This window comes from Schistocerca serialis, chromosome 11 (assembly GCF_023864345.2).
Source record: "Schistocerca serialis cubense isolate TAMUIC-IGC-003099 chromosome 11, iqSchSeri2.2, whole genome shotgun sequence".
NCBI lineage: Eukaryota > Metazoa > Arthropoda > Insecta > Orthoptera > Acrididae > Schistocerca > Schistocerca serialis.
In genome coordinates, this window is record NC_064648.1 from 156055912 (window position 1) to 156200090 (window position 144179).

Below are 144179 nucleotides of genomic sequence, written 5' to 3' on the forward strand. Positions count from 1 at the left end.
AGGGTAATGGTAGACCCAATAATGTTGTACTAGTAAGGTGTCGGTTTTGCAGTCTCACAGGGCTTGAACTGAAATGCACTAAATCTGTAGCAGCAATATGTTTTACAGGTAGACATTTAACTTGACTCCAATTGTTGAGAGTGTAGATTGTAGTGATATGCAGGAAAAAGTAATTTATAAGGTTTTTAAATTGTTTAAGTGGGTTGGTTATTTGTGTTTCTGGTATTAATTGAAGTACAGATCAAGTACGCAAAATGGTAGAAACACGAGCTGCTGCTGCCGCTGCTGCTGCTGCTGCTGCTACTACTGCTAGTACTACTACTACTACTACTACTATGACAACCTACTGCTGCCATAACAGAGCAGGTGGAGGTGTTAAGAGAGAAAAAGTTTCGAGAAAAGCAGGAGCATGAGGAACACCTCCATAAATATGTGTTGTAAGCCAGTCAGATTCAGCCATACAATCGTCATGGGAAATAAAATATGGAGTTGTGATAGATTCTCCTACTTTTGATCCAGAAGTAGCCGCAATTATCAGTCCGTTTTTGTGTAAAACAATTGAAGATGTGTTGGTTTTCATTGATGATGCTACAGCTACCGCTGAAATCAGTGGTTGGTCAGATCCGATAAACGTTTGTGTGGCTAGCTTGTGTTTAACAGGGGAAGCCAAGACGTATGTGATTCATCGTGACACCGTCAGTAGAGCCCAAATGTTTCAGCAGTTGGTCACTGGACATCGACAGCGTTGCCAAAAACAAAATAGCACACACTTTTTTGTGATAAGCTCAGTACTTTGACCCTGAAGCGTGGGAGTATTTTCAGACAGGATTTGCAGAGTCAGTTCTTGCACCTGTGTACCTACCCAGATTGCGAAGGCCAATAAGGTCATCGCATAAAACAGGGCGCTAAATGTTTTCTTGCGCGTAATTCCCGCAGAAATGCCACAAAGAGTTTGAATTGAGAAACTGAGTGATTTAAAAGCAGCTCTTAGAACTGCAGCACAAATGGAGGAAGCAGATTTTGCCACAAAGTAATAGGTAGATCGCTGTGTATTCGCTTCTGAGATCAGACGAATAGGTGTGCACGAGAGATCCACATGCAAACCAGTGTAAGCAACCAGTGTCTCACTCATGTGGCAAAGAGGATCACCAAGCGTCTGTCAGACAAGGAAGAACGGGAAGCTCTACTGGGGGAAACAGTCATTAAACTCAAACGAGAATGCTTCAACCATCAGAAAGCATTTCTGGTAGACCCTAACACTGCACAAGTTACTACACGGACGAAATGATGCTTAGTGAGTGATGTGGAGTAGAGGTTTCTTGTAGAAATGGGGGCACACGTATCTCATTAGTTGGGGCCTGATGAGCAGGGGGAGACTGGGGCCACCAAGCTATACATCTGTGGGCTTATAGTAGTGCTGGCTGCAATGCACTGAACACCAACGCAATGGGAATATGGGAAGTGGGAATGTTTGTTGTAGCGTCATGTGGTGTCAGAGTATCTGTCAGATGAATGTGTGTTTAACATCAGCAGCATTACAACTGTATGGGTCTTCTAAGACTGAGATAGTACTTTGCTTCTCTCGATTTAAATGTGAACCGACTATACCATTCCAGATGGTAAAATGGCTCTGAGCACTATGGGACTCATCTCCTGAGGTCATTAGTCCCCTAGAACTTAGAACTAGTTAAACCTAACTAACCTAAGGACATCACAAACATCCATGCCCGAGGCAGGATTCGAACCTGCGACCGTAGTGGTCTCGCAGTTCCAGACTGCAGCGCCTTTAACCGCGCGGCCACTTCGGCCGGCTCCAGATGGTAAACACTGAAGTGTGGATATTGTTATGATTGCCACACTGTAATTAAAGACACGAACTATTGCTTCATCTTTCCTGCAGATGCAGGTGGAAGTTCAGTCAGACGCGATCTGGAAATTCAACACACAGCTTGTATTGCAGCAATATGGGTCTGGTACAGTTTACAATACTTTGATATAGCACCAGAAATGGCGGTATGAAATAATTTTCAGCAATCGCACACTACACAGTAGTTGCATTTATTAGCTATACAGGGTGAACACAAAAAAAACGACAAACTGCAGGGACGGATTCCTGAATGGAAATAAAGGAAAAAGTTACTACGAACATGTGTCTGGAAATGCATTGTCGCCACAGTAGATGACACTATCGAATGAAAGTTCTACTGACCATATGCTGCGTGTTCCTTGTGTTGCAGGCTGTGTGATTCAGCGTACTGTAAGCAGCAGAACGGCCTGGTATTCACCAGGGGAACAGCTGTCTACAGCGAAGCAAATGGAAACCGTCGAGAGGCAGCTATACCAAAACAAGTACCTTACAGATACCAGCTGCATCACACAACACTTCAAACCCTTTTTTGGCGTTGTGACATCATGGGTCCTTTCAGACAGACGAACATTAACGGAGGCGTTGAAATGTGAGTACACCAGATTTGGAAGACCAGGTTCTACAGGTTACTGAGACAAACCCAAGTGCAAGCCCAGGCAAGTGGCCCACCAATATGGTGTGAGTAGAGGGTTATGTGCATCCTGCACAACAATCAGTACTATCCTGATCAGTTCCAATCCCATGGTGACCACTGGCAAAGTCTGTTGCGATGCAGCTTTGTACTATTCTGAGACTATTTGTTCATTTCTGGACAAATCTTTCTAGGTACTTTTTTCCTAGATTTCCAGTCAGTAATCTGCCCCTGCAGTTTGTCCATTGCAGTGTGTATTTTTAAGTTCTCGTTAACTGGTATAAAGTTTAGCCTATAATCGCATTTGAAACATTTTTACTGAGACACAAGTTGCCTCTTGATACTTAAATTAGTGTGAAAATTACCGAACTATCAGTTTAATACGTCACAGCTGCAAAATACTAACACCAATTCTTTACAGACGAATGGAAAAACTGGTAGAAGCCGACCTCAGGGAAGATCAGTTTGGATTCCGTAGAAATGTTGGAACACGTGATGCAGTACTGACTCTACGACTTAGCTTAGAAGAAAGATTAAGAAAAGGCAAACTTACGTTTCTAGCATTTGTAGACTTAGATAAAGCTTTTGACAATGTTGATTGGAATACTCTCTTTCAAATTCTGAAGGTGGTAGTGGTAAAATACAGGGAGCGAAAGGCTATTTACAATTTGTACAGCAACCAGATGGCAGTTATAAGAGTTGAGGGGCATGAAAGTGAAGCAGTGGTTCGGAAGGGAGTGAGACAGGGTTGTAGCCTATCCCAGATGTTATTCAATCTGTAAATTGAGCAAGCAGTAAAGGAAACAAAAGAAAAATTCGGAGTAGGTATTAAAATCCATGGAGAAGAAATAAAAACTTTGAGGTTCGCCGATGACATTGTAATTGTGTCAGAGACAGCAAAGGACTTGGAATAGCAGTTGAACAGAATTGACAGTGTCTTGAAAGGAGGATATAAGATGAACATCAACAAAAGCAAAACGAGGATAATGGAGAATGTAGTCGAATTAAGTCGGGTGATGCTGAGGGATTTAGATTAGGAAATGAGAAGCTTAAAGTAGTAAAGGAGTTTTGCTATTTGGGGAGCAAAATAACTGATGATGGTCGACGTAGAGAGGATTTAAAATGTAGACTGGCAATGGCAAGGAAAGCGTTTCTGAAGAAGAGAAATTTGTTAACATCGAGTATCGATTTAAGTGTCCGGAAGTCATTTCTGAAAATATTTGTATGGAGTGTAGCCATGTATGGAAGTGAAACATGGACGATAAACAGTTTGGACAAGAAGAGAGGAGAAGCTTTCGAAATGTGGTGCTACAGAAGAATGTTGAAGATTAGATGGGTAGATCACATAACTAATGAGGAGATATTGAGTAGAATTGGGGATAAGAGGAGTTTGTGGCAGAACTTGACTAGAAGAAGGGACCAGTTGGTGCGACATGTTCTGAGGCATCAAGGGACCACAAATTTAGCATTGGAGGACAGCGTGGAGGGTAAAAATCGTAGAGGGAGACCAAGGGATGAATACACTAAGCAGATTCAGAAGGATGTAGGCCGCAGTACGGGGAGATGAAGAAGCTTGCACAGGATAGAGTAGCATGGAGAGCTGCATCAAACTAGTCTCAGGACTGAAGACCACAACCACAATAACAACAACAACAATTTAAATTAGTTTACTCATATTTACTGTTGCTTTAATTCTGACACAAAATTTACATATAACTTCTTATATAAACTGCACTTAAAGCTTTATTGAAAAACATCAGAAAGAGTTGTAAAGGAACTGTTTAAATGTAAATACACAGACATTTGTTGGAACACATTCTTTATGTCAACATCTCTATCAGCTGGTCCCTATTGTTCCGCCTGGCGAGGTCCAGTGGGGTACTCCAGTTGTCATCTCTGGCCCTCCTGTCAGCTCCCGCCTGCAGCAGCACGGCCACTACGTCTGCATGGCCACGTTCCGCCGCATCGTGGAGCGGTGTCCTCCTCCACTGGTTCCTGGCGTTGGGGTCAGCTGCAGACGCCAGCAGCAGCCGCACCACAGCCGCGCGGCCACGGTATGCGGCCGAGTGCAGAGGCGTGCACTGCATGCTGTCCCTGGCGTCCACCTCCGCCCCGGCCTCCACCAGACACCTCACTGCCTGCACCTGGCCCCTGGAAGCTGCCCAGTGCAGGGCTGTCATGTTGTAAAAGTCTACGTCCCTCACCCCTACGTCGGCCCCTGCTTTCAACAGTGCACGCAGTTCCTCCTCTGCCCCCTGCTGAGCTAAGTAGATCAGCTTCATGCCACACTCTTCTCCAGGAAGTCTCCTGTACAAAAACAGAAAAGTTCTCTCACTTTACTATGAACACACACATCTAATAGAGAAAACTATGTTGCAAGAAACCAAACATTTCTGAAAGCGCATCTCTTCAGAAACAAATCTACTATGTGTGATCTTAGGCTTTCCCAGCAAAGTAACTGTTTGTACTGTTCTCGGGTCTCCAGCCGGGTGCAGTCGTTTTCAAACCATGGTACTTCGACAGTGTTCCTTGCCGTTATCTTCAGGTGATACCTGATACGATATTTCGACAGCGTTCCTTGCCGTCCAGGTGATACCTGCAGACTGAGTATCTCCGCAGAATCTCCTTCCCTTTATACTCTGATCGCCCCCCCCCTTCCCACGCGTCCTGCCGCACCCGACACCGCGTGGAGTGGTGGTGGGAGGGGTGGGCTGCGGGCTGCAAACCATCAGATGTCCTGTGGCCTTCGTCGGGCGCGGAAGTCGCTTTGGGTCGGCGCTGTGCATTTAGTTGGCTGAGTGCTGGGTCCCAGGCTTTGCTGAGGTTGAACCCAGCGTCTCTGTCGATCAGCCCATCAGCTACACGTGCCAGCCGGGGTGGACGAGCGGTTCTAGGCGCTACAGTCTGGAACCGCGCGACCGCTAGAGTGGCAGGTTCGAATCATGCCTTGGGCATGGATGTGTGTGATGTCCTTAGGTTAGTTACGTTTAAGTAGTTCTATGTTCTAGGGGACTGATGACCTCAGACGTTAAGTCTCATAGAGCTCAGAGCCATTTGAACGATCGGAGCTACACGTATTTCAATCGCCTCCTTCAGAGCACAGTCCCAAAACGACGAGGCCTGCCGTAAAACCTCCGTTTTCGCGTACTCCATAGTATCTCCAGTATCCATGTAATGTTCCGCAACCGCAATTTTTGTAGGTTGCTTCAGTTCACTGTGCTTTCTGTGTTCCTGGCATCTTTTTCGATTGTCCGTACAGTTTGCCTGATGTATGCCTCACCGCATTTACACGGAATACGGTAAACACCCGGTTTGCAGAGCCCGAAGTCATCTTTTACTGTACCTAGCAGGACAAACGTTTTCGGAGGTGGGCGGAAGACACATTTGATGTTACACCGAGCCAGAACTCTACCGATTTTATTGGATACTTTGCCGGCGTAAGGCAGGTATGCCATTGTCTTCTCGTCCTCTTCGTTCTCTCTCTGCTGAGCTTGTCTGAAAACAGCCTACTGAAGCAACCTACAAAATCTGAGGTTGCAGAACATTACATGGATACTGGACACACTGTGGAGTACGCGAAAAGGAGGTTTTACGGCAGGCCTCGTCTTTTTGGGACTGCGTTCTGAAGGAGGAGATTGAAATACGTGTAGCTGATGGGCTGATCAACAGAGACGCCGGGTTAAACCTCAGCAAAGCCTGGGACCCAGCACTCAGCCAATTGAAAGCACAGCGCCCACTCAAAGCGACTTTCGCGCCCAACAAAGGCCACAGGACATCTGATGGTCCACAGTTCACATCCAGCACCCAGCAACCCGCCCCTCCCCACCACCACTCCACGCCGCGCAGCGTGGGGCAGGACGTGGGGAAAGGGGTGGGGAGCGATTAGAGTATAAAGGGGAGGAGATTCAGCAAAGATGCTCAGTCTGCAGGTATCACCTGGACGGCAAGGAACGCTGTCGAAATATCGTGGTTTGAAAACGATTGCACCCAGCTGGAGACCCGAGAACAGTACAAACAAATCTACTATATTCCCCTCTTATAATACAAAGAGTATGAGATTGTGTAAATTAAGGTTCAGTTGTTCAGTTGAACCCCTTTATCGAAGTCTTGTTCAATATCCATTTAAATTCCTCTATTCATATCTCAAGAAATTCCATTGTCTCATTTTGTCACACTGATCCCTACACGTCAGTTCCTTCGAGCTCAGGATGCTGCTGCTAACTGCTTGTTGACGTCCACTCAGTTGCTTCATACACCTAATAATAAATCTGTGCGCAGCAATTCTTCCCAAAACTACGAAATCTGACACACACAAAACGAACCTCATTCCTGAGATAAAGCCAAAATTTTTGAGTACAATTACTGGTGAATTTCTTGACATTCTCACCAAATAGTGAAAATCTGTATCACACACAACGATTTGGTCGAAAAAAAAAAAATCACATAACAGTAACACTAAGTCGACTACTAGTCATGCCTTCTCTCTCTCTCTCTGTCTCTGTGTGTGAGAGAGAGAGAGATTTTGATTTTCATACAGTCTGCTAGATTTTAATTCGAACTCTTCCAGTAAGCAAACATTGCCTTTCTGATGACACTCTCTACCCCACACTGCTGATTTACAAAACAATGAACATGTCACTTTGATCTAGTCTCCTCACTACAATCATCCACGTGGACAGTACCTACATTCCCATACTGAAAAATTCTCTAAAAACGTAAAACAAATAAAAATAATGTACTTTTCTTATTCTACCACGCAGTTACTACAGCCGACGCACATAATACTCATATTATAAGTACTTAGTTTGATTTTCTATAAATATTAGATACCCAGAATGACGCTAATGCTACTGTTCCAATAGAAAATTAATACATGGAAACAACCGATAAATTAATGAAAAACACTTCATAGACTGAAAACGAATCTTAACTATCTCACATTTTGTATAACATGTTTCCTGGTCTGTTCTATCAAATGGCGAGACTGAAAACTTGAGTTTTGAACCACTCTGCAGTATTTAACAATGTCAAAGTTGTTTTGAAACCCGCAGTGCTTTACCAAGTGTGGCTGTAGTGGATGTGAAGCGCCTTTGCCTCCCTCTCGTGTGTCTTCTGGTTCACATGGCCCCACAGACTGACACGGGTTACTAGCAATCGTAATACTTCATTTTAGGGCAAACACAGCACTGAAATATGTGAAAGACAAGTTAAAACATTCTGGGACTGTGTATTGATCAAATCCTAGCGTGTGGAATCCGAAACTGATATGGAGCAATTAGCAATTATGTTGCCTCATGTACTCACTTTTGTGTGTGTGTGTGTGTGTGTGTGTGTGTGTGTGTGTGTGTGTGTGTTCACGTTTACAGCTGTAGTAATGACAAGTTCTGGATGGTAGAGTTACTACATGTATAGATTCTGTGTATGCTGTGCCATTTGTGCAAATTCTTCTGTGCCTCAGTGTTTCTGGCTTTTCAGAGGAGAGGCTTAAATTCTACTCTAAAATCAAGAGCCTGCCCCTCAGCCTCCTCCACTAAAAAAGTAAATACACGAGAACTCGACAATAAATCTCGAGTGACAGCGCTGCCACTATTTTTTTGGGCGTTACAGCAGAACTATCAGTCCAGCTGCGCCACTGAACACAGCCTGTGGGCGCGAAGGTGTCAACATGCCAGGTGCAGCAACAGGTCTGTTAATACATCACAAAGTGGAGAACCCAGTATGTTGTCCTCGATGGTGAGTGTTTCTCGGAGGTGAGTGTTCCTCGGAGGCGATGGTATCATCTGGAGTGCCCCAGGGAAGTGTGGTAGGTCCGCTGTTGTTTTCTATCTACATAAATGATCTTTTGGATAGGGTGGATAGCGATGTGCGGCTGTTTGCTGAGGATGCTGTGGGGTATGGGAAGGTGTCGTCGTTGAGTGACTGTAGGAGGATACGAGATGACTTGGACAGGATTTGTGATTGGTGTAAAGAATGGCAGCTAACTCAAAACATAGATAAATGTAAATTAATGCAGATGAATAGGAAAAAGAATCCTGTAATGTTTGAATACTCCTTTAGTAGTGTAGCGCTTGACACAGTCACGTCGATTAAATATTTGGGCGCAACATTGCAGAGCGATATGAAGTGGGACAAGCATGTAATGGCTGTTGTGGGGAAGGCAGATAGTCGTCTTCGGTTCATTAGTAGAATTTTGGGAAGATGTGGTTCATCTGTAGAGGAGACCGCTCATAAAACACTAATACGACCTATTCTCGAGTACTGCTCTTGCGTTTGGGATCCCTATCAGGTCGGATTGAGGGAGGACATAGAAGCAATTCAGAGGCGGGCTGCTAGATTTGTTACTGGTAGGTTTGACCATCACGCGAGTGTTACGGAAATGCTTCAGGAACTCGGGTGGGAGTCTCTAGAGGAAAGGAGGCGTTCTTTTAGTGAATCGCTACTGAGGAAATTTAGAGAACCAGAATTTGAGGCTGACTGCAGTATAATTTTACTGCCGCCAACTTACATTTCGCGGAAAGACCACAAAGATAAGAGAGATTAGGGCTCGTACAGAGGCATATAGGCAGTCATTTTTCCCTCATTCTGTTTGGGAGTGGAACAGGGAGAGAAGATGCTAGTTGTGATACGAGGTACCCTCCGCCACGCACCGTATGGTGGACTGCGGAGTATGTATGTAGATATGTAGATGAAGACTGCAACACTGCAAATTTATTGCTAAGATGGAGCCACTGTACAATGAGCCAAGCAGTTTCCACACAGCCAGGCCACAGGTCTTTTTTTGTTCTGAATGCAAGTGGAAACAGCATGTCAGTGTAGCAAGTAGGCTGCAAACCATTATAAGTATCCATTAACTTTAGCTGAGGCATCTGCAGTCAGTCAGCACCTTCAGAAATGAGAGGGCTATGCCAGGCAACCAAACAGTATGGGACAGCATGCAGGCATCCCGAGTTTGGACCTCCACCACCACACCCTCTTCTGGTGCCAAGATGACCTCCTTGTACTAAGAGCTCCCTTGCTCTTGTCATTGTGGGCAACAACAACGTCAGGACGATTGGACTGCTCACCATTCCATGTTTGTGTAAGTGTTTGGATGCTATGTGCTGTCAGTCACAGCGGCGATATCAACCACGTGAATCTGCCATCCCCTGCAACCACCCCTGCACACATCCACACTACTGGCTCCATCTGGGAGTGGCTATGGTGCGCCAACAGGGTCACAAGCTGCTGCATAAATTGCTGCAGCCAGCATTCTTGGCATCAATGTCACGGTCTGCTGGCACTCAGTTCACTGCCACAAGGCCATAACATGCCTTCCTCACCATATGCTGTGAGGACTTGTGGCCACTGCCACCACCAGGATGCTACGAGTGTAGCTGCGTGAGATTTAATAAAATGCTTTTACTTTGGATGCTCTTTGTCTGTGCAGCCATAGGCCTGTACCTGGGTGACAACCCACCTCCCCAACTCAACCTTGCACAGACATGGCCCTATACCCTGGGTATCTCGCAGTCTCTGCCGGAAGATTGTATGTCCACGCAGCAGGAGGTCACAATTGCAGCTCTCAGTGCTATTACACAGTTGGGTGAATGAACGAACCATGATTTTTACTTTCGTGTACAGAAGAGTGGGGCTAGGCATAATATTCATCACTCAGGTTTTCCCAGTGTGATTTATTTGGTCATACTGCCCCATGTGCCGAGTCAGTGGCAGTAGTGTGTTTTATTTGTGATGGCTAGTGACTAAATAATCCACAAAGATGAGAGGGTACATAATGAGGTTCAGAGTATAAGACGATGTATTGTAATTGTGTGTATGTGAGCTAGTGTAGTCTGATACTTCGTTCTACCTTTTTGTGTATTAGGGATTAAGGTTCCATAATGAAGTTCCATAATGTAGTTTTGTGTAGCAGAATATGATGCAGCGTTTACTTAATGAGCTAGCATATTTAATGGAAGATGAGATGGTCTGTCAGATCAGCTATGAAAACTTGGCTCTCCCATGATTTTTTGATAGCCAACTTACCTGCTAATAAACATAGCTCATTTTAGGGATGTATTATGACTAGGCAATGAAAGCATTGTGGGCTACTAGTGAAAGGTTTTTGTAGTCAGCAATGAAGGTGTATATCCTAGCACAAGGCATCTGAAGCAACTCAGTGGCAAACATTGTAAGCTTGAAACAAACACACACACACACACACAAAAACAAACACACACACACAAAAACAAACACACACACACAAAAACAAACACACACACACAAAAACAAACACACACACACACACACAAAAACAAACACACACACACACACACACACACACACACACACACACACACACACACACACACACACACAAAAACACAAAAACACACACACACACACACACACACACACACACACACACACACACACACACACACACACACAAAAACAAAAACAAACACACACACACACAAAAACACACACACACACAAAAACACACACACACACACACACACACACACAAAAACACACACACACAAAAAAAAAACACACACACAAAAAAAAAAACACACACACACACACACACACACACACACACACACACACACACACACACAAACACACACACACAAACACAGAAAAACAGACACAAACAGAAAAACAGACACAAACAGAAAAACAGACACAAACACACACACACACACACACACACACACACACACACACACACACACACACACACACACACACACACACACACACAAACAGAAAAACAGACACACACACACACACACACACACACACACACACACACACACTTGGAAAAGACAAGTGTCTCGTCTTGTGCTTACCTGGTGTCTGCCGGTGGCTGACCAAGCAGGCGACTGACTTCAACCACGTCTTTGGGCAGGATGTGGACCGCCTCAGCCCAACCCTGAGTGGCCAGCACTTGCTGGTTGGCCTTTATAAAGGCGACAGCAGCCTCCATGAGGCTGGCACAGGAGTACCTCAACGCAAGCACTGCCGTGGCCGCCGCGTTTTCCACTGACAGCTGAGATGCCAGCTGTTGCTCACACAGAGCCTTCAACCCAGACACGCCGTATTTATCCGCAGCTGCCAGCAGCTCGGGCGTGACGCTGGGCTGGTGGGTCGCCTGAAGGGAATACATGTAGCCGAGCAACTCGCGCAGCACCGGGCCCTCCACATCGGTGATGGTGACGTTCCCACTGCTGGCCTCCAGTGTATCGTGCCGGAACATGCCGGCAAACACGGGGCTCCTGTCTGACAGGATGGCCCTGTGCACTACCAGCCGTGTGTTGCCTGCCACCAATGTCACCATAGCACCATCACCTGCATCCAGGAGGGCGCCCACGTTCACAGCTGCAGTCTCCTGCTTGTCCTTGGTGGCTGCCATTGCGGATGATTCTGAAACACGGTGTCACTAAATAGTCTTCTGTCCTTACACGGCACCCTCAGTACTTGTGTACGCTGAGGTGACAAATGTCATGGGATAGCGATATGCACACACAGCACACAGTACTATCACATACGCCTGGTATAAAAGAGCAGTGCATTGCCGGAGTTGTCATTTGTACTCAGGTGATTCACGTGAAAAGTTCACAACGCGATTATGGTCACACGACAGGCTTTAACAGATGTCGAATGTGGAATAGTACTTGGAGGCAGACATAAGAGACTTTCCATTTCAGAAATCGTTAAAGAATCCAATATTTCAAGATCATATCAAGAGAGTACCAAGAATCATAAATTTCAGGCAATACCTCTCATTACAGACAATGCAGTGGTCAACATCCTTTACCTAACGACCGAGTGAAGCAGCATTTGCTTAGACTTGTCAATGCTAACAGAAAGTGCACAAATCAATTTGGGACATATGGTGAATCAATCCATTAGACAATGTGGTGAAATTTGACGTTAATGGGTATGGCAGCAAGCAACCGATGTGGGTGCCTTTGCTAGCAGCATGGTATAGCCTGGGCCTGTGATCATATCGGTTGGATCCTAGATGTCCAGAAAACGGTGGCTTTGGAAGATGAGCCTGAATTTTGATTGTTAAGAGCTGATGGGAGTCTTCGAGTGTCGTGCAGATTCCATGAAGCCATAGACCCAAGTTGTCAAAGAGGCACTGTGCAAGCTGACTGTGGCTCCATAAACGTGTGGGTTGTGTTTACTGGGGAAGGACTGAGTCCTGTGGTCCCAACCAACTACTGACTGGAAAATATTATGTTCGGCTACTTCAAGAACGAAACTTCCTGGCAGATTAAATCTGTGTGCCAGATCGAGACTCGAACTCGGGACCTTTGCCTTTTGCCGGCAAGTGCTCTACCATCTGAGCTACCCAAGCACGACTCACGCCCCATCCTCACAGCTTTACTTCAGCCAGTACCTCGTCTCCTACTTTCCAAACTTTACAGAAGCTCTCCTGCGAAGGTAGGAGACGAGGTACTGGCGGAAGTAAAGCTGTGAGGACGGGGCGTGAGTCGTGCTTGGGTAGCTCAGTTGGTAGAGCACTTGCCCACGAAAGGCAAAGGTCCCGAGTGCGAGTCTCGGTCCGGCATACAGTATTAATCTGCCAGTAAGTTTCATATCAGCGCAGAGTGAAAATCTCGTTCTCGATACATTGAGAACATTTGCAGCCATTCGTGGACTACGTTCCCAAACACCAGACCACAATTGTTCGTGAATGGTTTGAAGAACATTCTGGACAACTAGCATAATGGTTTGGCCAGCCAGATCGCCAGACATGATTACCATCAAAAATTTATGGGACATAACCGATTTGGCTATGGAGGTAGCACGGCTCAATACATCTGTAGGCGAGTTCCGATGACTTGTTAATGCCACGTCGAGCTTCTGCACTACACTGGGCGAAAAGTGTTCCAACATGATATTGAGAGGTACCCCATCACTTATCACCTCAGTGTATAGGCACAGCCTAAGCTGTGTAACGGAACAGTTGGTAAATGTTGTGCATCGCAAGTCACTATGGTATCCTTGCTTTTTACAACAGATGCAACAAGTGAATAGATGCAGAGGTTCATCAGTACATTATCAGAGATCCTTATTTTACACGTCCACATGTAGGGTAGAAACAGTCTACAATTTCTCCTTACAATGCAGTGTCAAATGGTCATCAGCCCTTTCAAAATGGTGATCTAGCACATTACAGACAAGGCCAGAGGAAATACAGTGGCAATTCACTGAGTGACGTACCCTCCTAAGCTCCCAGGTATATAGAGAAACGATATATTACTGGAAACTAAATTACTCTCCTCTTAATAACTAGACCTGTGTGTTGTCATGCTGGATTCGTTCACATAGTCAACTGATCATCCGGTACCAAAGTGTAGGGTGCATCACTAGTAAACGTCATCTCAAAGAAACTGCCACTGTGACTGCATCATCTCAACCGACATGACATATTCCAATAGGACAAAGCCTAGCTATGCATAGCACGAAATGTTCAGCCAGAAACAGAGAATATCCCATCCATTTAACTATCTAATGTGCTATGGTTTCGAAACTGACCTCACTATATCACTGCACTGGAGATGATACTGATAAGAAGACAGTTTTCGCTGATATTACTTCCTCAATTCTAGGTTTGGCTCGAAAAATTCTTAATTACAGTTTTTACAACGAGAGGGGCGGGAGGAAATCTATCTTCATTTATTGCACATTGAGCTACAACGAACGTCAAAACAAAATAAATCATTGTACAGCGTCTCATAATATGCGGTACTCTTAGAACGACCTCTCAACAATATTCATTGCATTAAGACAGTACCTACAAAAAGCTATAAAACATTTCTTTGTTTAAAACTGGTGTTTCTAACAACTTTTAAACACTAGTATTGTATACCCATTTTTGTTTATGTTCATAGTGCACAGACTTTCCAGTTAATCATTGTACACTACTGGCCATTAAAATTGCTGCACCACGAAGATGACGTGCTACAGACACGAAATTTAACCGACAGGAAGAAGATGCTGTGATATGCAAATGATTAGCTTTTCAGAGCATTCACATCAGGTTGGCGCCGGTGGCGACACCTACAACGTGCTGACATGAGGAAAGTTTCCAACCGATTTCTCATACACAAACAGAGGTTGGCCGGTGTTGCCTGGTGAAACGATGTTGTGATGCCTCGTGTAAGGAGGAGAAATTCGTACCATCACGTTTCCGACTTCGATAAAGGTCGGATTGTAGCCTATCGCGATTGCGGTTTATCGTGTCGCGACATTGCTGCTCGCCTTGGTCGAGATCCAATGACTGTTAGCTGAATATGGAATCGGTGGGTTCAGGTGGGTAATACGGAACGCCGTGCTGGATCACAACGGCCTCGTATCACTAGCAGTCGAGATGACAGGCATCTTATCCGCATGGCTGTAACAGATCGTGCAGCCACGTGTCGATACCTGAGTCAACAGATGGGGACGTTTGCAAGACAACAACCATCTGCACGAACAGTTCGACGATGTTTGCAGCAGCATGGACTATCAGCTCAGAGACTGTGGCTGCGGTTGCCCTTGACGCTGCATCACAGACAGGAGCGCGTGCTATGGTGTACTCGACGACGAAACTGGGTGCACGAGTGGCAAAACGTCATTTTTTCGGATGAATCCAGGTATTGTTCACAGCATCATGATGGTCGCATCCGTGTTTGGCGACATTGCGGTGGAAGCGTGTATTGGTCATCACCATAATGGTGTATCACCCGGCATGATGGTATGCGGTGCCATTGGTTACACGTCTCGGTCACCTCTTGTTTGCATTGATGGCACTTTGAACAGTGGACGTTACATTTGAGATGTGTTACGACCTGTGGCTCTACACTTCATTCGATCCCTGTGAAACCCTACATTTCAGCAGGTCCTGTACGGGCCTTCCTGCATACAGAAAATGTTCAACTGCTGCCCTGGCCAGCACATTCTCCAGATCTCTCACCAATTGAAAACATCTGGGCAATGGTGGCCGAGCAACTGGCTCGTCACAATACGCCAGTCACTACTCTTGATGAAGTGCGGTATCGTGTTGACGCTGCATGGGCAGCTGTACATGTACACGCCAACCAAGCTCTGTTTGACACAATGCCCAGGCGTATCAAGGCCATTATTACGGCCAGAGGTGGTTGTTCTGGGTACTGATTTCTCAGGACCTATACACCCAAATTGCGTGAAAATGTAATCACATGTCAGTTCTAGTATAATATATTTGTCCTATGAATACCCGTTTATCACCTGCATTTCTTCTTGGTGTAGCAATTTTAATGGCCAGTAGTGTATTATGGCAGTCCATCACACATCTTAAAATATAATTGTTAAATATATTTTTAGGGTTACGTATCTCAATCGGTAAAAACCAAAATCTTATAGAAACCTCTTTTTGTCCGTCTATTTGCCCGATGGTTAAGACTCCTTTCTCTCAGGAACGGATAGAGATATCAAGTTCAAGTTTAGGCTAAGTTGGTTTTGGTTGTTTTGGGGAAGGAGACCAGACAGCGAGTTCATTGGCCCCATCGGATTAGGGAAGGATGGGGAAGGAAGGATTTAAGTGTCAGGAAGGCATTTCTGAAAGTATTTGTATGGAGTGTAGCCATGTATGGAAGTGAAACATGGACGATAAATAGTTTGGACAAGAAGAGAATAGAAGCTTTCGAAATGTGGTGCTACAGAAGAATGCTGAAGATTAGATGGGTAGATCACATAACTAATGAGGAAGTATTGAGTAGGATTGGGGAGAAGAGAAGTTTGTGGCGCAACTTGACCAAAAGAAGGGATCGGTTGGTAGGACATGTTCTGAGGCATCAAGGGATCACCAATTTAGTATTGGAGGGCAGCGTGGAGGGTAAAAATCGTAGAGGGAGACCAAGAGATGAATACACTAAGCAGATTCAGAAGGATGTAGGTTGCAGTAGGTACTGGGAGATGAAAAAGCTTGCACAGGATAGAGTAGCATGGAGAGCTGCATCAAACCAGTCTCAGGACTGAAGACCATAACAACAACAACGGGGAAGGAAGTCGGCCGTGCCCTTTCAAAGGAATCATCCCGGCATTTTCCTGGAGTGATATAGGGAAATCATCACGGAAAACCTAAATAAGTTATGTCAAGTACTAAGATCTATGGTCCCTTAGTGGTGTAAAAAGTCGAAGCTTCTAAGTCAATGCAATCAAAAGATACGGCCATATATGACATAACACGGAAACTCCCACGTTAAAACCTCTAGATGAAATATTTCTAGACGTGTCGGACCTGGTGGTCTAGCAAAAAAGCATATACTTAGAAACCGAGAAGTCGTGGGATCGAAACTCAGTCACACCATGGATATTTCGGCCTTCGTTTTAACCTCTCAACGTAGTGAAGAGTCGCCAGAAACAACATGTGGTTCGGTTTCCACGTTAAAGTGTAGATCCCCTTTCCCCAGCCAGGTAACCAGCGTAGATGAGGGACACACAGGTCACCAAAGTGACGTCCAATAGACAGACCTGCACAATGCGATTCAACCACACGAAATGATAATAATAATAATAATTTATTATCTATATATATATAATTAAGATTGTATGGAGCCCACAGAGTCCAAGTCCTACTTTCAGTTTACGGAATTTTCCTGTAAAATATGTAAATTAATAAAACCATCACTACCTTACATGACTACAGACACTTTCTGCAGCTGCCACAAATTTCTACCGTCCACCACCCGAAACTGTCTCAAATCCAATAAATCTCTGAAGGGTCTCCTCAGAAACCTAACAAGCTATGCAGTCGTGTTGTACGTAGTGTCAAAGAACCTACTCATTCCTTACCTGATCAGTCCACCTAATTTTCAACATTCGTCTGTAGCACCACATCCCAACTGCTTCGATTCTCTTCTGTTCAGATTTTCCCCACAGTCCATGTTTCATTATCACACGATACAATGCTGTGCTTCTGAGAAATTTCTTCCCCAATTTTAGGTATGTGTTTTATAGTAGTAGACTTCGCTTGGGCAGGAATGCCCCATTTTGCCAATGCTAGTCTGCTTTTGACGTCCTACTCGTTTAGTTTGTCACGGGTTACTTTGCTGCCTAAGTAGCATAATTACCTTCATCTACCTCGTGATCACAAGTCCTCATAAGTTCTTGCTGTTCTCTTTCCTGAACGACACCATTGCAGGAAGATGAACTTCATTGCCGGCGACCTTCCAGATCTCCAGACGTTACACCTTGTGCCTTATCTGTGGGGTTAGGTCTAGACCGCGTTTTTATCCCGCCTATGCTTGACACTCTTTAAAGTCTGCGACATCGCATCGTTGTGAATTCGATAACTAGAGAGCAAGTGCTTTGTGTGTGGCGGGAAATGAGCCAACGTTTTGATATTTGTCGTGTAACAGAGGGTGCTGACGTTGAGTGCATACAAATGTGAACTCTTCGCTTTCCAGAAACGATGGAATTGTGTTTCTATTTTTTGTAGTTTGGAAGCAGTAAATGTCTGAAATGTGTTCCTTCTTTTTGAATAGCCCTATATTTCAAAAGTAATCGCTATAGCTGCTGACAAATTTATCCTACTGCAATACAAGACGGTTAGTGTCTTCATCATCAAAAAATGTTTTCCGCTGCCTATAGACTCGTGGTCTTGCGGTAGCGTTCTCGCTTCCCGCGCACGGGGTCCCGGGTTCGATTCCCGGCGGGGTCGGGGATTTTTCCTGCCTCGAGATGACTGTGTGTTGTGTCTTCTTCATAGTCATCATTCATCCCCATTACGGTCGGAAGAAGGCAGTGGCAAACCACCTCCACTAGGACCTTGCCTAGTACAGCGGTGAGGGTCTCCCGCATCGTCCCCTACGCTCTGTCAAAGAGTATGGGACCTCGTCGTCATCATCATCATCGAGTCATTGAGTCATGACTCTACCAGGGTTGCAACTATTCGAAGCAAATCGACGGCCACCATTGTTCCTCTTCAGGGTTTCAAAAAACACGGAAATCGCACAGGGAGATGGGGACACCATGGAGGATGGTCAGTGCCACCGACAACGATCGTCAGCATCGTCAGAGATGGCCCGACAGCTTGGACACAACACACCAGATATCAATCAGTTTTTGGGCGGCGTAGAATAACGCATGAAGTAGTTTAGGTTTAACCTTCCTAGGTTGGGTTTGGTACGAGGATGATGATTGTTTGGTTGTAGAGAAGTGTTGCAATGCGGGTTTTCCTATCAAAAAGACATCGAATGCGTGTGAATTAGCTGCTTCTGTCCCGAAAAGTACGTGGCAAGTGCTGCACATACTGTCCTGGAATTACCAGAAAACTTTCAGGAGTATGTGACATAAAGGGATTACTGTTCTGTTACATAACAGAGATGCTTTTGAAGTTTTGCACACATTAGATCCATTAGACTTAATGACTCTCGTCAGCCTAAGTGTGAAAGTAAGTTTCTACATCTACATTTATACTCCGCAAGCCACCCAACGGTGTGTGGCGGAGGGCACTAAGTGCCACTGTCATTACCTCCCTTTCCTGTTCCAGTTGCGTATGGTTCGCGGGAAGAACGACTGCCGGAAAGCCTCCGTGCGCGTACGAATATCTCTAATTTTACATTCGTGATCTCTTCGGGAGGTATAAGTAGGGGGAAGCAATATATTCGATACCTAATCCAGAAACGCACCCTCTCGAAACCTGGACAGCAAGCTACACCGCCATGCAGAGCGCCTCTCTTGCAGAGTCTGCCACTCGAGTTTGTTAAACTTCTCCGTAACGCTATCACGCTTACCAAATGACCCTGTAACGAATCTCGCAGCTCTTCTTTGGGTCTCCTCTATCAACCCGACCTGGTACGGATCCCACACTGACGAGCAATACTCGAGTATAGGTCGAACGAGTGTTTTGTAAGCCACCTCCTACATTTTCTAAGGACTCTCCCAATGAATCTCAACCTGGCACGCGCCTTACCAACAATTAATTTTATATGATCATTCCACTTCAAATCGTTCCGTACGCATACTCCCAGATATTTTACAGAAGTAACTGCTACCAGTGTTTGTTCCACTGTCATATAATCATACAATAAAGGATCCTTCTTTCTATGTATTCGCAATACATTACATTTGTCTATGTTAAGGGTCAGTTGCAACTCCCTGCACCAAGTGCCTATCCGCTGCAGATCTTCCTGCATTTCGCTGCAATTTTCTGATGCTGCAACTTGTCTGTATACTACAGCATCATCCGCGAAAAGCCGCATGGAACTTCCGACACTATCTACTAGGTCATTTATATGTTTTGTGAAAAGCAATGGTCCCATAACACTCCCCTGTGGTACGCCAGAGGTTACTTTAACGTCTGCTGACGTCTCTCCATTGAGAACAACATGCTGTGCTCTCTTTTCTAGAAATTCTTCAATCCAGCCATACAGCTGGTCTGATATTCCGTAGGCTCTTACTTTGTTTATCAGGCGACAGTGCGGAACTGTATCGAACGCCTTCCGGAAGCCAAGGAAAATGGCATCTACCTGGGAGCCTGTATCTAATATTTTCTGGGTCTCATGAACAAATAAAGCGAGTTGGGTCTCACACGATCGCTGTTTCCGGAATCCATGTTGATTCCTACATAGTAGATTCTGGGTTTCCAGAAATGACATGATACTCGAGCAAAAAACATGTTCTAAAATTCTACAACAGATCGATGTCAGAGATGTAGGCCTATAGTTTTGCGCATCTGCTCGACGACCCTTCTTGAAGACTGGGACTACCTGTGGTCTTTTCCAATCATTTGGATGGAACCTTCCGTTCCTCTAGAGACTTGCGGTACGCGGCTGTTAGAAGGGGCCAAGTTTTTTCGCGTACTCTGTGCAGAATCGAATTGGTATCCCGTCAGGTCCAGTGGACTTTCCTCTGTTGAGTGATTCCAGTTGCTTTTCTATTGCTTGCACACTTATTTCGATGTCAGCCATTTTTTCGTTCGAGCGAGGATTTAGAGAATGAACTGCAGTGCGGTCTTCCTCTGTGAAACTTGCGGTTTCAGTTAAAAGATTGAGTGCATGGTTCAACTAACATAAAAAATTACTGATTGTTTTCACTTGGAAGGAAAGATTGAATAATTCAGTCAATATGAAAAGTTACAACGGTGTCGAATATTTTCACTCGATCGCTCCCGCTGACTGCATTTACTCTAAGAAAAAAAAAACCGACTAACACGAATTTTTTCATGCGGTTGCTCGCAAAGACTAGTTTCACTCAAAATAACAAGTGACTAATTCAAGCGATATGTATTTCTATTTATTTATTTATTCTATTTATTCGTATGGTTCACGTGCAGTTTAAAATCACAGGTATATGACATTACTATGGTCTTGCTGTGCTGGTACTGCGAACGACTGAAAGCAAGGGGATACTACAGCCGTAATTTTTCCCGAGGGCGTGCAGCTTTTTTTTTTGTCATCAGTCTACCGACTGGTTTGATGCGGCCCGCGCCACGAATTCCTTTCCTGTGCTAACCTCTTCATCTCAGAGTAGCACTTGCAACCTACGTCCTCAATTATTTGCTTGACGTATTTCAATCTCCCTCTACGGTTTTTGCCCTCTACAGCTCCCTCCAGTACCATGGAAGTCATTCCCTCATGTCTTAGCAGATGTCCTATCATCCTGTCCCTTCTCCTTATCAGTGTTTTCCACATATTCCTTTCCTCTCCGATTCTGCGTAAAACCTCCTCATTCCTTACTTTATCAGTCCACCTAATTTTCAACATTCGTCTATAGCACCATATCTCCAATGCTTCGATTCTCTTCTGTTCCGGTTTTCCCACAGTCCATGTTTCACTACCATACAATGCTGTACTCCAGACGTACATCCTCAGAAATTTCTTCCTCAAGTTAAGGCCGGTATTTGATATTAGTAGACTTCTCTTGGCCAGAAATCCCTTTTTTGCCATAGCGAGTCTGCTTTTGATATCCTCCTTGCTCCGTCCGTCATTGGTTATTTTACTGCCCAGGTAGCAGAATTCCTTAACTTCTTTGACTTCGTGACCACCAATCCTGATGTTAAGTTTCTCGCTGTTCTCATTTCTACTACTTCTCATTACCTTCGTCTTTCTCCGATTTACTCTCAAACCATACTGTGTACTCATTAGACTGTTCATTCCGTTCAGCAGATCATTTAATTCTTCTTCACTTTCACTCAGGATAGCAATGTCATCAGCGAATCGTATCATTGATATCCTTTCACCTTGTATTTTAATTCCACTCCTGAACCTTTCTTTTATTTCCATCATTGCTTCCTTGATGTACAGATTGAAGAGTAGGGGCGAAAGGCTACAGCCTTGTCTTACACCCTTCTTAATACGAGCACTTCGTTCTTGATCGTCCACTCTTATTATTCCCTCTTGGTTGTACATATTGTATATGACCCGTCTCTCCCTATAGCTTACCCCTACTATTTTCAGAATCTCGAACAGCTTGCACCATTTTATATTGTCGAACGCTTTTACCAGGTCGACAAATCCTATGAAAGTGTCTTGATTTTTCTTTAGCTTTGCTTCCATTATTAGCCGTAACGTCAGAATTGCCTCTCTCGTCCCTTTACTTTTCCTAAAGCCAAACTGATCGTCACCTAGCGCATTCTCAATTTTCTTTTCCATTCTTCTGTATATTATTCTTGTAAGCAACTTCGATGCATGAGCTGTTAAGCTGATTGTGCGATAATTGTCGCACTTGTCAGCTCTTGCCGTCTTCGGAATTGTGTGGATGACGCTTTTCCGAAAGTCAGATGGTATATCGCCAGACTCATATTCTACACACCAACGTGAATAGTCGTTTTGTTGCCACTTCCCCCAATGATTTTAGAAATTCTGATGGAATTTTATCTATCCCTTCTGCCTTATTTGACCGTAAGTCCTCCAAAGCTCTTTTAAATTCCGATTCTAATACTGGATCCTCTATCTCTTCTAAATCGACTCCTGTTTCTTCTTCTATCACATCAGACAAATCTTCACCCTCATAGAGGCTTTCAATGTATTCTTTCCACCTATCTGATCTCTCCTCTGCATTTAATAGTGGAATTCCCGTTGCACTCTTAATGTTACCACCGTTGCTTTTAATATCACCTAAGGTTGTTTTGACTTTCCTTTATGCTGAGTCTGTCCTTCCGACAATCATATCTTCTTCGATGTCTTCACATTTTTCCTGCAGCCATTTCGTCTTAGCTTCCCTGCACTTCCTATTTATTTCATTCCTCAGCGACTTGTATTTCTGTATTCCTGATTTTCCCGAAACTTGTTTGTACTTCCTCCTTTCATGTATCAACTGAAGTATTTCTTCTGTTACCCATGGTTTCTTCGCAGCTACCTTCTTTGTACCTATGTTTTCCTTCCCAACTTCTGTGATGGCCCTTTTTTAGAGATGTCCATCCCTCTTCAACTGTAATGCCTACTGCGCTATTTCTTATTGCTCTATCTATAGCGTTAGAGAACTTCAAACGTATCTCGTCATTCCTTAGTACTTCCGTATCCCACTTCTTTGCGTATTAATTCTTCCTGACTAATGTCTTTAACTTCAGCCTACTCTTCATCACTACTATATTGTGATCTGAGTCTATATCTGCTCCTGGGTACGCCTTACAATCCAGTATCTGATTTCGGAATCTCTGTATGACCATAATGTATGAAGTATACCTGCTCCTCTTGTGATTCTTGAACAGGGTATTCGTTATTACTAGTTGAAACTTGTTACAGAACTCAATTAGTCTTTCTCCTCTTTCATTCCTTGTCCCAAGCCCATATTCTCCTGTAACCTTTTCTTCTACTCCTTCCCCTACAACTGCATTCCAGTCGCCCATGACTATTAGATTTTCGTCCCCCTTTACATACTGCATTACCCTTTCAATATCCTCATACACTTTCTCTATCTGTTCATCTTCAGCTTGCGACGTCGGCATGTATACCTGAACTATCATTGTCGGTGTTGGTCTGCTGTCGATTCTGATTAGAACAACCCGGTCACTGAACTGTTCACAGTAACACACCCTCTGCACTACCTTCCTACTCATAACGAATCCTACACCTGTTATACCATTTTCTGCTGCTCTTGATATTACCAGATACTTATCTGACCAGAAATCCTTGTCTTCCTTCCACTTCACTTCACTGACCCCTACTATATCTAGATTGAGCCTTTGCATTTCCCTTTTCAGATTTTCTAGTTCCCCTACCACGTTCAAGCTTCTGACATTCCACGCCCCGACTCGTAGAACGCTATCCTTTCGTTGATTATTCAATCTTTTTCTCATGGTAACCTCCCCCTTGGCAGTCCCCTCCCGGAGATCCGAATGGGGGACTATTCCGGAATCTTTTGCCAATGGAGAGATCATCATGACGCTTCTTCAATTACAGGCCACATGTCCTGTGGATACAAGTTACGTGTCTTTAATGCAGTGGTTTCCATTGCCTTCTGCATGCTCATGTCGTTGATCATTGCTGATTCTTCCGCCTTTAGGGGCAATTTCCCACCCCCAGGACAAGAGAGTGCCCTGAACCTCTATCCGCTCCTCCGACCTCTTTTTACAAGGCCGTTGGCCTTCTTATGCCGGAAGTCTTCGGCCGCCAATGCTGATTATTTATCAAAATTTAGGCAGTGGCGGGGATCGAACCCGGGATCGAAGACGTTTTGATTATGAATCAAAGACGCTACCCCTAGACCACGGGAATAGAAGCTTTCGAAATGTGGTGCTACAGAAGAATGCAGAAGATTAGATGGGTAGGTCACATAACTAATGAGGAAGTATTGAATAGAATTGGAGAGAAGAGAATCTGTGCCACAACTTGACTAGAAGAAGGGATCAGTTGGTAGGGCATATTCTGAGGCATCAAGGGATCACCAATTTAGTATTGTAGGGCAGCGTGGAGGGCAAAAATCGTAGATGGACACCAAGAGATGAATACACTAAACAGATTCAGAAGGATGTAGGTTGCAGTAGGTCCTGGGAGATGAAGAAGCTTGCACAGGATAGAGTAGCATGGAGAGCTGCATCAAACCAGTCTCTGGACTGAAGACCACAACAACAATATATAGAGGGTGATTCATGAAGATATGCAAATATTTTAATAAGGTATTCCACAGGTAAAACTAAAGAAAAAAGTTCGTATAAACATAGGTCCACAAATACTTAGTTATGGAGTAAGTCTAATAAATAATTTTGCTTGAACTTTAGCAACTTCACTAATACGAGTGTCACTCCAAAAGAAATGCACACTGTTTCTGTAAAAATAGAGTTATCATTCTGCATGTGTGAATGTTTTACAGTTTACAGATACATCCTTCCCGCTTGTTTTCAAACTTAGTTCAACCTGTTCCCGTGAGTGGCGCCGTCACAGCATGTCTTCAAGATGGCTGCTACACTTGACGTTCGTGAGAAGCAACGTGCTGTCCTAGAATGCCTGTGCTGTGGAAACGAGACACTGGGAAACATCCACAAGAGGTTGAAAAAGGTGTACGGAGATGCTGCTGTCGATCGCAGTACAGTTAGTCGGTGGGCAAGCAGGTTACGTGATGAAAGCGGGCAGGGCAATGTTGAGGATTGTCCTCGCAGCGGCAGGCCTCGTACTGCACACACTCCAGACAATGTGCAGAGAGTTGACGAAGTGGTGAGTGCTGACAGACGCATCACAGTGAACGAATTGTCACGCTACGTTGGGGTAGGGGAAGGAAGTGTTTGCAGAATACTGAAAGTGTTGGCGTTAAAAAAGGTTTGCGCCAGGTGGGTTCCCAGGATGTTGACAGTGGCTCACAAAGAAACGAGAAAAACGGTATGCAGTGAACTTTTGGAACAGTACGAGAATGGTGGAGATGAATTTCTTGGAAGAATTGTGACAGGTGATGAAACATGGTTCCATCATTTTTCACCAGAGACGAAGAGAAAATCAATGGAGTGGCATCATGCAAACTGACCAAAGACAAAAAAAAAAAAAAAAAAAAAAAAAAAAAAAAAAAAAAAAAAAAAAAAAAAAAATTCAAAACCACACCTTCTGCTGGAAAAGTTATGGCTACGGTGTTTTGTGTTGTGGACATCGTGCCAAGTGGAACCACCATAAATTCTGATGCATATGTGACGACACCGAACAAACTTCGAGCTCGACTGAGTCGTGTTTGACTACATCGGCAAAAGCAGAATGTTTTGCTGTTGCACGACAATGCACGGCCACATGTCAGTCAAAAAACCGTGGAAGCGATCACAAAACTCGGATGGACAACACTGAAATACCTACTTTAGAGTCCTGGCCTGGCTCAATGTGACTATCATGTCTTTGGGAAACTGAAAGACTCTCTTCGTGGAACAAGGTTTGAAGATGACGACTCCCTTGTGCATGCTGCCAAACAGTGGCTCCAACAGGTTGGTCCAGAATTTTACCGTGCGGGTATACAGGCGATGGTTCCAAGATGGCTTAAGGCAGTTGAGAGGGATGGAAATTATGTGGAGAAATGAAAATATTGTTCCTAAAGGGTGTATCTACACACTGTAAAACGTTGAAACATGTAGAATAAAAGATAGATTAAAAAAAAAATAGTGTGCATTTCTTTTAGAGTGACCCTCGTATGCAGGCAACGCAAAACTGTATGAGGTTAAAGTGGAGCACGAATTCCATTTATTTTGTTGTTATTGACCTGGTGAATCTAATAAATGTCCCAGATGTGTTTCTCCAGTAGTTTTCCTGAACATCTAGAGAAGCAAAGAAGCAATTACGTAAAATTTTTAATTTGTTAACTACTTGGCCCATTTTTTTTAATTCCACGCAACTGCACATTGTTTTCAACAGAAGTTCTAGAGAATTTTATTTTAGAAAAAGTATGGTAGTAATTATTACTGAAGCTGCATGAATGTGTCAGATAATCTGCTTTGTTTTCTCAAGTTAACATGAATTCCCGTGTGCTATGGTATTAATAAAAGCAGATTGCCAGAGGAGAAGGTTGGTGATTGAAATTTATTTTTATTATTACTTCTACATTTGTGACTTGCACAATGCGTAATGCTCCACTAATCAGGATGATACTGATACTAGAAACATGGAAAACAATAGTTATCGCGACATACGGCAGATGTAATGAATGAATTTTTGCTTGTCCACGAATGTTAACACTGTGTGTGTTGCCAAACAAATTTTCTTTACAATCATGTACGATTTTCGGTAGTCATATATCAGTTACGGCATAAGGTCAAGCTCCAGCACTCCAGTCGGAAATGAGATTGCAGAGAGGACTGTGAAGAAGACGTCGGCCAACTGCACGCTGTCCGACCCCTTTCCAGGACGACAACGCGCGGCAGCGACCTGTATGCGAAGAGGACATAAGCGGACTTGTCGCGGCCCAGTTCTACAAAAGCTTCAGGAATGGAGACCTGGGTATAAGCGTTGATAGTATTATTTTGCTTACATTAGAATTGTATACAGCGTGGTCCATTGATAGTGACCGGGTCAAATATCTCACGAAATAAGCATCAAACGAAGAAACTACAATGAACGAAACTTGTCTAGCTTGAAGGGGGAAAGCAGATGGCGCTGTGGTTTGCCCGCTAGATGGCGCTGCCATAGGTCAAACGGATATCAACTGCGTTTTTTAAAATAGGAACCGCCATTTCTACTACATATTCGTATAGTACGTAAAGAAATATGAATGTTTCAATTGGACCACTTTTGTCGCTTTGTGGTAGATGGCGCTGTAATAGTCACAAACATATCGCTCACAATTTTAAACAAACAGTTGGAAACAGGTAGGTTTTTTAAATTAAAATACAGAACGTAGGTACGTTTGAACATTTTATTTCGATGATACATGTACCTTTGTGAACTTTTTTCAGAGAACGCATGCTGTTACAGCCTGATTACCTGTAAATACCACATTAATGCAATAAGTGCTCAAAATGATGTCCGTCAACCTCAATGTATTTCGCAATACGTGTAACGACATTCCTCTCGAGTAGTTCGCCTCCCGTAATATTCGCACATGGATTGACAATGCGCTTACGCATGTTGTCAGGCGTTGTCGGTGGATCACGATAGCAAATATCCTCAACTTTCCCCACAGAAAGAAATCAGGGGACGTCAGATCCGCTTAACGTGAGGGCCGTGGTATGGTGCTTCGACGACCAACCCACCTGTCATGAAATACGCTATTCAGTACCGCTTCAACCGCACGCGAGCTATGTGCCGGACATCCATCATGTTGGAAGTACATCGCCATTCTGTCATGCAGTGAAACATCTTGTAGTAACATCGGTAGAACATTACGTAGGAAATCAGCATACATTGCACCATTTAGATTGCCATCGATAAAATGGGGGCCAATTATCCTTTCTCCCATAATGCTGCACCATACATTAACCCGCCAAGGTCGCTCATGTTCCACTCGTCGCAGCCATTTTCCGTTGCCCAGTAGTGCATATTATGCCGGTTTACGTTACCGTTGTTGGTGAATGACGCTTCGTCGCTAAATAGAACGTGTGCAAAAAATCTGTCATCGTCCCGTAATTCCTCTTGTACCCAGTGGCAGAACTGTACACGACGTTCGAAGTCGTCGCCATGCAATTCCTGGTGCATAGAAATACGATGTTGATGTAGCATTCTCAACACCGACGTTTCTGAGATTCCCGATTACCGCGCAATTTGTCTGCTACTGATGTCCGGATTAGCCGCGACAGCAGCTAAAACACCTACTTGGGCATCATCATTTGTTGCAGGTCGTGGTTGACGTTTCACATGTGGCCGAATACTTGCTGTTTCCTTACGTAACGTAACTATCCGGACACTTGGATGATGTCGTCCAGGATACCGAGCAGCATACATAGCACACGCCCGTTGGGCATTTTGATCACAATAGCCATACATCAACACGATATCGACCTTTTCCGCAATTGGTAAACGGTCCATTTTAACACGGGTAATGTATCACGAAGCAAATACCGTCCGCACTGGCAGAATGTTACGTGATACCACGTACTCATACGTTTGTGACTATTACAGCGCCTTTTGTCACAAAGCGAAAAAAGTGGTCCAACTAAAACATTGGTATTTCTTTACTTACTACACGAATATGTAATAAAAAATGGGGGTTTCAATTTAAAAAAACGCAGTTGATATCCGCTTGACCTATGGCAGCGCCATCTAGCGGGACAACCATAGTGCCATTTGGTTTTCCCTTTCAAAATGGACAAGTTTCGTTCTTTGCAGTTTTTTCGTTCGACGCTTATTTGGTCAGATATTTGGGCCGGTAACTATCAATGGACCACCCTGTATACTGAGGAACTTGCTTTTTGTTTACGTCGTCCTTTGCTTGCGACCCATCTATTGCATTTCTCACAAAGTAGTATCATTTACTTTTCGTAATAAAACTCATTAATACGATTTGCTTGAATTGTTGTTCAGCGATCCGAGAAAGCAGTTTTACTATACATCCCATATTCGGCGACTAGGCAGGGTTCAACATCTACATCTACATCTACATGATTACTCTGCAATTCACATTTAAGTGCTCGACAGAGGGTTCGTCCAACTACAATCATACTATCTCTGTACCATTCCACTCCCGAACAGCGCGCGGGAAAAACGAACACCTAAACCTTTCTGTTCGAGCTCTGATTTCTCTCATTTTATTTTGATGATCATTCCTACCTATGTAGGTTGGGCTCAACAAAATATTTTCGCATTCGGAAGAGAAAGTTGGTGACTGAAATTTCGTAAATAGATCTCGCCGCGACGAAAAACGTCTTTGCTGTAATGACTTCCATCCCAATTCGCGTATCATATCTGCCACACTCTCTCCCCTACTACGTGATAATACAAAACGAGCTGCCCTTTTTTGCACCCTTTCGATGTCCTCCGTCAATCCCACCTGGTAAGGATCCCACACCGCGCAGCAATATTCTAACAGAGGACGAATGAGTGTTACTGGTGGATTTGGAAGAAACGGTATTGAGCCCAGCTACAACGACCTTGTGATCACTAATCCCTGTATCAGTCATGACGCCCTCTATCAGCTCTGGATTGTTTGTGGCTAAGAGGTCAAGCGTGTTTTCGCAAGCATTTACAATTCGCGTGGGTTCGTGGACTAGCTGCTCGAAATAATTTTCGGAGAAAGCATTTAGGACAATCTCGGAAGATGTTTTCTGCCTACCACCGGTTTTGAACAAGTATTTTTGCCAACATATCGAGGGGAGGTTGAAGTCCCCACCAACTATAGCCGTATGAGTGGGGTATTTATTTGTTACAAGACTCAAATTCTCTGAACTGTTCCGCAACTGTATCATCGGAGTCTGGGGGTCGGTAGAAGGAGCCAATTATTAGCTTACAAGGGGAGGCCGCCAATTGTGAAATTCAGATTCGGTTCATACTGCGCATAATAAAAGCTCATGGCCAGAGGTGTAATGTGGCGAAGCACCAAGATGCACTTCTCAGCCGTTGTCGAGAAAATCGACAGTTAAAAGAAACCGTTGCGGTGAAATACTCTCTACGAATAACAGTTTCCTACAGCGTCGTGGCGTAGCGGTAAGCGCTCGGGTTCGTAATCCGAAAGTCGCCGGATCAAATCTCGCGCCATGCAATTTTTTTATTATAAGTTTTTTGTAATTCAAATATTACAAAAAACTAATAATAAAAATTCATGGCGCGAGATTCGATCCGGCGACCTTCGGAAAAAATATATATATATATATATATATATAACTATTAATGAATTGCTTATGCATGTTGGTGAAGGCGGATCGCTCTCCAATTGTACCGCCTCCATGTTTTCGACGATGTTGTAAGTTGCGCTAGGGATCGCATCTACCTTCTTTCGAAGTTAGCAGGCAACTACGCTGTTATGCGGCGGCTCGTTTCGGCCCATTCAACGTCTGTTCTTCAAGCGTAACGAGCGAGTAACGGAGTTTATATTTCATACCTGCCACAGCAAATTTGTGTTCGTGGGGTCTCTTCTAATTCGAACGTTTGACTTACGCTATACGTATTCGTTTCGGAATATCGTTTCTACGTCTTCCGTTAACTATACTTGGTTAACATTATGAAGACAATAACATTTGTGAAATACAACTTTGTTTGCGGAAAACATAATGATGTTCGAAGTCGCCAGTTTTTCCACGACAAACGACTTTCAACAACTTATTATATGCATAATTGTTGCAACTGATTGCCGGGAATTATATATATACACACATTAGAATTACAAAAAACAAACACTAAAAAAAAAGGGTAGATGGCGCGAGATTCGATCCGGCGACCTTCGGATTACGAACCCGAGCGCTTACCGCTGCGCCACGACGCCGCAGAGACTTACTAATCGTAGAGAGTACTTCACCGCAACGGTTTCTTGTAACTGTCGATTTTCTCGACAACGGCTGAGAAGTGCGTCTTGGTGCTTTGCCACATTACACCTCTGGCCATGAGCTTTTATTATGCGCAGTATCCTCTTGTTAGTTCGGCTGTTAATTATAACCTCCACCCACACCACTTCGCACGGAGTATCTGCTTCGACTTCACTACAAGATAAACCACTACTGACAGACACGAACACTCCACCACCAATTCTGCCTAATCTATCTTTCCTGAACACCGTCTGAGACTTCGTAAAAATTTCTGCACAACTTATTTCAGGCTTTACTTTACGACTAGGCAGGAGCGAGCCGACAATATCGAAGCACATCGCCGAATATTGGCGCAGGTAACTCACTTAAAGAAGTTCGATCCGGAGACCTCGAGCTTATGAGACTAAAGCCGTCGGCACACGGGACGAACTGGTCAACTTTGACATCGCGCTCTACGACTTCCTGCTCTTTCTCATCGAGAAGCCATTTCGTTACGTGAAACAAGGTAAGGTCTGCGATATTTCGGCAACGTGCTACGTACAGTAGAGTCTATAGGAAGCAAGAAGGCTCCCTCCGTCACAAGCAGAAAGCAAGAGTAGTGTTCAACGGTAGACCATATTCCATGGGTTTCATTTTATACGTTGCACCGTATGAATAGATGTAGTCTGTTCGTCGAATGTCTGGACAACGAATCGTTATTAGTACGATTTGTTGTAAAAAGAAATGACGGGAAACATACTGGTGGTTTGACAATTTCCGTATTTAGTTATTTTCGAGTTATAATTGTGTGCAATGAATAAAAGCTCTTTAAGCCAACGAGCCATGTAAGGTTCATGGAAACGTGTCGTGCATATTCCAATTTGTTGTAGAATCAAATGTAATTAACATTTCAGCGATTAAAGTACAGAAAGTGACAAGGCTAGCAAGCGAGTTGCAGCATGGAGAAGTTAGTCGAGGTGGCGCCAAATGGGACCGAGAACAGATCTGGTGAATGCTTGCGTCCCACTGTCTCTAAATTTTATATTTTCACCTTCGCGTTTGCTAAATGGTTATGTGAGTTTATTATGAAGTTAATGGAAATACATAGTATAGTTTTTGTAATACAGGGTGAACCGTGATTTATTTTCAAAGAATATTCTTAAGAATATATTTAATTTACTAGTGATTCATCAAGAACATTAACACATTTAATCACGCTATGTAAGCATGGAAGTAGTTGCCACGGAGTAACTGACGAAATCATAAGCAAATTCCTTTTAACAAATGGGAATTTTATTCACTTTAATAATGCCTAAAAGCGTTTTTTAAAAGAAACAGATTTAAAATTATAATCAGAAAGCACCCTCTAAATATCAAAGTTACAATTTATTCAGAGACAGAAAGAAACAAGTTTTGACTGTATGAGCTTTCGGGCAGAGAACCTTGCCGCTCCCTTTTGACATGACCGTAGTTACGACCGCTCACAACAACCTCTGAAAGACTACACTGGTGCAAATTTGCAACACACTACATAACTTTAAACTAAGAGTTTTAACAATTTACACAAGCACACAAACTATGCACCCCCCCGTAGGAGGGATGGAAATGGTACAAAACACAAACTATTAAAATATTAACCTTGCCACCGAAAGTGCAACTTTATTTTAACTTCTAAGAAAAGTCTTAAGGTGAAAGGGTGGGAACTTTATATACTAAAATCATCATTTAAATAAAAGCCCATGAAATGCAATCTTACATAAAATTGCACAAGGTTGGCCAAACAATAGTTAAGATGCTCTACAGTACACAGACACCGCCCCTGAAGATCATAGGCAATAATATCGAAGTTTCCAAAGATCAAAACATATTTCAGGTATTAGGCCGTTACACTCCACGCAATAAATTCGTTAACCCACCAAAGCCGACAAACATGACAGAGGCAGCCAATAACGTATGGCAGATTGACAGGGCGATTACCGAACAACCCGAACCGCAGGTTGCTCTTACCCGCCCTTACTCCACAAGGGAAAAACGGACCATCCAATTTATAAACACCCACCTTCCCGTGGGTGGACAAACGGAGAAGAATGGTGGGACGACCCCAAAGCAAAACGGCTGGTGAACTTGCCAAGGAAACAAATAGAATTTAACATGAGTAAATCAACGTATCACTTCTAATAAACTGCGATTTCTGGCGAAGACCTGGCGCAGCACCCCCCAAATCGCTCTCCCGAACCGTCCGCTGCCAGCCGCTTCAACGGACGCAGGAAGGCGCGCCGATCTCCCGTCTCACGGCGTCGCAGCTCGCACCGACCAGACCGATGTCGTGGGTTGACTCCTGTTGCTCTCATGTGAACCGCGAAGCCACTACCCCTCGCTATACGGCGCGGCCCACTGGAATCACGTGGCGACCTCACGTGCGCCGACGCTCAAGGCGGACCAGTAGTCACCTCGTGTCTCAGTGCGCGACCGACCAACCGATCGATCCAACCGCCAATGACCGTTGCCTGAGCAAACTCGAGCAGACTGGCGGCCTAACGCGCAGACTCAGATGCAGGAACTCAGCCCCGACCGGGCGACCACTCGCTGAGTTCTCTTACTGGCGGAGTCAAAAGACTCTCATTTTGCCGGCTTTAAAGGTTGATCCGAACGACAGACATACTAGCACTCCGGACAACATAGACAGACAAGCTGGGGACGAGAGAGTGACCCAGACTCACTGATTGGCGAGCTCATGGCGCCCCTTAAATGCACGTGAACAGGCAACCTCTCCCCTTTCCCACCAGAGGGAGACACCAAAGCTGCGACTGCCACAGCGGCGCCACCGCCAGAAACGGAGGGCGACTGCTTCACACTACGCGCTGCGGCGCGCTCTTCAAAACAGCAGTTTTTACCACGGCTCACAGGGTGTATGGAAATGGAAACGAGCGTTTGGCGTCAATGGCCTGCGCGCCGGATGGGGATGAAATGATGAAGACAACACAACACACAGTCCCTGAGCGGAGAAAATCCCGACACAGACGGGAATCGAACCCGGGCCCGTAGGACGGCAATCCGTCACGCTAACTACTCAGCTACTGGGGTGGACACAGGGTGTGTCAAAAAGAATCATGCGATCAAACAACAAAAAAATCATAACTATCACGTTATTTGAGATATTTACGTGAACAGTGTACTGTTCCCGGAAGGTGCAAACTTTCGAGTTTTATATGGTTCTCGCTAGGTACCAGCAGTATGCACCCACTTCAAGCCTAGTAAAAATGATGGCGGGACAACAGAAAGCGTTTTGTGTTTTACGTTTTGCGCGTGCGGGTCAGTAATAACTGTTCACCGTGACTATCGTACTAGGTGTGGTGTGGATCCTCCTACAGAACAAAGCATCAGACAATGGCATGAACAATTCGGACAAATACACTACTGGCCATTAAATTTGCTTCACCACAAAGATGACGTGCTACAGACGCAAAATTTAACCGACAGGAACAAGATGCTGTGATATGCAAATGATTAGCTTTTCAGAGCATTCACACAAGGTTGCCGCCGGTGGCGACACCTACAACGTCCTGACATGAGGAAAGTTTCCAACCGATTTCTCATACACAAACAGCAGTTGACCGGCGTTGCCAGGTGAAACGTTATTGTGATGCCTCGTGTAAGGAGGAGAAATGCGTACCATCACGTTTCCGACTTGAATAAAGGTCGGATTGTAGCCTATCGCGATTGCGGTTTATCGTATCGCGACACTGCTGCTCGCGTTGGTCGAGATCCAATGACTGTTAGCAGAATATGGAATCGGTGGGTTCGGGAGGGTAATACGGAACGCCGTGCTGGATGCCAACGGCCTCGTATCACTAGCAGTCAAGATGAAAGGCATCTTATCAGCATGGCTGTAGCGAATCGTGCAGCCACGTCTCGATCCCTGAGTCAACAGATGGGGACGTTTGCAAGACGACAACCATCTGCACGAACAGTTCGACGACGTTTGCAGCAGCACGGACTATCAGGTCGGAGACCGTGGCTGCGGTTACCCGTGACGCTGCGTCACAGACAGGAGCACCTGCGATGGTGTACTCGACGACGAACCTGGGTGCACGAATGGCAAAACGTCATTTTTTTGGATGAATCCAGGATCTGTTTACAACATCATGATGGTCGCATACGTGTTTGGCGACATCGCGGTGAACGCACATTCGTCATCGCCATACTGGCGTATCACCCGGCGTGATGGTATGGGGTGCCATTGGTTACACGTCTCTGTCACCTCTTGTTCGCATTGACGGCACTTTGAACAGTGGACTTTAAATTTCATATGTGTTACGACCCGTGGCTCTACCCTTCATTGGATCCCTGCGCAACCCTGCATTTCAGCAGGATAATGCACGACCGCATGTTGCAGGTCCTGTAAGGGCCTTTCTGGATACAGAAAATGTTCGACTGCTGCCCTGGCCAGCACATTCTCCAGATCTCTCACCAACTGATAACGGCTGGTCAATGGTGGCTGAGCAACTGGCTCGTCACAATACGCCAGTCACTACTCTCGATGATCTGTGGTATCGTGTTGAAGCTGCATGGGCATGGGTACTTGTACACGTCATCCAAGCTCTGTTTGACTCAATGCCCAGGCGTATCAAGGCCGTTATTACGGCCAGAGGTGGTTGTTCTGGGTACCGATTTCTCAGGATCTATGCACCCAAATTGCCTGGAAATGTACTCACATGTCAATTCTAGTATAATATATTTGTGTAATGAAAACCCGTTTATCATCTGCATCTTCTTGGTGCAGCAATTTTAATGGTCAGTAGTGCAGGTTGTCTGTGTAAAGGCAAATCGCCGGGCCGTCTCCAAGGGTCTGACACAGACGTATAATGCATCTACACAAGGAGACCGCAGAAATCAGTTCTCCGTGCAGCTCGACAGTTCAACATGCGCCCGATGTCCGTCTGGCGTGTGTTGTGTCGGCGTTTAACACACGAAACCATACCAAATTCAGATACTTGAAGCTCTTTGTGAAGGTGAGAAACAACAACGTGTGAAGTTCTATAATTTCGTTCTCGGCAAGAAGGAGCACAACAGTTTTCTTACACGCTTAGTGTGTAGTGAGGAGGTAACATTCCATTTAAATGGAAAGGTGAACCATCATAATGTGAGACTATGGGGTATGGAACAACCACATGAAGTTGTACAACATGTGAGGGACTCTCCAAAATGTGTTTTGTGCAGTTTCACAGGAAAAGTTGTATGGTCCATTTTTCTTTGACGAGAACATTGTTACAGGAAGCACATAGCCCCATATGCTTGAGAACTTTCTTTTCGAACAGCGACTTCATTTAACAACAGGATGTACATAGCCGTACTGGCGTCTGGAAGTGCGGGAATTTTTAAGTCTAAGGATTACTGAACGATAGATCGGTCGCGCTGGACCAAATGATTCAGCCTTACAGTACTGGCCTCCAAATCACCAGATTTGACTGTATGTCATTATTTCTTGTGCGGGTTTATAAAAGACTGTTTATGCGCTTCCTTTGATAGGTGTCAAGTATAATTTTGGTGTCTGAATCGATTATGAGCGAGCAGTAACGTTGTAAAGTTGTATCGCAGAAGTTAGGTTAGTATCTCCGATGTTCGCGAGGGCGCAGTGGGCCAGACAATGTTAAGCTGTGTTAGAGAGAGGAAGCAATGGCAATGTCATGTTTCAAATGTAAAGTATCAATTTATCAAATTGTTCCATGAACAGGATCATATCAAGATTGTAACGGAAACTGATTTGTAAAGAAGGAGGTCTAATGGAAGGTCAGAGGTAAATCTTATAACGATGTTACTTTTCTCACTAGTTCTGCGTCATCGAACTAACTCTGTTTTTATACTGAGAGTTGCTTGATTTGAGAGATAAAAAAACCGTCTACAGGCCACGAGTGGCCCATCGGGACCATCCGACCGCCGTGTCATCCTCAGTGAGGATGCAGATAGGAGGGGCATGGCGTCAGTACACCGCTCTCCCGGTCGTCATGGTGGTATCCTTGACCGAAGCCGCCACTATTTGGTCGAGTAGCTCCTCAATTGGCATCACGAGGCTGGCAACAGCGCATGGCGGCCTGGATGGTCACCCATCCAAGTACCGACCACGCCCGACAGCGCTTAACGTCGGTGATCTCACGGGAACCGGTGTAGCCACTGCGGCAAGGCCGTTGCCTGATTTGAGAGATAGAAAAGTGTATTGTTTGAATGTTAAGACGTTCATTAAATTTAAAATCAGCCTTAAGCACTTTTTCTCAGTATACAAAAACAAACTTAGTGTTGTCATTTAAGCGCATATTTCATTTTTTTACCAAACTTTCGCTTACAATTTTTGATGGATCATGGAACCAAGTGCGTTCAGAAAATTAGTTCGATTTGCAACTAACAGAGAACTCATTGTACCTCTCAAGTGTGTGTAGATACAGTAATTTACAGCTTTATCATTGCAGCGTGCAAGACAGCAGTACTACGCAGAATAGAGGTAAGCACAAAATATTTTATTTTTTCTATTTTTTTCAATCACGGCCAACTTGTGTCATTCGGAGGCAGTTTTTGTGATCGGTTTTGCAAAACCAATTACTGTATGTTTCATGTCAAAGTTCATTCTTCAGGTGGTTTATACTGTTGAAAATTGTTCCAGTCAGATTGCTAACTTTTACAGTACGAAAGATTTCCCTTTTCCTTACGACGCCTTTACGTAGGGCACGGCCTGTCAATACGAATCAAATCTGTGAGGGGAAGTTGGTACGGTCCCACTGTGCGGCAGCTTTCACAGTGACTGCCGGAGCATACTTGGGGCAGAAGGTCGCTCCACGCTACTCCACGTGTGTATCTCCCAATCCCCCCCCCACCCCCTTCCCACATTGCGTCAGATCGACGATGAAGTTGCGGCTTCCGACCCTGAGCTAGCGACACGACGGCCCGCTGCTGGCAAACCGCTGCCACAGAACACAGTACACGGAAAGGAAAGCTGAGGGCGGCTCCTCTGATTCACATGAAGCCAAGCGTTGCGATCGACGCTTTACAACCGGGTAAACAGGAAACGATAGCTGCTTACTATTACGGATCGAATTGGACATGATTACAAAATAGAACTAATCTAAGTCCGGTATTACAATATCATATTTTTTTGACAAACAAATATTCGTCTAATTTCTTTGACAAAGATCTTTGACGTCGCGCTGAAAAGGGTATTGCACTTTCGTCATTGTTCGTCTAATCTCAGGACGACAACTTCCTATGTGCTGCAGTTGCTAGTACCACACACGTATACACTACTGGCCATTCCCCAAGAAGAAATGGAGATGATAAACGGGTATTTATTGGACAAATATATTATACTAGAACTGACATGTGATTACATTTTCACGCAATTTGGGTCAATAGATCCTGAGAAATCAGTACCCACAACAACCACCTCTGGCCGTAATAACAGCCTAGATACGCCTGGGCATTGAGTCGAACAGAGCTTGAATGGAGTGTACAGGTACAGCTGCCCATGCAGCTTCAACACGATACCACAGTTCATCAAGAGTAGTGACCGGCGTATTGTGACGAGCCAGTTGCTCCGCCACCATTGACCAGACGTTTTCAGTTGGTGAGAGATCTGGAGAATGTGCTGGCCAGGGCAGCAGTCGAACATTTTCTGTATCCAGAAAGGCCCGTACAGGGCCTGCAAATTGTGGTCGTGCATTATCCTGCCGAAATGTAGGGTTTCGCAGGTATCGAATGAAGGGTAGAGCCACGGGTCGTAACACATCTGAAATGTAACGTCCACTGTTCAAAGTGCCGTCAATGCGAACAAGAGGTGACCGAGACGTGTGACCAATGGTACCCACACCATCACGTCGGGTGATACGCCAGTATTGCGCTGACGAATACACGCTTCCAATGTGCGTTCACCGCGATGTCGCCAAACACGGATGCGACCATCGTGATGCTGTAAAGAGAACCCGAATTCATCCGAGAAAATGACGTTTTGCCATTCCTGCACCCACGTTCGTCGTCGAGTACACCATAGCAGGCGATCCTGTCTGCGATGCAGCGTCAGGGGTAACCGCAGCCACGGCCTCCGAGCTGATAGTCCGTACTGCAGCAAACGTCGTCGAACTGTTCGTGCAGATGGTTGTAGTCTCGGAAACGTCCCCATCTGTTGACTCAGGGATCGAGACATGGCTGCACGATCCGTTACAGCCATGCAGATAAGATGCCTGTCATCTCGACTGCTAGTGATACGAGGCCGTCTGGATCCAGCACGGCGTTCCGTATTACCCTCCTGAACCCACCGATTCCATATTCTGCTAACAGTCATTGGATCTCGACCAACGCGAGCAGCAATTCCGCGACACGATATACCTCAATCGCGATAGGCTACAATCCGACCTTTATGGTACGCATTTCTCCTCCTTACACGAGGCATCACAACAACGTTTCACCAGGCAATGCTGGTCAACTGCTGTTTGTGTATGAGAAATCGGTTGGGAACTGTCCTCATGTCAGCACGCTGTAGGTGTCGCCACCGGCGGCAACCTTGTGTGAATGCTGTGAAAAGCTAATCATTTGCATATCACAGCATCATCTCCCTGTCGGTTAAATTTCGCGTCTGTAGCACGTCATCTTCGTGGTGTAGCAATTTCAATGGGCAGTAGTATATATATATATATATATATATATATATATATATATATATATAGTAATCCTTGTTCCACAGATCATGAATACGACATTTCGTAATTATGTGGAACATGTCACTTTAACACAAGTTTTCTTTACATAAAATAATTAATTCTTTTTGTTTTCATTTTCTCACAAGAACTACTTTATATGTAAGAATTCATCTATTGAGTAGAAGGAGTTGTCATTCAGAAATTCTTTTAATTTGCTTTTAAATGTTGATTGGATATCTGTCAGAGTTTTTCTTTAATACTGTTTGGCAAATGACAAAAGATTTTTGTGGCAGCATAATTCACCCCTCTCTGTGCCAAGCTGAGATTTCATCCAGAATAATGAAGATCATCCCTTCTTCTAGTGTTGTGGCTATGCACTTCGCTGTTATTTTTGAATTGGGATGGGTTGTTAATGACAAATTTCATAAGTGAATATATGTATTGCGAAGGTACTGTGAATATCCCGAGTTCCTTAAATAAATGTCTGAAAGGTGATCTTAGGTGGTCTCTAGCTATTATTGTGATTACAAGTTTTGTGCAATGAATACTTTCTCTCTCAATGACAAATTGCCCCAAAATATGATGCCATATGAAAGCAGTGGATGAAAATAGCCATAGCAGGCTAATTTACTGATATGTCTAGCACCAAAATTTGCAATAACCCTAATAGTATAAGTAGCTGAACCTAACTGTTTCAGCAGATTATCGGTGTGTTTCTTCCTATTCAATTTCTCATCAATGCACACACTCACAAATTTTGAGTATTCTGAGGTAGTAAGATACATCTGTTCATAGTCTATATTTATCAATGGTTTTATGCCATTTACTGTACAGAATTGTATAAATTGTGTTTTCTCACAATTTAGTGGTTGTCTATTTGCAGAGAGCCACTTCACTTCATAACTGGTGCGAGTAATGAGTGGATGGGCAAATATCTATTAAGAACATTATGTATGTAGATTGTGGACAGTTGGGAATGTGGGTCTCATGGGAAGCATGCAAGGGATAAGTCCCTGCAGTCATGCTATTCATCTGTGTCCTCTGTGGCTCAGATGGATAGAGTGTCTGCCATGTAAGCAGAAGAATCTGGGTTTGAGTCCGGGTCAGGGCACACATATTCAGCTGTCCCCATCGAGGTATATCAACAACACCTGTCAGCAGCTGAGGGTTTCAGTTAATTATCATTTTCTGAAAGACATTATTTGCAATTTCCTCACCTGATTCTCGCTTGTTGGGTGTGATTACTATACCTGTATCATCATTAAAAAGAACTAGCTTGGCATCTTAGAGTGGCAAGTCATTAATACATATTAAGAACAATAAGGGACCCAAAACTGAACCCTGTGGGACACAATTCTTGATACATCCCCAGTTAGAGGACTCTGCTGCTGTTTGGAGACTATCTGTACTATTAATTTCAACCTTCTGCATTCTTCCAGTTATGCATGAATTAAACCATTTGTGCACTGTGGCACTCACACCACAATACTTAAACTTATCTAGAAGAATTTCATGATTCACACAATAAAAAGCCTTTGAGAGGTCACAAAATATCCCAATGGCTAATGTCCAGTTATTTATTGCATTTAATATTTGATCAGTGAAACCATATATAGCATTTTCTGTAGAAAAGCCTTTCTGAAAACCAAATTGACATTTTGTTAGTACTTCATTTTTACAAATATGTGATCCTGCTCTTAAATACATTACTTTTTCAAGAATTTTGGATAATTCTGTCAGAAGTGAGCCTGAGTGGTAGTTGTAAGCATCAGACCTATCCCCTTTTTTATGCAATGGTTTAACAATAGCGTATTTCTGTCTATTTGAAAAAATACCCTGTTTCAGTGAGCTACTACATATGTGGCTGAGAATCCAACTTATTTGTTGGGAATAATCTTTTAGTACTATGTTGTAAATGCCATCAATTCCATGTGAGCTTTTACTTCTGAGTGAATTTATTATTTTACTAATATCAGTAAGAGCAGTGGTTTTGAATTTCATTTTTATCAAACGGCATAGGTACTGCCTCTTCCGTATACTGCCTGGCATTTTCTAATGAATAGTTGGATCCTATATTCCCTACAACACTTAAAAATGATTAAAAAATGTTTTCTACATCTGACTTCTTGTTAAACTTTTTATTGAGTTTGATAGAAATACAGCCTTACTGTGCTCTCAGTTGCCCTGTTTCCCTTTTAACAATTTCATTGTGTGTGAATTTGGAAGAAAAGCGGCGGAAGAAAAGGAAATACACATTTCATGAAGCTATAGGTATTACATGAGATACTAAAAGCAGTCAGCAAAATTTGTAACAAAAGCTGCTTAGTGGAGGACGTCAAGTCTTTGGATGAAAGTGTATGTCAGTATTTTATCAGTAAAGTGGCTGATCATATTACGAAACTCAATACGCTCTTGATAAATGCTATATGTGGCGAAGACAGGCAAACCATTACACTGCGATTTCTCGATACATGAGAGACCTACTCTAGTTTACAACACAGCACTCTAATATCACATTGCACATTAACCAAAATAATTCCAGAAATGTGTGAAGCTATTTATAACGCAATGAAGGGAGAATATGTGAATGTAAATAAACGTTTAGTACACTATATGGGCAATAATAAATATTTTTAATTTTGGATAATTTAATTAATGGAGTTGGTGTTCCAACAAAAAATTAATAAACAGAACTTAACAGATGAAGAGCTATTTAACCTGCGGCATCCACATTTCAACAATAGGCAAAGTAGAATGGAAAGCTAAGAAAGAATTTTTTTTTTATTTTAGAGAGTGTGACCACATCCTCTATTCCGGCTTGCTGAAAATCTGGCTGGGGTTCCAGATGTAGAGGTGAATGGCTGTAGCTGCCATTCTGGACATGCCCATCAACACACAGCATGCACTGTGCCCCTTGCTCACCCTCACACTAGTCAAAGCATGTTTATTAAAAAAGATTCGAATGAAGAAACCAACTTTGAAGCCATGTTTACAAACGTTACAGAGACGTCAAATACCTTAGCGACGCCAGCGCTCCGAGCGGTTACATTTCACATTGCAATGAAGAGAAGACGAATGACTTATAATCATATTTGCGGCGAGGCCCCTGATTTGATCATATTTACTTGACGACAGGTGAGATATGACATTACACTATCAAATTTCTTTGATACAAATATCTGACATATCAGCTTTGACAAAGAAATATGATAGTGTGGCCTAACCGACTAAATGAAAACTCTTACGAAAAGAAACGCTACTGAAACAACGTGTGATAAATGTGTAGTTAGAAACATATCACACAAGCTTTCAAATGAAGCTGTGAACTGCCACTGCTTTTAGCTTCAGATGACAACGAAGCTACTTTCTTTTCTAAATATCGTTTCTTTCTTTGCAGCTATTTTATTTTACTCCTTAACTTTCCTTTTCTGGGATTGTGGACTAATAAGGCTTTTGATTGTGTAAATCATGAAATTCTGCTAGACAAGCTCTAGTACTGCGGCATGAGTGGGAAAGTGCACAAATGTTTTAATCCGTACCTAACTGGAAGAGAGCAGAAAGTTGAAATAAGCAGTTCTCATAATATGCAAACATCAGCACATTCTTCAAACTGGGGAACTATCAAGAATGGGGTTCCACAAGGGTCGGTCTTGGGTCCTTTGTTGTTCTTAATATGTAGTAATGACTTACCTTTCTATATTCATGAAGAGGCAAAGTTAGTTCTCTTTGCTGATGATACAAGTATAGTAATCACACCTGACAAACAAGAATTAACTGACGAAATTGTCCATAATGTCTTTCAGAAAATTACTAAGTGGTTCCTTGTAGATGGACTCTCACTGAATTTTGATAAGACACAGTACATACAGTTCCATACAGTAAATGGTATGGTGCCATTAATAAATATAGACCTTAATCAGAAGCATATAGCTAAGGTAGAATATTCAAAATTTTTAGGTGTGTCCATTGATGAGAGATTAAATTGGAAGAAACACATTGATGATCTGCTGAAACGTTTGAGTTCAGCTACTTATGCAATAAGGGTCATTGCAAATTTTGGTGATAAACATATTAGTAAATTAGCTTACTACGCCTATTTTCACTCATTGCTTGCATATGGCATCATTTTTAGGGTAATTTATCACTGAGGAATAAAGTATTTATTGCACAAAAGTGTGTAATCAGAATAATAGCTGGAGTCCACCCAAGATCATCCTGCAGACATTTATTTAAGAATCTAGGGATATTCACAGTAGCTTCTCAGTATATATACTCCTATGAAATTTGTTATTAACAACCAAACCCAATTCAAAAGTAATAGCAGTGTGCATAACTACAATACTAGGAGAAAGGATGATCTTCACTATTCGAGATTAAATCTAACTTTGGCACAGAAAGGGGTGAATTATACTGCCACTAAAGTCTTTGGTCACTTACCAAATAGTATCTAAAGCCTGACAGATAACCAACAAGTATTTAAGAAGAAATTAAGAGAATTTCTGAATGACAACTCCTTTTACTCCATAGAGGAATTTTTAGATATAAATTAAGAAAAAAAAGAAAAACCAAACAAAAAAATTATAAAAAAATTTAAAGTAAAAACAAAAAAACAAAAAAGTTGTTATATTAACTTAATTATGTTGTTAAATTAACTTAATTATGTCATGTATTGGAAAATTTGACTCTTTCCACATCATTACGAAATATCGTATTCATGATCAATGGAACTAGTATTAATCTAATCTAATCACTTCCGACTAGGGTGACCAACTCCCCGTATTTCCTGGGATCTCTCGTATTTAGAGACATTTTTTCATAATCTCCTGGCTCGCGTATATTCAGGCTCAGTGGCCGCTTTTCTCCCGTTTTTAAGTATTTTTCTTATCATGTACTGGTACGTAAAAATATTTTTCAATCATTTAAATTTTGCACGCACTGTCAGGATTCGTTTGTAGACAGCAGAGAACTGTTTCTATATCGACCTTCGACCATATATGTCGACATTATGTGTATCGAATATCTTTGGAATGATCGACCGACGCTTGGCAGTTATATGTGACTGTTCCTGTTGTGAATCGTCATTACCTTGTTCAAGATTTTATGATGGGCAACGAAGATGAAGCTAAAACGCCACCAAAAAAGAAAATGTATATGTGTACATATCTTACGAAATGGGAATCTTTATATTCCTGGATTCGACCAGCGTGGTCAAATGCTTATACAGCAAACTGTTGAATTTGCAAACAGGAGTTGAACATCACACATGGTGGCAAGGACGATTGTTTACAGCACATAAATACTTCAGGTATGGTAATAAATTATTAATATATCTTCGTGTTCAGTATGTAGTAATTAGTAATCAGCAATTTTCTGAGTTAACATCTTGTATTTGCTTGTAGGTCACAAAAGCAAGGCAAATGATGTAACTACCTCATCCAAATTAACTACGTTCTTCATATCTCCTCACCTGCGCAAAGGCTTAACAAACGAAGATGTGAAAACCATTTCTGGTGAACTTTCATTAGTCTACCACACAGTGCAACACAGTCTAAGCTATAGGAGGTTGGACTATGCATCAAACTTTCGAAAAAGGTGTTCAGTGAATCTACTGTGTCAGAGAAAATATCTTGTGGGAGAACTAAAGCTGAAATGATAATGAACGTATAGGCCCCAAGCAGTGTGAACGATTTTCTGGAAGTTTTAAATGACCCCAAGAAGTGTTTCATGTTCTTTTCTTTAGCAACAGATACCTCCAATCACCTAAATTTAAATCTAGTAGTGAGAACAACTTCATTGAATTCTATGATTTTTTTTTCTTACTTAGGTAGTAAATTTGATAATAGTTTAAAGAGTTTAATACCACTGTCTAAAAAGGGAATTGACATTCAATGACATGCATGAAGTTGTAGAATATCTAAGCTGGATGTATTAATGAAGATGAATTATAAGAGGTGTTTTGTAGTTCTAATGATGCAATTAAATGTGCTGTCTCTTTAGATGGTAATGTTAGCCAGAAATGGATATCGGTTTTTACAACTTTGAAATCAATTAATGTTAATTTTGAAAACTTGGGTATGCTGGTTTGTTTTGTTCGAGTACACTAGGAAGTAATGCTCACACTGAGAGAGTATTTTGTCTCATGAGTAACAAGTGGCCTGATATAAACAACAGAAGTACACAAACTTAATCAAATCTGAACTACAAGTTGCCATGAATTTTCCTTATTCGTATAGTGAATTCTTTGAATTTGCTAAAAAATGATGTAAAACTGTTGACTGAGGCAAAATCTGTTGCAAATGTATAAGTAATTGTGATGTGTAAATAAATAGTCTACTTTTACAAATACTGCTTTGATTTTTGGCAAAATTTTGCCGTGCTATTAATCTCCCTTATTTTTTGTCAAGGATATAAGAATCTCCCTTATTTTCGTTTAGAAAACTTGGTCACCCTACTTCCAACAGATACAGATGTTACTGAACGCACTGCAGGAGTGTCGGTGCATGCATGACTGCTAGAATTTTCATTCTTGTTTTCAACCGGAAAGAACGCATAGGGATTACTTTAAATGAAGCCAGTAGGCTGATTAAAATTTAATTTACACAAATGTTTTGAACTAAGCCCGGACCTACAAATTCACTTGAACATTACGTAATACGAATCTTATTCGTTTATTAAATGACGATTGGTACATGTCATCAAAAAACTTTTGTCCAACTTTGTCCTAAGAGTGTGTCCAGCTTTTCCATTGTGTAACTCTCGGTGTAGAACATCATTTTCTTCCAGCAATAAGTACTACAGTAAATCACGATCACTAGTTTCAGAAACGTGCATTTACTTCCACGAACTATTCACGTCTGTTTTTACGACAAATGTGACCCCAGCAAGTGTAAATCAAATGTAAAATGATGAAAGCACCCGATTTTATATACGAAGTTCTAGTGTGCAACTTATAATCGCTTCTTGGAAAATTATTTGCAATCATAAATCTTTGTTTGTCTTTCCTTTTCATGCCTTTTATATAAGTATTAATAAATATAGTATATTAAATATTATTTCTGTTTATGATAAAGTCTTAAAATTTTAATCCATCAAGGTTGTAGATCATCTCAGTTATTAGCATTATTATCTTTTTTTTTTAGTTTTTCGTTTGTATATTCAGTTTCTTTTTGATTTTCTCTTCCTGTTCTTCCGTAAGTCCGTTTCCGTGGCCATTTGTTGTCTTTCTGTAGATGAATCATAACAGGACAGGCATAATAAACGTATATCTAACATCAACACAACAGTGATTGTTGAGTACAGCTTTTATGTGTGTGATGCACGTTACATTGTACGTGCTGGTCTGACTTGCTTTCTTTAGTCAGAATTGTTAGTTGGGAAAGTACGAGAGAGAACATTGATGAGAAGTGGAAGAAATTTTTTCATACAGTACAAACAAAAGGGTAAGTTGAAAAGCGATGTCATTCTGTATAAGAAGCAGAGAGGAGAAAGAGTATACATTACATAAAACTAGTAAAGCATCTAACATTAGGAAACCATCCAAAATTTTGTGTATAATATGCACTTCTCACATTTGCGCGGTTTGAGGCACCATGTCACGGATTGCGCGGCTCCCCCACCAGAGGTTGTATGTTGTTCTTAGCATAAGTTACTTTAAGTAGTGTGTAAGTCTAGGGACCGATGACCTCAGCAGTTTGGATGCTTACGAATTCACACACATCTGAACATTTTTTTGCATTTTTCACTAAGTAAAGAACATATCCTAATACAATATTGTACATACAATCAAGTAAAGCTGGATGTTATGCAACAGTGCATTAAAGAATGGTAGCCTTTTTAACAAAAACACGTTTAGAAAACACTGCCCATAACCCTTGGCTTACAGTTCCACACACTTTCCACGATGCCACACGCTGCTCAGAGTTGATACCACCATAAGTCGCCCGAGCAGCACTAAAACCGCTATTTTCTTTTAAACGTCTGCGCACATGGCGCCCCGACTTCTGTCCGTTTTGTTTCTGGCTGAACCCTGCACATACCACAAAATCGGACGAAATCGGTGATGGCGAATAGGCGCAGTCCCCTTGTGAGCTACAGGCTACCTGTGCCTCGTGCGATCAGGCAGCACACTCAAATGAAATACTTTTCACTTCTATCGTCTCCATACTGAGTGAAACTGGCTTTCCGTCCACCTTTAAAAATAATTAAAATATGTTAGGTATACAGCAACGTGCAACCTAAAATGAACCGAACGTAACATTCTGAACAAAAATGAGAAAATCCTGCACTTGCTAATGAGTGTTGACGTGTTCAAACTTAACATGTGTACATGTCTGCAAGTGAAGGGAAGTGCTCGTGTGAATTAAGGGGGAGGGGGGGCAACAAAGTGCCCAATGATGACAAAGCCAACATTTTTGAACAAAAGTAAATTTTCCTACGTTTCATGGACTGTGGCGCGATTTTAACATCAATCGACGTGACTTTGTCTTTCTTTTGGGTCAAATAGTCCGGTATCATCATCATCATCATCATTTAAGACTGATTATGCCTTTCAGCGTTCAGTCTGGAGCATAGCCCCCCTTATACAGTTCCTCCATGATCCCCTATTCAGTGCTAACATTGGTGCCTCTTCTGGTGTTAAACCTATTACTTCAAAATCATTCTTAACCGAATCCAGGTACCTTCTCCTCGGTCTGCCCCGACTCCTCCTACCCTCTACTGCTGAATCCGTAAGTCTCTTGCGTAACCTTGCTTCTCCCATGCGTGTAACATGACCCCACCATCTAAGCCTGTTCGCCCTGACTGCTACATCTACATTCCCAGTTTTTCTTTGATTTCCTCATTGTGGACACCCTCCTGCCATTGTTCCCATCTACTAGTACCTGCAATCATCCTAGCTACTTTCGTATCCGTAACCTCAACCTTGTTGATAAGGTAACCTGAATCCACCCAGCTTTCGCTCCCATACAACAAAGTTGGTCGAAAGATTGAACGGTGCACAGATAACTTAGTCTTGGTACTGACTTCCTTCTTGCAGAAGAGAGTAGATCGTAGCTGAGCGCTCACTGCATTAGCTTTACTACACCTCGCTTCCAGTTCTTTCACTATGTTGCCATCCTGTGAGAATATGCATCCTAAGTACTTGAAACCGTCCACCTGTTCTAACTTTGTTCCTCCTATTTGGCACTCAATCCGTTTATATTTCTTTCCCACTGACATTACTTTCGTTTTGGAGATGCTAATCTTCATACCATAGTTCTTACACTTCTGATCTAGCTCTGAGATATTACTTTGCAAACTTTCAATCGAATCTGCCATCACAACTAAGTCATCCGCATATGCAAGACTGCTTATTTTGTGTTCACATATCTTAATCTCACCCAGCCAGTCTATTGTTTTCAACATATGATCCATAAATAATATGAACAACAGTGGAGACAGGTTGCAGCCTTGTCTTACCCCTGAAACTTGTAAAATATTCGAAACATACCGGTTCATGGTGTGGGTTCATGTAGTCATGTCCTAGTTCATGAACCACGGGCAACGTATGAGTGGCCAAGTAAGTGGTCCCGACAATCGGGATACCAGTTACTTTGGAATAAGGCTGGGCATCTCGGACATATTCTGAGTTGTGGTCACCTTTGTGCTCATACGGCAAAGACTACCAAATCCACCGGTTAGTCCCTCAGCCGTTAGGGGTAAAACCCAATGGGACTCGGGGCAAGTAAGGCTAGCAACCTGCTTCCCTGGTACTTTAAATATGATGCTGGCAACAATCAGAGCAAAATGCCTCGGACCTTTGGAGGTGACGGAGTCCCACCTCTAACTGACAAACCAGGGACTCCTAAGATACGACTTGGCAAACAAATGGTAATGAGATGGGGAGCTATTAATATCAATGGGGGCTACTCTGGGAAGAAGGTAGAGCTGGCAGAGGCTGCAATTAAGATGGGGTTGGACGTTTTAGCTGTTAGTGACATTCGGGTAAGGGGTGAGAAAGAAGAGGAAGTGGGAGAATACAAGGTCTACCTGTCAGGAGTCAAAGCAGGAATAGCACAATGGGGTGTAGGGCTTTACATCAGGAAAGAAATGGAACCCAGCGTAGTTGCAGTAAGGTATGTAAACGAACGACTGATGTGGATAGATTTGACAGTGTCTAGCAAGAAAATTAGGATTGTGTCAGTATGTTCGCATTGTGAAGGGACAGATCAAGATAAGATGGATAGTTTTTATGAGGCACTCAGTGATGTAGTTGTTACAGTAAAGGACAAGGACAGTGTTCTGCTCATGGGTGATTTTAACGCCAGGATTGGAAATCGTACAGAAGGGTATGAAAAGGTTATGGGTAAATTTGGAGAGGATATGGAGGCCAAAAGGAACGGGAAACAACTCCTGGATTTCTGTGCCAGTATGGGCTTAGTAATCACAAACTCCTTTTCTAAACATAAGAAAATTCACCGGTATACTTGGGAAGGCAGGGGAACCAGATCTGTCATTGACTATATAATAACAGATCAGGAATTCAGGAAGCCTGTGAGGGACACACGTGTATTCAGGGGATTCTTTGATGACACTGATCATTATTTAATCTGCAGTGAAATTGGGATTGTGAGGCTGAAAGTGCAGGAGGTCAGGTCCATATGTAGGAGGATAAGAGTGGAGAAACTTCAGGATAAGGAAATCAGGCACAAGTACATAACAGCGATCTCAGAAAGGTACCAGTTAGTTGAATGTAGTCAATAACAGTCATTGGAAAAGGAATGGACAAGGTACAGGGACACAGTACTAGAAGTGGCTAAAGAATGTCTTGGAACAGTAGTGTGTAAAAGTAGGATGAAGCAAACAGCTTGGTGGAATGATACAGTCAAGGCAGCCTGTAAAAGGAAAAAGAAGGCATATTAAAAATGGCTACATACCAGAACCCAGGTAGACAGAGAAAGTTATGTTGAAGAAAGAAACAAAGCCAAACAGATAATTGCAGCATCCAAGAAGAAATCTTGGGAAGACTCTGGAAACAGGTTGGAGACTATCGGTCAAGCTGCTGGAAAACCATTCTGGAGTGTAATTAGCAGTCTTCGAAAGGGAAGTAAGAAGGAAATGACAAGTATTTTGGACAGGTCAGGAAAACTGCTGGTGAATCCTGTGGATGCCTTGGGCAGATGGAGGGAATATTTTGAAGAGTTGCTCAATGTAGGTGAAAATGCGATCAGTAATGTTTCAGATTTCGAGGTAGAATGGGATAGGAATGATGGAAATAGGATCACATTTGAGGAAGTGGAAAAAATGGTCAATAGATTGCAGTGCAATAAAGCAGCTGGGGTGGATGAAATTAAGTCGGAACTCATCAAATACAGTGGAATGTCAGGTCTTAAATGGCTACACAGGATAATTGAAATGGCCTGGGAGTTGGGACAGGTTCCATCAGACTGGACAAAAGCAGTAATCACACCAATCTTTAAACATGGTAACAGAAAAGATTGTAACAACTACAGAGGTATCTCTTTAATCAGCGTTGTGGCTAAAATCTTCTCAGGTATTGTTGAAAGGAAAGTGCAAGTATTAGTTGACGACCAATTGGATGAAAATCAGTGTGGGTTTAGGCCTCTTAGAGGTTGTCAGGACCAGATCTTTAGCTTACGACAAATAATGGAGAAGTGTTATGAGTGGAACAGGGAATTGCATCTATGCTTTATAGATCTAGAAAAGGCATATGACCGGGTTCCTAGGAGGAAGTTATTGTCTGTTCTACGAGATTATGGAATAGGAGGCAAACTTTTGCAAGCAATTAAAGGTCTTTACATGGTTAGTCAGGCAGCAGTTCGAATTGACGGTAAATTGAGTTCATAGTTCAGAGTAGTTTCAGGGGTAAGACAAGGCTGCAACCTGTCTCCACTGTTGTTCATATTATTTATGGATCATATGTTGAAAACAATAGACTGGCTGGGTGAGATTAAGATATGTGAACACAAAATAAGCAGTCTTGCATATGCGGATGACTTAGTTGTGATGGCAGATTCGATTGAAAGTTTGCAAAGTAATATCTCAGAGCTAGATCAGAAGTGTAAGAACTATGGTATGAAGATTAGCATCTCCAAAACGAAAGTAATGTCAGTGGGAAAGAAATATAAACGGATTGAGTGCCAAATAGGAGGAACAAAGTTAGAACAGGTGGATGGTTTCAAGTACTTAGGATGCATATTCTCACAGGATGGCAACATAGTGAAAGAACTGGAAGCGAGGTGTAGCAAGGCTAATGCAGTGAGCGCTCAGCTACGATCTTCTCTCTTCTGCAAGAAGGAAGTCAGTACCAAGACTAAGTTATCTGTGCACTGTTCAATCTTTCGACCAACTTTGTTGTATGGGAGCGAAAGCTGGGTGGATTCAGGTTACCTTATCAATAAGGTTGAGGTTACGGATATGAAAGTAGCTAGGATGATTGCAGGTACTAGTAGATGGGAACAATGGCAGGAGGGTGTCCACAATGAGGAAATCAAAGAAAAACTGGGAATGAACTCTATAGATGTAGCAGTCAGGGCGAACAGGCTTAGATGGTGGGGTCATGTTACACGCATGGGAGAAGCAAGGTTACCCAAGAGACTCATGGGTTCAGCAGTAGAGGGTAGGAGGAGTCGGGGCAGACCAAGGAGAAGGTACCTGGATTCGGTTAAGAATGATTTTGAAGTAATAGGTTTAACATCAGAAGAGGCACCAATGTTAGCACTGAATAGGGGATCATGGAGGAATTGTATAAGGGGGGCTGTGCTCCAGACTGAACGCTGAAAGGCATAATCAGTCTTAAATGAATAATAATAATAATAATAATAATAATAATAATAATAATAATAATAATAATAATATAGAAGGAAACAAACCCAAACATTCAACACAAACCAAAAGAAATTTTATCAGACAATAGATACACACATTAAAATAGACAACCCACCAAACATAACAGACATGGAACACTTCTGGAGCAACATATGGTCAAACCCGGTAGAACATAACAGGCATACATGGTGGATACAAGGAGAAACAGACACATACAAGATGATACCCCAAATGCCTGAAGTGATAATTTTGCAACATGAAGTCACCCGAGCAATTAATCCTATGCACAATTGGAAAGCCCATGGAAAAGATGAAATATCAAATTTCTGGCTAAAGAAGTTCACTCAACACATTTACATCTAACTAAATTATTTAACAGTTACATTGCAGACCCATACACATTCCCTGATACACTTACACATGGAATAACTTATCTGAAACCTAAAGATCAAGCAGACACAGCAAACCCAGCAAAATATTGCCCCATAACATGCCTACCAACAATATACAAAATATTAACTTCAGTCTTTACACAGAAATTAATGACACATACAACACAGAACAAAATTATAAATGAAGAACAAAAAGGCTGTTGCAAAGGAGCACGAGGATGTAAAGAGCAACTGATAATAGATGCAGAGGTGACATATCAAGCTAAAACTGAACAAATGTCGCTACACTATGCAACATTGATTACCGAAAAGCTTTTGATAGTGTACCATTCATGGTTAGTACAAATATTGGAAATATACAAAGTAGATCCTAAATTGACACAGTTCCTAAACGTAGTAATAAAAAATTGGAAAACCACACTTAATATCCAAACAAACTCAAATAATATCCCAATACAGATTATGTGTGGAATATACCAAGGAGACTCATTAAGTCCTTTCTGGTTCTGACTTGTTCTGAACCCACTATCCAACATGCTAAATAAGACAAATAATGGATACAATATTACTGGAACATACAAACACAAAATCACACATTTGCTATACATGGATGATCTAAAACTACTGGCAGCAACAAATCAACAACTCAACCAATTACTAACAATAATGGAAGTAATCAGCAATGATATAAATATGGCTTTTGGAACAGACAAATGTAAGAAAAATAGCATAGTCAAGGGAAAACACACTAAACAAGAAGATTACATATTGGATAACCACAGTGACTCCATAGAAGCGATGGAAGAAACAGATGCCTATAAATTTCTAGGGTACAGACAAAAAATAGGAATAGATAATACAAATATTAAAGAAGAAGTAAAAGAAAAATATAGTCAAAGACTAACAAAAATACTGAAAACAGAATTGACAGCAAGAAATAAGACAAAAGCTACAAATACCTATGCTATACCAATATTGACCTACTCATTTGGAGTAGTGAAATGGAGTACACAGACCTAGAAGCACTCAATACACTAACACGATCACAATGCCACAAATATAGAATACATCACATACATTCAGCAACAGAAAGATTCACATTATGGACAGGTAGACAATTTAAGACAACTCTTTATAGAATGAGCAGAAACTAGCAAAATACACAAAGCACTCACTCATATAAATACATCGGCTACACCATTGCAATTTCATAACCACTTCTACAACCCTTTAGATCACATAACATCAACAGATACGAAGAAAGTAAATTGGAAAAAGAAAACACTACATGGCAAGCACCCGTATCATCTAACACAGCCACACATCGATCAAGATGCATCCAACACATAGCTAAGAAAAGGCAATATATACAGTGAGACGGAAGGATTCATGATTGCAATACAGGATCAAACAATAAACACCAGATATTACAGCAAGCATATTATTAAACATCCCAATACCACAACAGATAAATGCAGACTTTGCAAACAACAAATAGAAACAGTAGATCACATCACAAGCGGATGTACAATATTAGCAAATACAGAATACCCTAGAAGACATGACAATGTAGCAAAAATAATTCACCAACAACTTGCCATACAATATAAACTAATAAAACAACACGTTCCCACATACAAGTATGCACCACAAAATGTACTGGAGAATGATGAATACAAATTATACTGGAACAGAACCATTATAACAGATAAAACAACACCACATAACAAACCTGACATTATACTCACCAATAAAAAGGAGAAATTAACAGAACTAATCGAAACATCCATACCCAATACAGCGAATATACAAAAGAAAACAGGAGAAATAGTTGAAAAATACATCCAACTGGCTGAGGAAGTCAAGGACATGTGGCATCAGGATAAAGTTGACATTATACCAATTATACTATTAACTACAGGAGTCACACCACACAATATCCACCAGTACATCAATGCAATACAGCTACATCCAAACTTTTGTATACAACTACAGAAATCCGTAATTATTGATACATGTTCAATTACCCGAAAGTTCCTAAATGCAATGTAACATATACCACACAGTTAAAAGGAAGTCACGTTTGATCAAGGTCCGCGTCACTTTCCATTTTTAACCAGACCTAAGGTCTGAGAAAGGAAAGAAGATAATAATAATATGTCACACTTGTCTGATAAAAGAAAGACATGCCTTTTCGGAATTTTGCCGTTTGTGCGTAAGTAGAATTTAGAGCAAGAACGAAAATTTTTAAGCTTTCGCTAGTTTCCGTTTCACATTTTTGGATAAGTGTGGGTTTTCGTGCTTTGTTTTGTTTTTTTTACATGTGTACAAGCTCCATAACATCTATATTAGTCCATGAATTGACTTCCGGACTGAAAAATCAGACATTCTTACGTTGCACCTGCACAACTTCCGTTTATAGCACACTTCTTCGTTAAATGTTCGCTTGTAATCATGCTGCTTTGATTTCGTCACTTTCTCAGTCAACGGATCTGGTCTGGGAGGCCCTAGTTCCGTTGTGGCTAACTGTTCCTAGTAATTTACTTTTGTTAGCAATTAAAACAGGTTCAAGAGATGTCTATTATGATTGTCCGGGCTGTTATGCCGTGGTCGGTTGATGAATTCTGTGTCAATTCCCAACGTATCGTCAGTTAATCAGACTGTTCGGCATTTAGACGTTTCCCGGACCGTTATCAATGAATCCAAACGTTCGTTATCTGAAGACGAGACATCTGTGCTTGCCAAGGGAGGAAATTTTGCTGTTAGTCCGCGTTTTGTGCCCACGGAAGAAATTATAGCCAGTGTAGAAGCAGGAATTCGCAGTGTGCATTCTGTAACAGCTGAAGAAATCCGTATAGAAACAGTGAGAATATTAGTCAATGCAAAACCGCCGAAGAGTAATGTAACTGTGGGTGAGAGAAGAGCTTTAAAACTCCTGAATGACGAGGATAGTATTTTGATTCTCCCAGTTGACAAAGGAAGCGCAACGGTGGTTATGGATGTGGCCGACTATCAGAGTTAAATTACTGATCTACTGGATCCACAAGCATATAGGGAGCTGAATAAGAACCCCAATAACTTTCTCAGAACTGTGCCGCGGTTAATAAAAAAGTCCTCCATTGTGGAGAGTGTACAGAAAGGTCTCTGCAATTCGGCTGCGCTACCACTGAGGCTTTATGGATTGCCCAAAATCCATAAAAATGTACCGTTAAGACCGATATTAAGTCCCATTGGTTCACCCACCTACACGTTAGCTAAGTTTTTGACTACGCTGTTAAAACCACATGTGGGCCTTTCGGGCTCTTATACAAAGAATTCGACACAGTTCATCAGCAGATTGAATGGCATAGTGGTCCAGCCGGAGGACATATTGGTCAGCTTCGATGTGGTGTCGCTGTTTACCATGGTTCCACTTCATGATGTATTGGAACAGCTCGATCGAATTTTTCCTGCCGATATTTCAGAACGGTTTAAGTGTTGTTTGACGACCACATACTTCAAGTGGAATGAACAGTTTTATGAGCAAACGGATGGCGTGGCTATGGGAAGCCCTCTAAGCCCCGTAATTGCAAACTTATTTATGGAGAAATTCGAAGAACAGGCCTTAGGTACTGCCAGGAAAAAACGAAATGTATGGTTTCGATACGCGGATGACACGTTTGTGCTGTGGAGACATGGCAGGGAGGAACTAAGCCGGTTCCACGAACATCTGAGTAGTTCAAATGGTTCAAATCGCTCTGAGCACTATGCGACTTAACTTCTGAGGTCATGAGTCGCCTAGAACTTAGAACTTCACACACATCCATGCCCGAGGCAGGATTCGAACCTGCGACCGCAGCGGTCGCTCGGCTCCAGACTGTAGCGCCTAGAACCGCACGGCCACTCCGGCCGGCTGAATAGTATAAACTCGAGAATTCAGTTTACAATTGAGGATGAGGTAGACGGCAAATTACATTTCCTCGATGTGCTTGTTTTTAGAAACGAAAATGGTAGTTTGGGCCACTCAGTATACCGCAAAACCACGCACACGGACCATTATTTGCACCGGGATTCAAACCACCACCCACAACAGAAGCGGGGTGTTATCAAGACGTTAGCGGACAGAGCTAGAAATATTTGTGAAGCTGAGTTGCTCTACGCGGGGATGGAACATCTCCACATTGCACTAATGGAGAACGGATATTCGTCCGCCGAAATAAAACGTGCGTTGAGACAGCCACGCAGAAATCATAGTGACGTACAGGCTACTGCAAAATCTAAGGTTTTCCTACCATTTGTTAAAAATGTAACGAAAAGAATAGGGAGGATCTTGACGAAGCGGAATATTACCGTAATTTATAAGCCCACCAGGAAGATGCGGGAATACCTTAAGCCTGCCAAGGACGCTCGCAAACCATTGGAAAAAGCTGGAGTGTATAGGATCCCATGCAGCTGTGGAGATGTATATGTGGGTGCCACTAAAAGAACTGTTTCAAAACGTTTGGAAGAGCACAAGGGCAATTGTAGAAGAGGAGAAACGGAACGATCAGCTGTTGCGGAGCATGCTTTCCAGCCAGGTAACCACCATATTCGTTTCGAGGAGACGCAAGTATTAGCGGCCACAAGCGGATATTACGAAAGGCTCTACAGGGAGGCAATCGAAATCGCCGAACACCCTAATAATTTCAGTCGAAAGGAGGAGGGCGTGAAATTAAACGGTATATGGATGCCGGTGTTGAAGAAGATGTGTACCACCCGTCCACTACTGGGTGATGGCAACGGCAGCGGACAACGGACAATTGCACTGACGTTTTCAAAACACGTGACGTCACGCCGCGGCGCGGGAGCGCGCGGACACGGAATTTGGCGGCAGTCAGTAGCGTTGTGTTGCACCTTCCATCGAGCTACAGACCCCCTTGAAGATGTCTGCCGCAGACGGGGACGAAACGTTGGGAATTGACACAGAATTCATCAACCGACCACGGCATAACAGCCCGGATAATCATAATGGACATGACATTTCTGGCCGTGAGTGTCTACATTTTAGTAGGTTCAACAGAGTTCATGTCGACACTGCACACGAGAGCTGATTCCTGTGCAATAAACGACCAAATCGAAACACAAACTGCCGTTTGTCGAAAAGATTAAATTCAGTTAGTACTGTCCACCAACATGGTCACTTGACCAGAATACAAATGAGATGCTGAGAGCCATAAAGGTCAAGAGCACACCCTCTCGATGCCACATTTACGTGTGTATCTGCTATTCACAATAAAGTGCCTGGCATATGGGTCAATGAACTACCTTCAAGCTGTCTCTCTACCGTTCCACTCCCGAATGGCACGCGAGAAAAACGAGCACTTAAATTTTTCTGTGCGAGCCCTGATTTCTCTTATTTTATGGTGATGATCATTTCTCCATGTGAACGTGGGTGTCAATAGAATGTTTTCGCAATCGGAGGAGAAACTGGTGAGTGACATTTCATGAGAAGATCCTGTAGCAACGAAAAATACATTTGTTTTAATGATTGCCGCTGCAATTCACTTATGTTTGTGGCACTATGTCCTCTATTTCGCGATAATACAAAACGAGCTGTCCTTCTTTGAACTTTTTCGACGTCTTCCGTCAGTCCCGCCTGATGCGGATCCCACACTGCACAACAATACTCCAGAATATGGCTGACAAGCGTGGTGTAAGCAGTCTCTTTGCTAGACCTGTTGCACCTAACAAGGGAACCTCCCCATCGCACCCCCCTCAGATAACTAAATCTAAGTTGGCACAGTGGATAGGCCTTGAAAAACCGAACACAGATCAATAGAGAAAACAGGAAGAACCTGTGTGGAACTATGAAAAAAATAAGCAAAATATACGAACTGTGTAGTGCATGTGGAAGATAGGCAACATCAAGGATAATGTGAGCTCAGCAGCGCCGTGGTCCCGTGGTTAGCGTGAGTAGCTGCGGAACGAGAGGTCCTTGGTTCGAGTCTTCCCTCGAGTGAAAAGTTTACTTTATTTTCGCAAAGTTATTATCTGTCCGTTCGTTCGTTGACGTCTCTGTTCCCTGTAATAAGTTTAGTGTCTGTGTTTTGCGACCGCACCGCAAAACCGTGTGATTAGTGGACGAAAAGACATGCCTCTCCAATGGGAACCGAGAACATATTGCCCCCGAAATACATCTCACGCATTTAATGCACTCTCGTCCAAAGTAGCGCACAGTCAACTGCCAGCCAGGGAGCATCGTTAGCAGGAATACTCTCTCCTCCGTGCGCTGTAGTCGACTGACGTCGTGTGTTTCGATGTTTGTTTAGGTGTAGCGTCTCCCCATACGACGGCGCAGTTACCTCGCATCGGACGGACGGACAGATAACAATTGTCTGAAAATTAAAAAAAATTAAACTTTTCGCACGACGGAAGACTTGAACCAAGGACCTCTTGTTCCGCACCTGCTCACGCTAACCACGGGACCACGGCGCTCCTGTGCTCACATAATCCTTGATGTTTCCCATCTTGCGCATGGTCTACTCAGTTTGTATATTTTGCTTATTTTTTTCATAGTTCCACACAACTTCTTCCTGTTTTCTCGATTGATCTGTGTTCAGTTTTTCAAGGCCTATTCACTGTGCCAACTTATAACTAAATCTGAGGGGGGGGGGGGGGGGTGCGATGGGGAGGTTCCCTTGTAAGTGTTCTGCCACTGAATCGCAGTCTTTGGTTTGATCTACCCACAACATTATCTATGTGATCGTTTGAATTCAGGGTATTTGTAATTGTAATCCGTAGGTATTTAGTTGAATTTACAGCCTTAAGATTTGTGTTACTTATCGCGTTATCGAAATTTAGCAATTTCTTTTAGTACTCATGTGAATAACTTCACACTTCTTTATTCAGGGTCAACTGCCGCTTTAGGCACCATACAGATATCTTATCTGAAAAAGTTTGCAATTCGTTTTGGTCATCTGATGACTTTACAAGACGGTAAATGACATCATCACAAGTAAACAATCTAATAGGGCTACTCAGATTGTCCCCTATGTCGTTAATATAGATCAGGAACAACAGAGGGCGCATAACACTTCCTTGGGGAACGCCGGATTTTGCATCTGTTTTACTCAATGACTTTCCGTCTATTACTACGAACTGTGACCTTTCTGGCAGGAAATCACGAATCCAGTCGCACAGCTGAGGCGATATTCCGTAGGCACGCAGTTTGGTTAGAAGACGCTTGTGAGGAACGGTGTCTAAAGCCTTCTGGAAATCTAAAAATATGGAATCAATTTGACATCCCCTGTCGATAGCACTCATTTCTTCACGAGTATAAAGAGCTCGTTGTGTTTCACAAGAACTATATTTTGTGAATCCGTGCTGACTGTGTCCATAAATCGTTTCCTTCGAGGTGAATTGTAATGTTCGAACACAGTATATGTTCCAAAACCCTACTGCAAATCTACGTTAGTGATATGGGCCTGTAATTCAGCGGATTACTCCTACTTCCCTTTTTGGGTATTGGTGTGACTTGAGCAATTTCCAGTCTTTAGGTACGGAAATTTCTGTGAGCAAGCGGTTGTATATAATTTCTAAATATGGAGCTATTTTATCAGCATACTCTGAGAGGAACCTGACTGGTATACAATCTGGACCGGAGGCCTTATCTTTTTTAAGTGAGTTATGCAGCTTTGTTACACCGAGGATGTCTACTATGTTTCTTGGCAGTTGTTCTTGATTGGAATTCAGGAATATTTACTTTGTCTTCTTTGGTGAAAGAGTTTCGGAAAACCGTGTTTAATAACGGTGCTTTAGTGGCACTGTCGTCAGTGACCGTAGAGAAACGGACAGCATTTCGTGAATGTTCATATATACAATGTGGACCTACAGCACAGATAAACCTGACTCAAAATAGGATCAACGGATGTCAGAAGGACGAACAAAAGCTGCAATCTCAGAATCTACAATGATGTGCCTCATGGTTCTCAGTGCCTCTATGGATTACTGTATGATAAAATCCGGAATTTAATTTATTATTTCTCATTCAGAAACCCACAAAATAGGTTTTTATATCAGTACATCTATGGCATATACTGACGTCCGATCTATATAGTGAGCGAATTCGCGTATACGAGGAGTGAGGTACCGCCTATCGAGATTTACGCCAAGCGAACAGGGATGGAAGACTGTTGCAGGGTTCCTACCATCTGGTGGCACTGACGTAAGCTTGTAGCTGAGTGGAAAGGTCTAGCTGTGCACGCCATGAATCAAATCTGTTTGCATTTGCCCCATAAAAGGCTAAGCGCAAACTGAGACGCATAGAGCATGTGAGACGCGAAATTACGTTCCGTACAGGTCGCGCGGGTCGAACGCATATTGAGACTCGTACAAGTACGAGGGCTATCCACAAAGTACATTACGTTTTGGAATTAAAAATAAATAAAGTATTGAAAATATACAGATGAAAGCCACACTTAAATACTACTTTTCTACATAGTTGCCATTTAAATTACGGCACTTATCGTAGCGATGGACGAGCTGGGAAATTCCTTCGTCATAAAATTCGGCCGCCTGCGCCTTCAACCACGTGGTTAGCTCTTCTTGAAGCTGTGCGTCGTCATCAAAACGCTGCATAGCCAACCACTTCTTCATTGCTGGGAATAAGTGGAAGTCGCTCGGTGACAGGTCGGGACTGTACGGCGGATGAGGAAACAACTCCCACTTAAAAGATTCGAGAACTTCACGAGTGGCATTTGCCGTGTGGGTCCGGGCGTTGTCGTGAATCGGCAAGATCTTTGAGCCCAACTTTCCCCTGCGCTTGTTTTGTATTGCTCCTCTGAGGTTGTGCAGAGTTTGCCAATACCTTTGAGGGTTTATTGTAGCGCCTCTTTCCAGGAAATCCACAAAAATCACACCTTTTCTGTCCCAAAAGACAGTCGCCACGTGGTTGAAGGCGCAGGCGGCCGAATTTTACGACGAAGGAATTTCCGAGCTCGTCCATCGCTACGATAAGTGCCTTAATTTAAATGGCAACTATGTAGAAAAGTAGTATTTAAATGTGGCTTTCATCTGTATATTTTCAATACTTTATTTATTTTTAATTCCAAAACGTAATGTACTTTGTGGATAGCCCTCGTATTTGCAAGCGCCGGTTGACGACGGTCTGCGCTGACAAACGAAGCGCGCGCGCAATGTAATCTTTCTCAAACGATTTTACACAAACTACTCAGTTAAAATATTTCATATTTACGTTGCCTGTAGCGTTATGTGTCAGCTTCGTGGCGAAGTGCCCATCATCTCGCTAATGGTCATACTTCTTGCGACATATACATTTTAGTACGACGCTACGCAAAATTCGAAAAGTTTGCAATGTAAAACAGGGGTCGCTATGATTTTGCGTTTGCTGCGCATTACACCTTATGTTGCTGCGTATGAAACTTAGCTAACATGTTGAATTTTTGTTTGGACTTGGAAGGACGTCTCTATCTGCCTCCGATCTCGAGAAAATGGATCCTATGCAACGCGCTCACTCTCGATCTCACGCCCGCGAGAATGAAATACTCGCAACATCTCTCGTATCTCCTAAACCGCTCGAGACATCGAAACGGGAAGTTTGGCGAGTGATAGCACACAAGGTGGACATTATTTTGCGAATTCGTATACACACAGAACTTTCTTATCTATGTCGATATATCGGTACTTATACACAACTACCCATTAAAATTGCTACACCAAGAACAAATGCAAACGATGAATGGGTGTTCATTGGACAAATTTACTAGGATAGACATGTGATTACATTTTCACGCAATTTGGGTGCATAGATCCTGAGAAATCAGTACCCAAAACAACCATCTATGGCAGTAATAACGGCCTTGTTACACCTGGGCATTGAGTCAAACAGAGCTCGGATGGCGTGTACAGGTACAGCTGCCCATGCAGCTTCAATACGATACCACAGTTCATCAAGAGTAGTGACTGGTGTATTGTGACGAGCCAGTTGCTCGGCCACCATTGACCAGACGTTTTCAATTGGTGAGATATCTGGAGACTGTCCTGGCCAGGGCAGCAGTCGAACATTTCCTGTATCCAGAAAGGCCCGTGCAGGACCTACAACATGCGGTCGTGCATTATCATGCTGAAATGTAGGGTTTCGCAGGAATCCAATAACGAGTAGGGCCACGGGTCGTAACACATCTGAAATGTAACGTCCACTGTTCAAAGTGCCGTCAATGCTAACAAGAGGTGACCGAGACGTGTAACCGATGGCACCCCATACCATCACGCCGGGTGATACGCCAGTATGGCGATGACGAATACACGCTTCCAATGTGCGTTCACCGCGATGTCACCAGACAGGGATGCGACCATCATGATGCTGTAAACAGAACCTGGATTCATCCCAAAAAGTGACGTTTTGCCATTCGTGCACCCAGGTTCGTCGTCGAGTACACCATCGCAGGCGCTCCTGTCTGTGATGCAGCGTCATGGGTAACCGCAGCCGTAGACTCCGCGCTGATAGTCTGTGCCGCTGCAAACTCTTCGTGCAGATAGTGGTTGTGTTGCAAACGTCCCCATCTGTTCACTCAGGGATCGAGACGTGGCTGCACGATCCGTTACAGCCATGCGGATAAGATGCCTGTCATCTCGACTGCTAGTGACACGAGGCCGTTGGGATCCAGCACGGCATTCCGTATTACCCTCCTGAACCCACCGATTCCGTATTCTGCACACAGTCATTGGATCTCGACCAACGCGAGCAGCAATGTCGCGATACGATAAACCGCAATCGCGAAAGGCTACAATCCGACCTTTATCAGAGTCAGAAACGTGATGGTACGCGTTTCTCCTTCTTACCCGAGGCATCACAAGAACGTTTCACCAGGCAACGCCGGTCAACTGCTGTTCGTGTGTGAGAAATTGGTTGGAAACTTTCCTCATGTCAGCACGTTATAGGTGTCGCCTCCGGCGCCAACCTTGTGTGAATGCTCTGAAAAGCTAATCATTTGCATATCACAGCATCTTCTTCCTGTCGGTTAAATTTCGCGTCTGTAGCACGTCATCTTCGTGGTGTAGCCAGTTTTAATGGCCAGTAATGTACTTACCTTTTTATTTTTTTCGCTCCTGCGACTAATTTTTTAAGAGTTATCGGCAGCTGGCGAATCAAGACTTCCCTAGTATGACAATAAACATGAAATTTCTTCTCTATTGTTACCGCAAACCGACACAATGAGGTTTCTCGTAAGCTATTGAGCTCTGTGATTGCCAATTAGTTGTTTACTGAGATACTCTGTTTCAGAATTATATCGCAATAGCTGCTGTGAGATGAGTCTGTGCAAATTACACTGTGTTTTGACAAAGGACGTACAATTAAAACTCTGTCAACAAGAGAAACGTGGCCGTTACTCATAAATGGTGATGCTTCGTCGAATGAGAAAAGGTTAACTCACAGAAAAATAAATTGCCAATTCTGTTGGAATTTTGGTTGAATCCCCGTAATCCATCGTATTTTTAGCTCTGAGCGACTGGAATGGAAACTCACCAACGGATTTTATTCCTTCTCTTGATCTGAGCAGCATTAAAATAATGACGAGCGTTCCTTCAGGCGGAGTGATAGACACATGCCAGATACTGGTTACTCACCTACGGCTTGCCAGACTGACAATGTGTGATTTGCGAATAAAATAGTTGTTACTGAGAAAAATAAACAATTGATGTGTCGCACAACGCAATGGTGAGTGTATTGTCAGCAGCGGAGGATAATGAGCGCGACAGGAATGCACAAGCTAACCATGTGTGCCTTGCGAGCTGGATTTCGAAAAACATTGCCATGAAAGTAGATCTGCCTTTATCAGTAGTACATTTCAACAAATTAAATATATCTGATCACCACACCCTTTTAGGATATTCCTACTTTCGTAATAATACCGTTTTTGTATTTGTGTAGCCTGTTGAATAATTAATTAATGCTGATATGTGCATGCAACAACTGAAATGCTTTCTCTCATCATGGCGAGCCAATTTAAACATTTTTATTTCTGACTTCTTTTCGACTGTTTCTCGCTTGCAGTGGAAATTTCATGTCCACATGTACATAGTATAATGTCTCTTATTGTTTCCACGTCCAAATAACGACAGTGAAACGTATGTACTTCATATCGGACGCTTTTTACCAGACGCACAAAGGGGTCACATCTGTGGAAATTACACCTTCTCGACTTTTTGCAACAGATCGTAGAGATAAGTCAGCATAAAAGGCAGCAAGCAGATAACCTTGTTTTACTTTCATTGCCTTGCTTATACATCGCGTGACTCTGTAACTACTCCTTACTTTCTTATTCACTACCCTCAAGTTAAATGACCTGTCCCTTCTTACGATCTGGTAAGATGGTGGAGACAGAAGATATAATCCCTATGGCTAATGGCTCACCAGTTACTGAACTGTGCATTGTTTTTGACAAAAGAAGAAACGAAACAAAAGAACTGTAGATATATTTACAACCACAACGCCGCGCGACCTGGCGCAGGCGCGTGTCGCGTCGCGTCCCAGTCGCGTCGCGTCGCGGTTTGCGCCGCGGCCCCATTTGACCCTGTGTGGAGTTACAAAAACGCCCGCTGGCTGCGCTGCGTCGCGCCACACGCGCTATACGCGTCCCATTAATCACGTCATGCGGGTTGCACATGCGCAAAATCTCAAAGTCTGTGTGTTGGGCTCTTACACAGCAGGCACCAATGATTACGAAGTATGACAAAGCCGTCGCTGCACTGCAGTGTTCACGATTCCTTTTTGTTCCAACTAGGTTAGCACTGTGTGGTCTGCACATATTTTTCTTTTTTCTTTAATCGAATTTATGTCGTTCACAAATTGCAACACACAAACTTCTCACGCTAACTAAAGCCATTTTCCGAATTTACGTCTGACCAGAAGGCTATTCTGGTAGCAACATTTTTGTGACTCATACCTTCTGTGTTCTTGTGGAGATATTTCCACGAAATCTTTCCTGCCCTGTAGCTGTAGCGGTAATTTTGTAATACAATAAATTATTTTATTAAAATTTTCATCGTCTATTTCACCCCATATGGGTTGAATTTCCAAGAACACAAACATTTTTTGTTGTAACTGCCAAACCAAATACCAATTTTTACAGATGTAGCTTCACAAATACTTTAGTAATTCTTTAATCATTTGTTTTCAAAGAAATTTTCACCTATGTCACCCCAACAGGAATTAAGTTTCTAAAAATGTCGAAGCAGGTGTTTATTTTTGACCGAGAAACCAAATACCAGTTTCCGTAGGTCTAGCTTCAAACTGCCTCAATAGCGACATATTTCCAAAAAAAAACTTCTATCCTCTGTTTCACCGATTTAGCGTGGAATATCGAAAAATATCTTCTAAAACGAGGCCTACAGTATAACACCCTCTGCAAATTTCCTTAGTGGTTTGGGCTGGGCAATGATGAGTCAGTCAGCCGGGACACTGCCTTTCATATCTACATATACTTTGCGAATCACATTTAAGTGCCTAGCAGAGGGTTCATCGAACCACCTTGACAATTCTGTATTATTCCAAAAAAAAAAAAAAAATGGGTCAAATGGCTCTGAGCACTATGGGACTCAACTGCTGAGGTCATTGGTCCCCTAGAACTTAGAACTAGTTAAACCTAACCAACCTAAGGACATCACAAACATCCATGCCCGAGGCAGGATTCGAACCTGCGACCGTAGCGGTCTTGCGGTTCCAGACTGCAGCGCCTTTAACCGCACGGCCACTTCGACCGGCGTCTCTATTATTCCAATCACGTATAGCACGCGCGAGGAACGAACACCTATATCTTTCCGTATGCGCTCTGATTTCCCTTATTTTATCGTAGTGGTTGTTTCTCCTTGTGTAGGTCGGCGTCAATAAAATATTTTCGCATTCGGAGGAGAAGGTTGGTGATTGGAATTTCGTGGGAAGATTCGTCCCCAAAGAAAAACGCCATTGTTTTAATGATGTCCATACCAAATCCTGTATCATTTCAGTGACTCTCTCTTCCCTATTTTGCGATAATACAAAACGTGCTGCCTTTCTATGAACTTTTTCGATGTGCTCCGTCAGTCCTATCTGGTAATGATCCCAGACAGCGCAGCCGTATTCTAAAAGAGGAATAACACCACGTGCTACGTGAGCGGTCAAATGCGGACGCGGCGCGCTGTCGGACCGCGTGAAGGCCTGGCCAGACAGAATGCGGCCTGGCCGTCCGGCCTGTGGCCTTGAACCGCAGCCTGCAGGCCGCACTGTTGAATCGCTCGTTACTGTACGGCATGCGGCCTGCCGCAGGGTTGTCACAGATCACATATTCGCCGCAAGCCGGAGCGGCTGACTGCCACTGTTGGCGCTAGAGTTGGGCAACACATTCTTTTTCCTGATTCGATTCCTACGATTCAATCTCACATTGCGAATCGATTCCTACGATTCGTTCACGATTCTTTCACGATTCATTCTAGTCTGTGGTGGCACGATTCTTACGGAATGCAAAAAGTTCTACATCTTACTCACAGATGGCGGGACAGGCCTAAAATTGTCAAAGGGGTTAGAATCGAACTGATAAGATATGCCAGAAACAGTTTATTTATGAGTAAACATGCATATGACGTTACAAGTGCGATTCTCGATTTATACGTGTAATGCCTTAATTGTTGAAAGGTCACGTTTGATTTGATTGCATCTATTGTTTTATTTCAGTATGCCAGGAGAGAGGAGTCGATTTGTGCGGAAGGTGGTGCAAAATTACGTGGTATGCCAGTTTGGTCGTGTGGCTTGAACGCACCTAACTGCAGACGTCTGTTTTATAATAAGAAAATCTAGCAGTGAGGCATACGTGGTTTGGCTCAATTCATTCTAAGTTTTCCTGTGCTAAGATGTCTTTCCAAGTCCACATTCATAACGCAGCTGACAGCCCTCCCACACAGGAAATTTAGCTTAACTTTCATTTCTTCTAAATACAAAGCATTGGTATTTAGCTTTTAATTTGTCTGAGAACTTGCCGCTGTCACTACTGTTAACGTGAGAAGACGACATACTTCTAAACAATAGGATTCAGTCGTATACGTCGACATTACTTCACTAAAATTTAATATGAATGTGAACAGGATAACATTTTAAAACTCGAACTGGAAATTTTTACTTAAGAAACTTTAGTTTAAAAGACGGTATGTAGGCTCTGTAATAATGGTCTTGTGCGACAGCCATTTAGTGGCGGGACTGGTGGAACTAACAGAATTAGCAAATTGGCAGTGAAGTAATGTCGCTGTACACGATTGTATCCTACACTTTAGAAGTATGTCGTCCTCTCACGTAAATAGTAGTGGCAGAAGCAAGTTCCCGGACAAATTAAAAGCAAAATACCTATGCTTTGTATTTCGACGAAACAAAAGTTAAGCTAAATTTGCTGTGTGTGAGGGCTGACAGTTGCTTTATTGTGAAATATAAGGTGCTGTGGAATTGGAAAGAGCACAGAAAAACGTAGGATGATACGAATCCGCGTATGTGCACTATGTAGGGATAGTAAATGGGAAATGCCTTTACGCTCGTTCCCATGAGCCACCGCCAAGTGTCAGCTTGGTTTTCACGTCGTGTAATATTACGGCCCACGAACTTCGTTTGTTCCTTCCGAGCTTCCTCTGTTCACACGCATCCTCCGCTTGACTGCCATCTGGCGGTCGTAATCATTCGGCACGACTCGGCATGATTCGGGAAGTTGCCTTCGAAGCATAGCGTACTAAGAATCGATGAATCGTTGGAACTTGGAATCGTCACGACTCGGAAACAAGCAATCGTTCTTACGATTCTTTTGAACGATGATTCGTCCGTATCACGATTCGATTCTTTATTTAGAGTCGTTCAAATGAACGACTCATTCACGAATCGCCACAACTCTAGTTGGCGCATTCAACTGCTCTGCGGTCACACTAGAAGCAGCGGCGTGAGGCGGTTTTTGTCCTGCAGCTCGTAGTGAATGCATCATGGACTCTGAATGACTTATAGAGGAGGTGAGAGAATACAACCTTTTGTATGATACACGCCATCCTGATTTGGAGGTAGAATACTTTTGTCCTCGATATACTCTTGATAGAAAGCTGAATAGTGTTGTCACTGTGACGTCCATAACTTCCAATATCAACTACTGTAAACTCGGTAGTATGGATCAACGATCGCCAGGAGAACTAGCGAAAACTGTTTGTAACAGAAGAACTGGGATCCAGTAACCTGATAGCCTTTCCGTCTGTGCTTCCAAGGCAGTTCGGAAACCCCCAGTTCTATAAATCCTTCTTCAGATTTCTTCCACATCTCTGTTGTAGGAGTAGGTAAATACTTGGGCTGTAGAACAGTCCATATTGCCTGGCACACTTGTTTCACAATATCTGAGACTGTTGGACGTCCTAACCGAAAAGAAAAGGCTATGGTCTGGTGACTGTCGCCTGTAATCAACTATCTGGAAAAAGAGTGAAATCAATTATGCCGATAGAACGAATAGATAAGTCAACGACCAAAGATATGTTTGTTTAAATTCAATGACAATGTTATGAATACAATGAAACAAAACAATCTATTAAGTAGAAAGTTCTCTCTAGGGGGACATACGGAACTAGATGTTACTATCGTTTGCTCTATTCGCAAACACTGCAGATAAATTTATCACTCCACTCGTAACTACTTTGTGGGATAGCACTTTCTTCCGCCAAACCTTTCATATGATACAGCAAAACTGAAACGGAATAATTTATATGACTTCTATTTCAAGCACAAAGAGGCCACAAACGGTAAAACTTACCTCAAACAAATGGCTAGTCTGTGCCTTGTATCAATTTCAATTGGCTCTCTCCAGTTCTTTGTGCACTTCTCGGTGCTACCTTTTTATCGGCCGATGCATTTCCTCGAAACATTCTCGCGACATACGAAAATATTTGAAGAACCTATCTTCGTCAGACTCTAGATCAATACACGGACGATGGTATTCTCCCACGCTTTCTTTCATGCTATCAATGTCGTGCACCCAACATCTCTTAAATCGTCTAACGCAAGACTATCGCGCTATGCAAGCAAGCTTAATAATGGATTTCGGCCCCTTCCACAGTGTAACACAGCTGACGCAGCAAGAATCGCTGTGGCGGGCCGGATTCTGTCTGGCCAGACCTTGAACAGGAGAGCGAAGCGGTGCAGTTCGAGCGTTCTGTCCTACGTGAGCTGTCAGCTGCACGGCGAATGACAACCAGTTCAAGAGAGAAAAGTTTTTTCCGATTTTCTTGCAGTAAAAAATACTGCGTGTTCATGAAGCAAAGCTACATCAACTCCTGTACTTAGTTTTTCAGTAAAGGTTCTCCTTTTCCTGTAAAAAATTAAAAACCGCTTCTTTCCGTTTTTGGAGTTTTCTTCACAATATAATACTTCTCACTCGATTATAAGAAAACTAATAGTTGCAAAGAACTGATTTTTCCGTACCTTACAGTATCATATCGCAGCTTGATGATGAAGTGTCAATTTGTTCGATATTTGTCGCAGTCATTCTGATAATCAATTTTTAAGTAAGTTATCGCATCAAATTTAGAGTGTTTACAGTGAAAAATGTGGTCCCTGGCTACTTTACGTTTGGTTAATTTTAGGCAGGCGCGGCTCGTAATTAAAGGCTCTGAGGCGGAGCCGCCCCAAAATATATGTTAAAGTAAATTTTGCAAGAACCTATTACATAATTTAAATTATCAGGACGAATTTCGCATATTTCCCATTCCGATTAAAATAACGGCGGTCAACGTTTTTGGAACTGTTTGTATCGATAGATGTTTTCCGAACGGTTAGTAGTGTTTAGGCTGCGCCTTGGAACGTCCGTAAGCTGCATGTGGTAGCGGTTTGGGGGCGTGGCTTCTACACAGTACTGCTCTTTATGGGCGACCCAAAGGCTCAGAGCTTGCAGCCTAAGGGTGTCATACCAACCACCACACATTTTTCAGGTTCCACTATGTAATAAAGGAACGTAGAGTGGCCGAAACTTCGCTATCCAATCTCTGTCTCTGCACATCTCTACTACGCTTCGATGCGTCATTAATCGACGTTTAGTATTATTGTTTTGATAATGTTTTACATAGTTGTTTTGTTTCAGCCATTGGCTATTTTATCCACATTTAGAATAAGTTTGCAAATATCCCGCCAGACTGCACTAGACTACAGTAACATAACAGTACTGCCATCTAGCGAGAGTTTCCTAAGTGGTTAGAGGACAAAGCGCGCGAAATTAGTCCCGTTACTTTATTTTCCTTGCTTGCTGATGCTGACAGCTTTTGTTGATACCGTGTAATATTAGCAAGTTTCTTTTTCGGAGTATATTTTGCAAGATTTTAGTGAGTTTTACTTGCTGGTGAATATCTGCGACATACCGCGAGTGTGAAACAAGCGCAATATGAATTCAGTGTGCAATTTAATAGGTAAAAACTTGGAACACGGCCAGAGAATGAAAGTGAAAGAACTTTGTGCATCCAGACCCGCATTAAAGATCTCTCCGAAACGCGTCTTTCCATATGATTTGCTGCAAAGTGTCAGAAAATGTAATGATGACGTATAAAAACACTTACCAAAGATTTTAACTCGAAGTTAGCTTCTAATGATATTTAATACCTGATTATAGAAGGTACAGTACGTAAAATTATGGGTAGAGAGTGATCTGCCCACCCCGTCCACCTGAATTCTTAGTTGTTTATGCCAGACTAATCTGTAGCATAACCCGAGGTCTATGTTGGCTCCGATCGATAAATGCCGCAGCCTTCGCCAGTATAGAAACCACGAGCCGCGCCTGATTTTAGGTGATATGTTCCTGCGTTTAAAATGTAGCTGACATATCGAAATTATTTTTAAAGCTGAAACAAAAGCAATACCTCACTAAAGAATGGAGAAAGATGCCGAAGTATTTTTATTCGAGGGCGCAGGTGCCGAGCGCGATGCCTGCAAGTAGCCTGCAGCTGAGTCGCGAATAGTTGTGGAAGCAGATGCGTTTTTCTGGTGTCAGCGCGCACCCGCCCTTTCAGTACACTACATTCATTATGGACAGAAGGAAGGTATTTTTAATGGGAAACTCGTATCTCAGGTATACTGAAGAGATATTGTCCACAACAAAGGAGTGAAACTAAATATATTTGGAAAGGCATATCCATGGAGAATTTCACCATTTGTATGAAGAATTGAAATGTCAACCTTTGCTATTGAAGGAGTATGCTCCAATGTTGCCTACAACGTTTGATTATATCGTGGGCGCTATAAAACCTGTTCTGCCATTGAATTCAACTAATTTCCAGCTACTTATTTCAATTGCAGAACGGTTGATGCTGACTTGAAGGTAAGAACACAAACAAAAATAATAAATCAGTTATTTTACTTCTTTATTACATAACTATATGTACTTATATTTTACATTTCTCAAATATTAGTAAGATCTGAATGATCAACTTGGGGCACCTGTGGCGTATTTAGCTTCAACAACTCCTTTAATAACAACTCCTGCATTTGTGTTCTAAAATGTAATTTATTTAATGATGGCAACTGTTTCATCTATGGCAATATTGTCTTGAACCGCAGAAGGTCTTCAACATTGTTATCTTCTTGGTCCTGACGCATTATTTTAATTTTCTCTCTTTCTCTAATTGGAGAAATGCATACAGCCCATCTTCCTTTTGCTTACGTTTATTTCTCGTTGCAGCCGGTGGATTTATCGAGTCTGAAGGGATGCTATCATTGCGGGTAGTTTCCGTTGCTTGGGGCATGGCCTGCTCTGGATGTTCAACTTCAGGAACCTGAAGATCATGCTCACAGTTGTCGTCAACACTACTGTCATTGAGAGTCTCGTAACTGACGCCGACGCCGACATCTGCACTTTCAAAGGCATTTTCTGTGTCCCTCACATCCACGTCGTCTTCCGGAGTAGTAGCACATGTAGAGTCCAAAAAATCCGAAGACGTGCTCGCTGCCGAGTGTTCTGGCTGAATGTTCCCTTCTGTTTTTCATTGTCTCAAAACATCTTTAAAAAAAAATAGCATGTACTCAAAATATTGCCAAGTGCCTCTATATACCGGTTCGCTGTCGGCGTCAGCTCCAGAACGAGTCTTAGGTATTTTTTTCAATTCTTTTCCAAACGTGTCCCTTATATTTTTCCATTTTTTTTCTTTTCCGCATCACCTGAAGCAAAAATTTAAAAAGAAAGACTTCAAAGCATAACGGTACTAAAAGGTTATTGTCCTGTCTCTTTAACAATTGCCGTTTCAGTGGGGAAGGGTACGAATTGTTGACTTGGTTGTTTAGAATTAATGGCGAGCCGTATATTCGCTCTCAGTGAAAATGGAATTTTCCATACGCTATATTAGCTGAGCGAACATGAGACAAATTTAGTATCAAACTCTCCATGCTACTGATTCACCCTTATACATAGAAACTTAGGAAATTAATGCGCCTGTTTAAAAAGATAATGTCCGGCACCGGTAGCTGAGTGGTCAGCGTGACGGAATGTCAATCCTAAGGTCCCGGGTTCGATTCCCGGCTGGGTCGGAGATTTTCTCTGCTCAGGGACTGGGTGTTGCTGTTGTCCTAATCATCATCATTTCATCTCCATCGACGCGCAGGTCGCCGAAGTGGCGTCAAATCGAAAGACCTGCACCAGGCGAACGGTCTATCCGACGGGGGTCTCAACCACACGACATTTCATTTTTTTTTTCATGAGATAATAACTGATAAGATGCTGCAGACGTTTACTCCAAAGTTAACCGTGTTCTTCTGGCAAATTTGACCTACGTGATTTATAATTGCTTTTCGACTGAATCGCTCTATATCATAACAACTGACAGCTTGTTGATCTATTGAAAAGTGGTTCAAATGGCTGTGAGCACTATGGGACTTAACATCTGTGGTCATAAGTTCCCTAGAACTCAGAGCTACTTAAACCTAACTAACGTAAGGACATCACACACATCCATGTCCGGGGCAGGATTCGAACCTGCGACCGTAGCAGTTGCGCGGTTCCGGACTGAAGCGCTTAGAACCGCTCGGCTCCAGCGGCCGACGATCTATTGCAAAAGGTGCTAAAGGCACATAATGAATACAATGTTCAGTGTAATCTCGAGCTCGTTAGCGTGTAAACAAAGACTAGCTCACCACTCTGTTGTCAGCAATTGTGAAAGCGACAGGTTATACAAATAATTATGTTATTTGTCAAGTTCGATATATTGCATTACATATGTAAAAAGGAAAGAAAAAATACTGTCCAATTTAGAACCTACCCCAGTTTTAAACAAATTCAAACAATTTAGGAAATTAACACAGATTTTTCATCATTCCAGGCTCTTAGCCACGGGCATACCGTTCTGCCAACTCGCTTTTTCATTCAGAATTTCTAAAACGGCTATTTCCACAATCGTTGCAGAGGTTTGAAAAGCTATCTGGACAACACTCTTAATGAAGCACATGGCCTGAGCCTACAGGAGATGACTTTAAAAAAATAGCACAATATTTTTGGGACAGATGGCAATTCCCTAGCTGCCTTGGAAGTATAGATGCGAAACACGTTCACATTAAAACAAAAAGTAAATCTGGTTCCATGTATTAGTACTACACATCCTTCTTTTCCATTCGATTATTAGCCGTCACCGACGCAAATTATAGGTCTGTCATGGTGAATGTAGGCTCCTACGGCAAAGACAATGACGCAGGTGTGTTTGATGAATGCCCCTTCCGACATGCAATAGAAAAGGGAAGACTAAAACTACCTGAAGAAGAATTTTTGCCAGGATCCAGTATCAACTGTCCATATGTTTTTCTAGGTGATGCAGGATTTCCACTGAATAAATATTTGATGAGGCCTTTCCCAGGAAGTACGACGTTGCAGGTGGCAGTAGAGATATATACAACCATCGGTTATCTCGGGCAAGAATGGTGGTGGAATGTTCATCTGGTTCTGTAACATCTAAATTTAGGATTTTGCATAAACCTATCGAAACTAGTGTGGAAAATGCAGTACATATTGTTAAAGCTATAACTTTATTACGTAACATCATCCGTGATCTTGAATCAAGAAACGAACCAGAGGTGCCATTTTTCCAAGATGTATACCGGAATATACCAAATTCGGCACAAGACAATTTAAAAAAGAGATACAATGCATCATCAAGAGCAGCTGTGCAAGTGAGGGATAATTTTAAATTGTATTTTGAACAAAATCCTGTAAAAAAGAACGTGGAGTACACTGCTCAAAAATGTGTTGTGTGCTCTTACTTGTAGTATCATTTATATTGGCAATGAAGAAAAATTTTAAATTGTATGTTGAAGAAAATCCTGCGCGCAGAAAGTAAACAACACTGCTTAATAAATGTATGTTACACATGTAGTTACTCGTAGTACCAATTATTTTCGCAACTTCCCCACATTCACGGTATGATAATTTTTATTTCTCTTGTTCCACAATAAACGCCGTTCTTGAACAGCACTGATTAAAACCTCAGCCATTTTAAGATGAGAAACACACTGCAAACCGCGTCCACCTCGCGCGGAAATATCAAACAATTTGATCGCGTCCGCTTCGCCACGACTCGCGTCGTACACTGCCTCGCACGTGCGCGCTCACGCAGGACAATTTGACCGTTGGCCATTGTTTGATATTTGCGCGCGGTCACCGCACAGCAGAGCGTTCGCACGTAGGACGCCGCCAGGAAACGCGCGGTAGTGCTGGAGTTTCTCCGAATATTATTTCATTCTATATTCAAATGACATTCGAAGCTCTATTGTTTCTTTGCTCGCCTCTGAACCATAGAGTAAATATCTCTGGAGTGAGCATTGCGTTCTGCGCATGTTTGTCAACATTAAACCAGGATTGTCACGTGATCTCGGGACTTCGCTGTGCGTGTGTGCTTTCTGCAGCGTTTGAAGTTTATAATACCAAGAGTTTTTGTTGTGTTTCACCGTTTGTTGATAGTGTAATAGCGATGGTGAATTACGTTGTTGCTACGGATGCAATGAAAAATATGTGAAAAGAGGGATAGTAACTTTTCATGGGTACATTCCATATAGCTCTAATTATAGTTTTCATTTTAGTAAGAGACACTGTATACGTTTAAAAATTTCGAGACGCATTATAATTAAGACTTGATTCTGCAGACATATTTTTCTACGATTTTATGACTATATAATAGATATTACGGCTCGTGCAAAAGCTAACAAACAATCGCTTCCTCTCGTAAATTTGCTAGTGGAACAGGAAAGGGAAAGGTTAGTTGTTTCAGTAAATACTATCCTCCATGCATTTATCAGTGACTTGTCAATTATGTATATAGATTACTCCGCCTACTATCTATTTAATGAACTGGGAGCAAGTACTTAAAATGCGTTAAATAAATACCTCAAAGTGCCACCAGTAAGAAAAATTGTGCTTTAGGTCGCAAAAACGACAAAATACATACGCAGAAACACAAGAAAAAAGGACGAATTAGCAGGGATATAATCACTAATGCGTGGCAAATTCTGTGTTTTTCGGACACTTGCGAAAGTACTAACGTACTGTCAAGTCGTTTTGCAGGACTATCACTGCAAAAATGTACTTCAGGCTCTGTAATACTATAAAGTGCGGTATAATACCAAAAACTACCAAAAATTGAGTGCATCTGAACTATGACACCTATTGCAAAGAAGCTGAATGTAATATCACTTGCCGTTAAAAGTTACGTAGCTGGTTTATTCCCGGTATCAAATGGATACTGTTAAAATGTCTGCGCAACATATATAAATAATCCACGACACGTACGAAAAGAATCCGTCTGTACTAGAGATGTAGTGACATTCTAAATATACAGGGAGCTATACAGACCAACACACGACGTCCCGTGATCACGTGACCAGGCCGGCAATGTATGTTGACAACACACAATCTGTTCTGCGCATGTGAGTGCTCACTCCAGAGATATTTACTCTATGCTCTGAACTGCAACTGCTCACATCATCGCAGGTTATTTGGACAGGCTGGCCAGCGCTGTCCAAATTAAATGCGCCGGTAAAGCTGTTGTTCCGAATCTTCCCTCAGTCTATGCGCAAGTAACACAAGCATGAAACGTATCCTTAGGACCGTACAAGACTGTACTGGTCACAGCTTGGCTTCCGCTTCACGTGAAACGAAATCCAAAGAGATTCAAGCAAACGCGGAAGAATACAGGGTGGTCCATTGATCGTGACCGGCCCAAATATCTCACGAAATAAGCGTTAAACGAAGAAACTACAAAGAACGAAACTCGTCTAGCTTGAAGGGGGAAACCAGATGGCGCTATGGTTGGCCCGCTAGATGGCGCTGCCATAGGTCAAACGGATATCAACTGCGTTTTTTAAAATAGGAACCCCAATTTTTATTACATATTCGTGTAGTACGTAAAGAAATATGAATGTTTTAGTTGGACCACATTTTTCTCTTTGTGATAGATGGCGCTGTAACAAACATATGGCTCAATTTTAGACGAACAGTTGGTAACAGGTAGGTGTTTAAGATTAAAATACAGAACGTAGGTACGTTTGAGCATTTAATTTCGGTTGTTCCAATGTGATACATGCACCTTTGTGACCTTACCATTTCTGTGAACGCATGCCGTTGCAGCGTGATTACCTGTAAATAGCACATTAATGCAATAAATGCTCAAAATGATGTCCGTCAACCTCAATGCATTTCACAATACGTGTAACGACATTCCTCCCAACAGCGAGTAGTTCGCCTTCCGTAATGTCGGCACATGCATTGACAATGCGCTGACGGATGTTGCCGGGCGTTGTCGGTGGATCACGATAGCAAACATCCTTCAACTTTCCCCACAGAAAGAAATCCGCGGACGTCAGATCCGGTGAACGTGCGGGCCACGGTATGCTGCTTCAACGACCAATCCACCTGTCATGAAATACGCTATTCAGTACCGCTTCAACCGCACGCGAGCTATGTGCCGGCATCCATCATGTTGGAAGTACATCGCCATTCTGTCATGCAGTGAAACAACTTGTAGTAACATCGGTAGAACATTACGTAGGAAATGAGCATACATCGCACCATTTAGATTGCCATCGATGAAATGGGGGCCAATTATTCTTCCTCCCATAATGCCGCACCATACATTAACCCGCCAAGGTCGCTGATGTTCCACTTGTCGCAGCCATCGTGGATTTCCCGTTGTCCAATAGTGCATATTACGCCGGTTTACGTTACCGCTGTTGGTGAATGACGCATCGTCACTAAATAGAATGCGTGCAAAAAATCTGTCATGGTCCCGTAATTTATCTTGTGCCCAGTGGCAGAACTGTACACGACGTTAAAAGTCGTCGCCATGCAATTCCTGGTGCAATCGATGTTGATGTATCATTCTCAACACCGACGTTTTTGAAATTCCCGATTCCCACCCAATTTGTCTGCTTCTGATCAGCGGATTAGCCGCGATAGCAGCTAGAACACCTACTTGGGCATCATCATTTGTTGCAGGTCGTGGTTGACGTTTCACATGTGGCTGAACACTTCCTGTTTCCTTAAATAACGTAACTATCCGGCGAACGGTCCGGACACTTGGATGATGTCGTCCAGGATACCGAGCAGCATACATAGCACACGCCCGTTGGGCATTTTGATCACAATAGCCATACATCAACACGATATCGAGCTTTGCCGCAATTTATCGTGTAACCGAAGTTTAACGAGTTCCTTTTAGCCCTCCTGTGGATGACCTCACACTTTTCGATATTTAGGGTCAACTGCCACTTTTCGTACCATTCAGATATCTTTTCTAAATCGTCTGCAATTTGTTTTGATCTTCTGATGACTATATTAGTCGATAAACGACAGCGTCATCTGCAAACAACCGAAGATTGCTGTTCAGATTGTCTCCCAAATCGTTTATATAAATAAGGAACAGGAAATGGCCTATAACACTACCATGGGAACACAAGAAATCACTTCTGTTTTACTCGACGACTTTCCGTCAATTACTACGAACTGTGACGACGATATTCCATAAGCACGCCATTTCACTACGATCCGCTTGTGTGGTAGAGGATCAAAAGGCTTCCGGAAATTCAGAAATACGGAATCGATCTGAAATCCCTTTTCAATAGCACTCAACACTTCATGTGAATAAAGAGCTAGTTGTGTTTCATAGGAATGATGTTTTCTGAACCCATGTTGACTGTGTGTCAGTAGACTGTTTTCTTCGAGGTAATTCATAATGTTCGAACACAATTTATGTTCTAAAATCATGCTGCATATCGACGTTAACGATGCGGGACTGTAATTTAGTGGATTACTCCTACTACCTTTCTTTAATATTGGTGTGACCTGTGCAGCTTTCCAGTCTCTGGGTACCGATCTTTTCTAGAGCGAATGGTTGTATATGATTGTTAAGTATGGAGCTTATGCATCAATATACTCTGAAAGGAATCTAATTGGTATACAGACTGGACCAGAAGACTCGCTTTTATTAAATGATTTAAGTTGGTTCACTACTTCGAGGATATTTACTTCTAAGTTACTCATGTTGGCAGCTGTTCTCGATTCGAATTCCGGAATATTCACCTCGTCTTCTTTTGTGAAGGCATTTCGGAAGGCTGTGTTTAGTAACTCTGCTTTGGCAGCACTGTCTTCGATAGTATCTCCATTGCTATCGCGCAGAGAAGGCATTGATTCACGGCCGCCTGTATTAGAGGCCGGAGGACTGAAATGTGGCAACGTTACGTTAAGGCCTACCGTATGGCTGTGGCTATAAGGTAGCAAACGGAAGCAGTTGTTTACGTACTTTCGCGGTGTCTGTCTTATCCGACATTACAGTGTAATATACAGCAGTGCTATACTGGACGCTGCAAAAATTATAGCAAGTAGTCGTGACTACAGTCGAAGATATAACACAATGTAAGTATACAATTCCGTGAAGTTTGTAGCGTTTTTACATGTATATGTGCAAGTGTGCTACGTGATCGACTTTCGTCTATACAACTGCAACAAAAGTTCTACTATATTCTAGATATAATTTGAAAATAAAGTTTTGAATTCATAAGTTTAGTATCAGAATCTTCTCCTAAGTGATTTTGTGTTAATATTATGAATATTTCTACACATTTGATTCTATTTGTAGACTTGTGTTTCGTGATGTCCAAGCAGTAGAAAAAACCAGTCCACCCAAATTCTCATTTGCTATTTTTACATAATAGTATGTTGATTTAAGATGTTAGCAATTAATGCATCATTCTATTTGTAGATGCCAGAAAAATGTGTTCCTGGTTGCAACAGCAACTACAAATCCAGCAAGGAAGAGGGTTACATCTCAGTGTTCAGACTCCCTACTGATTCCCTAACAGATTCATGTCTCTGTGGAAGGCCACTTACTGATATCTACAAAAAGCTGGTTTCCATTATGTGTAACATATTGTTAAATAATTACACCAAACTCCAAAATGATCATTTAATATGTTCCAGGAAGGAGGAAGTTAATAGAAAATTAAAAACATTACATAACTTTTGACACAAAATTATGAAACTTTTTTTCTTACCCATAACCTCAGTCCTTAAATGCTCTGATTAGTACTGGCAAGGAGGAGGTGGCCACTATGAAATAAACTTTAATGCACTGATAAATTTCAGTCATGCTTCTTACGCAAATCCTACAGCAAGGTCCCCAGTTCATTCTGACTCAGAAAGATGTGTAGATTGTGTATGGCCTGTGATTAAAAAAAAAAAATCTAACCTACTAATGAACAATACACAAAAAAACGCTCGTTAAAAATATTGTTATTATGCCACCCTCGTATATAAAGGTGTGAAAGATATGTTGCAGCTGTCAGAAACTCTTATATTAGTTTGTCATTTATATAGGAAGGAAGATGATAATATATTTCAAATAACAGACTGAAATAATTGCAAGTCTGCAAATAATGTTAGTAGGCACCTCACAAAATTGTTTGCTGAACTTGTATCTCCAAATCTCGGGTACGAAACGTCATAATATACTGCTATGAAGCACATGTGAGTTATTGTAAAGTTCAGCGTTGCAAGGAAACGAGAATAAAATGCGTAATTCCGACATAAAGTCGGCGTAATACTGCGAGAAATTAGCTTTTCTAGGTTACTATGTTACTTATAGGGACCAAATCTACAAAAAAAGAAAGTGATTGCGTATTTATATCTGACACGTCGTCTGCAATCGACGAAATCTAAACTTCAGTCTCGGCCTAGCTGGTCACGCTAGCCGGCCTACTGACGTCACAGGCTACGACGTTGTCAGCTGGACGACTACGGCCTCTAATACAGGCGGCCGTGACTGTTTCTTACCGCTAATACACTTCACCTACGACCAGATTCTCTTTGGACTTTCTGCCAGGTTTCGAGACAAAATTTCGTTGTGGAAACTGTTATAGGCATCTCACACTGAAGTTGGTGCTAAATTTCGAACTTCTGTAAAAGATCGTCAATCTTGGGGATTTCGTGTCTGTTTAAATTTGTCATGTTTGTTTCGTTAACAGCGTGGAAAAAAACGAACGCCTGTATCTTCCCGTGTGATCTTTGGTTTCCCTTATTTTATTACGCTGATCGCTTCTCCCTACTGTAACACCGACAGCGCCTCTCGGTGTTGAAAAAACAAAAATAGCTCCTAAATTAGCTCCCATGTCCTTAAAATATCAATTCACAAAATGACCCAAGTCCCTCCCCAAGTAGTAAATACGAAAAATAAATAAAAAACAAATGGAGGGAAATATCTAGTATAGAAAGCAAAAGAGAAGAAAAGGAATATTTAATCATAAATTTTAGAAACATGGGAAGGGGGAAAAGCAGTAGAAAATAGTAAAATATTAGTTATTCCAATACTTAAAAAAATCAATATTATAGTCATAGAACGTAGGTCTGGGACACCAAAGATAGTGTTTATTAAAGTATAAATAGCCATACGTTGTAATTACGATACTCCAGTCTCTAGTCAGTTCTAGTTCGGAAGTTATTTAGGACGTACAGCTTTAGAGAACAACAATTGGCACTGTGTTAAACGGGGATCAAGAATACATCGTGACGAGATTGTTTTTGAGGATTGTCAATTCAAGACTTTAATTTGGACATTTATCAGATTAGATGAACGGGAAGATGAATAGTAATCTCTTTGGCTTTAATGTCAATTCGTATCAATATTTAAACACTTTACTGAATTGAGAATTTTAACCGGGTTCGGGCGTTGAATTGTGATAGTGGGAAACTTTAACTTCACGCGACTGATGACAGTTTGCGGATATTAAATACAAATAACTTATCTACCGAAAGTGACAGGATATTATCTAACATCTCTGATGCTAGCGGGAATCCTACTTAGACATCTAATTAAAGAACTTCTTTGAATGAGATCGTATGAGTGAGCCTATGTATTAATAATTCTTGCCAATAAACTGTCGTTGTTAGTTTAAAAACATAATACAAGTCTTTAACATTAATTTAACTTAGGACCTATGCCAAGAACAAACTAGCGATTCGTAACTAAAACAATTGAACGAAAGGTTAAAGTATCGTCGTCTGTAAACATTGCTAGTAAAGCTACTAAAGATTTTTTCTCTCAGAGTTGGGAAGACTGTACGTGTAGTGACTTACGTTTAACATTGGTTTTAAAAGTAATCAAACTGATACTTAGCCGGGACAATATTAAATAAAAGAAAAACCCTTCAATGACAGTCAATGTGTAAAAAATTAAATCGAACTTTCACCTATTAGACGAAAAAGCGAAAAAAGAAAAAGGGCAGCTACACTATGAAGGTCGGCGTCAGTAAAATATCTACGCAGTTTAAGGAGAAAGGTTGTGATTGGAATTTCGTGAGAAGACTCCATCGCAACGAAAACGCCTTTGTTTTAAAGGTGTCCATCCCAAATCCTGTATAATTTCAGTGACACACTGTCCCATACTTCGCGACAATGCAAAACGTGCTGTTGCCCTTCGCTCAACTTTCTCGAAGTACTCTCCCATGTGGTAAGGATCCCAGACCGCGCAGCACTGCTACAAAAGATGACGGACAAGCGTAGTGTAGGCAGTCTTTTTACTGGATTGTTACATTCTGTAAGTGTTCTACCAATAAAACGCAGTCTTTGGTTTGCCTTCCTCACATTTTCTATGCGCTCTTCCCAATTTAAACAGTTCGTAATTCCTAGGTGTTTAGCCCTTAACTCACAACGTGACTTTCCTGTAACGTATACTACGTGGTGTCGTTCCTGAGACTCCTATCTTTAATCCAAGTTTTAAGCTGTAAATCATTAAAAAATTTAATTTATGTTATATAACATCTATGTTTACAACTATATAAGTGCAAATATATCATTGTTGTTTAAATACTCCTTTTTAATTTTATTGCCCTAAATAAATCTGTATCTTGAGCAACCAGTAAAGAAAACGAAAGAAAGATTTGGAATAGGAATTAAAATCCATGGAGAAGAAAAAAAAACTTTGAGGTTCGCCGATGACACTGTAATTCTGTCAGAGACAGCAAAGGACCTGGAAGAGCAGCTGAATGGAATGGGCAGTGTCTTGAAAGGAGGATATAAAATGAACATCAACAAAAGCAAAACGAGGATAATGGAATGTAGTCTCATAAAATCGGGTGATGCTGAGGGAATTAAATTAGGAAATGAGACACTTAAAGTGGTAAATGAGTTTTGCTATTTGGAGAGCAAAATAACGGATGATGGCAATGGCAAGGAAAGCGTTTCTGAAGAAGGGAAATTTGTTCAGATTTAAATGTCAGGAAGTCGTTTCTGAAATTATTTGTGTGGAGTATAGCCATGTATGGAAGTGAAACATGGACGATAAATAGTTTGGACAAGAAGAGGATAGAAGCTTTCGAAATGTGGTGCTACAGAAGAATGCTGAAGATTATATGGATAGATCACGTAACTAATGAGGAGGTGTTGAATAGAATTGGGGAGAAGAGAAATTTGTGGCACAACCTGACCAGAAGAAGGGATCAGTTGGCAGGATATGTTCTGAGGCATCAAAGGATCACCAATTTAGCATTGGAGGGCAGCGTGGAGGGTAAAAATGGTAGAGGGAGACCAAGAGATGAATACACTAAGCATATTCAGAAGGATTTAGGTTGCAGTAGGTACTGGGAGATGAAGAAGCTTGCACAGGATAGAGTAACATGGAGAGCTGCATCAAACCAGTCTCTGGACTGAAGACCACAACACTAAATAAAGCCAGCAGTACTATTTTTGTATCACGCAAAAATCACATTCTTTTGTGAAGCTTTTTCAATAGTACACATAAACGATCTGTTAGAAAGCTGAATTTTACATTCTGAAAAATTATGGTATCTCTGTAGAAAGCAAATTTTCTCATAAAACTAATTTCCAGGGTTTCAACTTGCGTGTAGAAACTCAACTCGACAGCCAGAAAAAGAAAGGCTGCAAAATTAATATTCAGTACTGAGATCTACATCTTTATCACCACTCAGAAAATATTTAATTTTAACTAAGTGTTTTGTTTGTGCTCATCACAGTTGTCCTGAAGTTCCTCTGAATGGTCTTGTTCGGTAGCAGAATTCTGATCTCTTGCTATTGAGATGTCATTATTTTCTCTGTCTACTTCTCGTTCTATGTCATTGATATCATTCTCCATCCACCGACTAAAAATTTCGTCGAATTAGAGTGCGTAGAATTGTCACACTCTTGCGAACACATTTTGTACTGAACTGACGAAAACAAAGGTAGTTCACGAGGCGCGGTCTTGGAGACCCCATCATATGTCAACAATACAGGTCAGTAACAATCAGTTAAGACGATAATAATTTGTAGGGTTGGTGATTAAAGTAAGATAAGCGGTGTATAAAACCATTGCGCCATAACTGACCTACGAGAGCGACTTAGAAAATTGTGGCGTGGTCTGAGAGACCACACCTCGGTAAGTTAAGGGTTAGTTGAATTTACGGCCTTCAGACTTTTCGTGTAACCGAAGTTTAACGGATTCCTCTCAGCACTCATGTGGGTGACCTCACACTTTCCACTATTTGTGGTCGACTGCCAATTTTCTCAGCATTCAGTTATCTTGAATGAAATTTTCACTCTACAGCGGAGTGTGCAAGGTTCGCAGGAGAGCTTCTGTAATGTTTAGAAGGTAGGAGACGAGGTATTGGCAGAAGTAAAGCTGTGAGGACGGGGCGTGAGTCGTGCTTGGGTAGCTCAGTTGGTAGAGCACTTGCCCGCGAAAGGCAAAGGTCCCGAGTTCGAGTCTCGGTCCGGCACACAATTTTAATCTGCCAGGAAGTTTCATATTCAGATATCTTTTCCAAACAGTTTTGCAATTTGTTTTGATCTTGTGATGAGTTTTCTAGACGGTAAAGCGTCATCTGCAAACAACCTAAGAGAGCTGCTTATATTGTCTCCCGAATCGTTGCTCGAGTAGTAGGTACTTCGATATTTCACTTAATAGCTTCAAATCTCAAATGTGTGTTCAGGAACAAAGGTGTTGAGCAAGGCTGACCAAACGATACTCGCGCTCGAACGGGCTCGAAACTTTCCCGCTACACCGCAGCTTTCGATACAATATCGAGCTTGTTCGAACAATCACTCGACATTTGACAAGTGCGGCGCGAGCAAGGGCCACGTTAGAAACGACAAACTAGCTGCAATAGTAAGCCACGCATCTGCTTAACCCTTTATTTGGCAAATGGTGAAAACAAAAACAAAAAAATTTTTCAGTGCTTATATTTATTTATTATGCTTAAAGAAATACAATTCAGTCAGTTTTGGAAATTTTGACAAAAATTATGAAATGTTGCTTACAAGCAACATTGCCAGCAGTAGACCACATTTATACATATTATAGAAAAAAAAGTGTTTGCCAATAACCTCAAGCAAAAGGTTTCCTGTATGTGAATAATTTAATTTATAAACACATTTATGCATTCCTGCTGTGTAATACAACTGTTTCATTTTCCCTTCTAGTTCTTCTTGCAATGGAATTTTTGGAAACAGTTCCTCTTTGGAACGAAGCACAATACTAGATTGCATTTTGAACATATGACTGTAGAGAATCCAGATGGACAATAACTACAATGACCTTTGGGACCGTATGCAGCCAATGCTCCATGTTATCAAATCAGACATCTTGTGTAACAGTTGGCTCTGAGCACTATGGGACTCAACTGCTGAGGTCATTAGTCCCCTAGAACTTAGAACTACTTAAACCTAACTAACCTAAGGACATCACAAACATCCATGCCCGAGGCAGGATTCGAACCTGCGACCGTAGCGGTCTTGCGGTTCCAGACTGCAGCGCCTTTAACCGCACGGCCACTTCGGCCGGCTGTGACAGTTGGAGCTGTTGGCTTCCTCCTCTTCTTTTGTGGTGGTGTTATGTCTATTGAGGGCCTTCCTACTTTCCTTTCCCCTGAAAACATCAAACCATTGGCAATATCTGCCCTGAATGACTTCAGTGAGGTCTTCTTGTCCAGAGATTCTCTTCGAAATACCAGCCAGGCATTTACAACACTCAGATCTAGCATGAATCCAAACAATCTCATGTACCAACACCTAGTTTTTATTGGTACTCTGTAGAGCTCTATCAGCATACCAGCAAGATCAATTTCTCCCATATGCTTGTTGTACTGACGTACAATACTGGGACAGGGCACATCAAGTCTTCTTTTTTCATTGCTGTCCCATCATTTTACTTTGAGGGTGGTTGGACACCACAAAATGAGCTTGCAAGTGTCACGATTTCATTGTTTTGAATATCCGCCGTAAGCATATGTAATATTCTAATGGCACATGTCCCAACTATGGGCAATGTTGCTCACAGGCAACATAAAAGTTTTATACTATTTACATAATTCAAAACAATATTTGATTGAAATATTTCTGCTGCAAACTCACCTCTGGGTATTTCTTGAAGAAACTCTGCTAAGATTACTGCCAATTTATTGAAATCCACTCTATCGGAACCACAATAAGACACCCCTGTTGCTCACACGAGGAGATCTCTGTAACACCACTGCACAAACTGCCATCTCGTGTGGGAAACCTTGAACTATTACAACAACTGGCATTCGCAGTGTGTAAAGGAACGTTGCCTGGAGGCAACAATGCCAGTAAAAGGCACTGGGAAGTGTTTGTTGTCCCATAAGGCAAACGTAAATTTGCTGTTGTTTGAGAGCAACACTGCCAAATAAGGGGTTAAAATCTGACAACTTCGTGAACGACTGGAGGAAAGAGCATTAAATCCTACCATTGCACAAACTCCTATTTTGTTTGAACATATTTACAATACGAATTCTCATACAGTGCTGTAAAGCCTGGGTATCTAAACATTTAGGCTGATTTTTAAGTAAAAGAAAATGTTGCCCAAAAAAACATTATCTGCCTGAATCTAGTACAACATTTTACTTGTTTGTGAGATGCGGCAACGATTTACCAAGTAGGTTTCAGATGAGCAATTTAGTGTATCTGGCAGAAAGTTTCAATTCAGTACCTGTTCACATATCAGAATAACTTAAAAACTCTACTAAATTTTAATCAGTTTGACAAGACGACAACATTCAGATGAAAATCAAGGCAATAAGTTGCTGAGAAAACAGAGAATTAAGCACAGTCGTTTTAAACGTAGACACTGCCCAGCTGACAAACAGAAATTATGCGAAATAAAAACAGTTGACAGAAGGACAATGACAGACTGTTAACGAATTTGAAAGCAATATTTTATCTGCAAATTCTAAAAATAGCCCCAAAAAATTTTGGTCGTAGGTAAAATCTACGAACGCTACAAATAATTCAATACCTTCTCTTGCTGAGAGTACGGGTAATGTCACGATGATAAACAGAAGGCCGAAATTATAACCCTAGCCTTCAAAAACTCGTTTACGATAGAAGACTGCAGCACCATACCCCCTTTCAATTATCGAACAAACGAAAGGATGGCTAACATAGTGTTTAGTGTATCTGGGATTGTAAAACAGTTAAGATCCTTAGACGCCAGAAAGGCATCTGGCCCAGACGGTATCCCCGTAAGATTTAATGTTGACTATGCTACAAATATAGGCACCATTCTTGTCCATCATCTATCAGAGATCATTGGAACGGCGGAAGGTTCCACCGGACTGGAGGAAGGCCCAGGTCATAGTAATCTACAAAAAGGGTAGAAAATCGGATGCACATAATTACCGGCCAATTTCACCGACGTCGATTTGTTGTAGAATCATGGAACATATTTTGTGTTCAGAAATAATGACCTTTCTAGACTCTGAGAAGCTCATCTGCAGAAACCAGCACGATTTTAGGAAACAGCTGGCCCTCTTTGTGCATGATATACAACACGCTCTAGATACCGGCTCCCAGGTTGATGCCATATTTCTCGACTTTCGAAAGGCGTTCGACTCAGTTCCGCACTGTCGCTTGCTACATAAAGTGCGCGCTTACGGTCTATCCGATGACGTACATGCGGTTGGATAGGAAGTTTTCTAACAGACAGGGGGCAGTTTGTCGTTCTGAACGGGGTCACTTCAACAGGAACAAGAGTAACTTCAGGTGTGCCCAGGGCAGCGTAACAGGTCCTCTGCTTTTTATGATTTACATAAACGATCTGGTTGATGGTACTGACAGCGGCCGTAGGCTGTTTGCGGATGATGCTGTAGTCTACAGGAAAGTTATATCACACGAAAGTTGTGAACAAATCAATGAGGATTTGCAGAAAATAAATGCGCGGTGTAATCACTGGCAGTTATCTCTCAATATTAGTAAGTGTAACCTACTGTGTATAACAAGGCGAAAATCCCCATTACTGTAAGAGTACAACATAAATGATCAGTCTTTGGAAGCGGTAACATCCGTCAAGTACCTGGGTGTGACTGTTCGAAATGATCTCAAATGGAATGATCAGATTACACAAGTAACGGGCAAGGTGAACTCTAGATTCCGGTTTATTAGTAGAATCCTGAAGCGGTGCAGTCCTTCAACAAAGGAAATTGTTTACAATACGTTAGTTCGTCCAATCTTAGAGTATCGTTCGTCTGTATGGGATCCTTACCAGTTGGGTCTGATTCAAGAGATTGAGAAGTTCCAAAGAAGAGCGGCAAGATTCGTGACTGGTACATTTAGCCATCGCGAGAGCGTTACATATCTCATAGAAAGTCTGAAGTGGGACACACTTGCAGATAGACAACGTGCTAAACAGAAGGGGCAGTTCACTAAATTCCGAAATTCGATCTTCACCGAGGATACAGAGCATATATTATTACCACCAACTTTCAAATTGCGCGATGATAACCATTCAAAGATAAGGGAAATTAGAGCTCGTACTGAGGCGTTCAGACAGTCGTTTTTCCCTTGCGCGATCCGCGAGTGGAACAGAAGGGGGGGGGGGGGGGGGAATAAACCTTTGACGCGAATTGTGCCCTCCGCCACACACCGCTTGGTATCTAGTGGAGTATATATGTAGATGTAGTGTACTTAAAACTAACTAACCTAAGGACATCACACACATCCATGCCCGAGGCAGGATTCGAACCTGCGACCGTAGCAGTCGCGCGATTCCGGACTGAAGCGCCTAGAACCGCTCGGCCACTGCGGCCGGCCTGAAGACAAGAATTTAACGCTGAACAAACGGTATGAATCGTAATAAGATGCGACATCTTCCCAAAGACGAAAAGCTAATTTCGGAAACTGTTTCTCGCTGTCGTGTTTACATGTTACAGTCTGGAGCGGATTTGCTAGCCCAATTAAACATGGCGTCTGGAAAACAGTTGTTGCATTTTATGATTTAGTCAGCACAATCGCTACTTCTCTTCAATTAGACGAGGTGTAAACAGCTGCAGTCTAATATTTCAACTTATCCTTCATTGTAAAAAAAGCCACGCTGTCCGTATGAGACGAAAATTTTTAACAACCAGATGATTCCTGACAGCCCAAGCGCGTTTCAAAACCGGTTGCGTTTGCTGGAAGCGAAAATCGATTGCGGAATTGGAAAACAGGCAACCAGAAGCCTATTTCCAGAGTAGATTTTGGAGTTACGTGACCAACTGGAAGCGGTATTGGGAAACCTGTTTACAAAATCCAGATTTGGGAGCCCCCATGTAAACGGGTGTTATTTTTATCGCGAGAATGAATTACAACAAGACTCCATCTAGAAAGTAGTACCACCAGAGTAGGATGGACTAAAGTACGATCTTCCGATATCAGTGAATGCTGTTTTTCGATAACTGCGTTTCTTAATTGCAATTTGTCGCAGTTAACAATCGCAGGTAACTAATTCAGAACTTTTATCCCTCCGCTATTTCTGCGATTCTTGCTACTCCTGCAAGTTACGCAATTTCTGCTACTTACGCAATTTATTACCGTAGATGTTACGCTGTCATTAGTCGCAAGTGAGAAGTGAACTGGGTCAATGCAACCCAGAAATACGTTCTCGCCTGTTTAGGCAGTTATTTGAGAGGGCATAATGTAATGTTTCAGTAACCGAACCTACAAAAAGTTACCTGAAATGATTTTATTGATACTTCCAACGATTCTTCCTCAGTTGTTACATGATATACGAAAGATGCGCTTGCCCACAGACAAAATCAGTATTAAGTATGTTTTACCTATGTTCTTCCCTTGACTTCACTTTAAATTAATGGAACAAGTGTGAAAATATTGATAGCGTAATGTTGAGAATCATAACACAAATTACCACACAGTATCATAGGAGTTCATATTTAGAATACGGATTCTAACCACGCTGTTACGTTCACAAGTATCTGAACCACATTAGATTAGATTAGTACTTGTTCCACAGATCATGAATACGACACTTCGTAACGATGTGGAACGTGTCAGGTTAACAAAAGGTGTCTATACAAGATATTACATAACACAACATATTACATGACACTCAATATTTTTATTTATTTATTTGGTGGGGGTTGGGGAAATTACCGACTTACTATATCCAAAAATTCATCTAATGAATAGAAGGAGTTGTCACTAAGAAATTCTTATAATTTCCTTTTAAATGCTATATGGCTGTGTGTCAGACTTTTGATGCTATTAGGTAAGTGACCAAAGACTTTTGCGGCAGCATAATTTACCTCCTTCTGAGCCAAAGTTAGATTTACCCTTGAGCAGTGAAGATCATCCTTTCTCCTAGTGTTGTAGCCATGTACACTGCTATTACTTTTGAATTCGTTCGGATTGTTAAAAACAAATTTCATAAGTATATATATTGTGAGGCTACAGCGAAGATCCCTAGCTCTTTAAATAAGTGTCTGCAGGAAGATCTTGGATGAGCTTCAGCAATTATTCTGATTATACGCTTTTGTCCAATGAACGCACTTTTACTCAATTATGAGTTACCCCAGAATATGATGCCATAGAAAAGCAGAGAAAAATAGACGTGGTGAGCTAATTTACTGAGATGTATATCGCCGAAATTTGCAATGACCCTAATAGCGTACGTAGGTGAACTCAAACGTTTCACCAGATCTTCAGTGTGTTTCTTCCAGTTCAATCGCTCATCAATGCATACAAGTAGAAATTTTGAATATTCTACCTATCTACCGATTTCTGATCGAAGTCTATATTTATGAATTGTATCATTCCATTTACTGTGTGGAACTGTACGTACTGTGTTTTGTCTAAGTTTAATGAGAGCCCATCTGCAGACAACCACTTAATGATTTTCTGAAAAACATCGTTTACAATTTCACCAGTTAATTCTTGTCTGTTTGGTGTGATAGCTGTACTTGTATCATCGGCAAAAAGTACAAGCTTTGCATCTTCGTGAATATAGAATGGAAAGTCATATATAAAGAACGGCAGAGCACCTAATACCGAACCTTGCGGCACTCCATTCTTGATTGTTCCCCAGTTTGAGAAATCACCAGTTTTTTTGCATATAATGTGAACTGCTTATTGCAACTTTCTGCAGTCTTCCAGTTAGGTATGATTTAAACCATTTGAGCGCTGTCCCATTCATACCACAGGACTTCAGCTTATCTAGAAGTATTCCATGATTTACACAATCAAAAGCCTTTGATAGATCACAAAAAATCCCAACGGGTGACTTCCGGTTACGCAGAGCATTTAATATTTCATTAGTGAAAGTATATATAGCATTTTCCGTTAAAAAACGTTTCTGGAAACCAAACTGACATTTCGTTAAAACTTTATTTTTACAAAGGTGTGAAGCTGCTCTACAATACATTACTTTTTCAAGAATTTTGGATAAGGCAGTCAGAAGAGAGATTGGGCGGTAGTTGTTGACATTAGACGTATAGTGACTCGATATAGAAATAATTCAAAATATCAGAGACAGCAGAATTGGAAAAGGTGCCACAACGTCTTCGTCGGGAGTAACGTTCATAAGATTGTGAATGAACGTAGGGGCATCGTTTATGCAAAGTGTGAACCCCCCCCCCCCCACTCAAGTGCTTTCATTACCTGAAGTATTAGCAGTTATATAATGTGAATTATGTTGCTAGTAATCAGTAGCGATATAAAAGTTCAAAAATCCTCGTGATTTTCCAGACGCAGTTCTCATATAGATTACTGTCTGCTCTATGTACCTCATCCACATCTAGAAGCGATAAGCGTGAAGATTCAAAACGATTCTTGACGAATTCGCAGCGTAAAAGAAATTGATAACATAAGTGTGCAAAATGACTATTGGTACAGTGTGTCATTGAAGTAATTATGCGATTTGAAAATTTTCTGCGGCGTGCTTAATGATAAAGACTTGCTAAAGTGTGATACTGACCCGTCTATCCCTTCTATCTTGAATGTCGGTTGTCATGACAGGCGGACCTGTAGCGTAGGTTATGTTGGAAGGTTGCGTATTTTAAGATTGATGATGTGCAAGTCAAAAGCACTGATCTCACAGTTACAAGTTGAAATTGGGACTAGTACTATACCCGGGTCGGTGAAACGTGTCACTTGACAGCTCGCGTGTGGTTGGCTACACTGCGATTGCGAGGTTGCAATAGCTGCCACCGCACACACCCACAACTCCGAGGTACGTTTTGTAAATGTAAACTACAATCAACGTTTATACGTAAGTGCAACAAGGTATGTTTTTCTAACAATGGAGAGAACGACGACGGAGACTAAGCGTTCGATAGTATATGAAACCGGGGAATAAAAACACCCGAAGTTAATGACAATATCTATGAAAAGTCGTTCCAAATGGTTACAGTAATAGCTGCATGTAAAACGTTGTATAATAATGTAAATCTGAGCATACCAAATAACACGCTATCCACACTCATAGAAAGAAAGAAATAAAGCAAAACATGCATAGCCTACCAGATTGCAGAGTTGGGGGTTGGGTTGGGTTGTTTTGGGGGAGGAGACAAGACAGCGAGGTCATCGGTCTCATCAGATTAGGAAAGGAAGTCGGCCGTGCCCTTTCGAAGGAACCACCCCGGCATTTGCCTGGAGCGATTTTGGGAAATCAGGATGGCCGGACACGGGATTGAACCGTCGTCCTCCCGAATGCGAGTCCAGTGTGCTAGCCACTGCGCCACCTCGCTCGGTAACGATTACAGAGAGAAAATGAATTAATTCTGTACACATTTACTCTCACCAATTTACGATGTCAATTCCATTCAGTTGTCCTTCACTATCATCGGAATCGGCGCCAAAGCCTTTGTCTTCGTCATCGTCATCATCATCAAGAGAAATCATTAATTGATCGTTTTCATTTATAATGCCATCTATAGTATGTGCTTCTCTTATGAGTTTGGCAACGTGGTCTACGTTTTTCCTCCATGAGGTAGCGTCTAAAGTAGCAAGATCTTCACATAGCAGTCTTTCCACTTCTGTTATAGTAAAAGTCTTGTTGTTAACTTCTAATGTAAGCCTTGACTTCACTCCAAACCAATTCAATTGGATTACAATGGCAGTGATAAGGCGGTAGCCTAATTACCAATTGCCCCTGTTCGCTTGCAATTTCATCTACAACGTACTTAGGCTTCACAGGCTTATTTTGTTCCACGAGCAGCTTTGTCATGATCGTGTCCGCAGCAATGTCTCTCGCCAATGTTTTATCTAAAATCACGGAATGGTATGGTCCGTTGTCCATCACGAAACTGCCGGAACACTAAACTGGAGCAACACATTTTTAAACCACTGTAGAAACCGTGGGTGGTCCATATCCTCATGATAGTCACCGGTTTTTTTCGATCGGAAAACTAGAAGTCCTTCAGGCACAAAGCCGTTTGAAGATCCTGCATAGGCCACAATTAATCGGGATCCTCTTCCTGTTGGCTGATGACCGCTGCTGTCCAGCATTTCTCGACTGATTCTCCAGCATTGACCCAGGTTTCGTCTAACCTTATGACTGAGTGTATGCCCTTTCCTATAATTTTGTGTAAGAAAATTGTACGAACTGCGACTACATGAGCTTTTTCTAGTAACAGTTTTCGCCCATCTGACTTTTTTAAAACGGAAGACCATAGTTTTTAATATCGTAAGTGACGTTTTTCCCCCTGAGAAAAGTTCACTTTCTTTTAAAGAAATTAGCAACTTCGCTATTGTGGGGTATTCTTTCCTTTTATAGTATCCGTATATGTGCCGACGAATTGCATCAGATTGGAAAGAATCAATATCTGTAATAGGACGAGGCTTCTTGCCCGGAGTACTTGAAAACACAGTTTCTTCCACAGGGGCTTTCTTCCACAATGTCTTTTCCACTCGTACCTGGTCTATGGCATAATACTTTGGGGGAACTCCTCAAGGGCTCAGGAAGTTTTTAAGTGGCAGAAGGGGGCAGTTAGGGGTATAAGGGCTTACCGACAATGAATCATGCAGAGCAGTATTCAGGGAGCTGAAAATAATGACTCTCTCTGTAATATTCTGATAGACATCAAAGAAAACCAGAGTAACTTAGCAGTGAGGGGGGAGGTACATTCACACAAGAAATACGAGGGTCAGTCAAAAAGTAATGCCTCCTATTTTTTTTTCTACGTTTAATTGTCAGGAAATTTAAATGCAATTACATAGGTTGAAAACCACAACATTGAGGATCATTTTGTCATTTTTCAATGTAATCTCCGCCCATCTCTACAGTTTTGGTCCATCTTTGAACAAGGGCATGTATCCCAGCACGGTAAAAATCACAGCTCTGCTTCCTAAGCCATTGACGCACGGATGTTTTGACGGCCTCCTCATCTTCAAAATGAATCCCACGATGAGCTTCTTTTAGTGGCCCGAACAGATGGAAGTCTGATGGTGCCAGGTCAGGGCTGTATGGGGGATGAGGCAAAACTTCCCATCCAATTTTGACAATCTCGTCAGAGGTGTGACGACTGGTGTGTGGTCTTGCATTGTCATGCAAAAGAAGAACATCTGCCATTGATTTTGTTGGGCGAACTCGCTGAAGACGTGCTTTAAGTTTGTTGAGGGTTGTGACGTATTGAACAGAATTTATTGTGCATCCCTGCTCCAAAAAATCAACCAGAATCACACCCTCTGTATCCCAGAAAACTGTTGCCATAACTTTCCCTGCCGATCGCACAGTTTTGAATTTTTTCTTCCTCGGCGAGCTTGTGTGACGCCAATCCATTGACTGCCTCTTTGATTCGGGTTCAAAAAAATGCACCCATGTTTCGTCCAAACGGAAGCGCTGCAAGTGTTGGGAGGCTATTGTTTTCCTTGCTCTTTATTCTGATCGGTTAACATTCTTGGAACCCACCGTGCACAAACTTTTGAGTACCCCAATTGTTTAATAATCGTGATCACACTGCCTTTACTAAGAGAAATAATGCGACACACTTCATCTGCAGTCACCCGACGGTCACCACGAATGATGTCATCAACTTGCTGAATGTTGTGTGGAGTCACTGCACTCACCGGCCTGCCGCTCCGCTTTTCGTCAGTCAACGGTGTTTGCCCTTCAGCTTCCTTACAACGACGAACCCATCGTCTAACAGTGCTGACATCCACTGTCACAACACCATACACCTTCTTCAGTCTTTCATGAATGCGTATGGGCGTTTCACCTTCTGCATTCAAGAATTCAATCACACAACGCTGTCTCAAACGAACATCGATGTCGGCCATCTTACAAACTTCTGCTGTGCTGCCACCTGTTGACACAGAAAGTTACTACTGCAGTGGATTGCAGAAGAAGGTTTGAGGAATGGCGCCAAATTCAAATTTTTCACTTAACTTAATTTCTTTAAGTAGAAAAAAAATGGGAGGCATTACTTTTTGACCGACCCTCGTAAACATTACATTGACATGCCCCAGGTAAGGCCAAAGAAAACCCAAAACTGCCATAACTACATGGGGATTAAGCTATTCAACAAACTGCCTGTAACACTGAGGGCAATGCCAGTACAGCAACTAGGGAAGAAACTAAAAAAATTGGCTGATTCTGAATACAACCTACAACATCCTGGAATTGGAAGAAAACTTGAGACGCGTCCAGAATGAATGATGATTATAGCATGTAGTGAAAATATAGGCGGTATCATATTCAGTGACAAATTTAATCCAAGGAGATGTATAACTGTAAATACTTTTCTTTTCTGTATATTTTTTAAAAACTAATTGGTGGTGTTGTTGTCTTCAGTCCTGAGACTGGTTTGATGCAGCTCTCCATGCTACTCTATCCTGTGCAAGCTTCTTCATCTCCCAGTACCTACTGCAACCTACATCCTTCTGAATCTGCTTAGTGTATTCATCTCTTGGTCTCCCTCTACGATTTTTACCCTCCACACTGCCCTCCAATACTAAATTTGTGATCCTTTGATGCCCCAGGACATGTCCTACCAACCGATCCCTTCTTCTGTCAAGCTGTGCCACAAACTTCTCTTCTCCCCAATCCTATTCAGTACCTCCTCATTAGTTACGTGATCTACCCACCTAATCTTCAACATTCTTCTGTAGCACCACATTTCAAAAGCTTCTATTCTCTTCTTGTCCAAACTATTTATCGTCCATGTTTGACTTCCATACACGGCTACACTCCATACAAATACTTTCAGAAACGACTTCCTGATACTTAAACCTATACTCGATGTTAACAAATTTCTCTTCTTCAGAAACGCTTTCCTTGCCATTGCCAGTCTACATTTTATATCTCCTCTACTTCGACCATCATCGGTTATTTTGCTCCCCAAAAAGCAAAACTCCTTTCCTACTTTAAGTGTCTCATTTCCTAATCCAATTCCCTCAGCATCACCCGACTTAATTCGACTACATTCCATTATCCTCGTGTTGCTGTTGTTGATGTTCATCTTATATCCTCCTTTCAAGACACTGTCCATTCCGTTCAACTGCTCTTCCAAGTCCTTTGCTGTCTCTGACAGAATTACAATGTCATCGGCGAACCTCAAAGTTTTTATTTCTTCTCCCTGGATTTTAATACCTACTCCAAACTAGTAGTTTGGAGTAGTAACTAATTGGTATCTTTAAAAAATCCGGTATGTATGTATTGTATTGTATTGTATTTTTTGACGCTGTCTATTACAACACTAAATTGTTGAACGACAATAAAATTTGATTTCATTCGATTCTTGAAGTAGCACCCCTTTCCTTATAACTGTTCTTTCACTGAGTCCTAGAGTTTTCGAGGTATGCTCTATAACTTTATCGGCAGGAATCGACGCATGCCCATGAAGAGAAAAAAATTCTTTTTCTCGTGAAACTCACGCGTCCTCTGTAGCAATTCCGAAGTCTGACTATTCAATGGGACTCCACGACACAACGGACTGTCGCTTGGTGAACTAAATCGTTTTGGTGACATTGTTTAACAAACAAAAACTGTAGTCGAGGAGGTAACACAACTGCAGGCTTTCGCGCACTAACATACAATGCTTACACGGCAGCCGGCAACGTGGTAGCGTCGACGCCGGGACGGCTTTTGTTCGAGACTGTTATTGGTTCAGAAGACGCGGCGCCACCCGTTCCTCACTTGTTTGTTAGTTATACCACAGTCTAACATAACAGTCGCGACACTTCGCCTCGATTTTGTTGGGTACCGAGCCAGCAGCGCCCCAAGCGGCCAGTAAGTTAAACCGTGAGTTCGGCGCGATCGTGAATCGAATAGTGGTTGTTTATTTTGATTTCTACAATGGGTTTTACAAGCGGTAGCGTTTGTAGCGCAATAAAATGCAGCAACAACAGGAAGAAGACACCACAGCTGTCTTTTTTTAGGTTTCCCAAGGATCCTGTATCGTCAGGATTCACTAGCAAATTACATGTGTATTAATGATTAATGTTTCGTTTTGGGAGCAGAAAATGGCTAGTTAATAGCAGACGAGAAGACCTTATGAAAAAAGACCAAGTTTACCTGTATAATAATATTAGGTTTTGTTCACTACATTTCGAACTAAACCAGTTCATGAACGCAGACAATAACAAACTCGTGTGGAATGCAGTACCCACACTGTTTGACATCCAAAATAAGCCACTTCTACTGACGATGAAGGAGAAACCGCCACAAAGATTCGACAACCCGTCTAAAAGCTGTAAAACAGTCCTATGACACAGAAGCAGCCAGTTCAACTCTCCATGTCTCAATGCAAGATTCGTGTGAATCGTCAACACAGACCTGCTTTGACGATGAAGTGGTTAGATTAAGTGCAGCTGTTCGTGTCTTACAAAAGTGTGTGAAGTGTCAGAATGTGCAGATCGCTAGACTCCGAGCGAAACTATTATGGGCAAGGAAAATGCCCACAGACAGATTGTTTGAAAATTATTCAAATATTTGGTTTTGCGTGAAATGTAATCAGCTCATTATAATGTTTTCAACATTTTTCTCCCACTCTTTAGCAGTGGCTTGCCCCATACAAAGGTGAAAGTCGTACTTGTGGCATCAGGCGATAATGACAAACACAGTAGGCCTACAGAACGGTAAGTGAGCTGTAGATCGCTTTTGCATATAGCGGTTCATGCCTGTGCTTCTTACGTGAGAATCTGTGTGTTTATATTCTTTTGATATCAACGTAGTAAGATGCAATTCTATCTAACATCACAAGTATTTCTTCACGAATGTGTTGTAGCTTGCCACTCGATTCATGGTTTTTGTCCATACTTGCGCTTGTTTCAGAAGCATTTTTAGAAACATATATGCCTTCTGACTCTACACAAACCCTTGGAGGCAAGGAAATAACTCAAATATTTCGTAAATTACGTAGGAAATGGATGGAAACAAGCATTATGATTACGACGCGTCTGACGTTCACCTTACTCGCCGCTTTGAGCGCTAGTGTCGCTCCAGCTGTCAAACGGTAACAGCTTTAGCAGCAGTGAGTGTCGCGACTGTTATGTTAGGCTGTGGTTATACTACCAACTCTACGGCGCTTGGGGAGTACAGATCAAGCCCCTTCCACGCGGTAGCGGAGAAGCGAGGCAACTGTCCCCCAACTGAAGCAGCTGATCGCCGCCATTTACAGGGATGAATACTAGTACTGGAGTTGTGATTTGAAGTATATGAGACGCAGCAAGAGCAAATTGAGGCACAAATTAAACACACATTTGTTTAAAAAAGTACTGAGTATTCGAGTATTTTAAAAGTATACTTAAATGAATGAAGTTTCCTCATTTTCGAAATACGTCTGCACAGAGACGCGAAATTTAAGAATGTAAGGCTCTTTCCTGACAAGGTGCAGCGAGTTTACATAAGTTATTTGCATTAGATAATTACATGAAACTTTTAAAGTAGCAGACAGTACAATCATTATTAAATTCACATAATTTTGCTGTCAGGTCCTGATTGCTTTTTGCCGACTACTGTGTACTTTTTGCACGCTCACTTTTGTTTAGCACAGTATTGTCTACACTCGAATTTTGGTATGATTAATTGTAATAACCCATATCACTTTAAAAGAGCGTAGGAATTTCATTCGCACATTAGTTTTTAACACTGATAGCACCTGAATTGTGGTTGAGTTTGCAACATTTGATCAAATATTTGACCATTTACCAAGTATAATCACCATCTGACAACACATATTAAGTATCTAAACGCAATTATTCGACCTACTTCTGATTCATACTTCATATATATTTGATGCCTTGGTAACCTGGAAAAGGAAAGTTCAAAATTATACACACTGGCAGTATTTCCACACTATTTAACCTAGGCCTATAGTGCACGATTTCCAGGACACTATGCCTTTTTCAAATGAGGTGGAAATCCAAATACTGTCAGTATAGCATCGTCCTTCAGTTGACGTCTATTTACATAATTTTCCATGTAACAATTCTCTCGAAAATGAAGAGAGCACAGCAAATGATTTGCTGTCAGTTGGAAGTTCTCTCTCCGAGTAGCAACTATCCATTTCCGATTTAGAAAATCATTTGTAAGGGGAAACCTAAACAAAAACAAACGCTCGTGATGTATTATTTATCCATGAAAATACTATATACAAGTAATAGAAAGTAACAAACAACCAGAAATGACTGACCTGTGAAATGTAACATTGTTTCCGTCTTGGTCTTTGCTTCCATTATTCTGTTACAATTAAAAGCAGCACACGAACGAATCATGTTTACGCACTGTTTCCCTGCAAATGTCGACATCCATCGCTTCAATGTGGGGACGGGCGACACTAGCGCCAATGTGCGGTCTAGTTTCTATTTAGTAAGTCTATGGTACAGATGGGTCGAACTCGTTCATTCCCGTGAACTACTTCATTCATTTCACTCTTTGCCGAGAAGCGTTCATTCGTGAAGTTGCCCAGTTCGCCGCTCAGCCGCGGCTACGCCCGCTTCGCCTCGCTCGTACAATAAAGCTTCGTAATAGTTCATAATTTTACCAACAGACGGCCGAACTATGTAGTAACGTGCACGCAGCGTTTTACGCTCTTACAGCGTCTGAGTTAAATAGAGCATCGTCGAAAGGGACAAAGGAAAGGTAAACAGAGGAGCTTGTCACATATAAAGAAGGTTGTTGTTGTTGTTGTTGTTGTGGTCTTCAGTCCTGAGACTGGTTTGATGCAGCTCTCCATGCTACTCTATCCTGTGCAAGCTTTTTCATCTCCCAGTACCTACTGCAACCTACATCCTTCTGAATCTGCTTAGTGTATTCATCTCTTGGTCTCCCTCTACGATTTTTACCCTCCACGCTGCCCTCCAATACTAAATTGGTGATCCCTTGATGCCTCAGAACATGTCCTACCAACCGATCCCTTCTTCTGGTCAAGTTGTGCCACAAACTTCCCTTCTCCCCAATCCTATTCAATACTTCCTCATTAGTTATGTGATCTACCCATCTAATCTTCAGCATTCTTCTGTAGCACCACATTTCGAAAGCTTCTATTCTCTTCTTGTCCAAACTATTTATCGTCCATGTTTCACTTCCATACATGGCTACACTCCATACGAATACTTTCAGAAATGACTTCCTGACATTTAAATCAATACTGGATGTTAACAAATTTCTCTTCTTCAGAAACGCTTTCCTTGCCATTGCCAGCCTACATTTTATATCCTCTCTACTTCGACCATCATCAGTTATTTTGCTCCCCAAATAGCAAAACTCCTTTACTACTTTAAGTGCCTCATTTCCTAATCTAATTCCCTCAGCATCACCCGACTTAATTAGACTACATTCCATTATCCTTGTTTTGCTTTTGTTGATGTTCATCTTATATCCTCCTTTCAAGACACTGTCCATTCCATTCAACTGCTCTTCCAAGTCCTTTGCTGTCTCTGACAGAATTACAATGTCATCGGCGAACCTCAAAGTTTTTATTTCTTCTCCATGAATTTTAATACCTACTCCGAATTTTTCTTTTGTTTCCTTTACTGCTTGCTCAATATACAGATTGAACAACATCGGGGAGAGGATACAACCCTGTCTTACTCCCTTCCCAACCACTGCTTCCCTTTCATGTCCCTCGACTCTTATAATTGCCATCTGGTTTCTGTACAAATTGTAAATAGCCTTTCGCTCCCTGTATATTACCCCTGCCACCTTTAGAATTTGAAAGAGAGTATTCCAGTCAACATTGTCAAAAGCTTTCTCTAAGTCTACAAATGCTAGAAACGTAGGTTTGCCTTTCCTTAATCTTTCTTCTAAGATAAGTCGTAGGGTCAGTATTGCCTCACGTGTTCCAGTTTTTCTACGGAATCCAAACTGATCTTCCCCGAGGTTGGCTTCTACTAGTTTTTCCATTCGTCTGTAAAGAATTCGTGTTAGTATTTTGCAGCTGTGACTTATTAAGCTGATAGTTCGGTAATTTTCACATCTGTCAACACCTGCTTTCTTTGGGATTGGAATTATTATATTCTTCTTGAAGTCTGAGGGTATTTCGCCTGTCTCATACATCTTCCTCACCAGATGGTAGAGTTTTGTCAGGACTGGCTCTCCCACGGCCGTCAGTAGTTCCAATGGAATATTGTCTACTCCGGGGGCTTTGTTTCGACTCAGGTCTTTCAGTGCTCTGTCAAACTCTTCACGCAGTATCATATCTCCCATTTCATCTTCATCTACATCCTCTTCCATTTCCATAATATTGTCCTCATGTACATCGCCCTTGTATAGACCCTCTATATACTCCTTCCACCTTTCTGCTTTCCCTTGTTTGCTTAGAACTGGGTTTCCATCTGAGCTCTTGATATTCATACAAGTGGTTCTCTTATCTCCAAAGGTCTCTTTAATTTTCCTGTAGGCGGTATCTATCTTACCCCTAGTGAGATAGGCCTCTACATCCTTACATTTGTCTTCTAGCCATCCCTGCTTAGCCATTTTGCACTTCCTGTCGATCTCATTTTTGAGACGTTTGTATTCCTTTTTGCCTGTTTCACTTACTGCATTTTTATATTTTCTCCTTTCATCAATTAAATTCAATATTTCTTCTGTTACCCAAGGATTTCTACTAGCCCTCGTCTTTTTACCTACTTGATCCTCTGCTGCCTTCACTACTTCATCCCTCAAAGCTACCCATTCTTCTTCTACTGTATTTATTTCCCCCATTCCTGTCAATTGCTCCCTTATGCTCTCCCTGAATCTCTGTACCACCTCTGGTTCTTTTAGTTTATCCAGGTCCCATCTCCTTAAATTCCCACCTTTTTGCAGTTTCTTCAGTTTTAATCTACAGGTCATAACCAATAGATTGTGGTCAGAGTCCACATCTGCCCCTGGAAATGTCTTACAATTTAAAACCTGGTTCCTAAATCTCTGTCTTACCATTATATAATCTATCTGATATCTTTTAGTATCTCCAGGGTTCTTCCATGTATACAACCTTCTTTCATGATTCTTAAACCAAGTGTTAGTTATGATTATGTTGTGCTCTGTGCAAAATTCGACCAGGCGGCTTCCTTTTTCATTTCTGTCCCCCAATCCATATTCACCTACTATGTTTCCTTCTCTCCCTTTTCCTACACTCGAATTCTAGTCACCCATGACTATTAAATTTTCGTCTTCCTTCACAATCTGAATAATTTCTTTTATTTCATCATACATTTCTTCAATTTCTTCGTCATCTGCAGAGCTAGTTGGCATGTAAACTTGTACTACTGTAGTAGGTGTGGGCTTCGTATCTATCTTCGCCACAATAATGCGTTCACTATGCTGTTTGTAGTAGCTTACCCGCATTCCTATTTTCCTATTCATTATTAAACCTACTCCTGCATTACCCCTATTTGATTTTGTGTTTATAATCCTGTAGTCACCTGACCAGAAGTCTTGTTCCTCCTGCCACCGAACTTCACTAATTCCCACTATATCTAACTTCAACCTATCCATTTCCCTCTTTAAATTTTCTAACCTACCTGCCCGATTAAGGGATCTGACATTCCACGCTCCGATCCGTAGAACGCCAGTTTTGTTTCTCCTGATAACGACATCCTCTTGAGTAGTCCCCGCCCGGAGATCCGAATGGGGGACTATTTTACCTCCGGAATATTTTACCCAAGAGGACGCCATCATCATGTAATCATACAGTAAAGCTGCATGCACTCGGGAAAAATTACGGCTGTAGTTTCCCCTTGCTTTCAGCCGTTCGCAGTACCGGCACGGCAAGGCCGTTTTGGTTATTGTTACAAGGCCAGATCAGTCAATCATCCAGACTGTTGCCCCTGCAACTACTGAAAAGGCTGCTGCCCCTCTTCAGGAACCACACGTTTGTCTGGCCTCTCAACAGATACCCCTCCGTTGTGGTTGCACCTACGGTACGGCTATCTGTATCGCTGAGGCACGCAAGCCTCCCCACCAACGGCAAGGTCCATGGTTCATGGGGGGGGATAAAGAAGGTATCGAGCAAAATTAAATGTAATAAAGAAGGTATTACATTTAATTTTGCTCGATATTTTCTCATGAAGCGCCCAAAAAAGTCTTTATCTGCCAAGTGAAACCTTATTTGTTCTATTCGTGGACTGAAAACTAGGGCTACCAACGAAATGCAGTCCAATTTTATGTTCCTTTGAAAATTTAATGCAAAATAGAACGAATATGTTTCTCACTGTTACAAAGTCTATATACCTACGTTAAGTAATTATTCTGAGGTTTTCCTGTAGATTTTATTATTGTTGAGAGTAATAACCTTCCAAATTCAAAACATAAACTGTCACCTGTAGTCACTGGTACGATTTCAGGTAAAATCCCTCTTTTATTTTATTCGGAAAGCAATTTTTGTGTCTGTTCACTCTTATACAATGGCTAGCAACTCGCGATCGCGTAAAAGTAGTGAAATTTGAGGTTTCTTCGCCGACTTAGGTGATGGGAAAGCAAAGTGCAGCTGTTGTTCTAAGTGTGTTTCATATAAAGGAGGAAATACGTGTAATCTAGCGCGTCATGTTCGAGTGCTGCATCCGACAGTGTCATTGTCAGTCAGGCGCTTAGCGCCCCCTGCTCCTGCATCTTCCGATATTTCTTGCACAAATAACGCGGACAATCCTGAACAAACACCAGCAATTGTCAGAAGCGAACAGCAGTCGGTGCCAGAAAATGACGGAATCACTACATTATCAGACAGCAGATATCAATATCACGGAACATTACCTATGTATTTTCCGAAACCTCTTTCGAACAAAAGAAATCAGGAGATAGATTTCGCACTTCTGGAGACTGTTGTAAATGATTATTTTCCCTTCAACATAGTGGAAAGCAAACATTTCCAGAGCTTTATTGGTAAACTGAATGGTGCTTACAGAATGCCAGCTCGGAAGACCATTTTCAATAAACTACTATTCCAACAGTACGCCATGATGAAAGAAATTGTGAGAGCAAAATTAATTCTGCGGAAGCGGTTGTGCTGACAACAGATGGGTGGACCTCAATCACAAATGAGAATTATTTGTCGGTGACAGCACTCTACGTTAAGGACCTGGAGCTGGCATCTTCCCTCCTAGAGTGCTTTAAATACGACGAAAGGCACACGTCAGAAAAACTCTCCGAAGAACTGTGTCGTGTCACAAGGGAATGGGGCATTCAAGAAAACGTCGTGTGTGTTGTTAGCGACAACACAGCTGCTAATGTTGTAGCAGCTATAAGACTCACAGCCTGGAAACACATCCCCTGCTTTGCACACACACGCAATTTAATTGTTCAGAATGGGCTTCCGCACATTCAACCCATTCCGAATAAACTAAAAAACATTGTTGAAATTTTTAAAAGAAGTTCGCAGGCCTACACTAAACTGAAAAAGATGCAGGAACAGTTAAAAGAGCCAGTTCTGACACTAAAGCAGGACACTGTTACAAGGTGGAATTCAACCTATGATTGCTGCGAAGAATAATCCAAGTCCCTAATGACAGTTATCACTCTGAATTATCCGGATCTTCCAAATCTGACTGCAGAGGACATTGCAAGTGTAAACACAAGCCTGTGACCTGTTGAAAGTTTTCAAAGGCTGCACCGACGAAATGTCGTGTGAAAATGTTGTCACTGCTTCTAAAGTTATACTCCTTAGTCGCTCGTTGAAAAAATGGTGTTGCAGGTTTGTTAATTACACCGAAATTCATGAAGACGTGCAACAAATGGCCGAAAAGTTAGCTGAAGATCTAAAATGACGATTTCGAAGTATAGAGGAAAATTCCATTTTCGCAGAAGCAACTTCATTGGATCCCCGGTTCAAATTACATGGTTTTTCTGATAAAAATTCTGCTGGAAAGGTAAAATTAAACCGCAACAATCTCAGTTCCAACCACTGAATCTACTTCTAGTCTCTGGCTCGAATTTGATGAAGTGTGTTCCAGGCTGCAGAGCAGTCCACACCCGAGAACTGCTGCAATAGTGGAAGTGGACAAATATTTACAAGAGCCCCTGCTACAGAGACAAGGCAATCCACTTCAGTGGTGGTCTGAACGGCTGTCAGTATACTTTGAACTTGCAAAAATACGACTGTGTATTGTTGCAACCTCCACGCCGTGTGAAAGAGTGTTCTCGAAGGCAGGACACCTTATAATTGACAGAAGAAATTGCCTGACAGGAAAAAAAAGTGGAACAAATCATGTTTTTAAACGGAAATCTCTGAACATTCGCCAAATCCATTGATGTTATTCATAAATATATACGTATTTTTTTAAATTTAATTAGGACAATCCTCGAATTGACATTTAGTGTAATTATTTCAATAATGTGTACGAGATAAACATTCCTACATGAACGATTATCTTCCAAGCGTGGATTCCACGCACGTCTCAGCTCCAGACTCACAAGGTAAGCATTTTATTTTCATGTTAGCTGTGCGTGCCCACACAGCCAGCCTCTTCGTTTGTATCTTTAATACTCATCTGTCTGCAAGCGCAGCCCACGGTAGGCTACCCATAGACGCGAAGTGTAACTGCACAATAGACTTGGCCACTGTTTCTATGTTTCCATACAGTGTATCGTAGGACTGTCTCAGTGTTTCGAAACGGCCATGTTTCAGCGTTTCGAAACAGTGGTGTTTCATACCGCTCTGCCTCGGAAAACAGGACCAGATTCGATCTCGAGCCAGACACAGAAACTGTATCGCTGTTTCAAAATAACGCTGATTCAGTCCACTTGTGCTTGGAAGGGACTAATTGTATCGAAACAGTGACTTTTCATTCCACTCTTGTCTAGGACGAGATTCGGGCACGGTACACATACTGAAACACGTTTAACATCTCCCTTAATTAAACACTTTCAAGTGTGTCGAAATCTTTTTGACACACAACAGCGCGAAGCTTAAGGTTTCCGAAAATACAGCTTCGTTTCAAATTGACTCCCTATTCTGAAATGGCGTAATATCTGCTTTATAAACACCAACAAACAATAAGATAACGCACACTATTCGTATTCAAAATAATAAAAGTGCGAAAAACATTCAGTTAAATTACACATCTCTTATAACATACACGTGCTGCAACTACAGTCGAACTTGATAAATGTATGAAGACGCCACTGATACAAGAATCACAAGATCCATTGCTGTGGTGGAAAGAAAATTATGTGTTGTTTCCTACGCTGTTTGAAATAACGAAACGACGTCTTTGTGCTATGGCCACCTCTGTTCCATGTGAGCGCATATTATCAAAGCAGGGGCAAACAATAACAGCCTATCCCGTCTTTCAAGCTAAAAAGTATCAAAAATGGTATTTCTAAACTACAGCTTAGAACAGGTACAGTAGATCTACTCAGAAATGAAACAGTAAAATATCTGATGATTTTGTTCTTTTCTGGCCAACGTGCACTGAATTTGTATTTGACTGTATTTTGTTTAGGCAAATAAATCTTAAATGTAGTTACCTGACATGAGCATTTTTCTCAGATTTGTTTCACGCAGAAGACACTTACGTTTTCGCTCACCATTCAGTGAGTTTCATTTTTTTTGTTTTTTTTTTTTATTTATTTATGTGTTCGAGAATGTTGTTCTTGCTGTGGTCTTCAGTCCTGAGGCTGGTTTGATGCAGCTCTCCATGCTACTCGATCCTGTGCAAGCTTCTTCATCTCCCAGTACCTACTGCAACCTACATCATTCTGAACCTGCTTAGTGTATTCACCTCTCGTTCCCCCTCTACGATTTTTACCCTCCACGCTGCCCTCCAATGCTAAATTTGTGATCCCTTAATGCCTCAGAACATGTCCTACCAACCGGTCCCTTCTTCTTGTCAAGTTGAGCCACAAACTCCTCTTCTCCCCAATTCTATTCAATACCTCCTCATTAGTTATGTGATCTACCCATCTAATCTTCAGCATTCTTCTGTAGCACAACATTTCGAAAGCTTCTATTCTCTTCTTGTCCAGACTACATATCGTCCATGTTTCACTTCCATACATGGCTACACTCCATACAAACACTTTCAGAAACGACTTCCTGACACTTAAATCTATACTCGATGTTAACAAATTTCTCTTCTTCAGAAACACTTTCTTTGCCATTGTCAGTCTACATTTTATATCCTCTCTACTTCGGCCATCATCAGTTATTTTGCTCCCCAAATAGCAAAACTCCTTTACTACTTTAAGTGTCTCATTTCCTAATCCAATTCCCTCAGCATCATCCGACTTAATTCGACTACATTCCATTATCCTTGTTTTGCTTTTGTTGCTGTTCATCTTATATCCTCTTTTCAAGACCCTGTCCATTCCGTTCAACTGCCCTTCCAAGTCCTTTGCTGTCTCTGACAGAATTACAATGTCAACGGCGAACCTCAAAGTTTTTATTTTTTCTTCATGGATTTTATTACCTATTCCGAATTTTTCTTTTGTTTCCTTTACTGCTTGCTCAATATGCAGATTGAATAGCATCAGGGAGAGGCTACAACCCTGTCTCACTCCCTTCCCAACCACTGCTTCCGTTTCATGCCCCTCGACTCTAATAACTGCCATCTGGTTTCTGTACAAATTGTAAATAGCCTTTCGCTCCCTGTATCTTACCCCTGCCACCTTTAGAATTTGACAGAATATTCCAGTCAACATTGTCAAAAGCTTTCCTTAAGTCTACAAATGCTAGAAATGTAGGTCTGCCTGTCGAGAATAATTATCTGATTTATGTAAGTATATGTTTGTGTGTTGTAGATGTGCTATGTTTGGTTACTACACAATATAGTCATCTTGTATATTGATCATAGATAATTCTCAGGAAAATCAACAACAGTACTTTGATACTTTTGTTTTTGGTTTTCAGATATTGTTATAAAATTACATTTCGACAGCAACTTGTATCTCTGATTTCCTGGAGAAGTTTGTAATAAAATTATATCTGCTTGCTGTGAGTAATTGAGGGAACTCCATATACCTGTACATCAAACACACTTCCTTAACAACAATTGTAAGTGCTGTAGAGCCGGCATTACACTGTATGAGTTGTTTTACACTTTAGTTTGGATTTTATACTTCAAGGAAACATACGGCAAACAATGGAAAATGTAACTGTGAGTAAGAAAAGTGCGAATGGCTCACTCATAAATGTTAATTCAGTGCCTCGCTCCACAGAATGCTATCTCAATAAATTATATCCTATGATATGCTTCAAGAGTGCATACAGATCATCACTCATAAAACCTATCAAAATTAGGCACTAGAATACAGGGAAGCGAGTTTGGCAAAATCTGCTATGTCAAACGTACAAACTCTGACCTCAGCCAATTGGAAAATATGAAAGTCACATGACACGAAAGCAGCGCATTTGCTACAGGAAATACGAAACTGCCAAGACGTCTAAGCGAAATTTTAATACTTTCTGCTATATGATTGGCGCTATCGCACCTCATTTGTGTCTATATGGCAATATTTATACAGAAGACACTCAATATGATATCATGTGTAGGTCTATACAATTAGGAAACACAAGCTGTTTCACAGTTTCGAAACATTGTATTGTACCGTCTCGTTTGTTTCGAAACAGTTGTGTGTTTCAGTTTGCCCATGTCTACTGCACAAACAGTCACGGGTAATGCCAGCATTGCAGGAAGCAGCTGACGCTGCCTTCCCCTCACCATCACAACCCCTCCTAAACCTATCGTTCCCCACAAACACCGCGCGATTCGTCGGCTGGCAGTAGAGGGGGGACTGAAGTGAAGGGAGAATGAGTTACGTAGCGTCGATGTGGTGGGAGAGGGGGAGAGAGTGAGTGAACTGGGAAAAAGTGTGGACTGTGCTATCTGTGAAGAGTATGAAGTACCAGTTCATTGAAATTGGGTGGTTAGTTCACACTTCACTGGAGTGAAGCGTTCATTTGAACGACTCATTCACGAGCTCCCCATCACTATTGGGAAATACGGAAGCGTCCGATCCCGCCCGTCAGCTTTGACCTATAACGTCACAAGTATGGTGGAAACGACCATAAACCATGATTCCAATATGGCGCATATAAAGTCGGTACGTACACATTATGTGGACGAAAATACATCGAAAAACAAACACACACACTTTCTACAAAAAGCATAATGACACTAATGGGACAAGCGCGGGAAATGGGATGTTTTTTCGTGGGGGGCAAACTAAATACAAACATATTTAGGCACCCACACCCATACAAAACCACACAAAAAAATGGTTCAAATGGCTCTGAGCACTATGGGACTCAACATCTGTGGCCAGAAGTCCCCTAGAACTTGTTGTTGTTGTGGTCTTCAGTCCTGAGACTGGTTTGATGCAGCTCTCCATGCTACTCTATCCTGTGCAAGCTTCTTCATCTCCCAGTACCTACTGCAACCTACATCCTTCTGAATCTGCTTAGTGTATTCATCTCTTGGTCTACCTCTACGATTTTTACCCTCCACGCTGCCCTCCAATGCTAAATTTGTGATCCCTTGATGCCTCAAAACATGTCCTACCAACCGATCCCTTCTTCTAGTCAAGTTGTGCCACAAACTTCTTTTCTCCCCAATCCTATTCAATACCTCCTCATTAGTTACGTGATCTACCCACCTTATCTTCAGCATTCTTCTGTAGCACCACATTTCGAAAGCTTCTATTCTCTTCTTGTCCAAACTGGTTATCGTCCATGTTTCACTTCCATACATGGCTACACTCCATACAAATACTTTCAGAAACAACTTCCTGACACTTAAATCTATACTCGATGTTAACAAATTTCTCTTCTTCAGAAACGATTTCCTTCCCATTGCCAGTCTACATTTTATATCCTCTCTACTTCGACTATCATCAGTTATTTTACTCCCTAAATAGCGAAACTCCTTTACTACTTTAAGTGTCTCATTTCCTAATCTAATCCCCTCAGCATCACCCGATTTAATTTGACTACATTCCATTATCCTCGTTTTGCTTTTGTTGATGTTCATCTTATATCCTCCTTTCAAGACACTGTCCATTCCGTTCAACTGCTCTTCCAAGTCCTTTGCTGTCTCTGACAGAATTACAATGTCATCAGCGAACCTCAAAGTTTTTATTTCTTCTCCATGGATTTTAATACCTACTCCGAATTTTTCTTTTGTTTCCTTTACTGTTTGCTCAATATACAGATTGAATAACATCGGGGAGAGGCTACAATCCTGTCTCACTCCTTTCCCAACCACTGCTTCCCTTTCATGCCCCTCGACTCTTATAACTTCCATCTGGTTTCTGTACAAATTGTAAATAGCCTTTCGCTCCCTGTATTTTACCCCTGCCACCTTCAGAATTTGAAAGAGAGTATTCCAGTCAACATTGTCAAAAGCTTTCGCTAAGTCTACAAATGCTAGAAACGTAGGTTTGCCTTTCCTTAATCTTTCTTCTAAGATAAGTCGTAAGGTCAGTATTGCCTCACGTATTCCAGTGTTTCTACGGAATCCAAACTGATCTTCCCCGAGGTTGGCTTCTACTAGTTTTCCCATTCGTCTGTAAAGAATTCGTGTTAGTATTTTGCAGCTGTGACTTATTAAACTGATAGTTCGGTAATTTTCACATCTGTCAACACCTGCTTTCTTTGGGATTGGAATTATTATATTCTTCTTGAAGTCTGAGGGTATTTCACCTGTTTCGTACATCTTGCTCACCAGATGGTAGTGTTTTGTCAGGACTGGCTCTCCCAAGGCCGTCAGTAGTTCCAATGGAATGTTGTCTACTCCGGGGGCCTTGTTTCGACTCAGGTCTTTCAGTGCTCTGTCAAACTCTTCACGCAGTATCTTATCTCCCATTTCATCTTCATCTACATCCTCTTCCATTTCCATAATATTGTCCTCAAGTACATCGCCCTTGTATAAACCCTCCATATACTCCTTCCACCTTTCTGCCTTCCCTTCTTTGCTTAGAACTGGGTTGCCATCTGAGCTCTTGATATTCATACAAGTGGTTCTCTTCTCTCCAAAGGTCTCTTTAATTTTCCTGTAGGCAGTATCTATCTTACCTCTACATCCTTACATTTGTCCTCTAGCCATCCCTGCTTAGCCATTTTGCATTTCCTGTCGATCTCATTTTTGAGACGTTTGCATTCCTTTTTGCCTGCTTCATTTACTGCATTTTTATATTTTCTCCTTTCATCAATTAAATTCAATATTTCTTCTGTTACCCAAGGATTTCTATTAGCCCTCGTCTTTTCACCTACTTGATCGTCTGCTGCCTTCACTACTTCATCCCTCAGAGCTACCCATTCTTCTTCTACTGTATTTCTTTCCCCCATTCCTGTCAATTGTTCCCTTATGCTCTCCCTGAAACTCCGTACCACCTCTGGTTCTTTCAGTTTATCCAGGTCCCATCTCCTTAAATTCCCGCCTTTTTGCAGTTTCTTCAGTTTCAATCTGCAGTTCATAACCAATAGATTGAGATCTAGAACTCAGAACTACTTAAACCTAACTAACCTAAGGACATCACATACATCCATGCCCGAGGCAGGACTCGAACCTGCGACCGTAGCAGTCGCGCGTTTCCTGACTGAGCGCCTAGAACCGCTAGACCACCGCGGCCGGCAAAACCACACAAAATGACCAAAAAAACCGACATCACAAAACTCCCCAAATATCACTAAACACAATATCATCTGGAATCGCACACTTCCCTTGACCTATATAGCTCAACAGCAGCTCCCGATCCCATAAATCAGGATCAAACACTTCCCTTGGCCTATATAGCTCAAAAACATCTCCAGATACCAATATCAACATACACAGCCACACATTGGAATCGAACTCTTCCCTTGACCTGCGCAGTGTTAATTTCATCCGTCATATCCATTCCTGAACAAAAACAACAACCGATTAATTTTAGTAAAATTACCACACGATGTACAGCGAACAACACTAAATTAACCTTCACACAAAATCGTTAACTCACTGAAACGTATTCCACTACAAAACACAGGCGACCCTCTAACAATTCTGGATAATGAGCAAAAGCAAACTGAGCCCATTACACCACACAAACTAAAACCCTGAACATACCACCAGAGAGCACAACAAACCACAACACGACGACATCTACAAACACGCCACACTCACAAACCAAACTCCGCGCCGTCATGACGTCACACGCGACAACACCCTTACGTCACGGGTCAAAGCCGACGCGTGGGATCGGACGCTTCTGTCGACCCCACTATTGGGGAGTGACCTTGAAGTGACATGTTTCAGGGGCCCAGGTTATAATGCAGTATTACAAAATACAGACAAAAGTTTAACTGCGTAATCTGCTGTCGAAAAAAATATCCGTCTTGTGAACACAGCTGTTAAACATTTCGTAAAAGTTACATAGCAGGCACCAGATTGCATTTTTTGTAGTTTATATACGATATGTGTGTGTGCAATACGCGTCAAAATACTCATCGGAGGCATCCATTATCTGTTTTTTAAATTACCGTGCAGTTGTAGCTTGTATGATGAAGATGTGTCACGAAAATTACAGGCTACGCTAGAGGTCTATTTGTGCAACCTATATTCGGCCTTCACATTACTCAGGTACACCAATTCTCAACCGAGTATAAAATTTTTCTCAGAACGAATTAGTTTCGGTTCAGTTCTTCCACCATAAGCGTATACTACATCCATATAGTGAGACGAGGTTCTCAGAACGAAATATACACGTAAGACAATAGATCGCATACGGCATCTGATGTTAACTGCACTTTTTAGTTGCTACCTGCTACTTACAATGGAACCTCCCCATGGCAACTCCCTCATATTTAGTTATAAGTTGGCACAGTGGATAGGCCTTGAAAAACTGAACACAGATCAATCGAGAAAACAGGAAGAAGTTGTGTGGAACTATGAAAAAAATAAGTAAAATATACAAACTGAGTAGTCCATGCGCAAGATGGGCAACATGAAGGACAATCTGAGCTCAGGAGCGCCGTGGTCCCGTGATTAGCGTGAGCAGCTGCGGAACGAGAGGTCCTTGGTTCTAGTCTTCCTTCGACGGAAAAGTTTGCTTTCTTTATTTTCGCAAAGTTATTATCTGTCCGTTCGTTCACTGACGTCTCTGTTCATTGTAATAAGTTTAGTGTCTGTGTTTTGCGCCCGCACCGCAAAACCGTGCGATTAGTAGACGAAAGGACGTGCCTCGCCAATGGGAACCGAAAACATTTGATCGCAAGGTCATAGGTCAACCAATTCCTCCACAGGAAAACACGTCTAACATATTCTATACGACACTGGTGACGGTATGTGCTCGATTGATCTGTGTTCAGTTTTTCAAGGCCTATCCACTGTGCCAACTTATAACTAAATCTGAGGGGGGTGCGATGGGGAAGTTCCCTTGTTGGAGCTGCGAATTGTCACTGAAATCGCAGACTCAATAGAGTATCGCAAAGAAATACAGTAGTACGAACTTAGGCCGTCAGATGGCACACGGCTTTAAATGTTAACTGCGCCTTTTAGTTGCTGCTAGCGACTTCTATTTGTGGCTTGTCACTGGAATCGCAGCGAGACAAGAGTTTCAGAAGAAGTACGAAATTCGACCAACAGATGGCACACGGTGTTGAATGTTAAAGGCTACTGGCGACTGCTAGTTGTAACTGAAATCGCAACCGCCTTCTATAAAGTTATTGTGATATCTGTGACTTCTCAATCACAATGATTTATAACAGATACGCGATTTCTTGCCCACCCTTGAGCCTAGTTCACACGACGACACTAGATTGCAGGCAACTGCCTTACCGGCAACTGCGCATGCGCGCCGCCCGTTTGCGCAACTCGTTGGTGAAACTAAACACTTTCGGCGTGTTCCACCTTTGGCGACACTACAGTGTGTACACTTTTAGATGGCAGACCTCTCCCTAGTCCTGAATCGGTAGAAGTCGGTGAACGTCGGGAGGCTTCGGTAGGTACACAGTTTCCACTGCTGCCAACATTACGTAGCTGACTTTGTACAAGGTAGCAATTGTCGTCTGCTTCGTTATTGTTTTGCGCTGTACTGTTCTCCGTGTTTTTATTGTGCTAAACATTATCAAAATGAGTGAAGAGGCAGTTGCTGGCCCATCTCGGAAGTCACCAACAACCCCTTCCGGTAGGCCTACGGTTAGAAGGAAACCAGTATTACGTAGCGATGCTCGCAAAATTATATTGAGTGTGATTGAATGCTGCGAAAGGGAAAGTGAGCAGAAAAAAAATGCTTCACCCCATTTACAAATCTTCAGTGAGAGCTGCTACATACACAGGACAAAGCATGCGTAGCACTGGAAGATTCAAACAGTTTTCCAATAGTCATCCTGGTGTATCACCACAAACGCCTGGCAAGAAAAGGTGACTTTCCATTTCAAGTATTTGTTCGCGATCACTTTGAAGGAGCCCCCTATTTCGTTCGAATTACCTTATATTTCATTTTTCCGTTGCTAACGTATCGCTATGTATGGAAACACCACTGATTACTGTATTATTTCGAAACACATTCATATTACAGTAAATTTACAAATTCAAAAAAATATATGCAGTGGAGAAGGCATTTTCTTATAAATCTTTCTCATGCTGCAATGACCTAATTGTTGAAACATTGTCCATTACTCTTTTCGGGCGTTCGGAGAACAACTCACCAAAGTTTCATTGCATTCGGATGAATAGTTTGTGAGCGCATAGCAGACAAACATACATACATTCATTTTTATATATATAGATTTTAATGTACATGACGATTTCAGTTTCGTTTACGAGCAACATTTAAAGCGAGTTTTACTTCCAAGCCTTTCGTCTGCTTTCGTGTAAGCATGACGCGCAATTTGTAGTGGCAGCACTGCAACTGGTAGGCGTGCCCCCCCCCCCCCCACACCGGCTCCTCTCCCCTCCCCTCTGCACTCCCCTCACAACCACTGCCGTCTTACAGTTAACACACTGTAGGTGCATGAGTTTTTAAGGTTGTGTGTTTGTAGATTGTAGACAAACAAATGTGAAGTGGGGAACGGAGAATAACGTTCGCTTTTTGGATATCTATGCTTTGCACAGGTGTTCGTGGGATTTCAAATGGCTCTGAGCACTATGCGACTCAACTGCTGAGGTCATCAGTCGCCTAGAACTTAGAACTAATTAAACCTAACTAACCTAAGGACAGCACACAACACCCAGCCATCACGAGGCAGAGAAAATCCCTGACCCCGCCGGGAATCGAACCCGGGAACCCGGGCGTGGGAAGCGAGAACGCTACCGCACGACCACGAGATGCGGGCTGGATTTCAATGATGCCGATAAAAATAAGCAACATATTGGTGCCGCTGAGACCGAAATATGCGATCGTAACATAGATGGTTTGACAATATCTGAGCTGCAGGGCAAAATTTATTGAGTTAGGAGCACATATACAACTGAATTAAGAAAAATACAAGCGAGTGTAAGGTCTAGCTGTGGTAATGCTCTCGTCTACAAAATTGAAATCCCATCGTTCGAGTTGGCCAACTCTTTGTTAAGGGATATTGTTGACAGGAGGGAAGGCTATACAAATTCGTGAAGCTGCATTCTTTATTCAATGTTCATCTGTTTAAAACGTCGCTGCAGTGCTCCCCATTCACATACTTTAGAATTGTGAAATATTGCCACTGTACAGATCTGTCTTCAAGAGAGTAGTTTGCAAACCATTCTCTTCTTAATGCGGCCTGCTTCGAATAATTACTGCTGTTCATGTTAATAATTATTACTATTAATGTTAATAATTGTTGGTGTTAATGAAAAAGCGTCATCAACTAAATCAGCATCTTATAGCATGCCGAGTGTCCCTGATTGTAATGCACCCAATGTGATATGTAATTTCAGTTCTGGCTACAGTCCTTCATGCATTACAGTACCTTTATTCCTTATCGCATAATTAACTCTATTTAGGAGAACCGTGAACAGTTCTGGTGACATTCTAAGATAATTATAATAACTTCTTGGATCTTCCGTTATAAATTATTTCGGCAAGGACGCTGAGCAACTGACCTGACGTCTTTTCTTCATCCAGTCACGAATCGAAATAAGTTTCTTATTTTTTTCTTATGCAGCGATTCCACGCAACAAGCTTTAACTCCAGCACAACTCGTGCGACGTGCAGCTGCCAAAACTTTCATTTCAGACACGACTCAGGGACCCACAAAACGACTAAACTGAAGCGTATAGTTATATATGAAACCACTTGCGTGCAACTCATTCTACGCAACGAGTGGCGCAACCTAATGTCGTCGTGTAAACTATGCTTTACACCAGACGTCACTAGATCGCGAGACGAGCAAAAGCTCGAGAATGGGACAGAATTAGATTAGATTAGTACTTGTTCCGTAGATCGTGAATACGACACTTGGTAATGATGTGGGACGTGTCAGGTTAACAAAAGGCGTCTATACAAGATATTACATTACACAAAATATTACGTCACAATATTTTTATTTATTTCTTTGGTGGGGGTTGGGGAAATTATCGACTTACTATATCCAAAAATTCATCTAATGAGTAGGAGGAGTTGCCATTAAGAAATTCTTTTAATTTCCTTTTAAATGCTGTATGGCTATCTGTCAGACTTTTGATGCTATTAGGTAAGTGACCAAAGACTTTTGCGGCAGCATAATTTACCCCCTTCTGCGCCAAAGTTAGATTTAACCTTGAGTAGTGAAGATCATTTTTTCTCCTAGTGTTGTAGCCTTGTACACTGCTATTACTTTTGAGTTCGTTCGGATTGTTAATAACAAAAATTTCATAAGTGAATATATATATTGTGAGGCTACAGTGAAGATCCCTAACGTCTGCAGGAAGATCTTGGATGAGCTCCAGCAATTATTCTCATTACACGCTTTTGTGCAATGAACACTCTTTTACTCAATGGTGAGTTACCCCAGAATATGATGCCATAGGAAAGCAGAGAATGAAAATAGGCGTGGTAAGCTAATTTACTCAGATGTATATCGCCAAATTTTACAATGATCCTAATAGCAAAAGTAGCTGAACTCAAACGTTTCAGCAGATCCTCAGTGTGTTTTTTCTAGTTCAACCCCTCATCAGTGCATACACCTAGAAATTTCGAATATTCTACCTTAGCTACCGATTTCTGATCGAAGTCTATATATATTAATGGGGTCATTCCATTTACTGTGTTTTGTCAATGTTTAATGAGATCCCATTTGCAGAGAACCACTTAATGATTTTCTGAAAAACATCGTTTACAATTTCACCAGTTAATTCTTGTCTGTTTGGTGTGAGAACTATACTGGTATCATCGGCAAAAAGTACCAGCTTTGCATCTTCGTGAATATAGAATGGCAAGTCATTAATATATATTAAGAACGATCGCAACTTTATTTATTTATTTTTTTGTTGCCGTTAATACGCATGACCAACACCGTAAATGTTAATTCAGTCCGTTTTTACGATTATCTTTATTATTAAAATCGGTGGCGCATTAAAAACATTACGACGAGGCATTATTACAGTACAGACAACGGTCAGTAGATGGCAGGCCGAGCAACAGATCGAACAGAATCCGACATTCCACGAGATGTGACGTAAACTGTTCAAGTCGTGCTGAAACACTGCCCTGGTGTTCAGTAAGAGCTGCTCATACCTGCTGTAAAAAACGCACTGAACATACGCCTGCGTTGCTGTAGAGATGGAACACGCCGTTTCCTGCTGCGCGACTACCGCCGTTTGCCACGTCTCGCAAGCGACTGTTCCGCAACAGCTGGGAGGGGCCGCAGTTCTGACGTCATCCAACCCCCACTCCTCGAGTGGTGCCAGCGGGCTCGTGCGCATGCGCAGAGCTGAATTCGCGTATGAGCAGTGCCTTCCTGCCGCTTCTGGCTACTTGAAGCTTGGCTGTTTGACGTACGAGCAGTAGCAGCAAGTAGCCAGGTGCTACTCGGAAAAATTTTACCGGCGCGCCCAAGCAGCACCTGGCCCAAGCCGCCAGTTTCGCGCATGCGAAGAGCAAGCTCAGTTATAGAGGGACGTGACCCGTGTATATGTTTCGTGTCTTCGTAATATTGCTGGTCTCTCCGTTTACAGCTCCCACGTCAAATGAAATCAAGACAGATTTCTGTGGCCGGGAGCCATCAAGTGAATTAATATACATTCTCATCACTAGACCGCGGATTTTAGGTAAAAACCTATTTTGTTCCTGAGTTCCTATTTGCATAAAAATTTGTACTTATGCGTTTCATGACTATTTACACTTAACAGCGTTAATTCTACGGGACCTAAAAAACCCTATTTCGACCTTAGTGCCTATTTTTACCTATTTCGGCTTAAAAAGTGCCTATTTCATCATGTAAGACAGTGGCTCCAAGTTTTTCCACACTATACGACAGATGGAAAAAAATATTTTCTGCCCAGCGTGCAGTAAGGTGGCTAGTTGATATGCGCTCATGCTTCGTATTTGCCTAACACTTCGGTCTTTTTTTATTTCTTTATATCGCTATCCATGTTAACAACAAATACTCTTCATAGGTGTTTTACGAGGGCTATCCACAAAGTACATTACGTTTTGGAATTAAAAATAAATAAAGCATTGGAAATTTTTTTTATTATATGCAGATGAAAGCTACACTTCAATACTACTTTTCTACATAGTTGCCATTTAAATTAAGGCACTTATCGTAGCGATGGACGAGCTCGGAAATTCCTTCGTCGCGAAATTCGGCTGCCTGCGCCTTCAGCCACGTGGTTAGCTCTTCTTGAAGCTGTCCGTCGTCATCAAAACGCTGCACAGCCAACCACTTCTTCATTGCTGGGAATAAGTGGAAGTCGCTCGGTGCCAGGTCGGGACTGTACGGCGGATGAGGAAACAACTCCCACTTAAAAGATTCGAGAACTTCACGAGTGGCATTTGCCGTGTGGGTCCGGGCGTTGTCGTGAATCAGCAAGATCTTTGAGCCCAACTTTCCCCTGCGCTTGTTTTGTATTGCTCTTCTGAGGTTGTGCAGAGTTTGGCAATACGTTTGAGAGTTTATTGTAGTGCCTCTTTCCAGGAAATCCACAAAAATCACACCTTTTCTGTCCCAAAAGAGGTAACCACGTGGTTGAAGGCGCAGGCGGCCGAATTTTACGACGAAGGAATTTCCGAGCTCGTCCATCGCTACGATAAGTGCCTTAATTTAAATGGCAACTATGTAGAAAAGGAGTATTTAAGTGTGGCTTTCATCTGTATATAATAAAAAAATTTCCAATACTTTATTTTTAATTCCAAAACGTAACTTTGTGGATAGCCCTCGTATTATTCATATGTAAAAAGTAGATCGCGGATCTTTAGTTTAAAACTTATTATTTTTTTTCCTAAGCCCCAATTTGCATATAAGTTGGCACTCATGCGTTTCATGACTAACTAAACTGAGTACCGTTAGTTCTATAGGACCTAAAATTGCGTATTTCGACGTTGACGCCTAATTTTGCCTATTTCGGCATCAAAATCCTAAAAAGTACCTATTTCGTTAATCTGACATAGAGTTCTTGTGTTTTCAAAGATTAGAAAAAGGAAGTAAACTTAGGACTTTACGTCTCGTCGAAGGCGAAGGTCGTTAGAGACTGTTTACAATTCCTTTGCTTGCCTTACTACCAACAGCAGTCGGCAGGGTTGAATGGTCACCCATCCAAGTACGCGCCGAATGTGACAGTGCTTAACTTCAGTGAGCGACTGGGAACCGGTCGAAGATTTGAGTTACACATCAGAATCGAACGTGGGAGTACTAAATGTTGTATTTGAAAACCTTTCGTTCGTAGGATTCTGGCCAGATGTGTATTTTCGCAAATAAACTGTTTCATAGGCCTTAAGCTGAGCACGGATTAAAAAATCACAATGATAATAGTAGACGCCCTCTATAGCTAAATTACTGCCCTTCGCGCATTTTCTCCCTGCTGTCTACACGCAGTCGTATCAAACTACTCTGTTTCGTGAAAGGTATTATACGTGAATTTTCTGGTTCGAAAAATAATTTGCCAGTAGTGAGAGGTTTCCATCTGAAGCACCGGTAGATTCCATTCGCTTGTTCTGAAGGGGCGGCCGTCTGTCGGGTGCCATATGTCCAGCAACGAGTACGGTACTTCCCCTACCGCTCCCATGCACCGCAGGAAAAAAAAAAAAAAAAAAAAACAGGTCATCGTTCACTTTTTCCCAGCGAAAACAAATCAACACATTGTGTAGCGACCGACTGGGTGTTGTGTGATGTCCTTAGCTTAGTTAGGTTTAAGTAGTTCTACGTTCTAGGGGACTGATGACCTCAGATATTAAGTCCCATATTGCTCAGTAGAGATGGGCAAACTGAAACACGTAACTGTTTCGAAACAAATGAAACAGTACAATGAAATGTTTCGATACGCTGTTTCGAAACAGTGAAACAGTTTGTGTTTTGTAATCTAATAAACCTGCACATTTTATCATCTTGAATGTCTACAGTATAAGTATGTCCATATAAACACAAATGAGGTGCGAGAGCGATAATCATATCGCAGAAAGTATGAAACTATCACCTGGGCGTCTTGGCAGTTTCGTATTTCCTGCAGCAAATGCGCCGCTTTCGTGTCGTGTGACTTTCATACTCTTCAATTGGCGGAGGACAGCCATAGCTGAAGAGAGAAGAACCACGACGAACGGAACTGGAAGGTGGGAGCAAACTGCAGAAACAACGGATATGCTACTGGGATTCCCACATTCCCTTAGTACGGGTAATATACCCATCCTGCTAATTTCTATGCACACAAAGGGAATCATTGTGGATAATAGGCACAGTGACTATAGACTCACAAATAACGCCAAATAATTCGAATAAATAACAAAATATAACAGAAATTTTTTTTGTCTTTCAAGGTGTTTCGAACCGTTACTATAAATTCACCATGCTTCCCAGCCCTTCCCGTTCACCATTACACTATCAGTGATATGTCAAACAGATTGCTTGCAACTATACCTACATCAAATTTATGTATTAGTCTAATAACTGTCACTCTACGCCTTTTTTTATTCAAAATGTTGTAGGCTTACTTGCGTTTCTTAATATGATTACTGTACATGAACAGAGAAGCGTATGTTATAAAAAAAAGTGTAATTTAACTGAATGATTTTCACATATTTATTATTTTGAATGTGAATAATTATCGTTGTTTTATTGTTTGGTTACTGTTTATAAAGCAGATGTTACGCCATTTCGGAATAGGACAGTCAGCTAGAAACGAAGCTTTGTTTTCGGTATCTTCATGCTATTGCTTGTCAAAAAGATTTCGACACTCTTGAAAGTGTTTCATGAAGTGGTATGTCAAATGTGTTTCAGTACCTGTGCCAAGCCCGAATCTCGTCCGACACAGAGTGGAATGAAACATCACTGTTTCGATACAATTAGTCCGTTCCAGGCACAGGTGGACTGAAACAGTCTTTATTTTGAAACAACGATACAGTTTCCGTGTCTGGCTCGAGATCGAATCTGGTCCGGTTATCCGAGACAGGGGCGGAATGAAACACCTCTGCTTCGAAACAGTGAACCACAGCCGTTCCGAAACACTGAAACAGTTCCACGTATCGATACACTGTATCGAAACACAGAAACACTGGCCAAGTCTAGTGCTCAGAGCCATTTGAACCATTTTTGTAGCGACCGACGTGTTAAGTGTTACTAACGTTCTAAGTGCAAAATAAATTCTGGTTTCTGTGTGAGAATACTACGCCACGCCAAAAACAGCTAGTTCAAAGTCTACTCATATAAGGCAGTGGCTGCAAGATTTTCCGCATTATACAACAGATGGGAAAATTATTTTCTGCCAAGCATGCAACAAGGAGGTTAGTTGATATTTTTCTTAGACTTCTTATTTTCTTGTCAGTTAGGATTCTTTTTTATCGCAATCCTTTAGTAATACGAAATACTCTTTCTTCTTCTTCTTCTGCTTTTACGGCCTCATTGGACCACTTCAGTCAATCATTTCTGGTCCTCTTCTTTGGTATTTTCCCCTTCCGAGTGGCCCAGTATCTCTTCATTCGTTCCGATGCTTTTCGTCGTTCCTTACCTGTAAATACCCTTTTCATTGTATGTCGTTTGTCAATTTTTGGTTTAAATCTTATTTCTGTGTCCCTCAACTTCTTTAAATTTGGCGTTTTGTTCTGCAAATCTTCCAGAGTTATTTCCAGTTCTTCCATATCCTCTCTTATTTCCTTATGCCATCCTCCTTGTTGTATCAAATTCCAGAGTTTCTCAATAATTTTCCTTGATAATCTGGTTTCTGGTGTCCTCAGAATGTGACCACAAAAAGAGATCCTTTTCTTTCGTATAGTATCAGTGATGGGCTCCAGTTCTCTGTATACCACTTCATTTGGAACTATCCGCCATTGCCCAGCTTTTTGATATTTCTTATTTATGCATGTTCTAGCAATTCTTCTCTCTACTTTTAAAATTTTGTCAATTCTGTTTTTCTGGGTGACTTTAAAAAGAGTTTCACTTCCGTATGTAAGCTCTGGTTGAACCACCGTCTTGTAATGTATTAATTTTGTTTTAATTCATAGACATTTTTTATTGTACGTAGACCATGTTAGTTTTTGAGCTTTTATCATTTTATTAGTTCTTGCTCGCCATGCAGGTTTCTCGTCCAATTTATGTGTTATAATTTCACCCAGGTATTTAAATTGTTTCACTATTTTAATTTCCCTATTGTTCACTGTGATGTGATCTATTACAAGTGGATCCGTTACCATTATTACCATACTCTTTATATGCGCTTCTAAACTGCATTTTGCTGCCATCAGTCTATTCCTGCAGAGTCAACTTTACGTAAGAATTATGTGTATTCAGCTTACAATGCTGCATTGCACAGAATCCGAGAACGTGTTGGACAATCTTGTATATGGATTTCTGTGGATGAAACTAGTGTCAGTCTTGGCAGTTACATTGCAAACCTGATTACTGGCAAGATAGATCCACATGCTCCATGCAAGGCTCATTTGATTTACTCAAAACAGCTTGCAAAAACTAACCAACAAACAATAGCGCAGTTTGTGAACAATGGGCTTAAGCCGTCGGCACACGGGCCGTGCTGTCGAACATTAAAGTTGAGCGTGCCGAGTTCGACGTGCTGCTGAACACTCGGGAACGATGCGACTCGTGCACACGGTACGTGGGGCACAACGTGGTATACGCGATCGCAACGCACTCCAGCAGCAGTTGAGGGATGTTTCTAGTTCGTAAATCACACCGTTTAACCAAAGGGCGCGCGTAAAATTCTCACGTTAGCTCTATTAAAACGCACATTTCTTCCAACGTCCCCGAAAAGGAAAGTACCGTGTCCAATGGATAAGGACACAGGCTTATAAAAGTTCCGTTACGAACAGTGCGTCACAAATGTGGAATACTTCTCCGCATAAGATAAACATTATTTCATGATTCCCACATTTTAGCACAACCCCGAGGTCAGTCTTACTTGATCACTGTTCCTACCCAGTAGCAGAATTACGAAGCGTAAAAGAAGAAGGAGTAAAATATCTTTTATACAAGTAGCGCAAACTGTCCTTTAGATTAAGCCAATCGAACAGTCACCCCCCAAAAAAAGGTGAACTTGTATTTACATAACATCAAATATTATAGTGTACACTTGTATTAAACTAATAATAAAGTATCGGAACCTAATAAAAACGCGAATGTTAAGGAAAAAAAATTGGTTGTGTCACGACGCGAACCATTGCCCCAACAAAATGAACTCTTTGTAGACACTGACGCTACTCATTACGCTAAACCAACATTTCGCCTTTTCATCGTAATCATAGTATCTTACACTTACTGAAAACATGAATCGTAGATATGTTACTAACTGAAATTTGATTATAAAAAATTGTACCAAGAACAATGCCTTTTGGTTGGTTCTTCAGTGTGTCGCTGCCTTCAATGGCATACTCCCATTATACGCAAGTTACAATAATTCTTTTTCCACGAATATGATGTTTCTCAGTATTTTATTGGAACGAATCACACAGTTAACAACGGGTTTTGCAGAGATTCTCAATTTGCTGGTGCTCAGAACGGCATATATACACATAGACTTGAAATGAATGCCAATATGGCGCCTCACAACTCTCTACTGAAGGGAGACGGCGTGCGTGTGACGTAGGTGGCGTTGTGCCATCTCATTGGTCAACGCTCAGACGCACGCTCAGAATATCTGACATGCCAGATACTGCTCTGCACGATCGGAAAGACTCCCGAGCGTGCTGTTCCACGCTGTGACGTCAGAAACTCGGCACGCTAAACGCTCGACGTTCGAATGCACGGTCCGTGTGCCGACGGCTTTAAGGTGCTATGCGCAAACGGAGTGGATGAGAATAAGGTGCTTCTGGCCGCCACTGATAGCAGCATTTCAACTATTAAAAGTATTCTACCCACTGATGCTGCAAGTAACTTGTGTACTGCTTGGGATCAATCGCATAGCAGAGCAAGTAAGGCTACAATTTCCTAAAGTAAATAAAGTAGTATCTACGGCGAAGAAAATTTTTGTTAAGGCACCCAGAGAACAGCTTCCAGATGTCCCATTGCGGGCAGAGCCTGTTGTCACGCAGTGGAGCACGTGGCTGATAGCAGCAGAATACTACAAGTACGAATCTCTCAGCTGTCCAGAAGGTCGTTGAAAATATACCGGAGGATACTGCATCCGTAACTGCAGCAATGGATTTACTCAAAGATTCTTGTGTTCGAGTATAATGACTTTTCTGGAGACTAGAAATCTACTCTGTAGGAATCAGCATGGGTTTCGAAAAAGACGGTCGTGTGAAACCCAGCTCGCGCTATTCGTCCACGAGACTCAGAGGGCCATAGACACGGGTTCACAGGTAGATCCGTGTTTCTTGACTTCCGCAAGGCGTTCGATACAGTTCCCCACAGTCGTTTAATGAACAAAGTAAGAGCATATGGACTATCAGACCAATTGTGTGATTAGATTGAAGAGTTCCTAGATAACAGAACGCAACATGTCATTCTCAATGGAGAGAAGTCTTCCGAAGTAAGAGTGATTTCAGGTGTGCCGCAGAGGAGTGTCATAGGACCGTTGCTATTCACAATATACATCGGAAGTTCACTGAGGCTCTTTGCGGATGATGCTGTGGTGTATCGAGAGGTTGTAACAATGGAAAATTGTACTGAAATGCAGGAGGATCTGCAGCGAATTGACGCATGGTGCAGGGAATGGCAATTGAATCTCCATGTAGACAAGTGTAATGTGCTGCGAATACACAGAAAGGTAGATCCTTTATCATTTAGCCACAAAATAGCAGGTCAGCAACTGGAAGCAGTTAATACCATAAATTATCTGGGAGTACGCATTAGGAGTGATTTAAAATGGAATGATCATATGAAGTTGATCGTCGGTAAAGCAGATGCCAGACTGAGATTCATTGGAAGAATCCTAAGGAAATGCAAGCGTTACGGAGATGATAGATAAACTCCAGTGGAAGACTCTGCAGGAGAGACGCTCAGTAGCTCGGTACGGGCTTTTGTCAAAGTTTCGAGAACATACCTTCACCGAAGAGTCAAGCAGTATATTGCTCCCTCCTACGTATATCTCGCGAAGAGACCATGAGGATAAAATCAGAGAGATTAGAGCCCACACAGAGGCATACAGACAATCCTACTTTCCACGAACAATACGAGACTGGAATAGAAGGGAGAACCGATAGAGATACTCAAGGTACCCTCCGCCACACACCCTCAGGTGGCTTGCGGAGTATGGATGTAGATGTAGATGTAGATGTAGAAAACGGGACTTACCTTACATTAGGGCGCACTACACATTTATGGCAAGAATAATTTCACAATTAGGAGGCTCAGGGAGACCTATCTACAACAATATTTCTTTGCTTGAAGAAGTCAAAATGAAAATTAATGAAGCGCCAGGTGAAGTAGGGGAAAAAGTACGGGCAAAAATGCAAACGGTTTAGCGGAAGAACACTGGCCTGAAGGAGTTGTGTGCAGCTGGCGACATACTCAGTGGAAAATCCAGCACTCTTGACTGCAGCGTTCCTGTCCAACATGTGCCGAAAATGAAGCACGCCCCTGTCACACCTGTAGATGCAGAACGTTCTTTTTCAGCGTATAAATTGATTCTGACTGACAAGCGCCACAGCTTTTCACTAGAAAACCTAGAAAAGATTTTGGTTATTTATTGTGAAGCAGGGTGCGATTTGTGCTTTTACCAGTGGGGGGGGATGTCTTAGGGGTTTAGTAGAATTATATACGAGGTGTGGCTAGAAAAAAACCGGACTAGTACTGGTGAAACAATAAAACGAATGCAATAAGGCTGAAAGTCGTGTGGCCTGTCACGTGACTCTCACTCCGCCTACTGCTCGAGTTTCATCTGCCTCCTGCACTCAGTCTGCCCGTGGCGTCTGTTTTAAGTAGTTGACGTTTTGTCTGTGCGTCGGAAAATGTTGAGTGTACAGAAAGAACAGCGTGTTAACATCAAATTTTGTTTCAAACTAGGAAAATCTGCAAGTGAAACGTTTGTAATGTTACAACAAGTGTACGGCGATGATTGTTTATCGCGAACACAGGTGTTTGAGTGGTTTAAACGATTTAAAGATGGCCGCGAAGACACCAGTGATGACACTCGCACTGGCAGACCATTGTCAGCAAAAACTGATGCAAACATTGAAAAAAATCGGTAAACTTGTTCGACAAGATCGCCGTTTAACAATCAGAGCAGTGTCTGAGTTAACAGGAGTTGACAAGGAAAGTGTTAGGCAGATTCTTCATGAAAGTTTCAACATGAACAAAGTGTGTTCAAAAATGGTTCCAAAGTGTCTCACAATTGAACAGAAGGAACGCCGAAGAATGATTTGTTCTGACATCCTGGAAAACACTGAAAGTGATCCCACCTTCTTACAAAATGTTATTACTTGCGATGAATCGTGGTTTTTTACTTACGATCCCGAAACTAAACGCCAATCGATGCATTGGAAAACTCCTGGTTCTCCACGACAAAAAAAAAAAAAGCACGAATGTCAAAATCGAAATTCAAGGCAATGATGATTGTTTTTTTTTTTTTGACATCAAAGGGATTGTGCACATTGATTGGGTACCAGAGGGAAAACAGTGAATCAGCATTACTACATTAGCGTCCTGGCTACCCTACGTGAGCGAGTACGGAGAAAACGGAACGATTTGTGGAGAAAAAAGTCATCGATCCTTCACCAAGACAATGCCCCAGCTCACAGTGCGTTGTCAGTGAAGACGTTTTTGGCAAAACACAACATTCCCATCTTAGATCATCCACCCTACTCACCTGATTTGGCCCCCTGTGACTTTTTTCTTTTCCCTAAAGTCAAGTCAGCTTTGAAAGGAACTAGATTTGAGACTGTTGAAGCAGTAAAAGAAAAAGCGACGGAATTAACGTATGGACTTACCGAAAATGATCTGCAGCATTGCTATGAACAGTGGAAAATTCGTATGGAGCGGTGTAGAGACCGAGGAGGAGAGTACATTGAAGGAGATAACATGAAATTGTAAATAATTGTAAATAAATGTTTTTTCCAGCATCAGTCCGGTTTTTTTCTAGCCGCACCTCGTATGTTACTAGCTTGGACCGTGGCGTTACGCATGGTTAAAAATGGTTCAAATGGCTCTGAGCACTATGGGACTTAACTGCTGAGGTCATCAGTCCCCTAGAACTTAGAACTACTTAAACCTAACTAACCTAAGGACATCACACACATCCATGCCCGAGGCAGGATTCGAACCTGCGACCGTAGCGGTCGCGCGGTTCCAGACTGTAGCGCCTAGAACCGCTCGGCCACTTCGGCCGGCTTGCGCATGGTTAAACAGCTATTTATAAATAGATGTTAATGCCGAAACTCACTATTGACGCGTATGCAGTATCAGAAAAGCCATCCCTTGTTATATCTTTAAAAGTACATTATAGGTAAAGCTTATTTACAAAATCATCTACATACGGGTACAGATATACGAGGAGAATTCAAAAAGTAGAGGCACATTTGTGAAAAGTTGTACTTATTCCGATGATAGAAAACTGAAACATATTAATAGTATTAATAGTAAGACTTATTAAAAACTTTCAGTGTTGGGTTCCGCAAATTTAAATTATATGTAAAGTTTTACTCCAGTGTGTGGGAAATAAACATCCCAGGTTGGGATGCATAAACTAAAACCAGAGGAGGGGATGGTCTGATGCAAAGGGGGGGGGGGAAATCCCCCCCCCATCCGCCCCTGCAAATCGCACACTGTTGTGAAGCCAACTATGGTCAGAAATGTGAAACTACGAATGTATTAATTAAACCATTGCCACATCTTTTTTTTACGGAGATCTTTATCTTGCAGGAACTCAAAAATATTTGGAGTTACGTTCAACATTAATCTTGTAGATTGCTGTGCTCTGTAACTGTGTAGCCGGCCGGTGTGGCCGAGCAGTTCTAGGCGCTTCAGTGTGGAACCGCGTGACGCTACGGTCAGAGGTTCGAATCCTGCCTCGGGCATGGATGTGTGTGCTGTCCGTAGGTTAGTTAGTTGTAAGTAGTTCTAAGTTCTAGGGGACTGATGACCTCACATGTTAAGTCCCGTAGTGCTCAGAGCCATTTTGTAACTGTGTAAATATTCATTCTCCTTGTTTTAATGACTAATAAGATGTTCATACTGTCAACACTGTGTATTTTAATTTATTTTTATTTTGTCTGCATCATTTTTACTAGAGCCTATTTTACGTTTTATATAGCCTAAATGAACTATTGAAGGAGCCTATTTTAGACGTCTAAAACACACTTTTTTACGAACTAAAAATCCGTGGTCTACTCACAAACATGAAATACTAAAATAAGTTAGTAGTTTCAATTTTCTGATTTATTTAATATAATCCATTGCGGAGTCGAGGTAGCAGTTGTCGTTATACTGGTTATCACTGTTAGCATTCAACCGCGATTCTTATACATATATTTTAACAACGCGTTTCAAGAGACAATGCTCTCATCATCAGGTTGTAAAGTCTATGTCATGAAATTAAACGGAATAAAAAGACAAAATACCATCACAAATAGTTGGGAAGTCCACAGAGTAAAACAGAATTAAAAGTATATTGGACTGTGGGTCCTGGTCTTACATTGAAGTTGTTGACACAAGTCGATGGCCGTCCCATAGCTACCAAGTATGCTGTCGCACTGTGCCGGCTCGGGAGCTGTTGTGGACTGACGTGCCTAGGTGTTGTGGCGTGGTTACAGCCGTCTGCTTGACGGTAACGCTATGCTATTGGGCGCCTTATTTCCGTATTGCATTGGTCTGCCATCGTTAGCCTCTCGCAACTCCGTCAGTGACATGCTACAAGTTTAAAGTCGCATACCTACCCTAAAATAATCATAAAAACCCGCTAAAAAATCTCATTTCTTTAAAATTATCTTGTGCATTTAGAATATTGCTTTGTTTCTTTTCATGGATAGCTATCTCGAATTCCTCTAGTAAATCGAGTTTCCTCCCTTTCTTTTCTACATGCAATATTTCTACGTTGTCTTCTATGCTATTAAGGGTATGGCCTGTTTCATACAGGGTGTTTCAAAAATGACCGGTATATTTGAAACGGCAATAAAAACTAAACGAGCAGCGATAGAAATACACCGTTTGTTGCAATATGCTTGGGACAACAGTACATTTTCAGGCGGACAAACTTTCGAAATTACAGTAGTTACAATTTTCAACAACAGATGGCGCTGCAAGTGATGTGAAAGATATAGAAGACAACGCAGTCTGTGGGTGCGCCATTCTGTACGTCGTCTTTCTGCTGTAAGCGTGTGCTGTTCACAACGTGCACGTGTGCTGTAGACAACACGGTTTATTCCTTAGAACAGAGGATTTTTCTGGTGTTGGAATTCCACCGCCTAGAACACAGTGTTGTTGCAACAAGACGAAGTTTTCAACGGAGGTTTAATGTAACCAAAGGACCGAAAAGCGATACAATAAAGGATCTGTTTGAAAAATTTCAACGGACTGGGAACGTGACGGATGAACGTGCTGGAAAGGTAGGGCGACCGCGTACGGCAACCACAGAGGGCAACGCGCAGCTAGTGCAGCAGGTGATCCGACAGCGGACTCGGGTTTCCGTTCGCCGTGTTGCAGCTGCGGTCCAAATGACGCCAACGTCCACGTATCGTCTCATGCGCCAGAGTTTACACCTCTATCCCTACAAAATTCAAACGCGGCAACCCCTCAGCGCCGCTACCATTGCTGCACGAGAGACATTCGCTAACGATATAGTGCACAGGATTGATGACGGCAATATGCATGTGGGCAGCATTTGGTTTACTGACGAAGCTTATTTTTACCTGGACGGCTTCGTCAATAAACAGAACTGGCGCACATGGGCAACCAAAAAGCCCCATGTTGCAGTCCCATCGTCCCTGCATCCTCAAAAAGTACTGGTCTGGGCCGCCATTTCTTCCAATGGAATCATTGGCCCATTTTTCAGATCCGAAACGATTACTGCATCACGCTATCTGGACATTCTTCGTGAATTTGTGGCGGTACAAACTGCCTTAGACGACACTGCGAACACCTCGTGGTTTATGCAAGATGGTGCCCGGCCACATCGCACGGCCGACGTCTTTAATTTACTGAATGAATATTTCTCTGATCGTGTGATTGCTTTGGGCTATCCGAAACATACAGGAGGCGGCGTGGATTGGCCTCCCTATTCGCCAGACATGAACCCCTGTGGCTTCTTTCTGTGGGGACACTTGAAAGACCAGGTGTACCGCCAGAATCCAGAAGCAATTGAACAGCTGAAGCAGTACATCTCATCTGCATGTGAAGCCATTCCGCCAGACACGTTGTCAAAGGTTTCGGGTAATTTCATTCAGAGACTACGCCATATTATTGCTACGCATGGTGGATATGTGGAAAATAACGTACTATAGAGTTTCCGAAACCGCAGCGCCATCTGTTGTTGAAAATTGTAACTACTGTAATTTCGAAAGTTTGTCTGCCTGAAAATGTACTGTTGTCCCAAGCATATTGCAACAAACGGTGTATTTCTATCGCTGCTCGTTTAGTTTTTATTGCCGTTTCAAATATACCGGTAATTTTTGAAACACCCTGTATATATGGTTCGCAACAGCTGATTTGTCATAATTTCCTAACCTGAACGCATCTTTATGTTCTTTATACCGGAACGCGAATGATCTTCCTGTCTGCCCTATATATTTTGCATCACAAGTTCTGCACTTAATCTTATAAACTGCCGATCTTTCAAACTTATTTTTCTTCTCGCCAATATCGTGCTTAACGCTATACGCCACTAGGTTATTAGTCTGAAAAGCTATTTTAACATCGTATGGCTTAAAAATATTTGCTGTCTTTTGTGAGACTGTTCCGTAGTATGGCATCGTGATAATTTTCACTTTCTCTCCATCAGGTTTTTTCTTTTCGCGCTTATTACTTTTCCGTAACAGTTTTTTAACCATATCTATTCTGTAACCGTTATTCATCGCTATTCTCTTAACGGTATTAATTTCAGTCTCCGTATCTTTTTCGCTCATAGGTATATTGACTGCCCTATGCACGAGACTACGGAAAGCAGCTTCTTTATAAGCCTGCGGATGGCATGAATCATTCGGGATCACGGCATCGGTCGTAGTTTGTTTTCTATAAACGGAGAACGCATGTTTTTTGCCCTGCTTTTTTATATTCAGATCCAGGAACTGTAAACAATTGTCAGTTTCATACTCCACGGTAAATTCTATTTTATTATGTGCGTCGTTGAACTTTTTTACTATTTCCTCAATGTCCTCACGGGAACCATCGACAAGTAACAGAGTGTCGTCTACATAACGTTTGTAATAAACAATTTTATCCATAATGTTATCGCCAGAATTTAGAACTTTATCTTCAAGGTCATTGATAAAAATGTCCACCATAGTTCCTGAAATACTGGACCCCATGGCTAACCCATCGTCCTGAATATAAAATTTGTTATTAAGTGTGAAATAATTAAAACTTGTAATGAGCTGTAGGAGTACAATAAATTCAATTGACTCTTGCGTTGAAATTTTACCGTATTTAAGGAAATTTCTCTTAATGATTTCTATAGTTTCGTTAACCGGAACACTGGAGTATAAGTTCTTAACATCCAACGAAACCAAACGGGAGGTGTCAGTGGCTGGCGTATCTTTAATTTCACCTATCATGGTCATACTATCACGCACCGAATAGTTATTTTTATACACGTAAGTCTTTTTCAGAATTTGGTCCAACAATTTCGTTATTTTATATGCTGGACTATTTCGACCGTTAACAATCGGACGAACCGGATGCAGATCTTTGTGATCTTAATTTGGGGGCCGTTGGATTCATGATAACACATCTTCTTTTTTCCGGCTTCTGTCAGCAGGAAGTGTGTGCCTTTAAGAACATTTTGTAATTTAATTTGGAAATTGGCTGTTATGTCTTTTGGAATTTCCGTAATGCTATTTTCGACAAAAAACGCAAAGGTCTTCGAAACGTACTCCTCCTCTTTTAATATTACGACCTTATTCCCCATATCCGCTTTCGTGGCAATAGCTTTCACTTCATTAAGCTTTTTATTTATAGACTCGACAGTTAGTCGGTCTGCTCCAGTCTTATGATTAACACTATTTCACTTATTTAGTTCATTTTTTACTATTTTATGTAGCTTATGACCGATATGCCCGGTTTCATTATTATTTAATTGGGCAATTTCTGTTGTCATTTTAGTGAGGGCAATTACTTCTTTCGCGATCTTCTTGTTAAATGACGGCTCAATATTGAACTTTAATGCCTTATTTAACATTTCTACTTCTGTATTATCAAATACAATATCCGTTTTGTTAACCACCCGTGGATAAAAGTCTAAAGACGAAAGGCGTTGTTGTTGATCTTTTTCATCTGCGCGCGTATTATTACTTAATTTACGAAGTTTTTTATCTTGTTTTTCTTTTTTCTTTATAAACTCTGATTTATATTATTTCCACGTTATTAGCAATCAACTATTAATGTCCTAATGAAGCTATTTTTGTCAATTTTGTAGAGAAATCTGCTTCTATTAATTTTTTTTCCGCCGAGGCAGTTAGTTTATTTGAAACGAAGTGTTTCATTCCGCGCTATTGGCTACTTTCAACCTCGTTCAATTTCAAGCGCAAATTTTCATTTTCTGAGACGAATGACATTATACCATAGTAAAGAAACAAACATGAGAATACAGTACTGGATCCCCAAGAAAATTGGTATCACGAAAACCACATAGAAAAGCTGAATATCAGGTACTTCAGAGCGTATCTGGACATAGAAATGTGCAATTAGAACGGAATGAAGCATTTTAGTACGGTTTACGAAATTCCGATGCTGCCGGAGTAGTGTCTGATGTCCTGTTTCTCTTATGACACTGTAAGATCTGTTAATGCTATATACGTACGAACATAAATAAACATTGACTTGAAGCCGAGTAAGCAGGTAAATTTGGTCAGTAGTTTTGAACTAAATATTTTGTGTCAGCTGTAGCAGAATTTTACAAATCTGCCTTCCGTGAAACACAGTGTTTTTCGGTCACAAGACTCTAGGCCTGAAGCTATTTCTCAATTTGTGTTTACATCTTAAATTTATAGAACACCATTCTATGCTAAACTGTAGACTGGCAGCATACCGTGTTTTATCGTTTTAACTCCACACATGGCTTTATATTTATTCCTAGAGTAGAATATAAACTGTGTGTTGTACAATTTCTTTGCCTCACAGACAACCTTGTTAATTCTTTTTTACAAATTTTGAAATAGAAATGAAATTTATTGTTCTTTATTCCGGTGTAAGCTACACAAGAAACTGTCTCTTTCTTTTTTTTTTTTTTTTTTTTTTTTTTTTTTTTTTTTTTTTTTTTTTGAAAGAAATTTGTATTCCATCCTATTAGCTTTTTGCAATGCTGTGTAGATGTAAACCTGTTGGAAATGCTACATAACAATATTGTAGAGTACGAATTAAAAAAAAAAAAAAACTGGCAAAGTTACCCCTTAGGTGAATTTTATGGTACTTCGAGCTGTGGAGTCTAATTTTGAAATGATATTTTGCCAAGAACTGCTTCCTTATTTGCATCCTTTATCTGGGTGGGGTATGATAAAACAATTCCTCTAAGTGCAACTCAGTATGTCCTCTCAACAGGGCTGCACATGGTCACGTGATGCCCCACCACGCACGAAATTCCAACAGAAATGGGACGAAAAGCTTATAAGCAGAGCAAGCACCAAGCACGGCCTGCCTACGTCATCGTAGCTGCGCATGCGCAGTACAGCCCGTTGTCTGGCGCTGTCTGGTAACTGCTCAAACGAACCTCGGAGGCGCGGCCTTTGCTCCGTGCAGCGTTATTCCACGAAATTAGCCGACTTGACACTTGTTTCAGGGTCCTAAAAACGCACCAACCTTCGGACGAAGATTCCTTATCGGGAAGTCGTGCGGGTAGAACCGTCCGACAGCCGGCTCCCCTCCACCCAACAAATTGTGCCGACTGCAACGCCGTCGTGCCAACCTCACGACACAAGTTCGTCTTTTGTCACCGCGCGTGGGATGAAATACTGTTCTAATGTAGGTGGCAGGGTGTGAGGCGGTCGAAACCTTTAGGAGACAGTGTCTGGAGAAACTGCAGATGTTGTTTGCGGGGCAGGTCGTGCCGATGTGCATGAGTCCAGCAATACAGATGCAAGAAATGACACAGGATATTTTTTTTTCTTTTTTTTAACGAGTCGTTGATGGTTTTGTGTGGTACATATAGAGAAAAAAAGTCTGGCGACCATCTGTATTTCTGTTTTTTATAATCCGTTCATCACAAGAATAAAGGTTCGTTTGAGCAGTTACCAGACAGCGCCAGACAACGGGCTGTACTGCGCATGTGCAGCTACGATGACGTAGGCAGGCCGTGCTTGGTGCTTGCTCTCCTCATACGCTTTTCGTCGCGTTTCTGTTGGAATTTCGTGCGTGGTGGGGCATCGCGTGACCATGTGCAGCCCTGTTGAGAGGACATACTGAGTTGCACTTAGAGCAATTGTTTTATCATACCCCATCCAGATAAAGGATGCAAATAAGGAAGCAGTTCTTGGCAAAATATCATTTCAAAATTAGACTCCACAGCTCGAAGTACCATAAAATTCTCCTAAGGGGTAACTTTGCCAGTTTTTTTTTTTTTTTGTAATTCGTACTCTACAATATTGTTATGTAGCATTTCCAGCAGGTTTACATCTACACAGCATTGCAAAAAGCTAGTAGGATGGAATACAAATTTCTTTCAAAAAAAAAAAAAAGACAGTTTCTTTTGTAGCTTACACCGGAATAAAGAACAATAAATTTCATTTCTATTTCGAAATTTGTAAAAAACAATTAACAAGGTTGTCTGTGAGGCAAAGAAATTGTACAACAGACAGTTTATATTCTACTCTAGGAATAAATATAAAGCCATGTGGGGAGTTAAAACGATAAAACACGATATGCTTCCAGTCTACAGTTTAGCATAGAATGGTGTTCTATAAATTTAAGATGTAAACACAAATTGAGAAATAGCTTCAGGCCTAGAGTCTTGTGACCGAAAAAGACTGTGTTTCACGGAAGGCAGATTTGTAAAATTCTGCTACAGCTGACACAAAATATTTAGTTCAAAACTACTGACCAAATTTACCTGCTTACTCAGCTTCAAGTCAATGTTTATTTATGTTCGTACGTATGTAGCATTAACAGATCTTACAGTGTCATAAGAGAAACAGGACATCAGACACTACTCCGGCAGCATTGGAATTTCGTAAACCGTACTAAAATGCTTCATTCCGTTCTAATTGCACATTTCTATGTCCAGATGCGCTCTGAAGTACCTGATATTCAGCTTTTCTACGTGGTTTTCATGACACCAATTTTCTCGGAGGTCCAGTACTGTATTCTCATGTTTGGTTCTTTATTATGGTATAACGTCATTCATCCCAGAAAATGAAAATTTGTACTTTAAATTGAACGAGGTTAAAAATAGCCAATAGTGCGGAATGAAACACTTCGTTTCAAATAAACTAACTGCCTCAGCGGGAAAAAAATTAATAGAAGCAAATTTCTCTATAAAACAGACAGAAATAGCTTCATTAATACATTAATGAATGCTTCCTAATAACGTGGAAATAATATAAAATCAGAAAATTGAAACTACTAACTTAATTTGGTCTTTCATGGTTATGAGAATGTATAATAATTCACTTGATGGCTCCCGGCCACATAATTGTTTTGATTTCATTTCACATGGGAGCTGTAAATCAAGAGAGCAGCAATATTACGAAGACACTAAACATATACATGGGTCACGTGGGGAAGGACTCCCCCCCACTATAACTCAGCTTGCTCTGCGCATGCGCGAATCTGGCAGCTTAGGCACGCCAGAAAAATTTTTCCGGGTAGCTTCTGGCTACTTGCTGCTACCGCTCATACGGCAAACAACCACGCTCCAAGTAGCCAGAAGCGGGAGGAAGGCACTGCTCATACGCGAATCCAGCTTAGCGCATGCGCACGAGCCCGCTGGCGTCTGCTTAAACCTGATGTAAACAAACACAAACGCGTTGATTGGTCAGAAGCCGTAGCACACGTACACTGGTGTTATGCTCTTGGAAGTAGGTCCTACTTATGTATTAGTTGTCTTATAACCAACTTACGTTAAACGTAACTTTTAGATATTCGAATGTATTAACAGCCATCAGCGTTTTTCTTAATCACACTTTAGCTACGTAGTTTTTACTTCAAAAATCGTGTACAGTCACAGCCTGTGCGGCGTTGTGCTCTGATTGTCGCGCTGTTAATACGCAGTATAAAAACGTCTGAGGCTGCTTTCTGTTCCCTAGTTGGATACGGTTAAAAAGTGTTCTTAATGTTTGTCATAAATTTACAGAGATAATCAGCTTTGAAGTTTTCCCAGTGAGTGTATGTAATTCAGTTGATACGTTTACTAATAATGCAAGCGTAATAGAATGTTATCGAAGTACAGTTTAAGGTTCGTTGGTTCGAATCTCTCCAGTAACATTTTTTTCTCGTTCAATATGAAATACCTACATCTCGTAATTATAAAACACATCATTTTTTTAATGAATAATGCACATCTTCTTGTTTCTAATTGCATATTGGACGCGAAATTCCTGTTTTCATTTGCAATACAAATTCTTAATTCTCGATGCTTAATGAAAGACTGTTCATAAAAGGTGCTGAAATTAAGATTAAAAAAAATAGTTCAAATGGCTCTGAGCACTATGGGACTTAACATCTATGGTCATCAGTCCCCTAGAACTTAGAACTACTTGAACCTAACTAACCTAAGGACATCACACAACACCCAGTCATCACGAGGCAGAGAAAAATCCCAGACCCCGCCGGGAATCGAACCCGGGAACCCGGGCGTGGGAAGCGAGAACGCTACCGCACGACCACGAGCTGCGGACGCTTAATTTAAGAAAACATAACAATTTTTAAGGCAAAAATGAGAAATCAAATCGTCTTTGTTCGGACTATGTCCATTGTTTTATACCACAGAGGTAGATAAGAATCGTAGAAACGTGAAAAACAACCATTTTCACAGCATTGTGCACATGATACAAATGGTGCTTGTTACATTTGCTACTGTACCGCTACTGTATGAACCCGACAGAACTGATCTGGCCCGCATCTCGTGGTCGTGCGGTAGCGTTCTCGCTTCCCACGCCCGGGTTCCCGGGTTCGATTCCCGGCGGGGCCAGGGATTTTCTCTGCCTCGTGATGGCTGGGTGTTGTGTGCTGTCCTTAGGTTAGTTCGGTTTAAGTAGTTCTAAGTTCTAGGGGACTGATGACCATAGATGTTAAGTCCCATAGTGCTCAGAGCCAACTGATCTGGAGCCAAGCTGCGGGATTTGGTCCGAGAAATAAAAAGACTGTTAAGCTGCCAGACGTGCCGGAACTGACGCACGCAGCTTTCTCACACGCCACTGCCGAACGCTGGCGGGATATACAACGGCTCGTCATAAAAGAAGAAGAGAAAATATCCATGTTTTTGATGTGCAGCTCCTTGTATTGGCCGTGTCTGCAGTTAAAAATTCTGCATGTGAGGTCCGCCAGTTATGCAAAACACCGTTTTTCTCACAAGGGAACCTCTCCATCGCACCCCCCTCAGATTTAGTTATAAGTTGGCACGGTGGATAGGCCTTGAAAAACTGAACACAGATCAATCGAGAAAACAGGAAGAAGTCCTGTGGAAATATGAAAAAAATAAGCAAAATATACAAACTGAGTAGTCCATGCGCAAGATAGGCAACATCAAGGATAGTGTGAGCTCAGGGTGCCGTGGTCCCATCACAATAAGAAATATAGTAACATGCTCCGAATTGTCTTCAACAGAATGGGTATAAGTTAGGAACTGGATTCCTAGTAGAGAGGGAATGGGTTGGGTCACGTTCCCGACCCTAACCTCGCCTGCAAGTCACACATGAAAAATAAATCAGCAGTACAGCAGATACAAGAATATGGCGAGAAACATCTGGTGTCTGATATAAAGGAAGATCTTGAACTCCCTATAGATGCGTTTAGAAGGCTGGAACTGACAAACATAACACGACAGTGAAATATTTTGCGATGTCGCTGTTCGGGACTTCTGTCCATGTAATTTACCCTGGAAGGAACACACATCAAGGATTTACTGGATGATTAATTTGGGTCTGGGAAATGATGATGAGGAACCGGCTGCAGAAGAAGAAAATGTGCGTGCTGAACTGCCGCCAGTTGAAGGTGACAGTGAAGGAGCTACACTGTGCTACTGTTAAAGACTAATTTTTTGAATGCTGTAATTCACGACTGCAATTATCTGTCATTTCATTGTAGCCATTTTTGTTACTGTTTTTGGTGAATTAAAAAGATGACGTGAAGAAAAACCACCATGGTTAGCGTGAGCAGCTGCGGAACGAGAGGTCCTTGGTACAAGTCTTCCCTTGAGTGAAAAGTTTAATTTTTTATTTTCAGACAATTATCTGTCCGTCCGTCCGTCCGATGCGAGGTAGCTGCGCCGTAGTTTGGGGACGCTACACCTAAACAAACATCGAAACACACGGCGTCAGTCGACTACAGCGCACGGAAGACAGAGTATTCCTGCTAACGAGGCTCCCTGGTTGGCAGTTGACTGTTCACTACTTTGGACGAGAGTGCATTAAATACGTGAGATGTATTCCGTGGGCAATATGAATCCAGCAAATAAAGCTCGCGACTTCAATAACAAGGTCAATGAATATTTTCCGAACTGTAAGTTTGCGGTACGGTCGCAAAAAACAGACACTAAACTTATTACAGTGAACAGAGACGTCAGTGAACGAACGGACAGATCATAACTTTGTGAAAATAAAGAAAATAAACCACGGGACCACGGCGCTCCTGAGCTCACACTATCCTTGATGTTGCCTACCTTGCACAGGGACTACTAAGTTTGTATATTTTGCTTATTTTTTTCACAGTTCCACACAATTTCTTCCTGTTTTCTCGATTGATCTGCGTTCAGTTTTTCAAGGCCTATCCACTGTGCCAACTTGTAACTAAATCTGAGGGGGGTGCGGTGGGGAGGTTCCCTTGTCAGTACCCAAACATGTTTCGGCACCACTGTGGCATCATCAGTGGGTTTGTCGTTTTATTTATTCTGCAATGTGAACATTTTTGTTACATCATTCTAAAATCATGTGCATTTTTAGTTCAAACAACAGATCATTTCTTTTTGTAAATTTTCTGGATCACTTTTGTGTTAATGACTGAAGGTAGCTTATCATCTGCAACCAAACGATGTTAATGAGAGTTTCTTTTTTTTGTTTTTTTCTTTTTTTTGCTGGGTGTTAACCTATCTTCTAGAACGTAATTTAGTTTTTCGCGATGTTTTCGCGCCTATTTTCGCATTTTCGTGTGGCAAATTCTCCCCATCATGGTCAGATGTTGTGATTCATACGTAACTATAACAAGTATTTCCCACAAATAACGTAGTAAAACACTTTTTCACTACACCAGAACACAGTGTGATTGTGGTTTGTTATGTGTCCCAGTCCAGTCAGTGTCCATTTGTTGACCAGAGAGTTCGGCGCCAAATTTGAATTTTATTTGCATTTTATCTTTGTGTGCGTGTGCGTGTGTGTGTGTGTGTGTGTGTGTGTGTGTGTGTGTGCGTGCGCGCGCGCGTCTGAGTGTGTTGTTTTCTGTGTGCTTCTTAACTGTGTGTGTTGTCTTTTATATGGCATTCCTTTGGTGAGTAAATGGTGCGTCTTTGCAGATTCTAGTGTACCGTACCTATTTTTTCGTGTGTGTGTGTGTGTGTGCGTGTGTGTGTAGACTTTATTTGTTTGTGCTGTTTTTATTTGTAAAGTTCCTTTGGCTGCTTACTTAGCTTGCATTTATCGCGAATCTCTTGCCCAACGTAAAGTCCCGAGCGACTGGAAAAAAGCGCAGGTGACGCCTGTATATAAGAAGGGTAGAAGGACGGATCCTCAAAATTACAGACCAATATCCTTAACATCGGTTTGTTGCAGGATTCTCGAACACATTCTCAGTTCGAATATAATGATTTTCCTTGAAACAGAGAAGTTGCTGTCCACGCATCAGCACGGCTTTAGAAAGCATCGCTCCTGCGAAACGCAACTCGCCCTTTTTTCACGTGATATCTTGTGAACCGTGGATGAAGGATATCAGACGGATGCCATATTCCTTCCGCAAAGCGTTTGACTCGGTGCCCCACTGCAAACTAAGGTACGAGCGTATGGGATTGGTTCCCAAATATGTGAGTGGCTCGAAAACTTCTTAAGTAACAGAACCCAGTACGTTGCCCTCGATGATGAGTGTTCATCGGAGGCGAGGATATCATCTGGAGTGCCCCAGGGAAGTGTGGGAGGTCCGCTGTTGTTTTCTATCTACATAAATGATCATTTGGATAGGGTGGATAGCAGTGTGCGCCTGTTTGCTGATAATGCTGTGGTGTACGGGAAGGTGTCGTCCTTGAGTCACTGTAGGAGGATACAAGATGACTTGGACAGGATTTGTGATTGGTGTAAAGAATGGCAGCTAACTCTAAATATAGATAAATTTAAATTAATGCAGATGAATAGGAAAAAGAATCCCGTAATGTTTGAATACGCCATTAGTAGTGTAGCGCTTGACACAGTCACGTCGATTAAATATTTGGGCATAACATTGCAGAGCGATATGAAGTGGGACAAGCATGTAATGGCAGTTGTGGGGAAGGCGGACGGTCGTCTTCGGTTCATTGGTAGAATTTTGGGAAGATGTGGTTCATCTGTAAAGGGGACCGCTTATAAAACACTAATACGACCTATGCTCGAGTACTGCACGAGCGTTCGGGATCCCTATCAGGTCGGATTGAGGGAGGTCATAGAATCAATTCAGAGGCGGGCTGCTAGATTTGTTACTGGTAGGTTTGATCATCACGCGAGTGTTACGGAAATGCTTCAGGAACTCGGGTGGGAGTCTCTAGAGGAAAGGAGGCGTTCTTTTCGTGAATCGCTACCGAGCAAATTTAGAGAACCAGCATGTGAGGCTGACTGCAGTACAATTTTGCTGCCGCCAACTTATATTTCGCGGAAAGACCACAAGATAAGAGAGATTAGGGCTCGTAGAGAGGCATATAGGCAGTCATTTTTCCCTCGTTCTGTTTGGGAGTGGAACAGGGAGAGAAGATGCTAGTTGTGGTACGAGGTACCCTCCGCGACGCACCGTATGATGGATTGCGGAGTATGTATGCAGATGTGGATGTAGATGAATGTGTTAAATAGTGTGCCCTTGCAGAGTGTAGTGTATTCGTTTAAGACCATTCTAGAAGATAGGTTAACTCCCAGCAAGAAACTTTCTCATCAACATCGTTTGGTTGCAGATGACAAGCTACCTGCAGTCATTAACACAAAAGTGATCCAGAAAATTCATGCACAACAAATGTAAAGGTATTTACAAAAAGAAATGATCTGTTGTGTGAACTAAGAATGCACATAATTTTATAATAATTTAACAAAAATGTTCACATTGCAGAATAAATAAAAACGAAAACCCACTGATGATGGCACAGTGGTGCCGAAACATGTTTGGGTACTGAGAAAAACGGTGTTCTGCGTAACTGGCGGACCTCATATCCAAAAAAGAAGAGAAAATGCGGCGCCTGGTTGGCTTCGTGGATTCTGTTGTTGACGGGCTTCGTTATCCACGTAGCGGGCGACAGTTCCAGAACTGAAATGTATTTCTCGGATTCGAATGAGGAAGGAGCTAAGAGATTACCAGAAAGCTGACTGTAATTAATACCTTCACTGGCTTCAGTATTCAACAGTATGGTGAAATCTCTGTCGTATCCTTCTGCATCACACATAGCTTGGTCAGAAATATTAACCCTGGGTTAGGAATTTTCATCACTCAGGTATGTAATTAGAATGCTATGTCAGCAGAACGAGTGCGTTTTATGCTTTCCATCTGCTCATCTAAGAATCGCACGGTAGTGCTGGAACTTCGCCGAATATTATTTCATTCTCTTTAAAAATTAAATGACATTCGAAGCTATATTGTTTCGATGCTCGTCTCTTTTTACGTCCAAAATGCAACTGACAGCCAGTGCTGTCCAAGTTCCATGCACCCGTAAAGCTGTTGTCCCGCATTATCGCTCGGTTTATATGCGTGTAACACAGAATAAAATGTATCCTTATGATTGTACTTGACTGTACTGGTCACAGTTTGGCGTCTGCTCCTCGTGAAACGCAATCCAATGAGATTCAAGCAAACGCGGAAGAATACATGGCGTAATGTTTACATCAGATTTTATTTCCTATAATTATCGGAAACGATGTCTAAAAACAAATGTATGGAAACTAAATGAACGTTCAACTCGTAAAATATACTTGCGTCAGTCGTGTTGTGGTCTTCAGTCCTGAGACTGGTTTGATGCAGCTCTCCATGCTACTCTATCCTGTGCAAGCTTCACCATCTCCCAGTACCTACTGCAGCCTACATCCTTCTGAATCTGCTTAGTGTATTCATCTCTTGGTCTCCCTCTACGATTTTTACCCTCCACGCTGCCCTCCAATACTAAATTGGTGATCCCTTGATGCCTCAGAACATGTCCTGCAAACCGATCCCTTCTTCTAGTCAAGTTGTAGCCCAGACTGTTCAGTATCTCCTCATTAGTTACGTGATCTACCCACCTCATCTTCAGCATTCTTCTGTAGCACCACATTTCGAAAGCTTCTATTCTCTTCTTGCCCAAAGTATTTATCGTTCACGTTTCACTTCCATACATGGCTACACTCCATACAAATTCTTTGAGAAACG

General features: G+C 41.9%; 1 protein-coding gene and 1 pseudogene across 1 annotated transcript; both read right to left on the minus strand.

Moving 5' to 3' along the window:
• Positions 1–4174: 4174 nt before the first annotated feature.
• On the minus strand, positions 4175–118585 carry LOC126426893 (serine/threonine-protein phosphatase 6 regulatory ankyrin repeat subunit C-like). The gene is made up of 3 exons (XM_050088981.1): positions 118466–118585; positions 11333–11906; positions 4175–4805 (listed from the first exon to the last, which is right to left on the minus strand). Exons 1-3 carry the CDS (start codon positions 118488–118490, stop codon positions 4319–4321), a joined length of 1086 nt encoding a protein of 361 aa, XP_049944938.1. The 5' UTR covers positions 118491–118585; the 3' UTR covers positions 4175–4318.
• On the minus strand, positions 36868–36985 carry LOC126427496 (5S ribosomal RNA; annotated as a pseudogene).
• Positions 118586–144179: the final 25594 nt, after the last annotated feature.

Excerpts from the sequence above, each read along its gene's own strand:
- LOC126426893 (XM_050088981.1), bottom strand. The coding sequence starts at position 118,490 with ATGTTCAGTGCGTTTTTTACAGCAG. Across the intron at positions 11,907-118,465 it reads CAGTGCGTTTTTTACAGCAG|AATCATCCGCAATGGCAGCC; the intron begins GTATGAGCAGCT and ends ACCGTGTTTCAG. Across the intron at positions 4,806-11,332 it reads CAGCCACCGGCAGACACCAG|GAGACTTCCTGGAGAAGAGT; the intron begins GTAAGCACAAGA and ends GTTTTTGTACAG.